This window comes from Ascaphus truei, chromosome 7 (assembly GCF_040206685.1).
Source record: "Ascaphus truei isolate aAscTru1 chromosome 7, aAscTru1.hap1, whole genome shotgun sequence".
Classification (NCBI taxonomy): domain Eukaryota; kingdom Metazoa; phylum Chordata; class Amphibia; order Anura; family Ascaphidae; genus Ascaphus; species Ascaphus truei.
The window spans coordinates 32,795,497-32,922,939 of NC_134489.1; the positions used below are offsets into that span (position 1 = coordinate 32,795,497).

The 127,443-nt window shown below is 46.2% G+C and overlaps 2 protein-coding genes across 5 annotated transcripts; both read right to left on the minus strand.

The window, feature by feature from the left end:
* Window positions 1-4,642: 4,642 nt before the first annotated feature.
* On the minus strand, window positions 4,643-17,534 carry LOC142498509 (C-reactive protein-like). Of its 2 annotated transcripts, XM_075606743.1 has the most exons (4): window positions 17,410-17,528; window positions 12,590-12,688; window positions 10,966-11,048; window positions 4,643-6,727 (listed from the first exon to the last, which is right to left on the minus strand). In XM_075606743.1, exons 3-4 carry the CDS (start codon window positions 11,027-11,029, stop codon window positions 6,060-6,062), a joined length of 732 nt encoding a protein of 243 aa, XP_075462858.1. In that variant the 5' UTR covers window positions 11,030-11,048; window positions 12,590-12,688; window positions 17,410-17,528; the 3' UTR covers window positions 4,643-6,059. The 2 variants fall into 2 exon arrangements, with proteins under 2 accessions (XP_075462858.1, XP_075462857.1); XM_075606742.1 differs by lacking the exon at window positions 12,590-12,688 and having other exon boundaries at window positions 17,410-17,534.
* Window positions 17,535-28,608: 11,074 nt separating this feature from the next.
* ANXA9 (annexin A9) lies at window positions 28,609-62,465 on the minus strand. 3 transcript variants are annotated; one of them, XR_012802583.1, is made up of 13 exons: window positions 62,321-62,465; window positions 57,808-57,866; window positions 53,009-53,105; window positions 52,097-52,191; window positions 47,193-47,306; window positions 44,815-44,905; window positions 44,161-44,240; window positions 44,024-44,083; window positions 43,050-43,140; window positions 37,356-37,451; window positions 37,191-37,249; window positions 35,570-35,708; window positions 28,609-28,976 (listed from the first exon to the last, which is right to left on the minus strand). XR_012802583.1 is itself a non-coding variant. In XM_075607559.1 (13 exons), the coding sequence occupies exons 1-13, from the start codon at window positions 62,415-62,417 to the stop codon at window positions 28,914-28,916; spliced, it is 1,125 nt and encodes a 374-aa protein (XP_075463674.1). In that variant the 5' UTR covers window positions 62,418-62,459; the 3' UTR covers window positions 28,609-28,913. The 3 variants fall into 3 exon arrangements, 2 of the variants coding, with proteins under 2 accessions (XP_075463674.1, XP_075463675.1); XM_075607559.1 differs by having other exon boundaries at window positions 35,570-35,692; window positions 62,321-62,459; XM_075607560.1 differs by lacking the exon at window positions 62,321-62,465 and adding an exon at window positions 61,929-62,080 and having other exon boundaries at window positions 35,570-35,692.
* Window positions 62,466-127,443: the final 64,978 nt, after the last annotated feature.

A 127,443-nucleotide genomic window follows, 5' to 3' on the forward strand; every position in this document is an offset into this window, starting at 1 on the left:
CGTGCAGCCGATTACCTGGTCTGCAGCTCACTGCAGGAAGAGAGACCGGGGGTCGTGGCGGGGGAGTGACGGGGGCGCGCCCATGACGTCACCCGGCAGGTTCGCCCTCATTGACTGAACCACCGGGGGGCGTGCCGTATCGCTCGACGCAATAGAATTGAGAGCAGGAGCAACTCTCGCCCCAGCGCTGCGGCCCCCCCTCGCAGCGGGCCCGGCGCCATTGAGGGGAGGGCTCTCGTCCGTGCAGCGTCCGCCACAGCGGACGCTGTAGTAGGCAGCGGGGTCAAGGCCTTACTCCAGTTCTCTAATCACACATTTACTATTAGCCACAAGATTGTGCATTGCTTCTAACTGGAAGAATGTATCGGCACGAAATATGGCACAATTGTTGACTAGAGCAGTGATGCACAAAGTGGGGGGCGGGGTGGTTGCAGAGGCCCCGCGCTCTTCACCGAGGCATTTAAATTAAATGCCGGGGGATCGTGTGAGGCCTCTGTACTCTAAAACTTACCTGGACTCTGCCGGTGTCACTCGTGTCCATGGCAAAGTGGGGTCAAATGACGCCACAGGGTCGTGTGATGTGACATCAAATGCGTCAAATCACGCTGCGGGTCACGTGACCCCACAGCATCATTTGACGGCACGCAAGGTAAGTAGGGGGGCTCAGAACGGAGAGGAGCAGGCATGGGGGGGCGCAGCAAAAAAGTTTGCGCGCCCCTGGACTAGAGCATGGGAGATATATGCTTTAGAGAGCATTACTTTTTCCTTACGACAAAAACACTCTAAATTTACGAATATCTGGTTTCCTTTCTTATCTTATATGGAAATACGTAACTCTATTATAACGAGACCAGAGGATGCTGGGAGTTATAATATATAGATTACTAGCTGATATACCCGGCGTTGCCTGGGATGTAATTTTGGGGGGCGGGCGACAGGGTTGGGCTTCCCCCCCCCTTGACAGCTAGGTGGGTGACTGAGTTGACTGAGTGTGTGGGTGAGTGAGTGGGTGGATGGGTGACTGGGTGGGTGGGTGACTGAGTGGGTGAGTGGGTGAGTGGGTGTGTGGGTGGATGGGTGACTGAGTGGGTGGGTGACTGAGTGGGTGGGTTGTTGAGTGATTGGGTGGGTTGTTGAGTGATTGGGTGGGTGGTTGAGTGAGTGGGTGGGTGAGTGAGTGAGTGGGTGAGTGGGTGGGTGGGTGAGTGGGTGGGTGAGTGGGTGGGTGGGTGGGGTCAGTGAGTGGGTGGGTAGGATCGATGAGTGGGTGGGTGAGTGATATCGATGAGTGGGTGGGGTCGATGAGTGGGTGGGTGGGGTCGATGGGTGGGGTTGATGGGTGGGTGGGGTCGATGGGTGGGTGGGGTCGGTGACTGACTGAATGGGTGGGTGGTTTTGGGTGACTTGGTGGGTGACTGACTGGGTGGGTGACTGACTGGGTGGGTGACTGACTGGGTGGGTGGTTTTGGGTGACTGACTGGGAGGGTGAGTGGGTGACTGAGTGAGTGGGTGACTGACTGACTGGGTGGGTGAGTGGGTGACTGAGTGAGTGTGTGACTGACTGGGTGAGTGAGTGGGTGACTGACTGGGTGAGTGACTGACTGGCTGAGTGAGTGACTGACTGGCTGAGTGAGTGAGTGAGTGACTGGGTGAGTGAGTTCATAGGTTGGGTGGGTGAGTGACTGGGTGGGTGAGTGACTGGGTGAGTGACTGGGTGGGTGAGTGACTGACTGAGTGACTGACTGACTGACTGGGTGAGTGACTAACTGGGTGAGTGACTGACTGGGTGAGTGGCTGACTGGGTGAGTGAGTGACTGACTGGGTGAGTGACTGACTGACTGGGTGAGTGACTGACTGACTGGGTGAGTGACTGACTGACTGGATGAGTGACTGACTGACTGGATGAGTGACTGACTGACTAGGTGAGTGACTGACTGACTGGGTGAGTGACTGACTGACTGGTTGAGTTAGTGACTGACTGGGTGAGTGAGTGACTGACTGGGTGGATGACTGACTGACTGAGTGATTGACTGGGTGAGTGACTGGGTGGGTGACTGACTGGGTGGGTGAGTGACTGACTGGGTGGGTGAGTGACTGCGTGGGTGAGTGAGTGACTGTGTGGGTGGGTGAGTGACTGGGTGGGTGAGTGACTGACTGGGTGGGTGAGTGAGTGACTGGCTGGGTGGGTGAGTGACTGGGTGGGTGGGTGAGTGACTGGGTGGGTGACTGGGTGGGTGAGTGAGTGACTGGGCGGGTGAGTGAGTGACTAGGTGAGTGACTGGGTGGGTGAGTGACTGGGTGGGGTGACTGGGTGGGTGGTTGACTTTGATTGGGTGACAGTGGGTGGGTAACTGGGTGGGAGACGGTGGGTGACTTACCTTAACCGGGTGGTGGTTCCTGGCGGCAGACGGTTCCCCTCGTGGCACTGATATCCCCGTGGCATCTGGCTGGGGCAGGAGGTGGGTTTGGGAAGTTGGCGGGGGGGGGGGGGCAAGAGTGGCAGGCTGGGCCAGACAATCTCCCCCGCTCACACACTTCATGGCTCACAAATTTTTGCAGGGGCGAGAAATGGCGCCGCGCAGAAGACACGCGCCCGCCCCAGCGCGAGCATACTCTCCCCCGGTGCCACCCACCCCAAACACACCACCACAGCCCTCCTGCTGTGCTGGAGGTGGCACCGCGTGGGGAACCTGCGCACCCGCCCCCCCGGTTACGGCCAGAGCCCCCACCCACCGCGCGGGAGACACGCGCTCCCGCCCGAGCACACTCTCCCTGGCGCCAAACCACCACCGACCACCTGCTGTGATGGAGGCGGCACTGCGCGGGCAACGCGCGCCCCCCCATCCGTCGAGCGGGAGGGGATCAACCGCCCGCCGACAGCAGCCGCACCAACGGCTCCTAGTGATCACACTCTCCCCCAGGCATCGCCACTTGGATGAGGGCGGGGGGCGGCTCGCAACCAGCAAGCGCACGGTGATCGCCCCACACCCTCCCCCCCCGTGCCGGCATCAACCACGCAGGCCCAACCGGACAACGGGACTCCGGGTAAGTGACCCACCGTGCCGAATTATGACGGGCACCGGGAGAGAGAGGGTGGGGATGGGGGTGTGTGTGGAAGGTGAGCTGCGGTCCGGCTGACGGGGGACAGTGGTGAGGGGATGGTGTGTGTGTGTGTGTGTGTGTGTGTGTGTGTGTGTGTGTGTGTGTGTGTGTGTGTGTGTGTGTGTGTGTGTGTGTGTGTGTGTGTGTGTGTGTGTGTGTGTGTGTGTGTGTGTGTGTGTGGTGTTGGTCAGAGGCACACGTGTGAGGAGAGTGTGCGTGTGTGTCTCTCCTCCCTGCCTGGCTCCTCCCTGCCTGGCCCAGAGGCCAATGAGCTGTTCAGCCGACATACACACACAAACATTATTTGAGACTTATAGATATAGATAAAAATCATTAAAAAAGGGTTTTTTTTCATATAAATGTATAGATTTATCTATTCTGAAATGAAGAGGTCTCAGATATCAGAATGCTGTCTTTTTTGTTTTGTGGCGATAACGAGTGTTCTTGCAAGGTTCTTAGATAATATTGTATTGTATTGTATTGTATGTCTATATATGAGCTATATGAGCTACAGTATATGAGCTATATATGAGCTATGGTGGGGGAGGGGGGTTGTGGGAGTGTAGGGTTATAGTAGTTATACATTTTTTTCATGAATTATTGTATTTATATTGTTTCATGTTATTCAAAAAACTAATAAGAAGATTTAAAAAAAAAAAAGCCCCAAATAAATATAAAAACCCTGAATACATATATAAAAATGTTTTTTAACTACAAATACATATATAATACAGACTTACCTTGGGGCTGGTCTCAGGTGTCAGGCCTCAGGCCGAGCCCGGGGGCTATGGGAGACCCGGCTATTGATCCTCTAGTTGCCTCCGGGTCCCGGCTCTCTCCCAGCGGTGGGCCCCCTCCCTCACTGACTGTCCCACGCCGAGCTTCTGACTCGCGCTGGGCCTCTCTGATGTCAGCACGCGCCGGAAGTAAGCTGGGTTGAGCTTCCGGCGCGCAAAGGCATGAGAGGAAGGCCCGGTGACACGCGTAGGTCAGAAGTGTGGGACAGTCAGTGTGGAGGGAGGCCCGCAGCTGAGGAGAGCCGGGACCCGGCGGCAACTAGAAGTTGGACCCAACTGCCCCTCGCAGTCACCGGGCCCGGAACACTTGTCCTGGCTGTCCCCCCCTCTCAGCAGCCCTGGGTGACTCCACCTCCTAATGTCATTTAAACATAAAGAGTCATAGGCATTTGGCTACCAAACTGTCCTCATATGTCTTCTGTGAAGAAAATGTTTTCCTTAACTGTTTGATAGCTTATCACTAAAAGGACACCCTAATGCTACTGTAGGTCCGGCCTTTGCCTATTGCTGCTACACTCAGCATAACATCATCATGGCTATTTAGTGACACAATCCATGCTCCCAGATGACCAACCCTCAAAGTTCATTACAGCCATTGATTCTCTCTTACTTAAACATACATCTTTAATGAATATTTCTTCAAATTCATATTATTTTGCTTATACGTAAGCCGTGTCCTTCTGCATCTAAACCACAAACTACAATGTTCAAAAATACATGTAAACCAGTTTTTCTTTTGCACATATTTATTCATTTTTTGAACAGCATTAAGGTTTTAAATAGAAAAATTTTCATTGAAATCGTCACTTTTTGCCCGAAGATCACTTCTGCTCACACTCAGCCAATGGATATTAACAGTTACAAGTCTCATCAGCACTAGGAAGCAATACATCTTTAGCTAAAACAGTATTTTCGTTTTGGATTAGGTTTTGCCAAAACTCATCACAAGGATCTGGTTTTGGATTATGGGTAACATTGGAATTTGATGGAAAAAATTATAAAGTCGCAGTCTGGAGCTAGGATCGGAGACAGGTCAGATGGCGTTAAATCTCTGATCAACTATATAATTACTCAACAAGTACCCAACAGGTAAACTAAGGAAGGATGTGCTGACTGACATAATAATATTTCATATATATAATTATATCAGATGATGGACTGCGGTATCCATGCCTAAAACTGAAAATATATATAACCAAAAGATAAGGTTGTTAGGTTGTTAACAAAAAACAAGTGGAGCTGATTGTATATGTCTAGTCTACCAGTAGACACCAGTCAATCTTAATGAGCTCAAACCCAGACCGACAGTATTCTATATTTATATATATTTAATTGTGTTTGTTGGAGTGCTACTGAGAAACTGACCTCAAATATACAACGGTAACCAAAGAAGCCCCAACGCACGTCCAATATGGGAAATTATTTAGTTAATTTCTATATGTTTTTTTCTTCTCATTAGTGTGGGACTTTTAGTTCAATCTTTTGGCCAAAACATGTTAAGCCTGTAACTATGTCAAGGTGATCCCCTCTGCAGGTCCTGCACTACTTGTACCTATTGTCTTCTTGTATTTCCTCCACTGCATAGAGAGAAGAGAAACCTATTGAGAGTAGAGACGGGTCAGATGGTGCTACCTCATTCTCTAAGGCTACTTACTGTATATAATATATTTAACATCATTTTTATTATGAACTAACTTCAGCGCAATTGAAACTGAGTGGTGCAGTTAAGTATTATCTTTTAGGAGAGAGTAGAACTGGAGTAAGGCCAGATGGGGGACCTTGGTAGAATATATTGATTATATATTTTATGTCCACTGATAAATTCTAAGTCCACTGATAAGGGTCAAGTATAAAACTAGTAACTGAACTCCTTTAACTCGTACTGTAAGGCAAGTTAACTATATTGATATTCTCCTAGTTTCTGACTGAGAGAGAAGGTCATATGGTGGTCCCTCTATCAGTAGAGTAGAGATTCAAACGGCATTCAAATGTATATATTTTATAAAACCTCCGACGTGCAGGGGTGTCGTCATGCTCATCTCTAGTTATTACTGAGCTTTAATACTAAAATACTGTGATTATATCATGTAGATTCTGCATCTAATGATTGATTGTGGAGGATGTACAGAACAAGTAAATGAAAGAGCTGGTGGAGAAGATTCATAGTGGTGTACGGAGGGTGTTATGAAAAGCGGAACAGGCAGAACTGTAGTAGACGTCACATAGCTGTGGCTGCATAATGACATTGCCTCCAAGTTCATACTCTTGTAGGGACTTCCAGTTAATCACATTACCACTTTTGTCATTATAATTAAGAACATTACGGATGTCCTGTTCGTACAATACCTCATCATACATGTGAACATCAGTGATCTCTCCCACAAAGGAGTGTTTAGCATAAACTTTACCACCAACCTGATTCTGTCCAATCACAATCATGGGGTTTGCAGAGATTTGGTACCCTTGTTGAAACATTATTCTTGGGTATGGCTTCCCATTGACCCATAGCTGCACTACACCAGTGGAGGAGTCCCAGCTCACACAGAGGCTCCACCACTGTAGAATATTTCTTGCTGTCAGATTAAAATACAGGTCTTGGTTGCCCACCGTGACTGAGAACTTAGTGTCAGGGTAAGAATTATAGAACAGGTGGAAGTCACTATCTCCGGACGGAGTGACCAAGGAGAACAGGGAATGGGAGCGGGTCAGTTGTGTGTAGGATCGCAGACAGACCGTGAGTTTGTCAAAGGGGCCGTTCTTTTCTGGCATCAGACGCACGTATGAATCAGCCGACTCTTTGGGGAAAAGGAACACTTTGTCTGTCATATCTATATGGGAAGAGAACAAATATTGAATGCAATGTTAAAATAAATGGCATAGTGCAGGAGTGGCCAAATCCACCAACAGTTCAGTTTTTCATGATATCCCTGCTTCAGCACAGGTGGCTCAATCAGTGGCTCAGTGAAAGACTGCACCACCTGTGCTGAAGCAGGGATAGCCTAATAACCTGAACTGTTGATGGCCCCTGGGGACTGGAGTTGGCCAGCCCTGGCATAGAAACTGCGGCCCATATTTACTAGGCTGGGCTCTTTCATAAGCCTCAGACAGCTACTTTCCGACCCATTCATTCAGCAATTTGTTTCATTATTTGGGCTATATTAATTATCTTTAAATATTTTGGCTCAGACACATTCTAAAAGGTGCAAAAAATAACTGATGGACAAAACATTACATGCTGTTTCTGTAAAGGACAAAATCAGAATCCAGCGGCAATTCCAAACTGGCCGTGATCATGGGCAAGATACTGTACATTGGCCCATGTGTACTAAGTGGTGCTACTCCATCGGACACCTTCCAACGCCACACATCTCCTAATTTCAATGGACTATAATATGTGGTCTGGCAATAGAAGCGGCATTGTGCACCATTTAGTAAATATGGACCATAACCTCTACTGCTGACAATGTGAGAGGCAGACAAGGTGTGAAACAGGCATTCATCACGAGCAGGCTCACCCTAATACAGAGGTCTTACTGTGCTAACCAGCACGGCCCCACTTACCCGATCCATCTGCGAGCTTAGGGGGAAGAAGATTGATTTGGGATTGTTAAAAATAATAATAAAAAGGGAGAGAGACCTCTGTGAGGAGACACAGTGAGAGAGACTGCTGCAGGGAGACAGTGAGAGAGACTGCTGTAGGGAGCCACAGTGAGAGAGACTGCTGCAGGGAGACACAGTGAGAGAGACTGCTGCAGGGAGACAGTGAGAGAGACCTCTGTGAGGAGACCCAGTGAGAGAGACTGCTGCAGGGAGACAGTGAGAGAGACTGCTATGGGGAGACAGAGTGAGAGAGACCTCTGTGAGGAGAAACAGTGAATGAGACCTCTGTGGGGAGACACAGTGAGAGAGACTTCTGCGGGCAGACGCAGTGAGAGAGACTGCTGCGGGGAGACAGTGAGAGAGACTGCTATTGGGAGACACAGTGAGAGAGACTTCTGCGGGCAGACGCAGTGAGAGAGACTGTTATGGGGAGACACAGTGAGAGAGACTGCTATGGGGAGACACAGTAAGAGAGACTGCTATGGGGAGACACAGTGAGAGAGAATTCTATGGGGAGACAGTGAGAGAGACTGCTATGGGGAGACACAGTGAGAGAGACTGCTATGGGGAGACACAGTGAGAGAGACTGCTATGGGGAGACACAGTGAGAGAGACTGCTATGGGGAGACACAGTGAGAGAGATTGCTATGGGGAGACACAGTGAGAGAGCTCTGTGAGGAGACAATGAGAGAGACAGCTGCGGGGAGACACAGTGAGAGAGACTGCTATGGGGAGACACAGTGAGAGAGACAGCTGCGGGGAGACACAGTGAGAGAGACTGCTATGGGGAGACACAGTGAGAGAGACTGCTATGGGGAGACACAGTGAGAGAGACTGCTATGGGGAGACACAGTGAGAGAGACTGCTATGGGGAGACAGTGAGAGAGACTGCTATGGGGAGACACAGTGAGAGAGACTGCTGCGGGGAGACACAGTGAGAGAGACTGCTGCAGGGAGACACAGTGAGAGAGACTGCTGCAGGGAGACACAGTGAGAGAGACTGCTGCGGGGAGACACAGTGAGAGAGACAGCTGCGGGGAGACTGCTATGGGGAGACACAGTGAGAGAGCCTGCTATGGGGAGACACAGTGAGAGAGACTGCTATGGGGAGACACAGTGAGAGAGCTCTGTGAGGAGACAATGAGAGAGACAGCTGCGGGGAGACACAGTGAGAGAGACTGCTATGGGGAGACATAGTGAGAGAGACAGCTGCGGGGAGACAGTGAGAGAGACTGCTATGGGGAGACACAGTGAGAGAGACTGCTATGGGGAGACACAGTGAGAGAGACTGCTGTGGGGAGACAGTGAGAGAGACTGCTATGGGGAGACACAGTGAGAGAGACTGCTGTGGGGTGACAGTGAGAGAGACTGCTATGGGGAGACACAGTGAGAGAGACTGCTATGGGGAGACACAGTGAAAGAGACTGCTATGGGGAGACACAGTGAGAGAGACTGCTATGGGGAGACACAGTGAGAGAGTCTGCTATGGGGAGACACAGTGAGAGAGACTGCTATGGGGAGACACAGTGAGAGAGACTGCTATGGGGAGACACAGTGAGAGAGACTGCTATGGGGAGACACAGTGAGAGAGACTGCTATGGGGAGACACAGTGAGAGAGACTGCTATGGGGAGACACAGTGAGAGAGCCTGCTATGGGGAGACACAGTGAGAGAGACTGCTATGGGGAGACACAGTGAGAGAGCTCTGTGAGGAGACAATGAGAGAGACAGCTGCGGGGAGACACAGTGAGAGAGACTGCTATGGGGAGACACAGTGAGAGAGACTGCTATGGGGAGACACAGTGAGAGAGACTGCTATGGGGAGACACAGTGAGAGAGACTGCTATGGGGAGACACAGTGAGAGAGACTGCTGCGGGGAGACACAGTGAGAGAGACTGCTGCAGGGAGACACAGTGAGAGAGACTGCTGCAGGGAGACACAGTGAGAGAGACTGCTGCGGGGAGACACAGTGAGAGAGACAGCTGCGGGGAGACACAGTGAGAGAGACTGCTATGGGGAGACACAGTGAGAGAGCCTGCTATGGGGAGACACAGTGAGAGAGACTGCTATGGGGAGACACAGTGAGAGAGCTCTGTGAGGAGACAATGAGAGAGACAGCTGCGGGGAGACACAGTGAGAGAGACTGCTATGGGGAGACACAGTGAGAGAGACAGCTGCGGGGAGACACAGGGAGAGAGACTGCTATGGGGAGACACAGTGAGAGAGACTGCTATGGGGAGACACAGTGAGAGAGACTGCTGCGGGTAGACAGTGAGAGAGACTGCTATGGGGAGACACAGTGAGAGAGACTGCTGTGGGGTGACAGTGAGAGAGACTGCTATGGGGAGACACAGTGAGGGAGACTGCTATGGGGAGACACAGTGAAAGAGACTGCTATGGGGAGACACAGTGAGAGAGACTGCTATGGGGAGACACAGTGAGAGAGTCTGCTATGGGGAGACACAGTGAGAGAGACTGCTATGGGGAGACACAGTGAGAGAGACTGCTATGGGGAGACACAGTGAGAGAGACTGCTATGGGGAGACACAGTGAGAGAGACTGCTGCGGGGAGACAGTCAGAGAGACTGCTATGGGGAGACACAGTGAGAGAGACTGCTGTGGGGAGACAGTGAGAGAGACTGCTATGGGGAGACACAGTGAGAGAGACTGCTATGGGGAGACACAGTGAAAGAGACTGCTATGGGGAGACACAGTGAGAGAGACTGCTATGGGGAGACACAGTGAGAGAGACTGCTATGGGGAGACACAGTGAGAGAGACTGCTATGGGGAGACATTGTGAGAGAGCTCTGTGAGGAGACAATGAGAGAGACAGCTGCGGGGAGACACAGTGAGAGAGACTGCTTCTCTCTGCGCAGCTCTTACAGACTGGTGGCTGGCTCGGTATGATTACACTACCGACACACTTAATCACACTGCGGCCAGATCCGCAAGCCGGGAGATTTCCCGGCTTGCTAGTGGCCGCCCCTCGGCGTGCCGCGCGTCATAGACGCGCGGTCACGCGTCTTCGGGAGCGTGCGCCCCCTGCACGCGCGTCCAGGGGCTCCCCGAGGGAGCCCTGGTGTCCCGCGATCGCGGGACAGCGGCAGGGGGTTCCGGGGGACCCGGCAGACCCGGCAGCGGTAGGGAGAGCGCCCCGATCGGAGGGCGCTCTTCCGCTGCTTCGGCGCGCGCCCGTCACTCTCGGGCGCGCGCCAGGCTACTGCTGCGGCCAAGAACGGGCAAATGCTCGAATAAACTTGGCCGCAGCAGTAACACTGCGGGTATCCTATTTAGAAACAGGGACCCCCGCCGTGGTAATCCTTCTGAGAAATGTACTGCCCTCCCGGCCGTGAGAGCTGTAGCCGCGATGCAACCACATTAGCCGCTCCAAATCGCGGTCACAGAGAGCGAAGACTTGCTACATCTGAAATAAAGAAGAAGATAGATTTGGGATTTGAAGTTACCTGTCTGAGCTAGAACTCCAGAAACACCTGCAAGCAGGAGCAGCAAACCCAGCATCCTCCCCATGTCCTCGGAATAAAGAGACCTAGAATGGAAATACAATGATTATTAGGCCGCGCTTATAGTGCCGGCGACGGGGACGTCAGGCAGCGGTCGCTGAAAAAATCAAATTGAGATGACTTCCAGCGATCGCAAACCAAGCCGTCGCTTCGTCACGCCGTCTCGTCGCGCTTACTCACTTACATCACGCGCGCGGTGGCGGCAATGCATTTGTTTTGACGCGACGTCGCGCCGCTGTCGCCGGCACTATAAGCGCAGCCTTAGTCATGCAGTGTGGCATAAAGTAAAAGGGGCCTATGCTATAAGCATTCATAAACAAATCGCTGGGTCATTTAAATTGCCTGTTTTGTGAGTTTTGCTATCACGGTATTCAGAAAGCCTCGGTTACCTTTGAAAGCAAAATTCACAAAACGGGCGAGTTGCCGGCGGCGGGATGACCGCCTCTCTGAAAAGGCCTAACCCGGCGATTCCTTTCGCAAATCTCGCCCGAAATGTATGTTTTTAATATACATTTTATTACTAGTGTAGATGAGCAGGGGGTTTCCGGAGCAGGACCGCGTTGTTTCCCCCCTGCTTCCTGAGATACAGGCCCCGTTATGGGGTGCCGGTATCTCCTGTGCATTTTATTCCCACGGTCACGTGACGCGAGACGTTTAAATGCATAGGAGATACCATAACGGGGCCTGTATCTCGGGAAGCAGGGGGTCCCCGGACCTCAAATCAATGCAGTTCTGCTCCGGAGACCCCCTGCTCATGTACACTATTATTAAAATGTATATTAAAACAGCTGCTACCCACAATACACATTAAAAACGCCATAAATCTAATACCTACCTCCTCTATCCCCACATGATTGATACCAGAGTCCACGGGTCTCCGTGGGTCCTCAGGTGGTCCCTGTGGGTGTCTGGAGGCCCTCGGGTAATCCCCGTAGGTGTCTGGGGCTCCTCAGGTGGTACCCGCGGGTGCCTGGGGGCCCTCGGGTGGTCCCCATGTGTCCCCGCTGGCCTGCAGTACCAATCGTGTGGCAAAACATTTTTTTGCTAACATTTAACCCCCCACCCCCAAAACATACACTACAGTAATGGTCAAAATAACTATTATCCAGATATGGATAATAGCTCATTTGCCCATTATTAAATCAAACATTAGCCAGCATAAATAAAGTAACTTTAAGGGTTGATGTCACATCCTTTTGAACAAATGTAACCTATCACATGATACAGCAACCAATGGGATTGTCTTCAATCCCTTTGGCTGTAATACCATGTGATATAGTCATGTGGTTTTAAGAATGTGACATGCCTCCCTTGGAGATGACGTCACATCCTTAACAAAACAAAAAAGAGGCGGGCACATAATACAGCGTCCAATCAGATTGGAGCTGTACCATCTGACCTCAAAATGTGATGTCACAGGCCATAAATAAGGCCTTGACATTCTTATTTTACGTCAAGAAGCTATAGATTGACAGATGAAGATAGAAAATTTAAGAAAAGATAGAAATAATTACAGAAGAAGATAGAAGAAGGTGATAGAAGATAAAATAAAGAAGAATTTTGTTACCTGTTCCGGATCTTCAAGGTGGATGGCGTTGGATTGACTTTGATGACGTCGCGGTACGAGACCTTGCAGAAACACCGGGATTCGGAGGGTCTGCGCTTCCTAAGGTAAGAAAAATATTGAATGTATGTGAATCTCTTTTTTTTCAGGTTTTTTTATTGTATTTTTTTCTTTTTATGTTTTTCATTGCCCATTGACTGATAGCTCTTGCTTTGGACCCCCAGCAGCCACTGAATGAGAAGAGGAGTAAGTGATGTCACAGCCCGACCCCGGACGCGGGAGCCAGGGATACCGTCTGGAACTGTCACCCAAACCAACTCCTGCTGCTGCTGCCAGGGGACAATCCTTTTTGTTTTTGTAAGTGATTCATTCATTTGTAATTTTAATAAAATACTGTTTTTGTGATACCTCTGCCCCAATCACTATTCCTTGGAGCGGGAGTCCACCCAAGACCGTGGGAGTGCTGGGGGAAGGGATACCCTGACTGGACACAATCAAGATAGTTGTAGGCATACAGAGACCTCTGAGTACCAGCACTCACACTGGGCTGTGTGAGTGAAATTCTCTAGATATATATACACATCTGTTTGAACTTCCCTGTCCCCACTCTATTGTCATGTGGGGGCCTGACATTTTAATCGGGCTATTTAACCCCTCTCTGTGCCAGTGCCAGCACCTGCTTCTGAACATCTAACTAACATCACCATTTTCTTTATGTGCATATTTGTACCGAGATGAGGTGTGGATTGACACAGATAGACTCTGCAAGCAAGACTGCAGAGTGGATTATTATTAGTAATCACCAGCCTCATTCCAATTGAAGGGGGGTCTGTGAGTTGGGGATTTTATCCCTCTCTCTCACTGTATATTGCTTACACCCACTACCCCTGATTGATCTGTATTTGTATGTGTCTATCCATACCGAGGAAGAGACTGCACGCCAGCAGCCGGGAAGAGGAAGAAAAGGCTCGCAAAGAAGAAACAAAGACACCTTTATACAGAGGTGCTCACACAAGGCCGCGTGAGTATTTATTATATATTTTATCACATCTTCATATGTATTTTTCCCAATATTATTTGTGGTTCGTTTGGGGCTGAGACTCCTCGAACATCAAGTACACTAGTCAAAATTTGGCTATTCAGTCTTTTATCGCCCACTTATCGACGCTTACAGAATCAAAGTAGACATTTTGGCCAATAAGTGCTCGATAAGTGGCTTATGAATGCTTAGAGCATAGGCCCCAAGATCTCTTGTTTGTCATTGGTTTTCCAGAGACTTTGATATTTACTCCACCTTTTAGTAGATTTTTTTGTTTTACTATACAGTATTCTCAAATATTTCCTACATCAGTTTAAAGTTGCATTTTTGTGTATCTTCTAAATGTTTTTGCTTTATATATTTTGCCTGGGCATCATATATTTAATGTCACAAAGGAGCCAAGTTCAGTAATAGCCAAACCAGTACATTTATTATTCAAGGACTCCATTTCCACAGGCTCAGTCCACAAGATTGGTTTAAAGCAGATGTGGTTCCTATATTTAAAAAGGGGGCTAGATCATAACCGGGAAATTACAGACCTGTAAGCCTGACATCAATAGTGGGGAACTTACTTGAAGGTTTAGTACGGCATAATATTCAGGAATACCTAATGGTTAACAAAATCATTTGTAATATATTAGTAATAGTCAGCATGGATTTATGAAGGATAGGTCGTGCCAAACTAACCTTATTAGTTCTTTGAGGAGGTAAGTACAAATGTATATTATATTATAATATAATATTCCTCAGACATCATTACCTCTATCTTTTTGAAGTGAAACTTCTATGCTGGCACCTACCAAATGAATATTTCCCTTGGAGTAAATTGCCTTGAAGTGCACTCCCAGAAGTGACGTCACTGCTGGCAGAAGAGGCCGTTATGGCAGCTGGCGTGGATTCGGAGGCCTCCCACGCTTGGAGCTGTTGCCGATGGCTCGGCGTGCCTGGACAGTAGGTGCCAGATTGGTGCGCCTGTGCAGTAGGCGTCGTTTGGATGCACCTGCGCCGAAGTCACCGGGCGCGCCTGCGCAGTAGCCACCAGTACCGCCCGCACCACAGGCACAGCACACACACATGCACACACAGAGAGACACACACACAGAAATGCACACACACACAACAAAGACGCACGAACACAGAGACGCACACATGGACACACACACAGAGACGCCTGCGCAGTAGCTGCCGGCACACACACACTCACAAAGAGACACACACACAGAGACACACACAAAAAACAAACACACAAGAAACACACACACACAAGAGGCACACACACCCCAAAACGCGCGCACACACACACAGAGACGCACACACATGCGCACACACACACAGACGCACACACAGACAGAGACACACACACAGAGGCACACACACACAGATACCCACGTGAGGAATTCACAGTTACTATACATATAGAAATACAAATAGGTTAAACAGGGGGGGGGGCATGCACGCGCGTTCTAAATCAAACTTCTTTGTGTTTTAGCACTGAAATTGTGTTTTGATTTTTAATTAAAAACATCACCATCACAGCTACAATTTGTGCGACAAAATTGTGACAAAACACAATGAAGTTTCACTTAAAATGTGTGTGCTCAGCACACACATTTTTTTTTTCATTTAAACTAGCCTATACCAGTATATGTGCATGTATGGGTAAATATATGAATGTTACAGAACATTTATTTATTCTTATTATTATCATTATCTTTATTTACATTGGTTCATTGATAGTTTATATTTATTTATATTGATCCTTATTTGTGGGGTTTAATTTATGTTATGTTAGATTTGGTTTAATATATATTGCTTTTCTTTGTGAATAGGGTTAATAACAATATATTTTTTCTTAATGATGTGATTACACACATTTATAATGATGACATTTTTTGGCATTTAGGGTTATATGTATCTATTTTTGTTCTAAGTTATTACAGGATTATGGTTAATAATATTTTATTTATTACTTGTATAATTAATATATTTTGCTATTTTATGCAATTTAATTTCTGATATGCTCAATTATGGGTTTGTTTTGCTTATTCACACATTGCTTAGTTCGTTGGTTTTATTGATAGAATGGTATCCACACAATTTTGCTATTTAGTGGTTGGAGGTTACATTATATACATTGTTTTTAATTACACTTATTAGCATTATATTTGGTGTGTACGTGTTTCTATCAGTCCCCATGGATCTTTATATATTGCAGCCTTCTTTTGGCTAGTTACGGAGTAGTTGATTATTCTATCTTCATGTGTGCACCGTGCGACTCTCTGGTTGTTAGATGGTCCTATCAGAGATCGGAGGCGGCTATTTAAAGATCACCTGGGGTATAGCCAATTATTCTTTGACAAAGTTCCCAGCCAGGTACGAAACGCGTCAGAGTTGTGCTATAAACATGTGATTTTCCGATTTGTTTATTATTAAAATTTGTTTTTCATTGATTGCGTTTGGATCTTCTTCTTTACGGACCGGAGAGCAGTGCACCGCCTCCCCTTTCTATTTTCGGACGTGCATATCGGTTGGAACCTGATTCCTGCAGGACCGGCAATACGGCTATTTCCCTTACCAGACGACATCTGATCAGAGAGTACTTACACAGTGCCGAGGTCCAGAGCCAGTGTGTGACAACCAGGAAGACTGGAGATGCGGGGTAAACGGGCAGGGTCCTCACTGGCACTCACCACTCAGTGAGCGCTCCATTTTAGTCCAATTCCCTTCCGTCGCTACATCCACCCTACCTGTGTTCTTTTTGTCCACACCGATTTCTGGGGCTCTGTGGGGCTTATGATACAGCCTTGCTGTGTCCTTTCTCATGGACATTATCACATTATTTTGTTTTTTGCCTACGGCTCTTGAGCACTGGTTACAGGGTTTAACCCTATCCATTACTAAGTAGGAGTTTAGACCAGGGTAATGCAGTTGATGTGGTCTACTTAGATTTTGCAAAGGCTTTTGATACAGTGCCACACGAGTTTAGTGTGCAAAATGGACTCAAATTAAATACACTGCTGATACTGTAAGCCTGGTTTTTTTTTTCTTACATGGCAATGTTATGTGGATAGAGGCATATTCACCCTGTGTTACTTGGTGTCAATGTATCATGATACCTAGGGCCAGATTCTCTAAGCTCCTACACTGCCAATCCATTCTATCTGACACAGAAGCCCCATTCACTTACTGTACATTGACTTCACTGGAGCTTCTGTGTCAGATCGCAAGGAAAGGCAATGTTGGAGCTTAGAGAATCTCTCTGTTAGCCTCTATCCTGCCCTGCGTGAAAAGAGATTTGCTGAGCCAGAGAAGCTTTGCAATGGGTGTACAATAATGCAGGGGTTCTCAACTCCAGTCTTCCAGGTCAGGTTTTTAGGATATCCCAGCTTCAGCACAGGTGCTCAATCACTAAGCCACTGATTGAACCAACTGTGCTGAAGCTGGGATATCATTGGAACCTGACCTGTTGGGGGCGATCTTGAGTACGGGAGTTGAGAACCCCGGTTATAATGGAATGTAGAGGTTTAACTATATAACCCTTTCACTGCTGGAGGGACCAGCACTGCATTGCACTGAAGTTGTAATCAGTAAAGACTTATAGCAGGTTACTAAGTAACCTGTGATAAGGCCAATCGGGGGAACTGTTGCACAGAAACTCCTATAAAAGTCAAAGGAAGTTTCTATGTGATAGGGCACCAATCTGCATTATCGCAATATAATACATAACCCCAATCACATCCTTTACAGCCAATTTACGCCTGGAATTGTATAATAGATGGTTTACCTTAGTCTGTCTCAGAACTGCAAAAGAAGCCTGTTCCCTCTTGTACTCTTCCAGTTATTGTCTTGAGTGGATGAGAGGTACCGTATTTTGCTGTGATATTTATAGGAATGTGATGCTTGGACTTTAGCCAATCAGGGTGGCAAGTGAAGGAACATCATTTATCCCTACATCTGTTGACACAGAGCTAGCTAATAAAACAAGACAATACATATCATGCACCCAGCTGACCAATGCAAAGCAACTATACTTTAATGATCATATGGCCCCCCCTTTACCTTCTCCATCAGTAAGCACCCCCATCACCCCACGGAGGGGACACACAGTTTTTGAATTTGCCTGCGCTATACCTGGACAATTTCACATAGGATGTTTGCCCAGGTGAACAAAGGCCCCAACAACCCATTGTTTAGACTTTAATATGCTTACTTAACTAGACCTTTTATTTGATTACGTGACTATGAAAGGAAGAAGGAGGTGGCCATTAGCCAATGTCTCTTATTGTGGGAGACATCAAATGCTATCATCTGTCACTACTTAATGGTCATATGCACCCCCCCCCCCCCCCCCCCCCTTTGCCTTCTCCATCAGTAAGCACCCCCATCACCCAACGGAGAAGACACACAGTCTTTGGATTTATTTATTTTATTTTATTTATAAAATATTTTACCAGGAAGTAATACATTGAGAGTTACCTCTCGTTTTCAAGTATGTCCTGGGCACAGAGTAAAACAAAATTTGCCTGCGCTATGCCTGGAGAATTGCACATAGACATGTTTGCCCAGGTGCACAAAGGCCCCATCTACCCATTGTTTAGACTTTCATACAGTATGCTTACTTAACTAGACTTTTTATTTGATTACGTGACTATGGATGGGGGAAGGAGGTGGCCATTTGCCAATGTGTCTTATTAGGGGCGACATCCTATGCCGTCATCTGTCACTACATAGTGGTCATATGACTCCCATTTTCTCTTCCACTTCTGTGCTCACCCTCACCATCCCATGAACGAGACACCCTGTGTTTGGACTTGGCAAAAAGTAGGTCACAGTTTTATTGATAAACATATACAGTACTAGCTGCCCCGCCCCAGCAGGACTTGAAACTTGCCCCATTCCTGGTTTCTCATTGGGATGACTGGACAAATGGCTGCAAATGATAAAAACTGGTCGAGTTGGGCCTGGTTGAAGCGCCATCCGTCAGTCCCATTATCTTATTAATTGGGACTGCCATCCCCCAAGCTGCAGCCCTTAATTGAATATGTTCAGTCATATCCGACAGATGAACGCTATAGTCTGTGTAATGTCCATTTTACCTTGATCTCTGTTATTTAGAGCCTGACCTCTCACATCACTCTAATGAATTTTCCTATAGCCTTGTTAATATTTTTCCCTAGGTATCATTACCTACCCCAGGAAGGGAAGCGCTCTCTAACAAAGGAACATCTGTCTGGGTGTACAGGAATTCTCAGGACCTTTGTCGGGATGAAACAACACAAAACACCACTACCTTAATTAGTACACGTGGACTTTTCTACTTCCTATTATTTATATTCACGTGTTGTTCTTTGACTGTTATCGTTTCTGCAGTAAATGGGTTAAAGGCTGGAAGTTTACAGAAGCTCAGCAGAACGTGTTATTTTAATGGGGAGTAACACATATCTAGTAGCCAGTCCCCCCTTTAGCAAACAGGAAATGCTTTTAAGAGTTGATTCATTGGATGTCAAAGGTTGAGAATCTACAATAAGGTCTGATATTCTTTTTGATCAGATGCAGATATTATCATTCATTGGTCATCATCATCCATTGGTCAACAAGCTGCCGTCCTTGATTAAGAATACAACTGAGCTGAAAATTGTGGATAGAATACTGTGAGGTCATCAGTGACATCAGAATGAAAGGGTTGTGGCTAAGTTGTAACTGCTGCCATTTGCTGGTGAAGCTCATTGGTCAACAACTATCTGCCTTTAGCTAGCTAGTCAGCTGACCAGAGCATTGTGAGATCACGTGAGCTCATCGGTGACGTCATAATTCACTGAATGTTGGTGAGCTATAAATGCTGAAGATGGCCAGGAGTTATCATTCAGGGTAGCATGGAGCAGAGGAGGAGGGTTTCCTTGTACCCGCATCAATAACATCCTGATGAGCAATGGAGGCAGAGGGAGATGATGTGAGTGTACCGTATTCTAACAAGGGCCAGTTGGGGCAAGTGATGTGCATGGTGAATTTGAGATAGTTGGTGAATTGGCAGAATATTCCCTTTTAAAGGAGGAGCAATTTCCCCAACAAACAAATAGGTTTGTATTTTTATAATTCCAGTGACCATACATACTGACCCACAAAGAGTCCAGTCCTCTTCCACCACACACAGTGTAGAGTTCAGCCTTCTCTCTACCCCCTACACAAACACACAGTCCCCATTCAAACATCACATACAGTCCAGCCCCCCACACACTCAGTCACTTTCCTAACCCTCAGTGACCCTGCATTCTCTCCCTCTCCACAAAGATTTCAAACCGGCAGGAAGCCAATCAGGATGCAGCCTGACAGAACTCCATAGTCGTGAGGGGTACCTGCTCTCTTTGTCACTCCTGAAGACTCCCCCTGATCTTCCTCTTAATTCTTTTGACGTCTCGCGCAAATAACCTGTTGGTCAGAAATCCGCCCCGAAGGTGTCACAGACCCTTAAAAAGGAACGTGTGGATACAACCTTTAAACCCTGTCTCCAACTGACCATTTGGTGTGTCTATCTTTAGTCATTTCAACTGCTAACACCTACAGTAGGTAGGACAACTGTCTGATTAGAAATCTCATTGTTTTTATGTGCCTCACGTGATAATTGAGCTGTCTCGGTAGAACTTAATTCAGTCAGGTGACTTGTTAGACCTACAGTATATAGCTAGAGACAGACTGGGGGAGCAGCCTATGAAGCAGAGCAGCCTACATGTAAAGAAGATCATCTTTAAAGTATCCCTTTTTTAAGTGGCACGTAGTGTGGAGTTTAATAGGGAGTTCAATAGGAGTGGAACAAGTGGACAACCAAACAACTCATGGCTCTGGATCCTGAATTCGTACTGCGCTGGACAGGAGGACATTTTCTATCCCAGACCGCACATCTCAGCACTAAACTATTGTTTCCATGCTGCCGCTACTATTTATATTTGCTCTGACCTCACTTTTTCTCAAAATACGCGTTTCTTTCTATCAGTCTCATTGTGTCTCTAACTCTATTCATATATCTCCATCTCTCCTTCCTTTGCCACTTCTCAGTTCACATGAACTCCTTTCCTACCTGCACCTTCTGACACTACACAGCTATACTCCCTGCACTAAAATACACCCTTATAAATCCTACCAACACATTGTCTTTCTTTCCATGCTTCTCCTCCTTGCTTCTTGGGATATCTCTCCCAATCTTGGTCTCTGCCTTATTTCTGTATGCTCCTGTCCTCGCCTTCCACATACAACTTCTACTCATTCGGGTGTTAACCCCTCTAACCTCAAAGCCATCCCCTGCCACCCTCCCTCTCTGCCTTTCTCCTGTGCCCTTTTGAATGCTCGCTCTCTTTCCAACAAGCTCCTCTCTGCTTGACTTTTTTTTCTCTCACTCTCTGCTCCTCTTTGCTATGACTGAGACTTGACTAACTCAGTCTGACTCTGCACCGGAAGCTGCCCTCTCTTATGGTGGCCTTTCTTTTTCTCACACTCAGCGCCCTGATAGCAGGGGTGGAGGCGTGGGGCTCCTCCTCTACCTGCCATTGCTGAACAGTTCCTATTCATCCCTCTCTTTCTTTTCCCTCTCTTGAGGCTCACTGTAACAGGGACTTATCCCTGTTTAAATAAAGCAGCAGCAGAGCTCTGAGAATCCAGCAGAGAGATAGTTAATTGCAGACACTCAATTAACTAGTCTCCATCTGGACTAATGAGATCTCTGAAAAAGCCTCATGTGATACACAGGAGAGAGATTCCTTAGCTCACATTTGGGCTGACATAAGGAGAAGAAGGACTGCAGAGATTTTCCTCAACACACAATGTGCTGCAATGAGGAGAGAGTCTTGAAGCCCACAGGACTATGTGTTGACAGCAAGACATAAGGGGACAAGACCTCTACACCTGGACACGGACATTTCCATAGCACACAAGGGTGCTGACCCAGGAAAGCAGAGAGGCCTAGGCCTACAGCTACAACAACGGAAACAGATAAGAGACTTTTCTTGTTGGACTGTTGTGTTTATGTATATAAATTACTAGCTGAGAGACCCGGCGTTGCCCGGGATGTAAATGCGTCATAGGTAGTATTATTTATAAATGGTGGAACAATAGATGACTATTTGTTGTAAAGGTTGGATAATAATGTTGAAAAGAAAGATGGAAGAAAATGTAATACGATGTTGTATAAAAATGGTTTATTGTAAACACACCACAGTACAATGTATATTTTGGTGACATAAGTGATGTGAAAATGTGAGGCGTGTGTCCTGCTAGGGTGTGAGCGTGTGTGAGGCGGCGGGTGGGTGTTCAGTACGGGTGGCACGTGGGTAGTGAGTGCTGGCTGTGGGTCGGGGTCCTGCTAGGGTGTGAGGCGGCGGGTGTGTGGCGAGTGTGGGTGACAGCTGGTCAGTGATATTGTTGTGTAGGGGCAGGATGCGGCAGGTGTGTGTCGAGTGTGTGGGGTGGGTGAGAGGCGGCGGGTGTGTGTCGAGTGTGGCGGGTGTCTGTTGAGTGCGTGCGGCGGCTGTGTGGCGCAGGGGTGTGAGCGGTGGGCGGGTGAAAGGCAGAAGTGCGGGTGGGCGAAAGGCAGAGGCGGGAGGGCGGATGATAGGCGTTGAAGGAGGGGAGGTGAGGTCGGAGGGGTGGTGAGGGGAGGTGAGGATGGGTGGTGGGGGATGGTAAGGGGAGGTGAAGGGGAGGTGAAGGGGGTTGCCTGGAGGTGAAGGGAGGGGGAGGTGACAGGAGGTGAAGGGGGGGGTGACAGGAGGCGAAGGGGGGGGTGACAGGAGGTGAAGGGAGGAAGGGAAGGGGGAGGTGGAGGAGGGGAAGGGGGAAGAGGGAGGTGGGGAAGAGGGAGGTGGGGAAGGGGAGAGGTGGTGGGAAGGGGGGGGGAGGTGGTGGGAAGGTGGGAAGGGCGGGGAGGTGGTGGGAAGGGGGGGAGGTGGTGGGAAGGGGGGGGGGTGGGAAGTGTGGGGGAGGTGGTGGGAAGGGGGGGGGGAGGTGGTGGGAAGGGGGGGGGAGGTGGGAGGGGGGGGAGGTGGGAGGTGGTGGGAGGTTGTAAGGGGGGAGTGAAGGGAAGGTGAAGGGGGTGAAGGTGGGGGTGATGGTGGGGGTGAAGGGGGCGGTGAAGGTGGGGGTGGAGGGGAGGTGAAACGGGGGTGGAGGGGAGGTGAAGGGGGGGTGGAGGGGAGGTGAAACGGGGGTGGAGGGGAGGTGAAGGGGGGGTGGAGGGGAGGTGAAGGGGGGTGGAGGGGAGGTGAAGCGGGGGTGGAGGGGAGGTGAAGGGGGGTGGAGGGGAGGTGAAGGGGGGTTGGAGGGGAGGGGGGGTGGAGGGGAGGTGAAGGGGGGTTGGAGGGGAGGTGAAGGGGGGGTGGAGGGGAGGTGAAGCGGGGGTGGAGGGGAGGTGAAGGGGGGGTGGAGGGGAGGTGAAGGGGGGGGTTGGAGGGGAGGTGAAGCGGGGGTGGAGGGGAGGTGAAGCGGGGGTGGAGGGGAGGTGAAGAGGGTGTGAAGGGGGGTTGGAGGGGAGGTGAAGCGGGGGTGGAGGGGAGGTGAAGCAGGGGTGGAGGGGGGTTGAAGGGGAGGGGTGGAGGAGAGGTGAAGGGGAGGGTGGAGGGGAGGTGAAGGGGGGGTGGAGGGGAGGTGAAGGGGGGGTGGAGGGGAGGTGAAGGGGTGTGGAGGGGTGGTGAAGGGGGGGGTGGAGGGGTGTGGAGGGGGGGGTGGAGGGGTGTGGAGGGGGGGAGGTGGAGGGGATGTGGAAGGGAGGGGAAGTGTAGTGAGGGGTGGGTGAGGGGAGGTGAAGGCCGCTCCCTCACCCGTCCGGCCGCTCCCACGTGGATCTGAGGCGGGAGGCAGCGTGTTGTGGCCGCTCCCCCGCTGTGTCCCTGGCGCGCGCTCGCTCACTCCGCTCCCCCGCTGACTGTAGCGGCGCCGGGGGGGGGGGGGTGGAGGTAAAGGCCGCTCACTCACCCGTCCGGCCGCTCCCACGTGGATCTGAGGCGGGAGGCAGCGTGTTGTGGCCGCTCCCCCGCTGTGTCCCTGGCGCGCGCTCGCTCACTCCGCTCCCCCGCTGACTGTAGCGGCGCCGGGGGGGGGGGGGTGGAGGTGAAGGCCGCTCACTCACCCGTGTCCGGCCGCTCCCACGTGGATCTGAGGCGGGAGGCAGCGTGTTGTGGCCGCTCCCTCGCTGTGTCCTGGGCGCTCGCTCCGCTTCCCCGCTGACTGTAGCGGCGCCGGGGGGGGGGGGGGTGGTGTATCGGGGAGACACTGACACTGCATCCGCTGACACTGGAGAGGAGGGGGGTGGAGGGGGCGTGAAGGGGAGGTGAGGGGAGGTGAAGGCCACTCACTCACCCGTCCGGCAGGTCCCACATGGATCTGAGGCGGGAGGCAGCTTGTTGTGGCCGCTCCCCCGCTGTGTCCCTGGCGCGCGCTCGCTCACTTCGCTCCCCCGCTGACTGTAGCTGCGCCGGGGGGGGGGGTGGAGGGGAAGTGAGTGAGGGGAGGTGAAGGCCGCTCACTCACCCGTCCGGCAGCTCCCACGTGGAGGGGGGGGGGGGTGAAAGCGCGGGAAACAGGAAGAGGCGGAGCCTCCGGGACCGGTGGGGAAGAGAGCGGGAGATGTGCTGCTAAAACTGTGAGCCCCGCTAATGTATGTAACACCCCCCCCCCCGTGTGTGTGTGTGACAGTGTGTGTGTGTGTGTCAGTGTGTGTGTGTGTCAGTGTGTGTCAGTGTGTGTGTGTGTGTGTGTGTGTGTGTGTGTGTGTGTGTGTGTGTGTGTGTGTGTGTGTGTGTGTGTGTGTGTGTGTGTGTGTGTGTGTGTGTGTCTGTGTGTCTGTGTGTCTGTGTCTGTGTCCCCTTCACTCCGCCTCAGGCCAATGAGAGGTGTGCGGGGGCGGGCGGGCGGCCCAAGGGAGCAATTTCATTGGCCTGGCCCAAGGTCCAATGAGATTGCCGCTAGGGACACGGGGAGGGACACAGGGAGACACATACAGACCCGGACACATAGGACACTTTCAGAAATATATAGTAGATATATATATATATATAGATATATATATATATATATCTATATATATATATATATATATATAAGAAGAGAGGATAACTCTCGAAAGCTTGTCCTATGACATAAATTGTTAGTCCAATAAAAAAGGTATCATCTAATACTGAAGAACTCATTTATTCTGCACTATCGCAACTGGACTAACACGGCTATTTTCTGCTTTATATACTGTATATATATATATATATGTTTGGGGTGGAGTAAAGGTTTAGTTATTCTCCATAGTGGAGTAGGCCTTTATTTTGTTTCTTTTTGTATGTTTTGCCTTGTTAAAGGAACAGGCGCAATAAAGCCAGGATTCAATTTCACCCTAATTTGTCTCCATTAAATGGACCTCTGCACACATCTCTTACACGCTCACATTGTCCAGCTTTTCTCTCCTCTCCCTGTCCACATGGTGGTCATCTATCACCCAACTACCTCTCTACTCAGACCCCTTCTGTCTTTCTCTCTCACTTTGAATCCTGTCTCGCCTTTCTCTCCTCTGACTCCCCTGTTCTCCTTGGGGACTTTAACTGCTATATTGATGACCTCTCTCCAGGTCCAGTGACACTGGGGGACAGCCAGGATTGCTGTCCCGGGCCTGCCCAGTCAAAGGGCCCAGCCTCCCTGTCGGCAACCCTACAGTTTCCACTGTAGCAATCCGGGCCTGGGAGATCAAGTCCCGTATTTACTCAGCAGCAGCCTTCTGACTCTAAAAGCCTAAATGCCCACTTCTTCCTTTCAATTTTTCCTAGTGTTATACCGGGTCCTAAATTTTCCAAAAAAACAGGTAATGGGCAAAATGAACCATTTTGCCCGGCCAGGTACCCGGTTACCCGGACGGCACTTACCTGCAGGGTGAGGAGGACCGTGGCGACATTGTGGGAGTAGCAGCAGACATCCTGGTGGCGGCAGCAGAAATCCATGTTCAGCTGGCGGGAGATGCAGGAATACCGCACACAACTGATGCTGGTGAAAGCCGGGGAACCATGTGACCGGAGCAGGAGCCTTCCTATTGGACAGACAAAGAGGAGCCGGCTGTCCAATAGGAACACTCCTGCTCCGGTCATGTGGTTCCCCGACTCCCATTGACTTCAGCTGTGTGCTGTATTCCTGCTGCTCCCGCCAGCTGAACACGGACGTCTGCTGCTGCTGCTGCTGCCACCCCCACAGGGATGTCTGCTGCTGCTCCCCGATGTCGCCGCGATCTTCCTTACCCTCCGTCGCCGGATGCATGTAAGTGTGGAAGTATTTTCAGCTACTCCGAAATTACCGGGCGCCGGTTCCGACCCGGTGCCGGTCCCAGCCCACTGCTGCCAGATCCGGGTAAGTTCAGGGTAGCTGAAAAAGCGCCGGGTAAGCAGGGTACTGGTAATTTCCGGGTACTCGGTACATCACTAATATTCCATGTATCTGTGCAGCTGCTGCTGTCCCCTACAAAGAATATGCACATTTGGTCATACTTATCCAAATACCCATTCCCTTTATAGCTGTATTTACATTGTATGGTCTGGTTTTGATCCTGTTCTTCTTTCTGGTTATTGATTGTGTCCTATCAGTCCGTTTATATTTCTTTCTGTGCATAGGATCGCCATCTTTTTTGTCTCCACATGGTAACTGATTGCGGGTGTTCTGTATGTAGGGGTTGACATGGGAAGACGTTCTCAAAGAGAATTCCTGTGGCAATATCCTCCATTGACCACTAGGTGTCAGCAGAGATATAGCAAGTAGTTACCAGTTTATCAATTTCAAGGGGGATGATTTAGAGACTTTAAAACTGCAAAACACGTGAAGTCTTCTATGTTTTTTAAATAAATCTGTTCTGTAGTATTAGATAATACTTTTTTTTACATTATTATTATTATTCAACTCTTAATGCTATTTTATATGTGTTTTAAAGCATCCTTTGATCTCTATAGCAGGCTTTAGCCCACCTCCCCAGCAGTGCAAGATCTTTGTAACACTTTCCTGTTTGGGATAATTTGTTGCAAATGTTCCCAGCAGTTTGAGCTGCAAACTGTGACAATAGATATGATCTTAGTAATATAAGGATACATTGTAGCTGCTGAGTTACACTGACTGAAGCAGCCATTATGTTAGGCACACAATCAGGATTTTGCCAGATTTAGAACAGGAGCACCAAACGGTTACCAGCTTAGGTAAGAATGTAGAATTATACACAGTCAGGTGCTTTACTTATATAGAATAAAAAAATAACAAAAAGGGGGTTGCTGCTTTTGCTGCTATATGGTCAGCAATGCATTGAGAGATGGAGAGAGGGAAAGGGGGAGAGGAACAGAGGGCGAGAGACAGACACAGAAAAACAAAAAGTGAGAGACAGAGACACAGGGAGACAAAGGGAGAGGCAGAGACACAGGGAGACAAAGGGAGAGGCAGAGACACAGGGAGACAAAGGGAGAGGCAGAGACACAGGGAGACAATGGGAGAGGCAGAGACACAGGGAGACAAAGGGAGAGGCAGAGACACAGGGAGACAAAGGGAGAGGCAGAGACACAGGGAGACAAAGGGAGAGGCAGAGACACAGGGAGACAAAGGGAGAGGCAGAGACACAGGGAGACAAAGTGAGAGACAGAGACACAGGGAGACAAAGGGAGAGGCAGAGACACAGAAAGACAGAGGAGCCCATGCACTAAGCGTTCATAAACTAAAGTGCCAGGCCATTTAAAATGCCTGTTTTTGGAGCATTGCTATCACGGTATCAGAAAGCCTCGATTACCTGTGATAGCAAAATTCCCCAAACGGGTGAGTTGCCGACGACGTGATGATCGCCTCTCTGAGAAGGGCTCACCTGGCGATTCCTTTCTGTTGCAGGGAGAGCTGCTCAGAGAGAGCCCCTCTACCGGCGCATATCTCGCCTGAAATTAATGTTTTTTAATATACATTTTATTACTAGTGTAGAGGAGCAGGGGGTCTCTGGAGCAGAACCGCGTTGATTTCAGGTCTGGTAACCCCCTGCTTCCTGAGATACAGGCCCCATTATGGTTAAGTGACGCGGGACATTTAAATGCACAGGAGATACCGGCACCCCATAACAGGGTCTGTATCTCGGGAAGCAGGGGGTCCCCGGACCTCAAATCAACAAGGTTCTGCTCTGGAGACCCCCTGCTCCTCTACACTAGGATGAAAATGTATATTAAAATAGCTGCAACCCACAATAAACATTAAAAACACAACAACACTAATAGCCACCTCCTCTACCCCCCACATGAATGATACCAGAGGCCGCGGGTTTCCGGGGGTCCTCAGGTGTCCCCCGCCGGGAGTCTGCAGGCCCTCGGGTGTTCCCCGCGGGTTTCTGGGGGTCCTCAGGTGGTCCCCGCAGGTGTCAGTGGGCTCTCGGGTGGTCCTCAGGTGGTGTCCGGGGAAGTCTGCAGACTCTCGGTGTGCCGGGGAAGCGGCGAAGCGCTCTGTAAACCTTACTTACCGTGGTTCAGCCGGCATCTGGAGACGCGTCGCCATGGCAACGAAGCGTCAAATGACGTCGATGGGTCATGGGACGTCGCGTTGCTATGGCAACGTGACGTAATGATGCCCAGACGCCAGGAACCAAGGTAAGGAGGGGGAAGAGAGGGGGCGCACAGAGAGGAGGACGGCCGGCAGGGGGGCGCAGGGAAAAAGATTGCGCTCCCCTGGCTTAGAGCATAGGCCCCAGAAAGAAAGACAGAGAGAGACACACAGAGAGACACGGACAGAGAAAGACAGAGAGACAGACACAGACACAGACACAGAAAGACAGAGAGAGAGAGACACGGACAGAGAAATACAGAGAGAGACACACAGAGAGACACGGACAGAGAAAGACAGAGAGACAAACACAGAAAGACAGAGAGCAAAAGAGACAGAGACACAGACTTCATCTTTTTGGTGGGTCAGGAATACCCAAATCTCACTGATTTCGCTCCCGCGAGGCTGACCTCTCTATAAATGTTATGAAACATACCTTTAATTATGAAACAACCAGTAGCAAGTAGTACAGCAGGTACAAAGACACCTTCGGTACATTATGTCAGCACACACTGGGTAACCCCATTGTACCGCGCTGCGGCATATGTTGGCACTTTACAAACACACGATAATAATAATAATAACACGCTGGTAGAAAGGTGATTGTTACAATGTGTCAGGGATATTTGCATTCAGCTGTCCCCGTAACGTATATAGAAGCCCTTTGCTTTACTCTCTGGGGGACAAAGTGTTCCTCTTGTTCAGCAGAAGAATATGCCGTATGCTTCATAGATCCTCTGCCCTGCACAAGGATAGCAGAGATGACTGGTAATCTCCTTTCATTTCGCCCTGAAAGAAGCATTTGAGAACAAGTTCTATGAATTATATACCACCCATTACACAAGTTAGGGGGAGTAAAAAAAAAAGGGACACAAACCCCCCACCGTACAATGCACAGCAAATAAAAATACTGTGTGTGAGCACATTCGCACATCTCAGACAGGTCTGCAACCCTGCCCTTCCCCATTATCTCTTAGCATACCGGGCTTCCGCTGCAGCCAGGGATTCTGGGTAATGACATGCAAATGAGCACTGTGCATCATTATATAAGATGTGTTAGATCTATGGTACCTGGTCCGTGGAGATATTTGAAGATGCCCTGGTTCAGGAGTGGCCAACTCCAATTCTCAAGAGCAACAAACAGGTCAGGTTTTCAGGATCGCCCTGCTTCAGCACCAGTGGCTCAATCAGTCTTTGACTGAGCCACCTGTGCTGAAGCAGGGATATCCTGAAAACTTGACCTGTTGGTGCCCTTGAGGACTGCAGTTGGTCACCCCTGTCCTGGTTGCTTCATACATTTTGAAACCAATTCACCATTTTTTGAAGTCACTTAACTAGCATGGTCAAAACCCCATCGTTTTTAATTAGAATTGTTTGCATTTTCTCCCCCTCTCCCTATCTTGTTTTCAGTGTCACAATAAGGTGTTAAGACTCCTGATAAAGAATAGAGTGACAACATGCATAACTTTTATGTAACACATTTCTGCCAACTTTCAAACCAAAAAACAACGAACTGCTAAAACGTTTGAGAGTTTGGGGGTCAAAACGCTCCCTTGAGGTGGGAAGGATTCACAGAGCCCAGATACCGGGTATCAGAAGCTCATCGGAGCTAGGGACACCCCTCGAAGTAAAATATTTGTGCTTGGATATTTTAAATGAAACAATAAAATCAGGCACACCAAAAACACGGAGGATTCAATAAGTAACAAAAAAGGATATTTAATGACTCCAAAAAGTAATGGGGCCTTATTCAGAAAGCCTCGATAAGGCCCTTATCGAGCACTTATCGCCCAAAATGGGCACTCGTATTCAGATAGCCTCGATAAGTGCTCGATAACAGCCTGTATCGACGCAAAATTTTCTCACCATCCGAAATTCGCCGACTGAGCAGCGATCAGCCGCTTATCGACCATTTTCGGATGGTTGATAAACTCGCGCAATTCAGAGACCCGCGAGTCGGCTGTCGCGTCCTATCGCAGCCCTAAAAGGCGTTCATCTCCCCAAATCCAATTCACCACAAATTTTTTGGTCAATTGGTGGGGAGATGCCTCGATGTGTCGGGACTTAGAAAAAATCAGGCCCCTTTCCTGCCTCAGATTGATGCCGGGGGTCTCCGGAGCTGATAGCCATTAATACCAGCACCGGAGCCCCCCGGCATGCATCCGATGCAGGAAACATGCATGTACAGCAACTTCATTACCTTAGCGGCTAACCGCTAAGGCAATGAAGGATTTAAACACTCGTGCCAGGCTTACTGTAAGAAAAATACAATACAATACTGTAGCAAGTGGGGGTGGGTGAAGAGGGAATTTGGCCCTTAGTGGCTGTTTAGGCATTGCGGGGGGGTTGCGGGGGGAGTTAACCCCTTCATTACCTTAGCGGTTAATACCGCTAAAGTAATAAAGGGGTTAACCCAACTGCTACCCAACTGCTAAACACCCATCCTTAGGGCTAATAACCCCTTCAGCCATCCGTGAGGCCTAAAGCACCCACCCCAGACTGACTATACCCACCCTATACCCATTGAGTAGTATAGTGGTACATCATACCCATATAATAATAATATGGGCATGATAAGCCTCTATAGCACTCAATGGGCACTCTAATCACAATACAGTAATACACAAGACACACAGTAATAAAACATAACTAAACTCCAAAAAATCACATGTCACTAAATAAAAACAGTAGCCAGCTAATCCAATCAATAGAAGCAATTACATTATTACAACATCAACAATGAATTAATTAAACCATTACCCAATCAAACCAATTAATTACTAAACCAACTCAAAATGAATAGTAACACTAACCAATCCAAACAATGAATTACTACAACATTAATGAATGTAACCATTAAAACTCAAAGAAATAAAGTTAAACAATCTCTGAAGTAACCATAAAGCACATTAGCTAACATAATATAACATTAAGTACAAGCGAACACCAATCGCAAACCTTTTATTACATTAAGCATGAACAAGCAATCACATCCACATAATAAACTGCAATAACAAGCGAGAAATGCCCCCCAAATATTGTCATAATAATGTATTCATCTGTACCCTAAAGAGGTACCGATTAAAATATTATCAGTCAATGTACCTCCCCCAAAAAATACATCCAACAAAGAAACCTGTAAAAAGAGACATTTACAAACATTCAATATATTACTTACCATTAGAAGCGGTGGCCCTCCGACTCCCGGGGTAACAGGAAGCTCACGTACCTTGAAGGCCTCTAACAGCATCCGATGCCATCCGCCATGAAGATCCGGGTCAGGTACCCCAATCTTCTTTTTTCTTTCTTTAATCACCTTCTTCTATCTTCATCTGTCACCATTTCTTGTTCTTCTTTATCTTCTTTCTTCATCTGTCAATGCAAAATACCCCATGTTAAATCCCAGCCGATGCTGTCTCGTCGGCTTCTTGGGCTCAAATGAGGCGTCACGGTCTTAAATATGGCTTGTGACGTCACATTTACCCTCAAAATGGTTAACAGCCACCTGATTGGCTGTTAAAACCATGTTCCGACTTAAAAAAAAAATTTTTTTGCCGTGACGTCACTTAAAGGGAATGATGCCAGCCAATCAGAATGGCTGTGCTTCATTTGCCTTTAAGATGACGTCACAAAGCCGGCGTCAGATGGTATTTCAGCCAATCAGATCGTGGGAACAAATTCCACACTCTGGCTGAACTACCTTGTGACACAGCAGCCATCTTGGATTTAGTGACGTCATGTTAAAGGGAATGATGCCAGCCAATCAGAATGGCTGTGCTTAATTTCCCTTTAACATGACGTCACTAAATCCAAGATGGCTGCTGTGTCACAAGGCAGTTCAGCCAATCAGAGTGTGGAATTTGTTCCGACGATCTGATTGGCTGAAATACCATCTGACGCCGGCTTTGTGACGTCATCTTAAAGGCAAATGAAGCACAGCCATTCTGATTGGCTGGCATCATTCCCTTTAAGTGACGTAACGGCAAAAAAAAATTTTCAGTCAAAACTGGTTTTAACAGCCAATCAGGTGGCTGTTAACCATTTTGCGGGTAAATGTGACGTCACAAGCCATATTTAAGGCCGTGACGCCTCATTTGAGCCCAAGAAGCCGACGAAACAGCATCGGCTGGGATTTAACATGGGGTATTTTGGATTGACAGATGAAGAAGGAAGATAAAGAAGAACAAGAAATGGTTACAGATGAAGATAGAAGAAGGTGATTAAAGAAAGAATAAAGAAGATTGGGGTACCTGAGCCGGATCTTCATGGCGGATGGCATCGGATGCTGTTGGAGGCCTTCAAGGTACGTGAGCTTCCTGTTACCCCGGGAGTCGGAGGGCCACCACTTCTAATGGTAAGTAATATATTCAATGTTTGTAAATGTCTCTTTTTACAGGTTTAATCTTTGGATGTGTTTTTTGATTTTTTGGGGGGAGGCACATTGACTGATAATATATTAATCTGTACTTCTTTAGGGTACAGATTAATACATTATTATGACAATATTTGGGGGGTCTCGCTTGGTATTGGTGTTGCTTTTTTGCATTTCATGTATTATGTGGATGTCATTGTTTGTTTTTTCATGCTTAATGTAATTATAGGTTTGCGATTGGTGTTCGCTGGTACTTAATGTTATATTATGTTAGTTAATATGTTTTATGGTTACTTCAGAGATTGTTTAAATTTATTTTTTTGAGTTTTAATGGTTACATTCATTAATGTTGGAGTAATTCATTGTTTGGATTGGTTAGTGTTACTATTCATTTTGAGTTGGTTTAGGAATTAATTGGTTTGATTGGGCAATGGTTGAATTAATTAATTGTTGATGTTGTAATTGCTTCTATTGATTGGATTAGCTGGCTACTGTTTTTATTTAGTGAAGTGTGTTTTTTTGGAGTTTAGTTACGTTTTATTACTGTGTGTCTTGTGTATTAATTTATTGTCATTAGGGTGCCCATTGAGTGCTATAGAAGCTTATCATGCCCATATTATTATTATATGGGTATGATGTACCACTATACTACTCAATGGATATAGGGTGGGTATAGTCAGTTAGGGTGGGTGCTTAGGCCTCCCGGGTTGGTATCGGGTCAGGGTGAGTTAAGCCCTTAATGACTATAGCGGTTAGTAACCGCTAAGGTGATTAAGGGGTTAGGGGCCATTAGAATGTCTTTGTGCTTTCTTGGTACGGAGGACAGAGGGACCTGCTGTTGCGGTAAGTATAAGTTTATTTATTTACTTTATTTATGTATGCTAAAGCAGTGTTTAATAATGGGCAAATAATCTATTATCCATATCTGGATAATAGTTATTTTGCCCATTACTGTACTATATGGGTTTGGGCGGAGGGGGGGGCGTGTGTATTGATGTTTTTTTACATATTTATTAATATACATTTCTTTAATAGTGTAGAGGTGCAGGGGGTCTCTGGAGCTAAACCACGTTGGTTTTATGTCCAGGGACAACCCTGCTTTCCGAGATACAGGCACCTTTATGGGGTGCCGGTATCCCTCTGCATTGAAATGTCCCGCGTCACGTGACCGGGACATTTCCTTGCATAGGAGATACCGGCACCCCATAAAGGTGCCTGTATCTCGGGAAGCAGGGGGTCCCCGGACATAAAATCAACGTGGTTCAGCTCCGGAGACCCCCTGCACCTCTACACTATGAAAGAAATGTATATTTAAATAAATCATTTTCGGGCGACATTTCAGCTATGAGAGGCGGCTCTCTCAGAGCAGCTCTCTCTGCAGCAGAAATGAATCACGGGTTTAGGCCTTTTCAGAGGCTCGATGCTCTCGCTGGCAGCAACTCGCCCGTTTTGGGCATTTTGCTATCACTGGTAATCGAGCTTTTCTGAATACCGTGATAGCAACGCCCAAAAAAACGCCATTTTAAATTCCCTGGCGATTTTTTTTATCAACCCTCTCTGAATAAGGCCCATGGTAACATCCAATGTTTCGATGCAAACAAGCACCTTCATCAGGGGCTGAATGTGCTTGTTTACACCTTCATCAGGGGCTGAAGGTGCTTGTTTACACCTTCATCAGGGTCTGAAGGTGCTTGTTTACACCTTCATCATGGGCTGAAGGTGCTTGTTTACACCTTCATCAGGGGCTGAAGGTGCTTGTTTACACCTTCATCAGGGCTAAATGTGCTTGTTTACACCTTCATCAGGGCTGAATGTGTTTGTTTACACCTTCATCAGGGCTAAATGTGCTTGTTTACACCTTCATCAGGGCTAAATGTGCTTGTTTACACCTTCATCAGGGCTGAATGTGCTTGTTTGCACCGAAGCGTTCAATGCTGCCATTACTTTTTCAAGTCATTAAATGACCTTTTTTGTTACTTACTGAATTCTCCTTATTTTTGGTGCGCTTGACTTTATATTTTTCCATGATTACTATTCCTTGACTGGATTTTTTGCCCCAGCTCCCATCTTTGATATTTGTGCATTACTTAAGACCCCCTGCAGGGGTATCCCAAGTGGCTGGACCTGATCCTCTATCTTTCATGGATATTTTTGGTCAAACGGTATTTTTATTATCATTGATCTTTTCTATCACTTCCCCTTATTTTCTTTCTGTATCGCTATAGGATTTTAAGAATTTCAATGAGAAAAGGAGTGACACAATGCATATTCTGTATGCAAATATGTTGAAAACGCACACATTTTTGCCAACTTTAAAAAAAAAAAAAAAAAAAATTACACAACAACGCTTTCAAAAGCCAGATGGTTTTTTAATTATTGGTGAAATTAAAAAAATTAGCAACTTTTTCATCAACTGCAAATGTGCCAAGTGGTCCGAGTAACATGGCAGAATATATTCGGGAACGGCAGCTGATGCCCCTATAATACCCCCCACGTACCTCAAAGCGCTTATTCAATTTGCTGTGAAGCCACCTCCCCTGTTCCGGACAGTCATTCAGAAGCTCAGCCCTTTCCAGCCCTGGGAAGTTTCCTCGAAGCAGATTGAATAGGGAACGCAGAGCAGTGTGCGCACTGGCTGAGTATCCCAGGGTGTGTTACACTGTAAGGCTGCGATTCGTGGCATGTGCTGCGCAGACCACGTGCCTTAATCCTATGAGACCGCCCATAGTGCGTCGATGAGGCACGACGGCGCAAACGCGTTTTGGACAGACAAATCAATTTGTCTATCCAAGCGAAGGCCACGTCAGCGGTTCAGCCAATGAGGGTGAACCAGCTTGGTGATGTCACCGCCACGCCTGCCCTTCGCCTGAACATCACCTGAAGCACAGTTTACTGTACATTCGCGCGAGCGACAGGCGTGGGCTCCATCGCGGGCAGTGACTACAATCTCCGCCTGAAGCACTAACGTTCTCTTCTGATGGGTTACTGCAGTGGGTTTCTTGGGTTGTACCTGGATGGATGAGTACAGAGACTTCCCGTACTTCTTCTTAAACTCCACGCGGATGCTCAGCAGATCCGTTTCACTCCGGGAGATGAAAATACGGGTCAGAGTTTTATCATCGGTTCCTACACCCTGTGGGAGGGAAATACTACACATTCAATAGGATCGTGACCAGGGCCGGGGGTAATATTGTGGGCGTCGGTGCAGGGAACTGGAGATGGGCCTCTTACCTTCTCCTTCGCGATGTCTTCCTGCAGTGCCCGTCATCAACTGGTAGGTGCACACATTCATAGATACATACTTTCATACACGTTTTTTTAACAGTCTAATTGGCTTTCTTAGGTAAATCTAGCCATGCTAAAAGAAAATATGGTACTGCTTTTGTTTCCATGTTAATGAATTACAAATCCTATTTCTTTTGGGCCTCTGAATTAGGAAGTGTAGATTAATCCAGTGTTTTCTTAACCTTGATCCCACCCTTATCAGAGAGCCATTAAAGATAAGTGGAGGAGGGGGACTCTGCCTGTGCAAACTCTTGTTGAACACAGAAAAGGGAGCAGCCAGAGGACATCACACCCCTCCCGAGTCTCATCTCGCTGTGTTTACAAACCAGCTTCAAAATATTCTTGTGAGAATGGAGTAATTAAAACAGGCATCAGTCACCCCGGTTGCATTAAAGAGGCAAGCACGTGTTTATTACACAGGATTGAAGCTGGGGGTCTCCGGGAGACGGGAGAATCGGCCCAAATCCGTTTCCTGGATTTTCGTGGATTTTACCCCCAAACTCTGTTTCACGGTGTAAAATCTGCAAACGGATTTGGTCAGATTCAACCTGCGCGGATTCCGGGAAAACCGTCATTGGATACAACCCGTGGACGGACTTGTAGAATCCAATCCGTGGATTCAGCCGTCCGCTGGCAGGTTCTTAAAATTCCTCCATCGGGTTGCGGAATCCACGGATCGTATTGGTAATAATAAAAACCCTGCAAAGCGCGAATTGCCCTTTTTGAGATTGATCCGCTGAGATCCACGGACCAAAGGAGACGGCCAATCCACTGCGGATCCAGATCCGCCCCCAAAAAAATCACCCATCTATAGTTTTGGGAGCTGAACCTCATTAATTTCAGCTCCTGGGAACCCCTGCTTCCGGAGATACTTACCTCTGTAAGGGGTGCGGGTAGCAGCTCCTTCTCATTGCTAGCTGGCTTTGCGGGTTTTCAAGGAATGGCCACATTTCAAAGCTCCTTCATCCTACTGGCCAATAGGAAGCCAAGAGGTCATCAGGTTCGGCTTCCTATTGGCCCATGTGACACAGAAGCTTTAAACTTTAAACCCCAAAGCTAGCTCAACCAGAGTGGCTACCGGCACACCCTACGGAGGTAAGTATCTCAGGAAGCAGGGTGTTCCTAAAGCTGAAATGAATAGGGTTCAGCACCAGAGACCCCCTGCATCAACCGTGTGTTAAAAAAAAAATATATATATATAAAAAAAAAATATTATAAATATGCCGCTACCGTGAGTACACTTTGGTCCTAGCCAGAAGAGCTGACCATATAAATGCTATCAGTCTAACATTGGAAGGAAACCAGTAGCAGAGTTAGTCCATGTTAGTAATATCAGTTGTAGTTACCTTCATTGCACTGTGCAGTCTGTCAGCAAAATAGAGTGGAGTGTTCTTCATTACAGACACTATAGAGAAATACAGATGGGAAATGATCTCACAATCTCAGATATATTGTAAAGCTGCAGTAAACCAAAGCGCTGTATGTTTCCGTATCTCCGGAATGGCACTTACCTAACGTCAACAAGGCTTTCTGAAAATCCCCTTTAAACTGTTTCTTGATGCTGCCCTCCACATCCACAGGGCTGCATTTCTCATACTGTTCAAAAACTAGGACATTAGAAGAGTGAGGTGTTAGCTGAGACCAGTATTACATGTATGTATATATTTATTTACATGGCACTATACAAAAGGTGCAACAAACAAGCACAATAGGAATCCCTGCTCCGGGGAGCTTGCAATCTAAGGGAACTTTTTAATACTCACTGCTGTAGGATGTGCTATATTTAGGGATTCTGGTTTTTGGTGCTTAATTTATTCAAAACAAATCAGTGTTACCAACAGGAAAATAAAATGACACACATTGGATTTTGGGGTTTATCGGTGCACTTTTTGTTTAGTTTACATACGGTCTGTGGCTGTCTCAAGAGTGGAAGCCAATAGGAAATGATGCGTTATTTCTGGTTTTAATCGGTTTTACGTGCAGGATGATCCGTCGGTTGTGTTTTTCCAGTGTTTTTCATTGGAAACCTAAAACCAGAATTCTTGGCCAGATTCTGATCATCCTTTTGAACACTGATCGGAATAAACACGGATTCCCGCTGGGATTTTCTGAAATCATTCTGTTTATTGAAAACATTTTACATAAAGACATACAAAATGCTTATCGCTATCCACACTTAAATATAATTATTTACATAGACATCTCATGGTGCATAGGGTAGAAATAACATGAACACAGAAATCCAAATAGAGTATAAGGCCCTAGTAGGACAAGAAACCCACAATTGCACTCTATGAGGACAAACACGTGGTGGGACTGAAAAAATATCCCAGGCTGGTAGCCTACAGTGCTACAGGACGCAAAACAAAAAAGTTTTATTAATATACACTACTAGGGAACAAAAACAGGGAGTGTCGGGTGTAGTCAAGGTGTATTAAAAGATAGGGTGGTGGTGACACAGAAGAGAGGGTAATAATTCCTCTCCAGCTCACCATGGAACATCTCATATATAGGAGAATATATGTCAAAACATCTATGGAGTATCAACCATCAGGTATCCACAGAAAAATGCTAAAATTAGCGTATTGAGTTCCTAATAGTGAGCTGTATAGATGCTAGTTGCCTAAATTATACTGACAGAGTATTGAGTAGGGTTCCTACAGGCAAATGGGGATACTGGCACAGTGTAACACCTTAGGTGTATAATATTGTATCCCCAGTTTGCTCAAATGCACTTGAAAATGCAACATGCACAAAATGATATACTATGTGTCGATGGGTGTAGTGTATAGTAACACTAGTAAGAGGCAGGGGAGGTTGCGCTTCAGCGTGTACACATGAGCACTTACAGACACCCGTCCCCTGAATGAAGTTATAGCCCATCAAAAAAAGTCGCAGACATTGCCATTAAACTATGCATATTACGCCACATGTCAGGTAATAGCTCTACGCGAAAGAGACAGGTAAGTAGAAGCCGGCATTCAATACCACCAGTATCACCGAGCTGGTGTCAGTTTCCACGGTACACCGGAGCTCCTAGCATCGCTGGTCGCCGCCACCGACGTCAGAAGGATGACGTCATCTAAAACCGACGGGCCGTTTCGCAGAGAAAGCTACGCTTCGTCAGGGCAGGAGTGCATCTAGCAACTAGCATCTATACAGCCCACTATTAGGAACTCATAACCGCTAATTTTAGCATTTTTCTGTGGATACCTGATGGTTGATACTCCATAGATGGTTTGACATATATTCTCCTATATATGAGATGTTCCATTGTGAGCTGGAGAGGAATTATTAACCTCTATTCTGTGTCACCACCACCCTATCTTTTAATACACCTTGATTACACCCGACACTCCCTGTTTTTGTTCCCTAGTAGTGTATATTAATAAAACTTTTTTGTTTTGCGTCCTGTAGCACTGTAGGCTACCAGCCTGGGATATTTTGTCAGTCCCACCAAGTGTTGGTCCTCATAGAGTGCAATTGTGGGTTTCTTGTCCTTCTAGGGCCTTATACCCTATTTGGATTTCTGTGTTAACATTTTACATTGCAGAAGTCAGTGATATATGAAAGTGGTATATTTCAAATTGTCATGCTATTTGTTTTTACAATCTGCTGTATAGTACTGTATCACCCCTGTAGCAAGGGAGGGGTCGATTTATTTCATCTTAAAGAAAGACTGTGGCCAAATTGTGATGGCAAAAATGGCTACTTTTCTATTCCCACACCAAGTGTTGCTACTTTTGTATCTGCAAATGTATAATTACACATTCCTTTTCTGAAATAAAAAGGGATTATTTACATATATTGTGACCGGGCAGAATCCCAATCTAAAAGGGCTTCAATAGAAAGCCTGTATAGGTCTGAGGAATCCAGCAGGGAGCTGGTTAATTGCAGCTTCAGACAATTAACCAGTCTCCACCTGGCTGAGCAGACAGGTAGAAAAGCCTCCTGTGAAACCTGCAGGAGATCTCTTAAGCACGGAGGGACTGTGCTGCCAGCAAGGGACTCACAGGAACAATTGTCTTGAGCACAGAAGGAGTGTGCTGCCTGCAAGACACCCTGACACCAGACCCTATACATCAGGGGTGCGCAAACTCTTCTCCCTGCACTCCCCTGCTTGCGCCCCCTCCCCTGCTCGGTTCCGGCATCAAATGACTCTGCGGGGGCCACGTGACCCCGCGGAGTCATTTGACGCTGAGTTGCCATGGCGATGCGTCACTGGTAAGTAAAGTTACAGAGGTCTCGCGTGATCCCCGGCATTCAATTTAAATGCCTTTTGGGAAGTCATTCCCTCTGAACCGCTGCACCCCCTAGTTTGCGCACCCCTGCTCTACACCCAGGTTGCAGCTGACCGTGGAACCCACCAGCGGGTGGCCCCCCAACGGACACAACCCCGAGACTGACATAAAGGGCCCCCTGCTTGCAGGCCCCTCTTTGGTCTTTGGGGTCATAGGTTGGCAAGAGCCCTATCCTCCCAGCCCTGCAGATAGGGACTGGGAAAGTGAGTTAGCCCTAACACAGGGATAGGACCTTTGTTTATTTGTGTGCTTCCTTAAATTGTATTGCTTAAAGCTACAGGCTGAATAAAAGCCATGGTGTACTTTCCCCAAATAGTGTATGTCTCCCTGGTTCTACCTCTGCACGTGTCTCCTACATACATCATAAGTATTCCTGAAGTATTTCTAAATGACAATTTAAAGCTCTTTGTCACTAAGGTGTAATAAATGTAAATATGTAAATATGTATGAAATTATTAAATCAGACGGTATCACTATATTATTTTTTGGTTGTTTTTTTTTTTATTTGCAAACTTCCATTTCCACTTCATTTTTTTTTTTTTTTAAGAAAGTGCTTTGTTTTTAAAAATAACTACAGTTCAAGGGGCTTCAGCCCAAAATGTAATAAATGCAGATCCGTTTTAATATCGCACTCGATATCACTATTATTTATGCCACTTGGATTGCTGCCTGTAAGTCTTAACAATAATCAGCTAAATAAAAAAAACATATCATGCCAAAATAAAAATCAGAATAAATAAATTGGAGAATGTGCAAAGAAGGGCGACTGAAATATACACGAGAGGCAAAAATTCAAAGTATCAGCACGGCAGGAATAGCGTCCAAATATGCGCAAACCGCGCGGTTTATTAGATCCTACGAGTAGATCTTGTATATTAATTTACTTGTTTAAATTACAAAATGTAATCACAGGGTGTTTTTTTTTTTTTCAACTTTCAGACATATTTGTAAGGAAATATATATATATATATATATATATATATATATATATAAAACATGATTTCTACAAAAGAAAGTCTTTTCTGCGCCGATATTGTCCTATATGGAGAGTACACAAACAGGCGTTATGTTTCGAGGAAATACAACCTGCCTTCGTCAGGTCATTAAATGGTGTGACCCACAGTCTCCTTAATAGACATAGAATATCTTGTAATTAACAAATCAATATAAATAATAAATATATAGATATACTGTTATCTGTAAATATGATGTTAAAGGAGCAATCCATTGAAGGAGCAGTTTTATTTATTTTAAATCGGGATTGAAGAAGTGCGTCTCTGGAGCAGATCCCCATTAATTTCAGCTCCGGGACCCCCTGCTTCCAGAGATACAGACCTCCTGAAGAGGGCGCCGGTATCTCCCTACTTTTTCAAAGCTCCTGTGTCAAGTCAGCCAATAGAAAGCTGCACCGGATGACATCACGGCTTCCTATTGGCCCGTAGGCCGTGGGAGCTTAGTAAAGCGTCCATGCGATTCCTGCTTGCTCAGCCGAAGCGGTTACCGGCACCCCCTACGGAGGTCTGTATCTCCGGAATCGGGGGGGGCCCCCGGAGCTGAAATTAATGGGGTTCAGCTCCGGAGACCCCCTGCTTTAATTCTATGTTAATCGCAGGACTGCGTATGTGAGTGGCATAGAGATCAGGATGTTTGTGGCATATAATTACCTTGTTCCACACCTGGGTTTTGATTTGTTTATTATAAGATGTTATACGTATGTAAAGAAGACTGTGGATCAGACAAAGGGAGCTTGTACCCCCCCGAAGCGTCCTGTTTGTATTCCTTCCCTGCATATGATATAATAAGCCGCACGGTTTCCGCATATTTGGACACCATTTGTGTCGTGCGCTACTTCGAATTTTTGTCTCTAGAGTATCTGAAAGGAGCGCATTGCCGGATGGCTGCGTTAAGTAGTGATTGCACGGGGATTTAAAATGGAGGATCTGATATACACTTTCAACAAGTAAGGAGAGCACTGGTTTATATGAATGACTGTGAGCATGGTCCAGACCAGCGGTTAGCAAACTGGGGGCGCAAGACTTTGGGGGGGAGGGGGCGCGACTCACTTACCCGGCTTCCGTGTCCACTCGTCTCCATGACAACACTGCGTCATTTGGCCATGTGACATGACTCCCGTTGCCATGGAGACGCGGCGTCAAATGATGCTGTGGGTCACATGATGTGACATCACATGATCCAGAGGCGTGGGCACGACACAGGGGGGGGAGCAGGCAGGGGGGCGCAGCGCAGGAAGTTCGCGCAACCCTGGTCTAGACACCATAAAATGTGCCAGGAAAGACTGAAGGAAGCATGTGTCAGAGGAAGAGAAGCGTTAGGACAAGAGGTCACGGAGTGCGAGAGGCTCAGGGGAAATGTGAGGAAGTGATTTACAGAAAGGGTGGTGGAGTAGTGGAATGGCCTCCCAGCAGAGACGGTAGAGTCTAATAAAGCAAGAGAATTCGGAAATGTTTGGGTCAGACATCAGGCTATCCTGAATGTTATACAGCATCTCCACCACCAAGATTTTAATACACTTTTACATATACCTTTCACCCCATGATATATTGTTACCACTATTGTGTTCAATACAATTATATTATTCTCGTTATATGGCATCTGTTAGGTTATCATTACCTGGGACTATACATTGTCCTACCTACTTTTTGCCCCCCAATGAGTACAATTTTTGGGAATCTTTTCCGGCCAAAACTTTGGTGTTGACCGGTTCTTGTATAATTATCTTTGTCTCTATTAACGATTGGAGAGCGATGGACATTCTCCGTGTATGTGTATCCTGCATATGAGAGTAATCTAAGTCCCTACTAGCAGGAGATAGGACAATGGGCAGACAAGTTTGGGCCAAGTGGTTCTGATTTCCCAGCAAATTCTATGTCCTAAAAAGGTTACCTCTTCTGAGATGCCCCGGACTGCGCTCTGTTAAAATTTTGATCCATTGACCGGCGTTGGGAGAGTTCTTATTTCCTAATGCACTCAGAGCCTGTGAAAAGTTGGACAAAAAAGGTAAGCAGCCATAAATATTTAGCTGGCCTTGCTCCACATGAGTCACTTGTTGTGCACTTCTTTAGTCTCCGATAAAATAGTTTAGGTATAAATAAATAATATAAATAGTCTTCATCGGTGAGGGGTTTTTATACTGGAAACCGTTGGCGGAGCCATTAAATATAAGAGCCATTCGTCTATATGTGAGCCCTACAGGACACGATGCAGCTTCAAGTGACATCAACTCATTGAAACCCTCACCGTCATTATTCACACTATTTACTTGAACAAATTGAAAGGTGTCTTCCTGCGCCAGAATAGCACTGCTTAGTAAAAAGGGGCCAATGTATTTTTAACGTAACATTAGAAAACTTATCCTATAGAAAATAATTGACTTTTTTTTTACTAATTAAAGGATAAATGATGGACAAATATACTAATAGATATCAAACCTAATAGCATATAAAGTAAGATACTCCTAAAATTAGCATAGCAATAGATATTTAAATACGTAGGACATATTAGACTAATATACCACACCTTCCTTATTTTGTAGATTCATAGTTGAATACGAATTAATTACTATAATATATCCTTGTATAAAGCAGATTATCACAGAGTTCCCATATTATATGGCAGAGCTGATGCAGAATATCCCACTATATGGGACTCCTCTTCCTTAATGTTATGTTTATGTCTAAAGCACTTATTCCCATGATCTGTTATTTATATTATCTGTTATTTATTCGATTACCACATGTATTACTACTGTGAAGCGCTATGTACATTAATGGCGCTATATAAATAAAGACATACAATACAATAAATACACTATAAGGCTCAGTGCAGCCTGCTGTATCTGTAAAGACACTAATACCAACCTTGGAGTCCTGGTCAATCTGGCCATAGTCAATAATCCCAGAATCCTTTTCCCTCTTGCCCTGGGAGCAAATAAAGAGATCAGGATATTGTTCTCTTGAAAGAGCGTACAACGCAGCAGCAGGAAAGTATTAATTACCTTAGCTAATGCCAGGAGGAGTTCTGTGTAACTCTCACTCGTCTCTGAAGAAAGGTCTTTCTCCAGGTCGGTTTTAAAATCTGTAGGTGGAATTCGAGAGACAAAATTCACACAAGTATGGGGGGGAAGTCTGATATGCATGTGTGTGTTTGTGTGTGTGTGTGTGTGTGTGTGTGTGTGTGTGTGTGTGTGTGTGTGTGTGTGTGTGTGTGTCTGTGTCTGTGTCTGTGTCTGTGTCTGTGTCTGTGTCTGTGTCTGTGTCTGTGTGTATATATTTATTTATAATGTTCAAAAAGCTAGATTGGACATTTTTTTTCAATTATTATTTTTAAACTGCAGGGAGACAATTTGCTTGTTTAGGTGACAAAAATATTCAAAATTAACACAGAAATCTGGCGGAGAAATGACAAAATATTGCCATTTTCACAACATCTGGGCCACAATTGTGAAAAGTTGCCTATTTTAAAGCAACTGTAATTTCTGCAAAAATATCAGGGAGAGGGCGACATTCCAAGAAAATGTTTCGCAAACTCTAATCTGTCACCTGTAATGATATATTCTATCCAGTGCTGTGCATACAGGCGCCTCTCCTGTGTGTAACCCCAGGTCCGCCCCCTCCCCACTGCAATACACTCTGTGTCCACCAGGCTTTACCTTGTTTGTAGCGGGCTTGGATCTCTCTGAGCTGCAGGTTTGATCTGGTGCAAAGGATTTCATTCAGCGTGGCTTCATTTGTCCCCAACCCCTGCCGAGGCAAAGCCACAGGTGAGCAGCCAGTGAGCCCTGCTATGTTCATTGCTGCGCACTGCCACCACCTCTGCTGGGAGGCTGTTCCACGCAACCACTACCTCTTCAGTGAAATACTACTTCACATTTTCCTTTGAACCTCCAACCCTACAGCTGCCTAGCACAGCCTCTTGTTCTAGGACTTCTTTTTATCTGATAAATGCTTCCCTCTACTGCACAGCCACGAGTGTTTCTGCATGTCTGCTACAGGTTCCCAAACCTGCTTCATCTACCGCCATGCCGTGGTTAAGCTGCAGACAAGGATTCTGGGTAGTGACATGGAAATAAGCATCCAATGGACATGTTTTTTTCGCATCCCATCCATTTTATTACGTGGATTCCCTAAAAGCATTCTCCTGCTGCAGTAAACAGCTTATACAGCTAAATGTGGGTCAAAGGAAATATCGGGCAATATGACATTTAGGGGCCTATTCTATAAGCCTTCATAAAAAAAATCACCCTGTCGGTTACGGCGCCAGTTTTTTGGAGCGTTGCTATCACGGTATTCAGAAAGCCTCGATTACCTGCGATAGTGTTTTTAATTAATTCTTTTGTTGGCTAGTGGTTTAAATTAATTATTTGTTTTGTTGGCTAGTGCCTTTATTTATTTATTTATTTCAATTATTTATTTTGTTTGGCTAGTGGTTTTATTTGTTTAACAGTTTGCTTGGATAGTTGTTTATTTAATTGTATTGTTTTGGAATAACATAATTGTAAAAATGTGCTATTTGGTGATAGATAATTATTTGTGATGTGTACTATTAGACTATTTAGTTCTTTTATTGTTGGGGTGTTTAGGTGCTTGTGTATTTCTTTGATTGTTGTTTCTTTTTGACCTTAATAATTTTGGGTGACCATTGAGTTATATAGTGGCTTATCATGCCCATATTATATGGGTATGATATACCACTGTGCCAATCAATGGGTAGAGGGTGGGTATAGTGGGTCCCGGGTGGGTGGTTATGCCTCCTGGGTGGGTATCGTTGGACATGGATTAACCCCTTAATTACTATAGCGGTTATTAATCGCTAAGGTGATTAAGGGGTTAGGGGCCATTAGATTGTATTTTTTCTTGTATTCTTGCTGGCATCGGAGGACATGGACCTGCAGTATGCTGATGAGGACACCCTTCATGATGGCAGGGGTAAGTAGAACGTTTTATTTACTTTGTTATTGTTGGATGGCTATTGTTTGATTTTATAATGGGTAAATGTACTGTTATCCATATGTGGATAATAGTAATGTTGCCCATTACTGTACTGTATGTGTTGGGGGGAAGGTTGTTGGGGGTAGAGGAGGTGGGTAGTAGTGTTGTTGTGTTTTAAAATCTTCATTGTGGGTAGTGAGGATGGGTGTAGTTGGTATTTGGCCCTTGGTGGGTGTTTATACCTACCGAGTGGGTAGTGGGGGGGGGGGTTAACTCCTTCATTACCTTAACGGTATTAACCACAAAGGTAATGAAGGGTTAACTCCACCCACAAACCCCTTTCCCCCCAGCAACGCATAAACACCCGCCAAGGGCCAAATACCACCTTCACCCACACCCACTACCCACAATAAGCATGTCACTAATAGTTAACCCCTTCATTGCCTTAGCAGTCAGTCGCTAAGGTAATGAAATGCATTTTTATTGCATGTGGTTTATGCCGGGGGTGTCCGGTGCTGATATTAATGGGTATCAGCTCCGGAGACTCCCGGCATCAATCTGCTGCAGAAAAAAAACATTTTTTTTCTAAGTCCTCTCTCGCCTCCTTCTCAGAAGGTTCTCCCCCGCCTCATGCTAACTTTTCCTGGCGTGAGGATTTTGGGAGAAACTCGCCATTCTAGAGCCGCGATTATCCTTGATAAGCTAATCACGGCTGTTAGAATTGCTCGAGTTTCAGAACCTGCCGATAAGTGGCTTATCACCGCTCACACGCCGTTTTTTTTTTTTGACGGCTGAAAATTTGGGCGATTTCATGCCTTTATCGCCCACTTATCGAGGCTTACAGAATAGCAGTCGGCATTTTGGCCGATAAGTGCTCGATAAGTGTCTTATCGAGGCTTATAGAATAGGCCCATAATTGGAAAAGTGCTGACTTCTCAATGAGTTTTCTGTCATGCTCAAATCAGTGAGACCGACTCCACACCGGTGAGGAGTCTTCTCAGTGCAGCGGCACGGTGACGGGGTGGGACGCATGAGGAATTTGACATTTGAACCTTTTTTGGGCTGTTTTTAGCACTGGTTTTGATAAAGATTTTCTCACCTTCATTGCTGCTTTTAGCTCCTGTGCATCGTACTCAGCCGGCGTCTTCAGCAATCCCACAATCACGTTCTCCAGGCTTCCAGACAGGGCTCCTTGAAGGTTCTGCACCAGATCCTACACAGAAGAGAAATGTTTACCTTAAAGCACTGGCAGTGAGGTTTTCCCACACGGTGTTCTTACCACACACAGTACTAACCGCACGGTGTTCTTACCACACACAGTACTAACCGCACGGTGTTCTTACCACACACAGTACTAACCGCACGGTGTTCTTACCACACACAGTACTAACCACACGGTGTTCTTACCACACACAGTACTAACCGCACGGTGTTCTTACCACCCAGAGTACTAACCGCACGGTCATCTTACCACACACAGTACTTACCGCACGGTGATCTTACCACACACAGTACTAACCGCACGGTGATCTTACCACACACAGTACTAACCACACGGTGTTCTTACCACACACAGTACTAACCGCACGGTGATCTTACCACACACAGTACTAACCGCACGTGATCTTACCACACACAGTACTAACCACACGTGATCTTACCACACACAGTACTAACCGCACGGTGATCTTACCACACACAGTACTAACCGCACGGTGATCTTACCACACACAGTACTAACCGCACGGTGATCTTACCACACACAGTACTAACCGCACGGTGATCTTACCACACACAGTACTAACCGCACGGTGATCTTACCACACACAGTACTAACCGCACGGTGTTCTTACCACACACAGTACTAACCGCACGGTGATCTTACCACACACAGTACTAACCGCACGGTGTTCTTACCACACACAGTACTAACCGCACGGTGATCTTACCACACACAGTACTAACCACACGGTGTTCTTACCACCCAGAGTACTAACCGCACGGTGATCTTACCACACACAGTACTTACCGCACGGTGATCTTACCACACACAGTACTAACCGCACGGTGATCTTACCACACACAGTACTAACCGCACAGTGATCTTACCACACACAGTACTAACCGCACAGTGATCTTACCACACACAGTACTAACCGCACAGTGATCTTACCACACACAGTACTAACCGCACAGTGATCTTACCACACACAGTACTAACCGCACAGTGATCTTACCACACACAGTACTAACCGCACGGTGATCTTACCACACACAGTACTAACCGCACGGTGATCTTACCACACACAGTACTAACCGCACAGTGATCTTACCACACACAGTACTAACCGCACAGTGATCTTACCACACACAGTACTAACCGCACAGTGATCTTACCACACACAGTACTAACCGCACGGTGATCTTACCACACACAGTACTAACCGCACAGTGATCTTACCACACACAGTACTAACCGCACGGTGATCTTACCACACACAGTACTAACCGCACGGTGATCTTACCACACACAGTACTAACCGCACAGTGATCTTACCACACACAGTACTAACCGCACGGTGATCTTACCACACACAGTACTAACCGCACGGTGATCTTACCACACACAGTACTAACCGCACGGTGATCTTACCACACAACTATTTAAAGGGCAGTCTCCCTCAGTGACATGATTAAGGGGTCACATCTGGTGATTTACGCCATTTAACTCAAATCTGACACCTACTGTATAAGTATTTTCACATCATTGCAAGTTATTAGGTAAGCGTAGTGAGCTGAGACGTGGGAGGGGTTTGAATTCCCCTGGCTGCTCCCAGATGTCACTGTGTGTTTAAACGAGTAGTTCACACAATATCCTACATGTGTTTTATTTATTTGTATAAATTAGTTCTGTAGTATTAGATAATACTTACTACATTTATTTTCAGTTCAACTCTTAATGCCATTTGTAATGTGTTAATATACGGATCATCCTTTGATCTCTATAGCAGGTTTTAGCCCCCCTCCCCAGCAGTGCCAAATCTTTGCAACACTTTCCTGTTTGTGATATGTTGCCAATATTCCCAGCAGTTTGAGCGCAAACTGTAACAGTAGATAATTTTACCTTAGTAACATAAGAATACATTGTAGCTGCTGAGTTACACAGACTGAAGGATTGATTGAGACTGAAAGACAGTCATTTAGTGAACCCTGGGAAGCAGGAACTTTGCTAATCGATCACGGGAGAATTAATTGATCGGCAGCTTAGGTAATTCGTTTTCAATAAAAGTAATCAAAGGCTGCGTATATTAAAACCGAAAAAAGTATTTTTTATTTTTAAAGTGCCGCGGGGACTGCCTCTTTAACAAGATATAGCAGAGGAAGATCCCCTCCCCCCCCCCTTATCTTTATTGACTCTACAGCATAAAAAGAAAACGTGTGTGTGTGTGTGTGTGTGTGTGTGTGTGTGTGTGTGTGTGTGTGTGTGTGTGTGTGTGTGTGTGTGTGTGTGTGTGTGTGTGTGTGTGTGTGTGTGTGTGTGTGTGTGTGTGTGTGTGTGTGTGTGTGTGGTGGGGGGGGGGAGTTTAAGGGTAAAAAAATACCGTGTTTGCCCCAAAGAAATGCAATGTGTAATTTCTAAAGAAACAAAAGCAGCCATTTCTTTGCTTTCGGTGGTTTTATTAGCTTAAGACAACAAGATTGTGAAATTGTTTACAAAGGGTGTGTTTTTGGCTGGCTACATGAGAAGTCATAATCTTCACCCACACCCCCAAACCTTAATGGGATCAGCTGTGTGGCTGCCCCATACTCCAGCCAGAGATGTACTCCATCATGAGACGTACTCCACCCTGAGACATACTCCACCCTGAGACATACTCCAACCTGAGACGTACTCCATCCTGAGACATACTCCATCATGAGACGTACTCCACCCTGAGATATACTCCACCCTGAGACACACTCCATCATGAGACGTACTCCACCCTGAGACATACTCCACCCTGAGACATACTCCAACCTGAGACGTACTCCATCCTGAGACATACTCCACCCTGAGACGTACTCCATCATGAGACGTACTCCATCCTGAGACATACACCATCCTGAGACATACTCCATCATGAGACGTACTCCACCCTGAGACATACTCCACCCTGAGACATACTCCACCCTGAGACATACTCCACCCTGAGACATACTCCACCCTGAGACATACTCCATCATGAGACGTACTCCATCCTGAGACATACTCCACCCTGAGACATACTCCATCCTGAGACATACTCCACCCTGAGACATACTCCACCCTGAGACATACTCCACCCTGAGACATACTCCATCATGAGACGTACTCCATCCTGAGACGTACACCATCCTGAGACGTACTCCATCATGAGACGTACTCCATCATGAGACGTACTCCACCCTGAGACGTACTCCACCCTGAGACATACTCCACCCTGAGACATACTCCACCCTGAGACATACTCCACCCTGAGACATACTCCACCCTGAGACATACTCCACCCTGAGACATACTCCATCCTGAGACATACTCCATCCTGAGACATACTCCATCCTGAGACATACTCCATCCTGAGACATACTCCACCCTGAGACATACTCCACCCTGAGACATACTCCATCCTGAGACATACTCCATCCTGAGACATACTCCACCCTGAGACATACTCCACCCTGAGACATACACCATCCTGAGACATACTCCATCCTGAGACATACTCCATCCTGAGACATACTCCATCCTGAGACATACTCCATCCTGAGACATACTCCACCCTGAGACATACTCCACCCTGAGACATACTCCATCCTGAGACATACTCCATCCTGAGACATACTCCACCCTGAGACATACTCCACCCTGAGACATACACCATCCTGAGACATACTCAATCCTGAGAAATACTCAATCCTGAGACATACTCAATCCTGAGACATACACCAGAGACATACACCATCCTGAGACATACTCCACCCTGAGACATACTCCACCCTGAGACATACTCCACCCTGAGACATACTCCATCCTGAGACATACTCCATCCTGAGACATACTCCACCCTGAGACATACACCATCCTGAGACATACTCAATCCTGAGAAATACTCAATCCTGAGACATACTCAATTCTGAGACATACACCAGAGACATACACCATCCTGAGACATACTCCACCCTGAGACATACTCCACCCTGAGACATACTCCACCCTGAGACATACTCCACCCTGAGACATACTCCACCCTGAGACATACTCCACCCTGAGACATACTCCACCCTGAGACATACTCCACCCTGAGACATACTCCACCCTGAGACATACTCCACCCTGAGACACACTCCACCCTGAGACACACTGCATCCTGAGACACACTGCATTACCTTTTGTTTTCACATTGTCCCTTATTCCCTCTAGAGAAGGGGTTGTCAACTCCAGTCCTCAAGAGCCACCAGCAGGACAGGTATTAGGGATATCCCTGCTTCAGCACAGGTGACTCCATCAGTGGCTTAGTCAGACCCACTGATTGAGCCACTTGTGCTGAAGCAGGGACATCCTTAAAACCTGACCTGTTGGTGGCCTTTGAGGACTGGAGTAGGCCACCCTGCTCTAGAGTGTAAGCTCTCGGGATCAGGATCCTCCTTACCTTCCGTATCTGTGTGCGCTTGTTTGTCCTTATTTATGTCACCCTGTTTATGTCACTTACATCATCCTGTGTCCCCCATGGTACCGCGCTGTAACATATGCTGACACTTTACCAATAAACGATAATAACATCCTACCAGATGCCGGGTTCCTTTCTATCGGCTAATTGTTCTTACTGAAGAAATAGGGGAAAAGGGAATATCTACACTAATTTGTGTTTGATTTGTACAATTATTGGGGTATATATATATATATATATATATATATGTAATAGATGAGGACGTCAGACGGCCATAAATAAAGGTGGGGTGTGTGCAGGGTCTCCCCCGGCTTACCTGCTTAAACGCCTCCTTGTACAAACTGATGACCTGCTGCCTCTGGTCATTGCTTCGGCAGGTCACTATGTCAAGGATAGCCTGATGTTTACCACCTGTTGTCATTGAAATAAACAGGGCATACTGTATATTGAGAGGCAAAGCAACACAGAGGGGTGTGTACTTGGGCAGTCTTCAAAACGAATGTACACACAGGCACTAATATATAAAGACACACTTACAGCATACACAGTCACTCATGCACATTCATACATGCAGACACACTCAGACACTAATATATACAGACACTTATACACACACACATTCAGACACTAATTTACACACAGAGACACTCAGACACTCATACTGTACACACAGACACACAATCAGAAACTCAAACATACAGACACTAATATATATACAGACACACACACACACACACATTCAGACACTAATATACACACAGTCACACTTAGACACTCATACACACAGACACTAATACAGTATATAAAGATACTCATACACACTTATATAGTATATACACTCACACTCATACACATTCATACACACAGACACTAATATACAGACACTTTAAGGCTTATTCTCTAAGCTGCGATAGTGCCGTTAGCCCCATTGACTTCAACGGGGGAGCTTTCCATGCACCAGCATTGGATGGGCAACATGGCATCATACAGAATAGGTCCCTTAGTTACAATCAATCCCATTCTTACATGGTTCAAGGTTAGCATGCAATACGCTTTGTAAGGTTCAGTCCCACCTAGGGTGACAGAGAACCAAGGACAGTGGCATGTTTCATAGATTAAATGGAGTGGACACCTCTTAAAAAAAATAAAAGCAAATTATTGTGTATGTACCAGACATGTACTGGAAAACAAGAGATATATCAGTGTATTTCTATAAAATAGCCTGTACCTTTGGCTGCCAGAGCTTCTGCAAGTTTCTCCACATCATTGCTAGGCTCAAAGTTCACGTAGCGTTTGACTGTACCAAGCGTTCCCCATGCAGAAGTCTGAGAGGCCAACAGGGGAACAAAGACTGGGATTAGTCTAACCCTGAGTATGTCCATTACCAAGAGAGCCAGAGGTGAACGCATTTGCCACTCATGTGGTAGGTGAACGCATTGGCCACTCATGTGGTAGGTGAACGCATTGGCCACTCATGTGGTAGGTGAACGCATGGGCCACTCATGTGGTAGGTGAACGCATTGGCCACTCATGTGGTAGGTGAACGCATGGGCCACTCATGTGGTAGGTGAACTCAATGGCCACTCATGTGGTAGGTGAACACATTGGCCACTCATGTGGTAGGTGAACACATTGGCCACTCATGTGGTAGGTGAACACATTGGCCACTCATGTGGTAGGTGAACACATTGGCCACTCATGTGGTAGGTGAACACATTGGCCACTCATGTGGTAGGTGAACGCATTGGCCACTCATGTGGTAGGTGAACGCATTGGCCACTCATGTGGTAGGTGAACGCATTGGCCACTCATGTGGTAGGTGAACGCATGGGCCACTCATGTGGTAGGTGAACTCAATGGCCACTCATGTGGTAGGTGAACACATTGGCCACTCATGTGGTAGGTGAACACATTGGCCACTCATGTGGTAGGTGAACACATTGGCCACTCATGTGGTAGGTGAACACATTGGCCACTCATGTGGTAGGTGAACACAATGGCCACTCATGTGGTAGGTGAACACTTTGGCCACTCATGTGGTAGGAGAACACAATGGCCACTCATGTGGTAGGTGAACACATTGGCCACTCATGTGGTAGGTGAACACATTGGCCACTCATGTGGTAGGTGAACACAATGGCCACTCATGTGGTAGGTGAACACATTGGCCACTCATGTGGTAGGTGAACACAATGGCCACTCATGTGGTAGGTGAACACTTTGGCCACTCATGTGGTAGGAGAACACAATGGCCACTCATGTGGTAGGTGAACACATTGGCCACTCATGTGGTAGGTGAACACATTGGCCACTCATGTGGTAGGTGAACACAATGGCCACTCATGTGGTAGGTGAACACATTGGCCACTCATGTGGTAGGTGAACACATTGGCCACTCATGTGGTACTGATCTATTAAGAACTTTACATTTTATTTCAATCCTAATTGTTGCTGAATATTCACCTGATTATTAGTTCACTGGTATCAGCTCGTTATTGTAATGAATCTGAAAGGCAGCCGCCATTTTTACCTCCCGAAGAGGCATATTTACAGCAACTAACGTCAACTACAGAATTTCCGAAGATGGGATTGCTGAAAACAGCAGCAACAAGGCGGTGAAAAGAGAGGAGACTTTTATTTCTGTGTGGTGAGCAGAGAGGATTTTTTTGCTGTAATGTAACTATAGCAAGAATAATTCCCTTGTATTATTGTACTGTAAATACTATCAAGATAAAAGTGGTGCAATTCTGGGGCACAGAGTATGTGGTGGTGTATGAAGTCATGTGACCTTTCACGTTTATCATGTGACGCTTGGCACAAAACATTTTTATGTGAAGCTTGCTGATTTTAAATGCAAATTTCGCCTGGTTCACGAACGTACGTGAATATTCGGCACATCTGTTGTTCGGGCCGCCGACAGGGAGGGAAAGCCGGGACAAATGTTCCAGGCCAGGGCCCGGCCAGCTGGCACTGTAACTTTCACCCGACCAGAGGTTAGGTTGCCAACGCCAGACCATGGCTCTCCCGAGCTACTGCCTGCCTCTTCCCACGCCGGGACTCTCCCGCTGCTGCGTACCGGAAGATGGGCGCACCCAGAAGTTGGACTCAGCTTCCAGCGTGCACCGACAGGAGAGAGAGGCAGGCCCGGCGGGAAAGAGAGGATGTCGTGGGAAGAAACAGGCAGCAGCTAGGGAGAGTCGGTAAGTGTGTGGTGTCTGTATTTGGGGGGGAGAGAGGGGTAGTGGTGTCTGTCTGTATTTGGGGGTTTAGTGGTGTTTAATATTGGGGGTAGTGTTGTTTTGTTTTGGGGGTGTATTGTGTGTGTGTGTGTTATGGGGGGGATTTATTGTGATGGGGATTGTGGAGGGGGGGATTGTATGGGTATGGAGGGGAATTGTGTGTGTTTGTGTGTCTGTGTGTGGCCAAGGGCAGAGGGGAAAAAGTGTAAGGAGAGAGGGGGTGTGGGGGAGGGAGGGGAGTAAGAGAGAGACGGGTGAGAGTGAGTGAGCAAGAAAGAGGGGGAGAGTGAGAGACAGAGGGAGGAGAGAAATACAGATGTGAACGGGGAGTGCTCACAAGGCGCTGACATGGTGCACCGGGAAATCTGGAGGCCGCCCCGTCTGTATTCAGCAGTATATATAACAGTATATATGCAGGTGTGGGTCTGTGTGTATGTAAGTGTGCACATGAAGGCCTGAGTATATCAGTGTGTATATCAGTGTGTCTGATTTACACTTTGTATATCTGTCTATACTGTACTGTGTGTGTATGAGTGTATCTGTGTGTATCAGTATGTCTGTGTGTAAATTAGAGTCATGTGTGTATCAGGGTCTGTGTTTAGACTTGTCTCGGTGCTTTTGTGTGTGTATCAGTGTGTTAATGTGTATGTACTCTTTGTATACCAGTGTGTGTACTGTGTGTGTACTGTGTGTGTCTCAGGGTGTGTATCTGCGTGTGTATCTGCGTTTGTATCTGCGTGTGTATCAGCTTGTATCTGCATGTGTCTCAGTGTGTGTGTATCTGCGTGTGTATCTGCGTGTGTATCTGCGTGTGTATCTGCGTGTGTATCAATGTGTGTATCTGTGTGTGTATCTGCGTGTGTATCTGCGTGTATATCTGCGTGTGTATCTGCGTGTGTATCTGCGTGTGTCTTAGTGTGTGTGTATCAGTGTGTGTATCTGCGTGTGTATCTGCGTGTGTATCTGCTTGTATCAGTGTGTTAATGTGTATGTACTGTTTGTATACCAGTGTGTATCTGCGTGTGTATCAGTGTGTATCTGCGTGTGTATCTGCGTGTGTATCTGCATGTGTATCTGCGTGTGTATCTGCGTGTATATCTGTGTGTATATCTGCGTGTGTATCTGTGTGTGTATCTGCGTGTGTATCTGCGTGTATATCTGTGTGTATATCTGCGTGTATATCTGCGTGTATATCTGTGTGTGTATCTGCGTGTGTATCTGCGTGTGTATCAGTGTGTTAGTGAATTTGTGCAAGGGATAAAGAACATAACCTTGTGGAATAAAGGCTCAGACCGCTACTGGGAACATCATTATCCCGCCAGTTCCAGAGAGGCCAGTGGCCAGAGCGCATGTTATTCATGTGCTATTATTAGATGTCATTATATAGATATTACTATATAGATATTACCTTCATGTCATTATATAGAATAATGAGTGCGGTGAAACGCGTAGAGTGACGCTGACCAGTGAGATCCACAAGCGTTTGGAGCCCCTGCGAGCGGATGACGTCAGTTCCGGTTTCCGGGTTCGGTGAGACGCACCAGTGACACGCACGCCGAGACACAGGGGAGGCAGAGTACACACGCTCCACTTGCCGAGATCCAGTTCGCAGGATCTATATGCTTGTTTATTTTTATTACCATGTGAGTGCATCCCTTACCACTAACCTTTTATAAATTGTCATACAGTCTGCACTATGTCCGTTTCCTTTGTTACCTACTAAGGTCTCCTGAAGCTCCTTGCGATTACCATTCCTGGTGGGCTGTTATTCAAAGATACCTTTATGTGATCACCACTCACTTTATGTTTGTGAGTATTTTGCGCACAGATTCCTGTATATACATCATTCCACTATATATCACGTATATTGCACTATTAGAATATTTTTCTGTTTTTCATGGTTTGCGCTTCCCGATGACCTACACCTCTTCATTATATAGATATTACCTGCATGTCATTATATAGATATTACCTGCGTGTCATTATATAGATATTACCTGCATGTCATTATATAGATATTACTATATAGATATTACATGCATGTCATTATATAGATATTACTATATAGATATTACATGCATGTCATTATATAGATATTACCTTCATGTCATTATATAGATATGACATGCATGTCATTATATAGATATTACCTGCATGTCATTATATAGATATTACTATATAGATATTACCTACATGTCATTATATAGATATTACCTGCATGTTATTATATAGATATTACCTGCATGTCATTATATAGATATTACCTTCATGTCATTATATAGATATTACCTGCGTGTCATTATATAGATATTACTATATAGATATTACCTGCATGTCATTATATAGATATTACCTGCATGTCATTATATAGATATTACATGCATGTCATTATATAGATATTACCTGCATGTCATTATATAGATATTACATGCATGTCATTATATAGATATTACCTGCATGTCATTATATAGATATTATGTTGCTGCTGGCCTCTACTGTATGTTACAAAATACCTGTCCTACGGGGAGAGGAAGGAGAGAGGAGAAGAGAGAGAAGGAGAAGAGAGAGGAAGAGAGGAAAAGAGAGAGGGAGAAGGAGAAGCGAGAGGGAGAAGGATAAGAATGAGGGAGATGAGAGAGGGAGAAAGAGAAGAGAGAGAAGGAGAAAAGAGAGAGAGGGAGAAGAGAGAGAGAGAGAGACTGCACTCCCTGCCACATTATACTGCGCTGCGGAATATGTGGGCGCCATACACACAAAGCTAATACTGATTGCATGTGAGATCACTTACGTTATCTGCAAGGTGGAGCTGGCTAAGAATCTCTTGTGCCAAAGTCATGTTTCTTCTGCCTGGAATACACAGTATCTGTAAGAATGAAACAGCTACAAACAGGTGGACTGCCGGCTCCCAGAAGACTGCAACACCCCCAATCTAGCGCCTTTCCTTGTCATCGCAGAACTGGTTTTTGCTGTTCTTAAGTAAGCAATAAGCCTGACCCATTACACGGGGGGGGAATGACACTTGTACTAAATAAATATTGTAACTGTCGGCCAAAAAAATAGTTGATCCAGCTTCAAAATAGTCCGCCAACTAGAACATGGTGTAACTCCCGAACATTAGGCCTCAGGTATAGTACAGGCGCGCCCGCGACGGAGCGCAAGGCGTCACGCGCACCTGTACTCGAAGCGATCCGTGGCCTGTAGGATAGCGTGACGGGGGGTGGCAAAGGCGTGCCGGGGGGTGTGCCCGTGACATCACGTGAGCGGTTCACCCTCATTGGCTAAACCTCGCAAGTGACCCGGCCTTTGCGCGGCAATTTCAAACAAATTTGTCTCGCAAAGTATCGGTCGCCACCGTCGCGCTCGTGCACTCGCGCTTTATGGCCGTGCGCATTGCCTTCCGGCATTTTGATTTTGGCGCTCGCGATGCCGCTCGCACCATCGCTGTTACTATGGGCGCAGAGAGAGACACTTAAAATACTACTAATTCTGCACTATGTATCCATGATTGTGACGCCGTAACCCTCCGGTGTTCCCAGCACTCCAAAAGGAAACAAGAAGACTGATGTGTATCAATAAAGAGTGTGTAGTGCAAGACACAGCATCGTAACGCAACTATATGTGAAGGCAAACGGGCCCCGCGTCGTGTTCTCCCGCATGGTGTTCCCCCGCGTCGTGTTCCCCCGCGTCGTGTTCCCCCGCGTCGTGTTCCCCGCGTCGTGTTCCCCCGCGTCGTGTTCCCCCGCGTCGTGTTCCCCCGCGTCGTGTTCCCCCGCGTCGTGTTCTCCCGCATCTCCTTCCCCCTTAGGGGTTTTCCTACCCTTTTCCCATTTTTCCGTGATTTCACGTTCCCCTCTACCACTCCCTTTCCTCCCCCACTCCCTCTCATCCCCCACTCCCTCTCCTCCCCCACTCCTTCTCCTCCCCACTCCTTCTCCTCCCCCACTCACTCTCCTCCCCCACTCCCTTCCCTCTCCCACTCCCTTCCCTCTCCCACTCCCTCTCCTCCCACACTCCCTCTCCTCCCCCACTCCCTCTCCTCCCCCACTCCCTCTCCTCCCCCACTCCCTCTCCTCCCCCACTCCCTCTCCTCCCCCACTCCCTCTTCTTCCCCACTCCCTCTCCTCCCCCACTCCCTCTCCTCCCCCACTCCCTCTCCTTCCCCACTCCCTCTCCTCCCCCACTCCCTCTCCTCCCCTACTCCCCTTCAGGCTGTACCTGCAGTCATTCTGTATTTCCCTGTTTGCCTTCACATATAGTTGCGTTACGATGCTGTGTCTTGCAATACACACTCTTTATTGATACACCATCAGTCTTCTTGTTTCCTTTTGGAGTGCTGGGAACACCAGGCGTGTTACATAGTTTGTTTAGGAGAGATTTGGGGTCTCTCCACGTGTTCCCGTGCACCAATTACGTTGAAGTATTCCATACAGTCCATGCACGGTAGTTCTGCCTTCGCCACATACTTTCTGAATGATTTTGAAGCCGTGCGGATATCTCATTATATATGTTAACAAAATTGAATATTTTGACAGTATGCCAATTAAAATATATTAAATGATGTGATTTACTAATAGTCATTTTCCATATGCAAGAGCCAGTAAAACCTGCTGTGTCAGGCTAATTGTTCCTCAAGGTATAGAAAATATATATGCTGTAAAGAGGAGGAATCTGAAATTAATTCTTGCTTTTTAAAAACAAGATATAATTAAGAAGTAAGAAAGTAGTGGTACGGTACTCCATGGCACTGGGGGGGGGGGGGCAACTCGAGTCCTCGAAGACTGGAGCCACCTGTGCTGAAGCGGGGATATCTTGAAAATCTGACCTGTTGGTGGCCTTTGAGGACTTGAGTTGCGCATCCCTGCCAATGCACCATCACACTAGGACATGCATGTATGTGTATATTTATATAGCGCCATTAATGTACACAGCGCTGAACAGCAGTAATACACGTGGTAATCATATAAATAACAAATAATACAAATAACACATAGAGGGAAGAAGCGCTTCAGACATAAAAGTGACACTTAGGAAGAGGAGTCCCTGCTCCGAAGAGCTTACAATCTAATTGGTAGGAAGAATGTACAGAGAGTGTAGGAGAGTGTTCTGGTATATATATATATCTCTCTCAAATGTTTGTCTGTCAGGATGTTTGTCTGTGGGTTTGTATCCCGGGCAACGCCGGGTATATCAGCTAGTATATACTAAAGGCATCAATCCAGTGAGGTCTGAGGGTTCCCACCAGTGTAAGGCCGCGCTCATGGTGATGGTGAGATCACACGCTACCGTGCGCGGACCCGCGCGCACTCCTGCAGCCCCAGCGATCTGTGCACTTGGCTGCAGGAGATTGGGGAGGCGATTGGGGGCGTGGCGAACACATCACGGACGCATCATGGCGCTGGTTCGCCCTCATTTGCTGAACCAGCTCACGTGACGCTGACGTCACGCGACTGCAGCCTGGAAAGACAAATTTACTTGTCTCTCCAAACTGCAGCAGCGACGATGCGCTACATCGCTGCCAGTACTATGCTACCTTCGATAAGGAAGCATAGAAGAGTCTTGAATGTGAGCACACACGTAGCAACGACCCCCACCCCTCCCCCCCCCCCCCATGAACACGGCCTAAGAGATACTCGGGGCATACTGGGAGGGTCTCATGGTGCTTCCCATGAGACCCTCCCTTACCTGCAATGTGTGCCTGGGATGTGGTGACTGTGTCCCACGCGTTTTGCTCTTTGCGTTGGCTTTCCTGGGGAATCCAGACTCCGCTGGACAGTTCTATCCGGAAACATGCGCAAACGGCATGAGAACATTAAGGCCTGGGAAACAGAATCTTTGCTGATCGATCGCGGGAGAACAAATTGATCGGCAGCTTTGGTAATTAATTTTCAATAAAGGCTGCATATATTAAAACAACATTTTTTTTTTAATTGTTTAGCCTCTTTAAGCTACGTCTGATATAAAGTTATGCAATGTGTTGCAGGCCCATTTGGGGATATCGCAGGAGCCTTGCCATGGAAAGACAGGGTTCATGTCTTGAAAAGATACTGGCGGAGCTCATTTAAGAGGCTTTATGAGACCTGACCACAACTGTTTTAGTGACTTTACGGAGCTCTGTTATCCACCTGAATGTTATTCGCAGCGACAGAAACATTCTATAACTTCCATAACCCTTAAAGTATCTGTTTGACTTGTTCATCTCCTGTGAATGATGACTATGTTTCGCTTTTCACTGGGTCTGCTGCATTTAAGGCATAGGAGCTACTCCTCTTCAGCACTGGCAAACAGTCTTATCTCCCGCAGAGATTGGGGTAAAGACTGTAAAAAAAACTATCAAAAGCATTAAAGGACATGTTTACTAAGTGGAGTTAATCCAAAACACACCTTACAGCCCATCAACTTGAAATGGCCACAGCGCTGCTTAGTAAACATGGCTCAGAAAGTTATGGAAATGTTCAAAGTTCAAAAAAAATTCAAAGATGTTTTTAAAACACGATAATGCCACCAGCTCACTTTGGTTCTATAAGCTAAGGGGGGCTCAACTCAGTCCTCAAGACACCCCCCCCCCCCTGTCCCCATCCCGTCCCCAACAGGTCAGGTTTTCAGGATATCCCAGCATCAGCACAGGTGGCTCAATCAGACCCTGCTTCAGCACAGGTGGCTCAATCAGTCCCAGCTTCAGCCCAATTGGCTCAATCAGTCCCTGCATCAGCAAAGGTGGCTCAATCAGAGGCTCAGTCGAATCAGCCACCCGTGCTGAAGCAGGGATATCCAGAAAACCTGACCTGTTGGTGGCCCTTGAGGACTGGACTTGAGCCCTCCTGGTAGAAGGCACAGACCCTCTGAAACAGCAAAAAGTGCAGCTGAGAAATAGATGCTGATTTTGGCCCCTTCTGAACCCCCTTCTCTCACCTTTTCCCAGCCCGTTCTTAGCGGCGTTACACAGTTATCGTATCGATTTAAAAAGCAGTGATACCGAATCAGAAATATCTACATATCTATCCAGGCAAATCTCGGCAGACTGTGCGCTAAGAGACACGTGCAATAGTTTTGCTGCAGGGAAGGATGAGCCTGTACAGAAGAATCCGCTTTCACTTCCAATAAAAACCAAGTGGAAATAATGAGAGTAAGTGGAAAAACAGCGGCGTCTCTGCAATAGTCCTGCAAATATATATACTGGTTCGGCGCGGCCGCCAGCATCATCGCACTATATTACTGCCCAGACCCCGGGGAGTCCGGCTTTGTAGGGGGGGTTATCGGCATAAAGAGACGCGGGTCACAGGGAGGGAATGCACATTACTCACAGATAGCTGCAGCACGGGGTGTGGGCGCGTGCATTGTATTCACGGGCACGAGGGCGGGTTTGGGTTGACATGCTCCAATCAGGTGACCGTGCAGCATATCTGTTGCGCCCACCCTTGCCCCTTAACCCTTTAGAACCCAGAGGGGGCCTGCTACGCATGGCGGCATCCAAGGGGTTACAGCAAGGGGGGCAACTCCAGTCCTCAAGGGCCACCACAAGGTCAGGTTTGAAGGATATCCCTGCTTCAGCACAGGTGGCTCAGTCAGTGGCTCAGAAAGACTGAGCCACTGATTGAGCCACCTGTGCTGAAGCAGGGACTGATTGAGTCACCTGTGCTGAAGCAGGGACTGATTGAGTCACCTGTGCTGAAGCTGGGACTGATTGAGCCAGCTGTGCTGAAGCTGGGACTGATTGAGCCACCTATGCTGAAGCAGGGATTTCCTGAAAACCTGACCTGTTGGTGGCCCTTGAGGGCTGGAGTAGCCCACCGTCTGGGTTAAACAGACCTCGTATGGGAGGGAATTCCATGTGTCACTTTTACATGACACGGGACACGTCTGCAGGGCACGTATGGCTGTGCTGGGCAAAACAAAACACGCGGATTATGGCAAATTGCTTCCCCGTTACCATTATCACCATGATTATTGCCGTAGGTTAGAGGTCAGTGATGCTTCAGGCAGTGCAGCTGCTACGACTCTGAGGCGCTGTGGAAGCAGACATACTCGGCATCATTGTATAATGCTGGTATCATGTTCCTAAGTCTGCCCCGATGAGCTTACGATCTATTTTTAAATGACCCAATTTGTACTTACCTGAATTGAGGGTGGGGGGGGTTTGCCCAGATTTGACCCATGGTTCCCCATCCTACGGGTACCCCCCAGTTCTCGATTGACAAAGGGTTGTGTCCACTGGCAAGATGAATAGTTGCCAGGGGGACAAAAAATGGCTGCAAGGTCAGTGGCCGGGTCCTGCCACCCAAAAAAAGTTATGATGTCATCGGGGAAAAAAAGGGGAAATTTGGGGGTACCCAGTGGCCAATGGACAACATCTGAGGACGCTCCCCCAAGTCAGATAAGTCGCTTTATTACATTTCAATTATATTTTGTAAAATGGGCACAGTACCACTGCTTTCTAAGGCACTTCCACCACTGCTTTTCTTCTCATTATTATTATTATTTATAAGACACCAACATATTCCATAGCCCAGTACAACGATACAGCCGAGAAGTTTGGCAACGTTTAACATAAGGCAGGGAAGACATTCCTGCCCCTATGAGCTTGCAATCTAAAAGTACTGCGGCGAGTAGGCAAATGTGGAAACACATCCTCTTGTTCTTCACACGGGCCGGTCCCTGGGCGTGTGAGCTGCAATCACATGTCCCATTCCATGTGCAGAGTAACGTGATCTCTATTCATACCAGTCACACAAGCAGATCAATGTCCCATGCCCCCAAATTCCAGGCACACCATCCAGGGACGGAGAACTGGTTGGGTGACATTCCTGTGTGTTATCAGCACCGGAGTTTGACCCTGCTGGGTTAATCCATCAGTGTGTAAACCTCTTATTGGCCAGAAAGGCCGGCGACACATCGCAGTGACATCGCACTGACATCGCAGATATTCTGTTTGCAGAGCTCGAACCGCAGGGTCTTGCAGAGCAAAACCACACTTATTTTAGCTCCTAGTGCAGGGGTGCTCAACTCCAGTCCTCAGGAACCCCCAAAAGATCAGGTTTCAAGTCAATGACAAAGCCACCTGAAGCTGGGATAGCTTTAAAACCTGACCTGCTGTGGGGTCTTCAAGACTGGAGTTAAGCCCCCTTGCTCTAGGAACTAGAGCTCTAGACTTGCTGCAGCTCCAGACAGTGCGTGTGACTCTTTATAACGTATTCAATGAAATGTGGGCCAACAGCACAACCCAACAACAGCTGGGTAGAGACAGGACTGGCCTGGCGTTTGCTTAATTGGAGGACACCCGGCGCTCATGCTTGGAGCAGTGAGGGAGAGTTTGGGTGTAGGGGTGACAGTGAGGGAGAGTTTTGGTGTAGGGGTGACAGTGAGTGTGGGTGTAGGGGTGACAGTGAGGGAGAGTTTTAGTGTAAGGGTGACAGTGAGTGTGGGTGTAGGGGTGACAGTGAGGGAGAGTTTTGGTGTAAGGGTGACAGTGAGTGTGGGTGTAGGGGTGACAGTGAGGGAGAGTTTTGGTGTAGGGGTGACAATAATGTAGAGTTTGGGAGTAGGGGTGACAATAATGTAGAGTATGGGAGTAGGGGTGACAGTGAGGGAGAGTTTTGGTGTAGGGGTGACAATAATGTAGAGTATGGGAGTAGGGGTGACAGTGAGGGAGAGTTTGGGTGTAGGGGTGACAGTGAGGGAGAGTTTGGGAGTAGGGGTGATAGTGAGGGAGAGTTTGGGTGTAGGGGTGACAATAATGTAGAGTATGGGAGTAGGGGTGACAGTGAGGGAGAGTTTGGGTGTAGGGGTGACAGTGAGGGAGAGTTTGGGAGTAGGGGTGATAGTGAGGGAGAGTTTGGGAGTAGGGGTGATAGTGAGGGAGAGTTTGGGAGTAGGGGTGACAATAAGGGAGAGTTTTGGAGTAGGGGTGACAGTGAGGGAGAGTTTGGGAGAAGGGGGGGCAGTGAGGGAGAGTTTGGGAGAAGGGGGGGGCAGTGAGGGAGAGTTTGGGAGTAGGAGTGATAGTGAGGGAGAGTTTGGAAGTAGGGGTGATAGTGAGGGAGAGTTTGGAAGTAGGATTGATAGTGAGGGAGAGTTTGGAAGTAGGATTGATAGTGAGGGAGAGTTTGGGAGTAGGGGTGACAATAAGGGAGAGTTTTGGAGTAGGGGTGACAGTGAGGGAGAGTTTGGGAGAAGGGGGGGCAGTGAGGGAGAGTTTGGGAGAAGGGGGGGCAGTGAGGGAGAGTTTGGGAGTAGGATTGATAGTGAGGGAGAGTTTGGAAGTAGGGGTGATAGTGAGGGAGAGTTTGGAAGTAGGATTGATAGTGAGGGAGAGTTTGGAAGTAGGATTGATAGTGAGGGAGAGTTTGGGAGTAGGGGTGACAGTGAGGGGCAGTTTGGGAGTAGGGGGGGCAGTGAGGGAGAGTTTGGGAGTAGGGGTGACAGTGAGGGAGAGTTTGGAAGTAGGATTGATAGTGAGGGAGAGTTTGGGAGTAGGATTGATAGTGAGGGAGAGTTTGGGAGTAGGGGTGACACGGAGGGAGAGTTTGGAAGTAGGGGGCAGTGAGGGACAGTTTGGGAGTAGGATTGATAGTGAGGGAGAGTTTGGAAGTAGGGGTGACAGTGGAAGGGGGAAAGATTCTGTTTTGGTCATGTTAACCTTCAGGCAACGGTGGGTCGCCCTGGAGGAGATAGCGGAGAGGCACTGTGACACGGGACAAGAGAAGGGCATAGTGATAAATGTGGGTGTTATCAGTACAAACTGAAAGACAAAACAGCTACTCACCAAGAGAAGATAGATAGATAGATAGATAGATAGATAGATAGATAGATAGATAGATAGATAGATAGATAGATAGATAGATAGATGGATAGACTGGTACAGTATATTACATAGATACACAAGCAAATTACATTATAGGGAACTACATACATAAGAGCAGGACATGGCTTTGCCTGTACATTCTATTTCTAGCATCAGTCTAGTTTAATTGCTAAACCTGAGGAAGAACACTGAGAGGTTGGAAAGCTTGTAACATATTAACTACTTGTTGGTCTAATAAAATGTATCATACAATAGCACCTACTCCCTCTCCCTCCTTTGTTATTTTACTACATTGCTACTATATATTAGGTAGGAGAAGGTCTATAATAAATCACACAACAGGCTCGCACTACTGCCGGAAGCCACAAGGTGGCGATGCAGCTCATATTATTGATGTTATAGGTGCAGTTCCACCTATGGAGTTGTACTCACAGACACAACAACACAAGATTTGTCTACAAACTTCCCTGGCTTTCCTTTTCAAAGAGAACAGATTTTACAAATACTACATACCTTACTGATTTTAACCCAGTGTTTATCATGTTTAGGACACGGTACTGATACATTTAGATTTTAGATACCAATTAATTGTAAGCTCTTCAGAGCAGGGACTCTTCTTCCGAAATGTTACTTTTATGTCTGAGGCACTTATTCCCATGACCTGTTATTTGTATTATTTGTTATTTATATGATTGTCACGTGTATTACTACTGTGAAGCGATATGTACATTAATGGCGCTATATAAATAAAGACATACATACATAGTTTAACCCTTACACTGACCACACTAATGCAGTGCATATTTCTAAACCCTCTAATATTGGACGCATGAAAATAGATACACCTTAGTTCCTCAGTCAGCGTGGGATACAGGAGCTTACACACAACTGAGCGCAACAAATGAAGGCTCTGTAACATATAATTATTACATGCAAAAAAACACATGTATATCTGGGTGTATTTCTTTCTACTTAGACATGGGAGTTTTTTTTTTTATAATACGACTTCAATGTTTATTCATGTTCCCTTGCTTGGGAACGCTGCAGTCACCGTTACATGTAGATTGACATGCATGGGAACACGGCAGTCACAGTTACATGTAGATTGACATGTTTGGGAACACTGCAGTCACCGTTGCATGTAGATTGACATGTTTGGGAACACTGCAGTCACAGTTACATGTAGATTGACATGCTTGGGAACACTGCAGTCATAGTTACATGTAGATTGACATGCTTGGGAACACTGCAGTCACAGTTACATGTAGATTGACATGCTTGGGAACATTGCAGTCACAGTTACATGTAGATTGACATGCTTGGGAACATTGCAGTCACCGTTGCATGTAGATTGACATGTTTGGGAACACTGCAGTCACAGTTACATGTAGATTGACATGCTTGGGAACACTGCAGTCATAGTTACATGTAGATTGACATGCTTGGGAACACTGCAGTCACAGTTACATGTAGATTGACATGCTTGGGAACATTGCAGTCACAGTTACATGTAGATTGACATGCTTGGGAACACTGCAGTCACCGTTACATGTAGATTGACATGGTTGTACTTAATTTCATCCATTCCACTGTCAGTCTTGATACTTGTCTTCCCTGAGTGCCCACTCTTAACACTCACATTTCATTGATATCGTAGCATCTTCATACTGTGGACCGGGCCCCCCTTTATAATACAATCTTGGAGGTCCCTTTACTGCCGGCCCCTACTGAGATCCTGGACTGTTCTGTGTTACGTTACTGTTACCTTCCTGCCCTGTTCTGGAACTGCCACTTCCTCAGGGGGTTGCTGAATGCTGTGGATGGGCATCCGCTTGTAGGGCTGATCCCCAGACATCCTGGTGGTTTTGCCCACTGAGGCATGTGCATTCCCGTTACTGGGACATGCTCTTCTCATGTGGCCATACTATGAGATCCTAACGGATAAGGCACTGTCCCTGACTGCAACACAATAAAAGGGGGGGCTGACCTATACTATACTTTAGGGAACATATCCCCTACCTCTACTACCCAAGGCTCCTCTCTTCCTGCCATGCTGGAACCTACTCCCAGAACTCTTTGCTCCCACCTCTATACCTCCTGTGACCCAGTACATCTTTGTCCCCCACAGGGAGGAGCTTAGCATCTACTGCGTACCATTAACCCCTTCTAGTACACTAGTAAACCCACAAAGGGGGTGGGGGGGGGATGCTACATAGGAAGTCTTAACTTCATGACCCTTGTAACCTCGATTCTTGCCCATTCCGTTTGCTAACCCACCCACATTAATACAGAAACTTCAGTCGGAATAAATACAGACTCTTTGCTTTAGTACAAATGGCCACAACCTTTTATTAAACACAATTCGAGAATCCGCGCTCGTGCTGCCTTGAATCCTATATGAGAGCCAATCCCTTGGCTGCTAGGTGCATGGAGTCACTCCCCACAATCTCCTAAATAAATTAACCCCTAAGGGAATATCTCAAAACAAATGAAAAAGGTTGCACACAGCGCACCAGGGATTAGCGTAATTCAAATAATTTTAATAAGATCTTGATGGATCTAACAGGGTAAAATACCAGATAAAATACCAAATCACAATTGATATAAATAAAAAACAATGCAAACGAATCAAAATCCTATTCAGCGAAGATAGTGTAAATGAATAAGAAACCATATAACCTATATAAAGAGCAAGCTTGACCAACGGGCAAGCGCGCTGAGACAGCCTCACGTGACCACGACGCGTTTCGCACAACGTACTTCATCCAAAGTACGTTGTACGAAATGCGTCGTGGTCATGTGAGGCTGTCTCAGCGCGCTTGCCCATTGGTGGAGTCTACCTACCAGGAAGTTTCCGCGGAGATTCGAACTGCCGAGGAGAAGCTGCAGTCCGGACTGTCTCCCCAGCAGCTCCCTCGGCGTCCCGCGTGCCACTTTGTGGTTAGTGTCGTTCTCTCCTTCTGTGGCCATTTTTCATTCCATTTTCACGGTTACGTTAGTTCGGGATCATTGGGGTACTTTTGTATTTATATTTGTGGTCACTTGATTAGGTTGACACATTATATGCGCATTATTGCACTGTATATGCACCTTAACTGTGTACTGATTTTGTGCTCAGCATACTCATTAGTTATTGTGTGTTGTTCTCATTCACTATTAGGATTTTTTTCACTTTAGGTGAATTTTCCTTGCATTCACCTTGCATGTGTATTTGCTCTTTATATAGCTTAGTTAAGTTATGGTGGGTAAAAAAAGTGACAAAAACCCACCACAGCAAAGTACACAGCAAATGGAAATATTACTGTATGCTCATCTGCATGTCTTAGACAGGTCTGCAACCCAGCCTTTCACCATTATCACCCAGCACACAGCACTTCAGGATTCTGAGAAATGACATGCAAATGAGCACACAGTCCCACTTTTTGCTTCAAAACCATTTTAAACATGGTTGCCTATAGGCTTAAACTTGCTGCATGGTCACAGATTTGAGCACAGCCAGGGTTAAGATGCATAGCCAGTAAACCCAACCACAGACAGCTGTTTCGACCTTAATGGGTCTCATCAGTGTGGGGTTGGTTATACTGGTTATGCAAAAATGAAGCATTATTCATTTACACTATCTTCACCGACTAGGATTTTGATTCGTTTGTATTTAGGATTTACTTATTTCATGTTGGGTGATTTTATTTGTTCATTGTTTTTTATTTATATCAATTGTGATTTGGTATTTTAGCTGGTATTTTACCCAGTTAGATCCATCGAGATCATATTAAAATTATTTGAATTACGCTAATCCCTGGTGCGCTGTGTGTATCCTTTTATTAAAAATAAACTAACACTCCTGGACCTTCATTGTGAGGAATATGGCTTGGACCCTGGGGCAACAGTAGCATGACAGTATTGGTATCGCGCTTCTGTCGTAATTCGGTTCTTCTTTCCTGATGTGTGGAAAGCCGCTCGTAGTACTGAGATGGCATTGTGGGTGCGCTTATAGCAATGCACCGCTTGCTTGGTTGTGATGTAGAACCTATATCTGGATTGAATCACACCGGCAGCTTCCTTAATTTTTTTGTGGTACCTTTGTTGCAGATACTTCCTAACATTTGACTGGAGTAAGATTACACACTGCTTCAAATGTTCAGAAGTCTTTTTTGACGTTGCATTCTCCATATGGATTGGAGAAGACAGACTGCTTTATTCTGGCTATTTAGCCGATGCGTTTTCAATCCTCTGTAGGCAGCCTGTATGGTGATCGCTGCAGAGCGTTTGCGCAGATACATTTTTCTTGCCAACCTTGCTTGGACAATAGTTTTGTAATACTTCTGAATTACTCTGCTGCTTTTCTCCCTTTTTAAGAAGTTTAGCTCATCAGCGAGAGAATCCTGTATCTGGAGCTTGCTCTGAGTGTGCATCAACGCATTCTTCATTATATTTTGGAGCTCTGCGTATTTCTTCGCTCAGGCCGCAGCTGCTTGCCTCAGTTTCTGGACCTTCGTGTACCGAGTCACCTGGCCTCTAAGCTTGGCCTCCAGCGATGCTCTGTGATGCTCATGGTAACCTTCAGTTTCTCAAGCTGCTTTGCGGGGGGACACTGGGTAATCAAACGTTCCTGCAGCACTTGTACTTCTTTAGCAGCCAGCAGATTTTCTTACTGCAGAGATCACTACTTCTCTTTGGCAATCTCAGGGTGCGTACGCAGACCTTGCAGTTGGTTCCGCAGTAGGTGCTCTGCTTGTGTGCGTTGCTCCAATGCTTCTAACTTTTCATATTCATTTCACTGACGTGGTCAGTCAAATCAGAATTTACCTCTTTCAGGCTGGTATTTTCTCTTTTTACAGTCTCTATAATTTTCAGGGCCTCTTCGTTGTCCTCCTTCCATTACGCACTTCTGAGTTGAGACTTCCAGTCTCCTGGCGTGAGACTTCTATGTCTAGGTTGAGGATGTGAAGCTCCTTCTGAGAGACTTTAAGATCCATATTAAGCCTGCAAACATCTTTTTGAGAGATGTCCAGCTCCTCAGCAAGACTGTGAAGTTCCTTTTTAGAGACTTCCAGTTCTGTGCGGCAACTGCTGATTTCTTGGTATGAGGCATCCAGTGCTATGTGGAGAGAATGAACCTACTTCTGGGATATGTCCACCTCTGTCCGGATACTGTTGACCTCCTGGTGTGAGGCATTCAGTTCTATGCGGAGAGTGTGAACCTCATTCTGAGAGACTTCCACCTCTCTATGGCAATTGCGAACCTCTTGCTGAGAGACTGTAATCTCCTTCAGTGCTTCCTCATACTTCTTTTTCAGATTAGCAATCATTCGGTCAGACTTGCTTTGCTTTTCATCCATGGTGGTAATAGTAGTGTTTGCAGTATCTAGATCCGTCCTTATATCCTCCAATTCATTCTTGGCTGCAGAGTAAATTGCAAGCACAGTCTTCTGTAGCTCAGCGTTATTTTCTCTCTCCAGTTTCAATTCTTCACGGAGCAGATCACAGTTATGCCTGACAGCTTGCAGTGCACCTTCAGGCCTGGTCAAGAGATCGTCACTTATTGGTTATGGCTCCGCTACCCTGGTACGGTTGGTTGAGGGTTCCTCACTGTTGGCACTGGACAGACACTTCTTTGGTTTACACGACTTCTGCCTTGGGCCCTCTGGATATTCTGTCATCCGCGTGACGAATCCTCATTTTCTCCAGGGTGCAGGGCATCTCGGTCCCCCTTTTTCTCCATGGGATCTGCAGACGTGTCTGTTCCTACCACGGTAAGTGAAGAACCGCTTTTCTTTTTCCGCCTTTTTGTTTTGGACGACTCCATCCCATCAGGGATACTGGGGCTCTGTCTTTATTTGAACCTTCAGCAGCTTCACTGTATCCGCCAAGCTTTTCTTGCAGTCTAGCTGGTAGGAATATTCGGGGTCATAGAGACCTGTTTGTTTGGTGGGTACCGAATTTAGGCACCTCCACCATTCTTGGGGTGTTTTGTGGGTGTGACTAGGTTCGGGTTCCCCATAAGAGATCTCTTCATCCTTATCCATATCCTCTTAGGACCGGAAGGGCCACTCTTCCGTGGAGTAGGGTTCATTACAGGAACACCACATCTTGTCCTCCATTTTGGCAGTATCAGGTGTATTTTTCTTCCTGATCTCAGGAGGCGTGTTTTCTCTGTATTCGCTAGAACCCCAGCTGGTAGTCCTACAGGTGGGCAGACTTTGCTTGCTGAGTTCGTAGCTCTCACAGGCATCTCTGTAGACTTTTTCTTTTTTCTTCTTCTTTACATTGGTAGGTTCTGAAACATCAGCAGTGCTGTGCACACATTCATTCTCATCAGTGATACTAGACGTGCACTTGCTAAGAAAAACTTCTGCATTTTCCTTGTGATCACAGCGCATTGCTTGCTGCTGCAGTTTCTTGGCACGTTGAAAAAAATATTCCTCTGGCTGCTGCACTTTTTCTAGGGCCACGTAGGGATCATCCTCATCATCCGAATAAGGTACCTAGAGGTCTCAATTCAGATTGGGATCTCAACAATTTTTTATGATGTGTAGTTTCATTAGTTTTTATATTTTTTAATTATAGTCCCTTGTTTTTTTTTTGTTTTGTTTTGTTTTAGTTAATAGTATATTGTAAATTTTGCATTACTCTGCGGTCAAGGTTTCAAACATCATGTTTACAAATTTGGAAATAAGGTTGACTTATTATGTTTGACTATATTAATCTACTCAAAAAACGAGAAGCTCTGCCTAAGATTGTTATAGGTTTATAACAAATGTATATTTAATGTAGGTGCAAAAATATTTGAAATATGTTTATGATATTTGGAAATTTGACTTATATATTTGCACTTATCATGTATGTATATAACTCCTACCATGTCAGCATTATGTTAAATTAGGCGGCGCATATAGTGCCGGTGACAGCTATGCGACGCCATCACGTGCGCTTATAGTAGGAGCAACTCCTGTAACCGGGTCCCAGGCCGCAGGGCACCGCGTGGCCGTCCGGTCACCGTTGCAACAGTACTGGTAAGGGGAAGAGTCCCTATCTTCGCTAGTGTCTCAGGGCCTGTCTGGGGCCTAGGGGCAGAGTTCTGGCCTAGTCCAGGGGCCACTGGCACCCTGTACACATCCGTCCTCTCTGCCGCTCCTGGAAGACTGACTCACAGCCTTTCCGCGCACGGAGGATATCCTGTTCCTCCTCTCTTCTGAGCCCTATTGGCTGGGCCAACCCCATGTGGGGTTTCCCTCCCCCGGAGGATTCTGGGACATGTAGTCCCGCAGCTGCATGTGCGGAACTATCCTAAGATGGTCGCCGCCTCATGCACTGCTCATGCATGCTGCGCTGCACTGCGCATACGCGACTCACAAAATGGCTGCCCCCACCTCCCGATCGCGTGGAGTGCCACTGAACAGCTTCCCCGCAATGGAGGCAGGGTAGGGGGACTCGGCTACATACATATATATATATATATAAACACACAAACACACATACAGCAAATGGAGCAAAGGTTCCCTCTTTACTGTAGCAAGCCAGTAAATAATGTTGATAACATGGATGTGACGTTACAGGGTGACTCACTGGATATAAAGGTTATTATGGCCAAGGGCTGCACCTTAGGAGTTATGGCATTGCAAATACCAGACAGCGAATAAATACACTTATTGAGGTTTCCATAAATTACAAATCACGAGGGCATACAATAAAAGGGAACATGAATAGTATAATCTATACTGCTATGTAAGATAGCTGGTCATTAATAGACCGAGATATGTGGGAAACAGTAGATATGACTGCAATAACAGAACTCCAAAATATATGCTCCTATTCACTAAGCAGACTTATGTCACGAGATCCCTTCCGGAGCTGGAACACACCGTGCAGTGTGTGTGTCACTGGGCTGAAATGTTCCATCGCCAGGGTGTGTCTTATGGCAAAATACTTCTTAGAATATATGGGCCTTAACGTATTAAAATAAGGTGCAGATCTATATAGCTAAAACCTGTCTGTCTATATTTGTCTTTCTGCCTCTGTGTTTGTCTTTCTCTCCGTCTGTCTATGGTGACATCCAGGTGTGGGAGACCTTTGCATTTTCAAGACTGTAGGGTGTACCAAATGTGCTCACAAGGGATCTTTTTATTTGCTATATGCAATACGGTGGAGGTTTCTTGTTGCCTTTTTCACCCATCATAACTTAAAACGTGTTGGTAAACCCTACAGTCTTGAAAATGCAAAGCCAGCAGTACAACCAACTGATGATACCCATTAAGGTTGAAATGTCTGTGAATGGTTTCTCAGGCATTATTATCCCCACCGCATACCTCCCCTATCGGAGCTACCTATCAGGAGGGTTCCATTTATGAATGAGAATTATAGATATTTATCTATTATTTACCTCCTGCATATACCCATACCTGTGTTTTAGTTGTTTTTATTACCCACTGATATTTGCGTCATCATAATGTGTATATATATGTTTAATTAAAGTTTATTGTTTTGCCTATAAGGCGTTTTAGGTAATTGATCACTCCTAGTTCATGGTGCGATTACCAGGGTCTCCCCTACAGTTCACTCCAATCTATATTAAGAAGCACTACATCCTTGCTACCCACTTTATTAGCCTGTCTGTGCAGTGGTAAAAGGGATCTGTGGGAGATCTCTCTGTTGTCTTCCTTTCTGCTTGCTATGCCAGTACCATCCCTTTGCACCGGCTAAAAAAATAAATATTATCTGCTATCTGGTGAGCGGTATACTATCAGTTATTTCTATAATGGTTTCTCTGGCTTTGCATCTGATTCCCATGCTGTGCTTTAAAGCTGTGTTAACAGTGAGCAATAGCTTACATATGGCCTCCATGTAACAATGGTTTTTCAGGCAAAAGGTGGCACATTGTGTGCTGATTTCCCAGAATCCCTTGCTGCAGTGGAAGCACTGTATGCTGGGGATAATGGTGAAAGGCAGGGTTGCAGACCTGCCTAAGACATGTGAATGTGCTCACAAGTGATCTTTTTATTTACTTCTAGCTGAGAGACCCGGCGCTGCCCGGGACCAAAACCTCCTGCTCCCTCCTCTCTCCACGACCCTCTCCGCCTCCCCCCCCTGCGCAGCTCCAGTCCTCCTCCCCCCCTCCCCCCCATGTGCAGCGCCGGCCATTCCTCCCCCCCCCCTGCGCAGCCCCGGGCGTGTGTGCCCCCCACCTACACAGCTCCGGCCGTGCTCCCCCCTGCGCCGCTCCGGTCACCGTTCCCCCCTCCCCCCCGAGCAGCTCTGTTCCCCCCCTGCACAGCACACAGTGAGACACACACGCACACACACACACAGCGAGACACACACACAGTGAGACACATGCACACACAGTGAGACGCACACACACACACAGTGAGACACACGCACACACACACACACACACACACACACACAGTGAGACACACGCACACACACACAGTGAGACACATATACACACAGTGAGACAGTGACACACACACACACATACTGTGACACACACATACTGTGACACACACACACATACTGTGACACACATACATACTGTGACACACACATATACTGTGACACATACTGTGACACACACACACATACTGTGACACACACTCACACATACTGTGACACACACAGTAAAACACACAGTGACAGACACACACACACAGTGACAGACACACACACACAGTGACAGACACACACAGACAGTGACACACACACACACACAGTGACACATACAGTGACACACATACACACACACTGTGAGACACGCACACACACACACTGTGAGACACATGTCCTTGGGCACCAAAACAACTGCAGTGAGGATGCCGCAGCCTCGCCCCCCCACCGGGGGACACCAGTCCCCTCCGTCCATTCTCCAAGCTCCCACCGGTCCAGAAGGCGCCTCTCTCCAATCCGGGTGCTCCGCCCGGTCTGTCCCGGGTGTGGGGGACAGCGCAGGCCACCGTACGACATGGAGCGTGCGCGAGCCGGCGTCGGGAGGACAGTGAGCCGCCCGAGGAGCGGGAGCAGCCGCGGTCCCGAGCGTGGGGGGCAGAGCACGCAGCGCAGTCCGCCGGACGCATGGCGCCCCGGAGCATGCGTGAGTCGGCGTCGGGAGGACAGTGAGCCGCCCAAGGAGTGGGAGCAGCCGCAGCGTGCGTGCACCGCCAGGCCGCTGGACGGCTCGGAGCACACAGGTGACAGGGGGGCACCGGGGAAAGGGAGGGGGGACCGACACAGGGGGCAGTGGGGGGGAGTGACATCCGGGGGCAGGGGGGCAATACCCGGTGGGGATGATACCCGGGGGCAGGGGGACTCAGCGGGAGACAGAACAGGAGGGAGAGGGAGAAGAAGAGAGTGGCTGGGCGGCGGTGTGGGGAGGAGGAGGGCCGGTCGAGGCCACAGAAGCAAGCCAATTAGAGGGGGGCGGCCATGGAGCAATCTGATTGGCCAGAGGCTGAGTGACAGACTAATCAGATTGCTCCTAGACACAGGGACATACAACGGTTTCAAAAATATAGATATAGAAGATATGCAATGCGGTGGAGGTTTCTTGTTGCCTTTTTCACCCACCATAACTTAAATATATATAATTATATATATATATATATATATATATATTTTAGAAAAGAAAAAAGAGAGAGAGCGCAAGCCCCATAGCATAATACAGTACATTTATTGGGAAAGGGGAGGGGGAGGGGGGGGTAGAAAATCCACTCACAAGGGTAGGTTAAAATCAAGCAGTGTGTGAAATATATCACCGCCAACTCTGGTCACTCAGCCTCCAGACCCTGCAGTCCAAATCTAACTTGAAGCTGCTGGTAGATGTTCTCTGGTGCATGAGTAGAAAGGCTCCTTAAAATCAATGATGCAGTCCGCGCTTGGAATCGGTCACGTGACCGCGCTTGGAATCGGTCACGTGACCGTGCTTGGAATCGGTCACGTGACCGTGCTTGGAATCGGTCACGTGACCGTGCTTGGAATCGGTCACGTGACCGCGGCAGCTCTCATCTTGGAAAACGGAAGAGTGGGAGTCCCCTTCTACCGTCTCCCTGCCCTTGCAGATCGCGTCCTGAGCGCCAGGGGAACACGGGACGCCATCAAAGCTGGGAAGAAGCTTGGGCAGGACATAGCCACCTCCTAATTGGGCTCTGAGGAGGGCCAGATGCCATGAGGTAGTGACTATGGGCTCTATGCAGTAAGCGCCGAAAAAGTCCTCTCGCCAAGTGTTCCTTATCGGCATGATTGTGCCGATTTTCCCTCGCCGTATGCAATAAGTGCCGAATCCCTTCTGAATAAAGCCGAAAACATTTGTTCCCGCTCTGTTGTGCAGGTGTATCGGCGTGCATGGCGCGGTGGTGTTAGGTTCCCCAATGAAACTTCTTGCTGAATCTGCCGAAGTAAGCATGTTTTTGATTGAGCGGCCCATTTAAAGGCAGCGTGTATATTTATTCATTCTCTGTGTTGTTGGGAGTGAGAGAGAGAGACACAGAGCTGGGGCGATTTACATATTTCATATTGACTGAGACAGTTGCTGTGTATTGTGAGAGGTTTGTCCTGTGTTGTTTTGTTAACATCTTTGTCTTGTTTTCACTTTGTAAGTGTTCAGTGCGATTGTCTTTAAATTTCTTTTCTGTTCTTTGTGAGTACTATAGGTATGGCTGAAAGGCGTGGGAAGAGTGATGCTGGTGTGAGTGGTACTGGTAGTCGTGTGAGTATGCGTCTGATTGAACGTAGTATTCAGGGGAGTGCTGTTGTTGCGAGTGCGAGTGGTGTTGCTGGGAGTGCGAGTGCTGCTGGTGGCTCTGTTGCTGGTGCTGCTGTGGTGTCTGTTGCTGGTGCTGCTGGGGTGTCTGCTGCTGGTGCTGCTGGTGTGTCTGGTGGTGGGGTGGTTGTTGGTGGCCCGCTTTTGGAGTCTCTTGGAAGAAGGAGAGTCCAGTCAGCAGCTGCCTAGCTCTGTGGCTGCACGTGGTCGGAGGAAACGTGTGGAGCGGCCACGTAATCCTCGTTTCAATGAAGAGGAAAACAGAGTTCTTGTCACAGGGATTTTGGAGCACTATGACTCTCTGTATGGGCATTTACTAGGTAAGTCTATCTTTGCATTGATTGTTCAAAGACATGTTATCCTAGGTCATGAGAGATGTCTTAATATCAACTATTATTCTCTAATATCTATCAATTAAAGTTAATTGTTACACACATATTCCTTCATGCTTTATAACGACCATAACAATCAGTCTAAAAAGTTTGCCAAAGTTCATACAATATTCATGCAAGCTTCCTTAGATTTGTATGTTTCCACGTAAATGCTCATGTGCTACACATATTCAACCTAAACCAGCATGTGAGTGTGTGTGTGTGTGTGTGTATATTTATATATATTAACTGATAAATATATATATATATATTTATTTATATATATATATATATAAAGGAAAAATATGACAGCGCCCTTAATGGCACACACCAAAATTGCTGCAACCCCGGTCTCACACAGCAAAGCGATACACCCAGCACAGATCTCTATTAACAATTACATTTTAAATTAATGGTGTTTAGGAACAAGTGGATATATATGTAATAAATGCAATTTAAAAGAAAATATAAAAAAGAAAAAAATAGTTAAAAATGAAAAAAGAGTGTGTATGACTGTTGAAAAAATAAAAAAAATAAAAATGTAAAAAAAATATATTCCTCTTTAAAAAGTACTAAAAAGAAACAATACTTATTGTCCATATGAGTTCTTTTAAATGAAAATGTGGTCTGGGCAGCTTAATTCTTGGGCTCACCAACCTCCCAACGATACCTATTGGACGTCTGTCTGGTGCATGGGCTGGTCCCATAATATGCTTATTTTTTACTGATAAAGTGTGAGTTGGCAATCGTCTGTTCATGGTAAATTAAAACCTTTTATATCTGATTTTACACATGGATCGGGCGCTTTTTCTTTTTTTTTCTTCTAATATATATATATCTGCCACTGTTGTCAGCAAACAGGCCTTGTGTTAATGAGATATAAATGTAAGGCCAATTGCTAAAATTATGGTATCAGTATGATTGAGCCCCTAATTCACTCAGCTGTACAGGCATACCCCGCATTAACGTACGCAATGGGACCGGAGCATGTGTGTAAAGCGAAAATGTACTTAAAGTGAAGCACTATCTTTTTTCCACTTATCGATGCATGTACAGTTCTGCAATCGTCATATACGTGCATAACTCATGTAAATATCGCATTTGTAACAGGCTCTATAGTCTCCCCGCTTGCGCACAGCTTCGGTACAGGAAGGGAGCCGGTATTGCTGTTCAAGACGTGCTGACAGGCGCATGCGTGAGCTGCCGTTTGCCTATTGAGCGAGATGTTCTTACTCGCGAGTGTACTTAAAGTGAGTGTCCTTAAACCGGGGTATGCCTGTATTTAACTTTGAATATGATTACAACAAGGCCTGCTAACACACATCAATGCCTTTAGTTTAGCACTCTATATATAATATATATATAATCTGAATGAACAGTACAGGCCTTCATTGCTGCAAAGAGGCCTTGTTTGCTGTTAAATACAACTTCTACACAGCTGACTCAATTAGGCCCTCAATCATACTCACTCAGTAATGTTATAAACTGTAATGAAGTGTTAAGACAATTAAAACACGGCCTGTTTGCACAAAAGGCCTTCAATGTACCAAGATAGAGATAGAAATAGAGAGAGAGAGCAACGGTAAATATTACTACATGTTCATTTGCATGTCATATATATATACACACACAGACATATATATATACACATACTATATATATATATATATATACACACACACACACACACACACAATATATAGTTAATTATATATAAATATATATAAATATATATCAACATATATATTTATCTAATTATATATATATTTATATAGATATCTATATCTATGTATATATCAAGAGAGACAAACAGAGACAGTCAAAGAGAGAGAGAGAAACAGAGAGAGAAAGAGAGAGAAACAGAGAGAGTAAAACAGAAAAAGAGACAAAGAGAGAGATGTGTGTGTATGGTTAAATCTAACTAAGTGTAAGCAGAAATCTGTTCATCATAGCACTGTAGATGATTTCACACACATTGTTATTCTAATTAAAAGAGTCAAGTTGTTTTGCACATGTTGATTGCCTAAGCCGAAAGTAAAGTTTCGATTCCTGTGAAAAGAGTATCTTACACGAAGAATTTCAGCCAATTATTGTAACAAATTTCTTGTGGGAGAAAATCTAGGCGTATAACTGCTAGGTTGTATTATAACCTTGGAACAAACCGCGACGATAACATGTAACTATTCACACATTCAGCAGACATTCGTATGCGTTCAACTTAGACACTGTACACTTGAAGAGAGAAGAAATGGCAGAAGCTTCCACATTGCACAGCCATCCACGTAAATCATACAAATTTATGATTTATGAAGCAATCGAATCAACGGCAGAGAAAAGGGCAACCGTGGGCCAAATCTATGACTTGAACCAAAAGAAATATCCATACTACCAAGAACCTGACAAACAACGAAATTTTAAAACTTCTGTACGATTCACTTTATCCGCAAATGAATGTTTTGAGCGTGTCCATGATCGGCTAGATCAACGATATGGATGCTGGCATGTTGCGCCATCATTTAAACTTACCATGGAACATTTGACATATCTTCTGTTAAATAGCATATTTTTGCCTAATACCAGTTACACTCAAGCCGCACCGACTGTCGTGTCTGCTGATATACCTGCACCCTCCATTCATCAAGACCAGATGCAAAATGGACATAACTACTATGATATGTATCCAAACTCATATGGGCAATACCAATGTGGATGTGAAAACAACCAACAACTGTACGTACCTCCGGACGTCTTCTTTGAAGAAGCCACTGCAGATCCATATGACGCCCTCATGGAGATGTGTGTGATTCAGGATTCAACGGTTGCTCAACCATGGATGACACTGTTGTGCCTTCCTGGAGCGAATTGGTGCAGCCAAATCAGTTTTGACTTCTACAAGAATGGTAAATACAAATTTCGTTATGCCTTTACTAAAATGATATATGTGTACATTAATAATATACACCATTTGTTAGCCAAATGAGTGTATACAGCTTAACATTGCAGACAGCCTTACATGTAGCGTGCACAAAGACATTATTTCCTATAACAATATACTACATGTCGAACCATTAGTACACATTGGTGACGGAGTCCTAAATCATAGATGATTATCGCTTTTAAAGTATCATTTCAACATGTTACACTAACTGTAACACACACACACCTCATTGTTTAGCATTCAACATATAAAAAAAAAGTGTCGCCCACATATGACGTGGGAACCTGGTCATGTCCCAAGGCGTCCTTAAAAAGGTTACCGATGCAAGCCCCACCCCCAACCGACGTGCACGCGTGAAACAGTATTGGCTGTGCCCGTAGCTTATTGTTACAGTTAGTGCAGTGTGTCATGCGCGCGCGTTGGTGGGGCGGTGCGTGCACAGTGCTGGAGGCCAATGTTCATTCAGTGTGAGGGGTGTTTGCGTGCATTTCACGGTGCCTTAACATGACATCACACGTATTTTGTTCGCTCATTGGCTGATCGTCCGTTTTTGCCGTGGGCACACGTCCGTTTGCAAAATTTAGATATGTACGTGTGTTGAAGTGAATTTGTTTCGCTTCCATATCATAACTTTCAGCCATGATATGCGTAATGCTAGCAGCACCATGGAGGGACTTGTATTGAACGAACAGCGTACACATCGTTTTGCGCATGCGCTAAGACTTAGTTCATACATTCGTGACATGCGCGCGCAACAGACGTTGTCCGCGCACATTATTATGTATACAGGCACCGGAACAAACATATCAGTAGTAATGCCAGCAACGCGATTTGAAAAATGAGACAGTTCTGTATCTGTAGTTTTATCCTTGCAGTTTAAACATATACGTTACTTATGCGTGAATATCCACAATCATGTAGAGATGTGTTAAGCGTTGTCATGCTGAGACATAGATAAATGTGCCATCTTTGAACATCATGTGTTTGCTGTATTTCACAGATGTCGAGGATGAATACATGGGACCAATGTTTGATTTCAGATGGGACAATCGTTATATTAGATGATAGTGACGACTAGCGAACAACTATTATAATAAATATGTAACAATGCTTTCAATGATTGGTGCGCAGATTAACAATCACTACATAATGTTATCCTATTGTGCAAATATTTACTATGCACTTAATTATCATAATGATGTTGCTAAGCACTGAAGTTAGAACTTATATTGATATTTTTTCTTTTCTACTAACATTCTATGTATTGCCATGTGATATATGCAACCAACATTATCACTCAAACACATTAATCTACTATATATTATAATCTCACGTGTGACTTGTCAAAGAATGTAAATGCTACATAACAACTCGTAGACATTGTATCTGAACGTACACAATAACAATAGGGAGGTGATAGAAACGGTTTAGTCGTGTCAATGTTATATTATCACCTAAATTGTAGTGGTAACCTAACATGCATGAGCTAATGAATGTTAGGTACAGATCATTAAACCATGAACATGTGTGTGTACATTTAATTCACACGAGTAACTATAGTTTAGTGTTATTAGTAAACGTTCAACACATACATAGCTAAGTGAGGCCGATGATAAAAGCAACATTATTATGTTGGTTTATATTATTTCTGTTAGAAATACATGCATCACACAAAAAATACAACACACACACACAGTATGTTGCTGAAATGTGTGCGTATGCAAATGTCCACTTCATTTATGTTCATATGGTGACAGTAGTTATAAAGGATCATGATCATTATGAATAACTAACGTGAATGAAATAAAACTTTGATTAACTACATTGTCATTGTGTTGAATGATTTAGGAAAAGTTGAGAATACAAAGAACTATACTTTGGAATGGTGTTAACATTTTGACAAATGTTAGATGAACGTCAAATCAACGTCAAATCAACACACATCTTTGACTTATGTAGTAATCAACATGAAGCTGAAGTGAGAGAAGAACTAATCACATACATTGCAATGTTAATGATGTTTAACACATTTGGGTCTTTTCATACAAACATGCATTGAGTGTTAACAGTGCTCATGTGCATGAATGTATGTTGTTAGGTTGCCAAAATTACATGTTATGTAATGTACGTAATGATTTGAAAACACAATGCACAATAACCACCAAGTGTAGATAAACGCACGGACACAATACAGAAACGACATGTTTCAATTGTCACATCTTTTTCATTACGTTATGTTTATACATCCTGTAACTATACCTGTATCGAGGTTAGCACATCTTATGACAGATGTGAATTTAAATACATACCATGAGTAGTCCTTGGAGTGATATACAGGCATACCCCGCATTAACGTACGCAATGGGACCGGAGCATGTATGTAAAGCAAAAATGTACTTAAAGTGAAGCACTACCTTCTTCCACTTATTGATGCATGTACTGTACTGCAGTCGTGAGATATGTGCATAACTGATGTAAATAACACATTTGTAACAGGCTCTATAGTCTCCCCGCTTGCGTACAGCTTCGGTACAGGTAGGGAGCCGGTATTGCTGTTCAGGACGTGCTGACAGGCGCATGCGCGAGCTGCCGTTTGCCTATTGGGCGATGTGTACTTACTCGCGAGTGTACTTAAAGTGAGTGTCCTTAAAGCGGGGTATGCCTGTACCTTGAAAAAGAAAACATGAATGAATATAAATCATTGTCATGACATGTTCATTAAGGTAAGCAACACACAGAAGTGACAATTTTGTATGTGATATGAAACATTACCTACAATACGTCAAATATGATCTTAAATACACAATAGCCTACACATCATTGTGACTTACGTCACACTCCAAAAGAAAAATTGTATGTAACCATACTGCACTAGCTATTGGCTATCGACATAGTAGGTTTATTGTGTATGCATAACCAAAAATAGCATGTACGGAAAATATAGATCTAGTACACATTATTTCCTCACGTACACACAACACCTTTTAGTGGTAAGAAGTATAATACAACCGGTTGATGAATGACATACCGGTGCCACATGCAATTGTCCACACAGCAGAGAAGAGAAAGGTGTGAGAACCATATTCATCTGTTTCCTAAGTGAATGGTATTTGGACACATGTATTTATCATTACAATGAATTAATACATCTATGTAGTACTATTAACATATATGTATTTGCTTACATGAAAAATAGGTGTTTATGACATTTCGACGTATCTCCACACCACTGGCTGTTTGCTCAGTGTCAGCTGGTAAATGTACGGGATGCTCCTCCTCCAAGGCCTGACGTATGTCGGTTTCTAAATTGTTGCGGAGTGCCAGATTGTGCAAAATGCAACATGCAATTATAATATCTGACACTTTAGCAGGCTTATATTGAAGTGCCCCACCAGTTCTATCTAAACACCTAAATCGTGTGTTGAGAAGCCCAAATGTTCTCTCTATGACAGATCGTGTAGATATATGTGCCACGTTATACCTCTCCTCTGCTTCACATTGAGGGTTTGCCACCGGGGTCAACAGCTACGGCCTAATTCCGTATCCTGAGTCACCTATAATCCATCGAGCACAAATATGATACAATTTGTGTTAACATTATTACATTCAACAGTTCATAGAAAAACTAGAGTTGTTTGTTAACACATCATAGCATGTACTCACCTAACAGCCAACCAGGTCCAAAATAGACTTCTTCGAAAGCATGGAAGACTGATGAGTTTCTCAGGATAGAGGAATCATGACTGGAACCAGGGAATTTGGCTACCACATGCATAATCTTCATCGTGGCATCGCATACCACCTGTACATTCAGGGAATGGTAGTGTTTACGGTTTCGGTAAGCATGCTCACTCTGACTAGGTGGGATCAAAGCAACATGGGTGCAATCTATTGCACCCAGCACACATGGTATCCCTGCTATGGTATAAAAGCCATTCCTGACTTCCAGCCACTCTGTCTGCTCTTTAGGAAAATGAATATAATTCCTAGCGCGTCTATTGAGTGCATAGAGAAACTGGGTAAAGGCCCGCGAGAATGTAGATTGCGAGTCCCCACCCACTATGCCCACAGTTGTCTGGAATGATGCGGAAGCAAGATAATGTAATGAGCACAGCATTTTAACAAGCCCAGGGACTGCACGACCTCTGGCTGTCACAAAATCTAAATCTCCCCGTATCTCTTCATAAAGAGCAAAGATTGCTGCTGAACTCAAACAATAGCGATTTATAATCTCCTCCTCACTCATCCCATCTAACATGGTTCTCTCCCTGTACAAACGAGGACGAGGCACAACTTCTCTCCTCTCTCTTCTCCTCTCATCTCCTTGCCCTCTCCCTCGCCCTCTCCTCTCTGCGTCCCTGTCCCTGTCTCTGTCCCTGTCCCTTCCTTGGCCGGTGACATCCTCTCCATCAGCAAGCCTCTCCTTCAATAGAATCTTCCTCCGTCTCATAAACATTTGCATCATTTTCAGGTCTGTAGCTGTCAATGCGCAGGTAATTGGCCTCCTTTAAATACCTTTGTGATGATGTCAGGTGACTTGATGAAGTGCAAGGTGTTACATTAACATATCCAAGTAGTTAACTCCATATGTGTATCCAGAACGAATTAAATGGATTATTTATGTGTGTTCACCAGGCAATCATGATATTTGACAATGATGTAACGTTAAGCTTTGTACAAGAATTTATTCGCAAGTATTTATGGAATGTGTAATGCATGTACCACTTCTGAACGCAACACTCAGTCATCTCATTAGGATACAACCATGACATTGACGTTGAAAAAGTACTTTGCAACATGTCTAATTTGGCATGTTATTGTCACATGTTCACATGAACTAATTGTAATGTGCATATGCATATTTTAATGCCATCAGGATACTTGCTATTGATTATGTTTCAATCGTGTAAAAATGAGTAACTATTATAGATGTGTGTATAACTTAGCATGAAGTGATTATAATGCATCGTGTACAATGTAAACATGCAATGTTATTGAGTGTCCAATTGCGGACGTCATCAAAAGAGGGAGGTCACAAAGTACATGTAAACAAACAGCTACATTTACATTTGATCATGCGTTACACATTCAAAGCAATCTCTAATGTATACCAACATTAGTATACGCTGGATCTGTTAGATGTGTGAAATCTGTTACATCATATAATAAATTGAAGCACACTTAAATAACATGTTTCATATTATGTGACCTGTTCCTTTAAGAGTTTAGTATAGGAGTTTCCCTTGACACATCATAACATTAAGACTAATGTGACACGCAAATCATCATAACATTGAAAAGTACAATGTTGTGCCAATAATAAACGTAAGCGTTGACACGATGAAGTGATTGACATCGACATCGACACTGTAATGCCAAGCACATTTTTATTATGAGCAATGGAACGAAAACACTCCTATAATGTTATAGGTCCCCGCTCCATTGACTCCATTGATGTAGAGATGAGCTATTTTTTCTAAGTGCCGTTCCGGCAACCTTGCTGATCCTTCTCACCTCCAACTTGCCAACTTTCGTTGGCGGGACCAATTGCCGATGATATCTCCATTTTTGAGTACCGATCAGCACCCAGAGGGATGCGGGGGTACAGCAAATGGCCGTACTGGGCATTTTCAGCTGAAAAGCCTCATAATTGTCCAGAATGGTCATTCGGTATATATAGAATTTAGCCCTAGGTGTCCGGGAGGTTAAAATGGGGCTCTCTGCCCAAGCACAGTGAGGTCTAAAGGTACCAATTCAGGGCCAGTCTTAGGGCAAGGCAAGCAAGGTGGATGCCTTGGGTACTGCGAGAGTGATGGGGTGACGGGGGAGAGAGATGGGGTGACAAGGCGGAGAGAGACAGGGGTGATGGTGGAGAGAGATGGGGTGACGGAGGGGGAGAGAGAGATGGGGAGACGGGGCTATGGGGGGGAGATAGACGGGGCAATGGGGGGAGAGAGACAGGGCGACGGGAGAAATACAGGGCGATGGCGGGTGAAAGACGGGGGTGACAGGGGGGAGAGACATGGGGGTGACGGGGGAGAGAGATGGGGGTGACAGGGGGAGAGAGATGAGGCGACAGGAGGGAGAGAGAGATGGGTAGACGAGGGGGAGAGACTGGGTGACAGGGGGAGGGAGACGGGGGCGACGTGGGGGAGAGAGGCGGGCGGCTTTTGGGCAAGATCGCTGCTTTATGTGTATAGGTCAGGGGCGGCCAACTCCAATCCTCAAGGCCCACCAACAGGTCAAGTTTTCAGGATATCCCTGAGCAACCTGTGCTGAAGCAGGGATATCCTGAAACCCTGATCTGTTGGTGTCCCCCGAGGATTGGAGTTGGCCACCACTGCGCCTTTTATTTTAACATTGCATTCTACGTTTGTTCTCTTCCCATACAGATTGGGCAGACAACGTGTTCCTTGTACCTGAAGAGACAGCTGATTTCTACAGGGGGGGGTGGGGGGGGCATTATTAAAAGATTACACAAGCCAGACCACCATCATAAAAAAAAATATAACACATGCAACCCACCCGTAGATTTTATGAACCCTGCCCTGCAACTTTATTACAAAAAGACAGCTGATCAAGAAAAACCTGCCCAACTTCCAATTAACCACCGTGCTGCTGGAAGGCACAGTAAGGTATTGTCCAGCGGCAGGAAAGAACCACAGCAAAGGCGCGTAACTGATGGAGGAGTGCATAAGCAGATAACAGGGACTGTCTGATGTTGGGGGGCGGGGGCTTAATCCGCAGGAGAGGCATGCATGCAAGAGCACTGCTTTGCTTCCCAAAGGATGTAGCAAATATTTTACTCTCGAGTCGTGTGCAAGTCTACATTATAAACACAGAATGATTGTTGCACTAGATCAGCAGTGGCCAACTCCAGTCCTCCAACAGGTCAGGTTTTCAGGATATCCCTGCTTCAGCACAGGTGGCTTAATCAGTTCTAGCTTCAGCACAGGTGGCTCAATCAGTGGCTCAGTCTTTGACTGAGTCACTGATTGAGCTACCTGTGCTGCAGCAGGGATAACTTGAAAACCTGATCTGTCGGTGGCCCTTGAGGACAGGAGTCGACCACTCCTGGTATAGGTAGATACTGCATGGCAGGGAGCTTTGGAAACAGGTAGAGCCTGTTATACTGTCTCCTGAAAGTACCACGCCCAGCACAGATATCCCCTGAATCTCTCAGACACTGATCAATGTGCGGGGTATTTATATGGGGGAAGACAGACCAATATGATGAACCTGCTGCAATTAATCCTAATACTATCAACCCTATTGTCAATACACTGTCTACTAGTGAACAAAATCAACTAGTGGACTTGATGTCCTTGATGGACGAGGGTTGAACTAGTATTGGGGACGATATGTCTATGCAACACTCATTGTTTAAACCTAATTCTACTTTCTATCCCTACCACTCTAGGGGACAGTATATTGACATTTTTAATAAACTGGTGGAAAAGGAATTTAAGACTCTTGAACAATCGCAGACAACTCGAACAAATCGGAATATGAATGTAACTGCTCAGGAAAGACACGTGTTAAAAACATTACAACTAGATCCTAACACAGTTGTACGTGAAGCAGACAAGGGTGGAGGCATCATACTCCAAGACAGAGCAGATTACTGCTTGGAGGCAACTAGATTATTGTCAGACCCCTTTTCCTATTGTAAACTTCCCAAAGACCCTACAGTCCAATTCCAACTGGGTCTTAATGAGTTGTTAAAATCTGCCTATCAATCGAATGTTCTTAAAAACCATGAATTTGATTATTTGTGTTGTACGGCTCCCACCAATAATTCCTGTTATGTATCATTTGCCTAAGATTCACAAATCACTCACCAATCCTCCAGGGCGACCTATTATTTCAGGGATACATTCACTTACTGCTAATCTTTCTTCCTATGTAGATTTCTTCCTACAACCACTAGTACCACTGCTACCATCACACTTACTTGACACCACTTCTCTTCTCACTATCCTCACAGGTTTCACTTGGAAACCCTCTTACCATTTAGCCACGTTGGATGTTCAAACACTTTATACTTCTATTCCACATAAAGGGGGATTAGATGCTATTGATCACTTTTTATCACTACACGGCACTTTACCACTTCTTCAACGTAGGTTTATTCACGATTCAATAGAATTTATTTTGAAACGCAATTATTTTCTTTTTGAACACGGGTTTTATTTACAACTGTGTGGCACTGCTATGGGGACACGTTTTGCACCATCTTTTGCAAATCTATACATGGGATGGTGGGAATCGTCACACATATGGGGTGCCGATGTGTCTCCGCCGCAGGTGATTATGTGGTGGAGATACATCGATGATGTGATTGTGATTTGGGACGGTAACAGCATCTCATTTGATAGCTTTGTTGCCGGGCTAAATGACAATCAGTTTAATCTGATTTTCACTAGTGAGTTAAATCCAACTAACATCAACTATTTGGATTTAGAAATATACATTGCTAACAATAAATGATATACTAAAACCCATTTCAAAAGCACGAATGTGAACTCCTTTTAACATCCAACAAGTGGACATGAAAGAAGATGTATTAATAATATTCCATATAGCCAGTTTTTGCGCATTAGGCGTAATTGCGCTGATCTAGAAACGTTCAAGGTTCAATCTCAGATACTCTTTGAACGTTTTCTACAAAAGGGCTATGATAACACTATTATTAACAGAGCGTATAAAAGGGCGTTGAATACTAACAGGGACAAATGGATTCATCCTTTAAATAGTAAGCAAACAAAAAATCAAATTGTTGCCACCAATGGTAGTTTGAATATATCTACTCAACCAGTGGGAAACACTATTGTTAGCGATTCCATTCCATCAATGACTGCACCACAAATTGTAGAGCTGAAAAAATCCAATAAGAAAAAATCAAATATTAAAAGTGAGAAAAAGACACCATATTTTGTAACCAAATTTAATAGTTCACATAGTAAGATTAAACACATTCTCAATAAATATTGGTATATCTTACATATGGATCCCATTTTGGCCAAATTTTTACCCAAAAGACCACGAATTGTCTTTACAAAATCCAATAATCTTAAAACCATATTGGCCCCGAGCCTCCTTAAAGGCAGTGTTCCTACTAAAAAGAAGGACCTTAGAGATTTATTAGGGTTAAAGGGTAACCACAGATGTAATAGATGCAAAATCTGTCCCAGAATGTTAACACAAGATTATTTTAAATCCAAACTGACAGACTTTAAATATGAAATCCAAAATTATATTGATTGCTTAAACAACATATGTCATATATATCGTACAATGTGGATGTGGACTACAATATGTAGGTTGCACCAAACGCCATCTTAAAATACGTGTGATGGAACATCTTAAAAACATTGTTAACATTCCTAAACTATTGGCCTCTGGTAAACCACTTACGCATTTGTTGTCCCATTTCAAAGATGTTCATCAGTGCAGCACAGTAGGGGTTAAATATATGGGTGTTGGACACATAGCTACTGTACAACTATTAGAGCTGGTGATAAAGACTTACAGATTGCAAGGAGGGAGCAGTTTTGGATTTTCACCCTCCAAACTAAATATCCTGGGGGGTTAAATGATTATGTTGAACTGACTCCCTTTTTGAGTTGATTACATGAGTGTTATCCTTTTAGTCAACCAGCTGTTCTTTTTAAAGCTCTATATATCCCTACTTTTTTCCCCCTTCTTAGATCATTGATTTTTTCTCTTTTTCTCTTTCTTTCTTCTTTCTTCCTTTTTTTTTTTTTTCTTTTTCTTTTCCCTCATTTTATTCATCCTTTTTTTTCCATTTTTGTTCTCCTGTCCCCCTGGTATTTTCTTATTATTCTCCCTTTTCCTTTTCATGTGATAAATGTCTATTATGTGTTGTATTTGTTTGTAATGTGTTTGCACAATGTTTTATCTATATTTTTCATATTATTATATATGTTTTTTAACTATTACACTTGTTTATAGGGGGTTACCTGTTTGTATGACTTTATATGTCTTTTTTATTGTGTGGCACCTTTGCTTTCAAGTATAATTACCCTTTGATCTCTCAAATGCCACTGAACTATTCTGTTACTATTATGTTACTATTATGTTAACAATATGGATTTAAATATGAGAGGGGAGTATTCAAAAGACAAACCACCCCTCTCAACTATCAATCCAATTGGTTGCTTGGTCATTGGTATTAACCAATGACGAATTTGGACAGACTTATAAAGGACCCCAGACAGGTGCCCCAGATATCGCCTGATGAAGTATACTTTCGTATACGAAACGCGTCGTGAATGGTGTTGCTGGCTTATATTTATGTCATAGCCAGTATACACACAAGTGGTTTTTATTCCGATCACGATTACAAAACTGAAACGGACAGGCATCTCATGGACAGCTACAGGGGGCTTCATTTCCTGCGCATGCGCGCTACGCAATCCACCACGCTGACACTCGTGGAGGTCTGACAGCGTTACAGCATTACAGAGACAGCCCCAGTGCGCGGGACTGATTTCTGAGGATTGACACTGCCCCTGCATATCCTATTTGATGCCCTACCAAAGAAGTTACGATCGAGAACGGGGATTATTAAAAATTTTATTCATGTAAGTGGTTACTATTTTATTGTTTGTAATACACTTCATTTCTCTTATCTTGGTGCGCTCTTCTGTTTTCTTTTTTTCAAGTTTTCAGGATATCCCTGCTTCAGCACAGGTGGCTCCATCTTTGACTGAGCCACTGATTGAGCAACCTGTGCTGAAGCAGGGATATCCTGAAACCCTGATCTGTTGGTGTCCCCCGAGGATTGGAGTTGGCCACCCCTGCGCCTTTTCTTTTAACATTGCATTCTACGTTTGTTCTCTCCCATACAGATTGTATTGTATTGTATGTCTTTATTTATATAGCGCCATTAATGTACATAGCGCTTCCCAGTAGTAATACATGTGGTAATCAAATAAATAACAGATAATATAAATAACAGATCATGGGAATAAGTGCTTTAGACATAAACATAACATTAAGGAAGAGGAGTCCCTGCCCCGAGGAGCTTACAATCTAATTGGTAGGTAGGGAGAACGTACAGAGACAGTAGGAGGGAGTTCTGGTAAGTGCGTCTGCAGGGGGCCAAGCTTTATGTATCGTGTGTTCAGAATGTTCACAGTGCTATTCGTATGCTTCTTTAAGCAAGTGTGTCTTAAAGTGGGTCTTAAAGGTAGATAAAGAGGGTGCTAGTCGGGTACTGAGGGGAAGGGCATTCCAGAGGTGTGGGGCAGTCAGTGAAAAAGGTTTAAGGCGGGAGAGGGCTTTAGATACAAAGGGGGTAGAAAGAAGACATCCTTGAGCAGAACGCAAGAGTCGGGATGGTGCATAGCGAGAAATTAGGGCTGAGATGTAAGGAGGGGCAGAAGAGTGTAAACCTTTAAAAGTGAGGAGAAGAATGGAGTGTGAGATGCGGGATTTGATTGGAAGCCAGGAGAGGGATTTCAGGAGGGGAGATGCTGAGACAGATCTAGGAAAGAGTAGAGTGATTCTGGCAGCAGCATTTAGGATAGATTGTAGGGGAGACAGGTGAGAGGCAGGAAGGCCGGACAGTAGGAGGTTACAGTAATCAAGACGGGAGAGAATGAGGGCCTGAGTCAGAGTTTTAGCAGCCGAGCAACAGAGGAAAGGGCGTATCTTTGTTATATTGCGGAGGAAAAAGCGACAAGTTTTAGAAATGTTTTGAATGTGAGGGGCGAATGTGAGAGAGGAGTCGAGTGCGACCCCTAGGCAGCGTGCTTGGGCTACTGGGTGAATGATTGTAGTTCCAACAGCAATGTGGAAGGAGGTAGTAGGGCCAGGTTTGGGAGGAAGTATGAGGAGCTCTGTTTTAGCCATGTTGAGTTTAAGGCGACGGAGGGCCATCCAGGATGATATAGCAGAGACATTCAGAAACTTTGGTCTGTATAGCAGGTGTAAGGTCGGGTGTTGAAAAGTATATTTGTGTGTCGTCAGCATAGAGGTGATATTTAAACCCAAAAGATGTTATTAGGTCACCTAGAGAGAGAGTGTACAGAGAAAAGAGAAGAGGTCCGAGGACAGAGCCCTGGGGTACCCCCACAGAGAGATCAATAGAGGAGGAGGAGGTGATAGCAGAAGAGACACTGAAAGTACGATGGGAGAGGTAGGATGAGATCCAGGATAGAGCTTTGTTCTGAATACCAAGAGTATGGAGAATGTGAAGGAGAAGAGGGTGATCCACAGTATAAAATGCTGCAGAGAGGTCGAGTAATATGAGCAGAGTGTAATGACCTCTGTCTTTGGCAGCATGGAGGTCGTCAGTTATTTTAATGAGGGCTGTTTCCGTGGAGTGAGCAGTGCGGAAGCCAGATTGTAGAGGGTCTAGGAGAGAATAGGTGTTGAGAAAATGGAGCAAGCGAGAGAATACAAGATGTCCAAGGAGTTTAGAGGCAAAAGGCAGGAGGGAGACAGGTCGATAGTTAGAAAGACAGGTAGGGTCAAGCTTGCTGTTTTTCAGTAATGGTTTGACTGTTGCATGTTTGAAGGAGGATGGAAAGGTTCCAGAGCAGAGGGAGGAGTTAAAAATGTGTGTGAGCGTAGGGATTATAGTGGGAGCAAGAGGTTTTAGGAGATGGGAGGGAATGGGGTCAAGAGGGCAAGTGGTAGAGGGAGAAGAGGCGATCAACAGCGACACATCCTCCTCTGAGACAGTGGAAAAAGAGTCAAGGAAGGCAGGAGGAGAGTTAGGAAGAGGTGTAGGATGGGAAGAAGAAACAGAGGGGATGTTCTGACGTATGGATTCCACCTTTTCCTTAAAATAGTCCGCAAAGTCCTGAGCGGAGATGGAGGAAGGAGAGGCAGCTGAGGGTGGTTTGAGTAGAGTATCAAAGACAGAGAACAGTCGGCGTGGGTTAGACTTGTGCATTTTGATTAGTGCAGAAAAGTAGGCTTGTTTAGCTTGCGAGAGGGCAGAGTTGAAACAGGATAGCATAAATTTGTAGTGAAGGAAGTCTGCAAGAGTGCGAGACTTCCTCCAGAGGCGTTCAGAGGAACGAGTGGAGGAACGCAGCATGTGTGTGTGGGAATTTAGCCAGGGTCTAGGGTTAGAAGGGCGAGTGCGGCAGAGAGAAAGTGGGGCATGTAGATCAAGAGAGGAGGACAAGACAGAGTTGTAGTTCCTGACCAGGTTGTCGGGGTCTGTAGCAGAGCTGAGAGAGGAGAGGGAGGAGCGTAAAGTGGACTCAAAGTCAGGTAAGTGAATAGAGCGCAGGTTTCTGCAGAACCGGGGGGTAGGTGGAGGTGGAGAAAAGAGAATGAGATGAGATGATGGTCAGAGAGAGGAAAACGGGAAATGGAGAAATCGGAGAGAGAGAAGTTCTTAGTGAAAACCAGGTCTAAGTAGTGGCCATCCTTGTGGGTGCTGGCTGCAGTCCACTGTTGAAGGCCAAAAGAAGAGGTTAGAGAAAGAAAGCGGGAAGCCCAAGGGAGAGAGGGGTCATCAATGTGGCAATTGAAGTCCCCAAGGAGAAGAACTGGGGAGTCTGAGGAGAGGAAGAAAGAGAGCCAGGATTCAAAGTGAGAGAGAAAGGCAGAAGGGGGATGAGTAGAGGTACAGTAGGTGGGCGATAGATGACCGCCACATGAACAGGGAGAGGAGAGAAAATCTGGACAGTGTGAGCCTCAAAGGAGGGAAAAGCAAGAGAGGGAGGAATAGGAAGGGTTCGGTAACGACAGAGAGGAGAGCAGGAGATCCACACCTCCACCCCTGCCATCAGTGCGCAGAGTGTAGGAGAAGGAAAGGCCACCATAGGAGAGGGCAGCTTCCAGAGCAGAGTCAGACTGAGTGAGCCAGGTCTCAGTTATAGAAAATAGGAGCAGAGAGTGAGAGAGAAATAAGTCATGCACAGAGAGGAACTTGTTAGAAAGGGAGCGAGCATTCCAAAGGGCACAGGAGAAAGGGAGAGAGGAGGGAGGGTGGCAGGGGATGGGTATGAGGTTGGAGGGGTTGACACCAGAAGGAGTAGAGGTTGCAGTTGGCAGGCAAGGACGAGCGCATGTAGGAATAAGACAGGGACCAGGATTGGGAGAGATATCCCCAGAAGCAAGGAGGAGAAGCATGGATAGAAAAAGGATGTGTGAGGATGATTTGTAGGGGTGTTTTTTAGTGCAGGGGATATAGCTGTGTGGTGTCAGAGGACGCAGGTAAGAAAGGAGTTCATGTGAACAGAGAAGTGGTGAAGGAAGGAGAGATGGAGATATATGAATAGAGTTAGAGACATACTGAGGCTGGTAAAAAGAAGTGCATAATTTGAGAAGAAGTGAAGTCACAGCAAATATAAATGATAAAGGCAGCATTACCGCAGTAATGATGCAGTCTGGTATAGATGATATCCTCCTTTCCAGCGTAGGTCAAATGCAGGAATCAGGGCCAGATGGGGTGTCCACTTCTTCCTCACTTCCTTTTAAACTTCCTTTTAAACTTCCTTTTAACTTCCTTTTAAACTTCCTTTTAAACTTCAGTTGTTCAGTAGTCCTGCCACTTATAATGGGCCACTTTGAATATGGGCTGCAGGCAGACCAGCTGTTCTGACTGGGTTTATATAGGCCTAAAAAGTCACCTAACAGTGTGGTTCTGTCTGCTTAATTAGCACATCTGAGGCACATTCAAACAAATGTTTTTTTACACAGGGTGTTCCCTGCCTAGGTGGCAACACTTAATTTGATTAGGGGTAGACAGAAAACAGCATTCAAATATGGTTTTTACCTAGCATTGGATCACTTGCATATACTATATAATACACACAGCAAAGGCTTCAATGAGGATTTAGAGATGGTTTTTACCTAGCATTGGACCACTTGCATATCTACTATATATTTTTGAAAGCACTGTATGTTTGTCTGCATAGGCTCTGTCCCTCAGGCCAATGAGATTGCTCCCTTGGGCCGGCCGCCCCCGCACACCTCTCATTGGCCTGAGGCGGAGTGACGGCCCAAGGGGAGAGACACACAGACACACACACACACACACTCTCTCCCCCTCTGTCCCGTCCCCCCACCGTCCCCCCCATCAAGTGCGCCGCCCTGCACCGGCTCCAGACGGATGGGCCTACCCCAAGCTCCGGACGGAGGGGAAGCGCGGCCCTCCTACCCCAGCCGCCAATGTTCCCTTACCTCCCCGGCACTATCTCCCCCTCCTCCCTCCCAGGTAAGTAACACCACTGCGCGTCCCGCCTCAGCTTATGGTGCCAGTGACTCACCTATTTCAGCCGCGCAGCCTCGCGCCTCAGGCCCCAGGCCCACAGAGGAACACGCAGGAACACACAGGCCCCAGGCCCACACAATGCGCTTCCTGCTGCCACCTGCACGCGCCTCAGTCAGCCGGGCGGCACATCGGTGGACCAAGCGATCGCCCGGGGGGGGAGAGCGCGTCGGGGGGGGAGAGCGCGTCGGGGGAACGGGGGAGCCCCGAGTCACGGGAAACGGGGGAGCGAGCCCCGAGTCACGGGGAACGGGGGGGCGAAGAGCGAGCCCCGAGTCACGGGGAACGGGGGGGGCGAAGAGCGAGCCCCGAGTCACGGGGTACGGGGGGGGCGAAGAGCGAGCCCCGAGTCACGGGGAACGGGGGGGAGAAGAGAAAGCCCTGAGTCATCGGGGATCCAAGAAGGGGGAGTGGTCAGCTGCCGAGCCAGCGGGGGGACGGACACCCGGACGGGGGGACGGACGCCCGGACGGGGGGGCATGCGGATACATACATTATGACAATACATATGCCCCCTGCTCTCCACCCCCTTTCCCCCCCCACTCCCCTTTCCCCCCCCCCACTCCCCTTTCCCCCCCCCACTCCCCTTTCCCCCCCCCCACTCCCCTTTCCCCCCCCCCCAAATCCCCCTTTCCCCCCCCAACTCCCCCTTTCCCCCCCCTCACTCCCCTTCACCCCCCCACTCCCCTTCACCCCCCCACTCCCCTTTCCCCTACCCCACTCCCCTTCACCCCCCCACTCCTTCACCCCCCACTCCCCTTTCCCCCCCACTCCCCTTTCCCCCCCACTCCCCTTTCCCCCCCCACTCCCCTTTCCCCCCCCACTCCCCTTTCCCCCCCCACTCCCCTTCCCCCCCCACTCCCCTTTTCCCCCCCTCCCCTTCACCCCCCTCCCTTTCCCCCCCCCCACTCCCCTCCCCCCCCGCTCCTCTTCCCCCCCCCACTCCCCTTCCCCCCCCCTCCCTGTACTAGGCCAGCACCCCCAGGGCCCGAGATAGCTAAGTACCACACAATAGTGAGTGTTGCCAGGGACTGCCTAGGTTAAGGGACCCTGTCACTCAGGATTGTCAGTTGGAGTCAGGGAGCTGTGAGGGAAGGAAGGGTGCGGGGAGCGAGTGCAGCTCCTGCACCCCTATAGGTACCCACACCCCAGGTAGGCCCCAACTCCCCACTAGGTTAGTGGGTAAGTGCTGAGGGAGGCCCAAGATAGGGACGCTGCCCTTAGTGTTAGAGTGCTGCCTTGGCAGAGTCACGGCTGTTATGCTGTGAGGTCTGACAGGCAGGCACAGTGTTGTGTAGCACGTTGGCTGCACACATCCAGTGGGTCACAGCTTGTTGCTGCAGGCGCTGGGATTAGTTTAGTAAGTCAGGGCTGGGAAGAGTTAGGGGAGTGGGGCAGGTTATTAACCCCTGTAGACCCCTAGGAGTTTTCCCCAAAGCCATTACAGGTTGCTGTGCTGTAGGGACGGCCTATAGTATAGCGCGTGTCATTTAGTGCTGTAGGGACAGGTCCTATGTTAGGGATCCTGTCACGGTAGGGTAGATTATATAGGGACACAGCGGACGCTGCGGTTCCTGCTAAGAGGTCCGGATCCAAGTTGGGGTCCTCAGAGTCTGTTTCCAGGTTGGGACCGCCCCTGGCGGTCCGCGTGTAAGGAGTCCGGTGTAGGATCAGACAGAACCATCACACGACGGATCCTTTGTGAAGCCAGTTGGAGATCCGAGCACGGGAGTGCTCGGCAGGTACTATCTAATACACAAGTGCACCAACGGGCCCTTAGTATAAATAGTGACTGCGCAGTCACCCATTGCCTCTCTCTGCAAGAGTGCGGGACATTGGGTGGGGTTCTTTGGACACTGGGTGGGATCACTTGGTGTTGGGGAAGCGTCCTGCGAGACGTCGCAGTAAGTGTCTCCTCGAGAGAGGGACACCGGTTATGTTGGTACATGTCATGATATGTTATCTCATGTTCCTAAGTAAATGGTATCAGTTATTATATATCACTGTGTGTGAGTATTGATTATTGTGATTGTCCTGCGAGGAACCACTCCCCCTCCGGTGGGAGCCATCGCAGGTGGAGGCGCTGCATCGTTGTAAGTGAGTACCCCTAGTATAAATGCCCCAGGTTCCCCATGGCGGAAGCTCAGCCCTCCTGTGAGCCAACAGGTAATGCACCACACCTATGGTAACCTTGTATGTTCCCCTACACCCCCACACTATATCTGCGATTGGGGGGGGAATACCTGTTACACATAATACTACCTATTACGCACTTACATCCCAGGCAACGCCGGGTCTCTCAGCTAGTACTATATAATACACACAGCAAAGGCTTCAATGAGGATTTAGAGATGGTTTTTACCTGAGGAGTGAAGAAGGATAAGATCCATTAGGGTACGAGTTCCTTCCTTTTAAACTTCAGTTGTTCAGTAGTCCTGCCACTTATAATGGGCCACTTGGATATGGGCAGCAGACAACGTGTTCCTTGTACCTGAAGAAACAGCTGATTTCTACGGGGGTGAGGGGGGCATTATTAAAAGATTACACAAGCCAGACCACCACCATAAAAAATATAACACATGCAACCCACCCGTAGATTTTATGAACCCTGCAACTTTATTACAAAAAGACAGCTGATCAAGAAAAACCTGCCCGACTTCCAATTAACCACCGTGGTGCTGGAAGGCACAGTAAGGTATTGTCCAGCGGCAGGAAAGAACCACAGCAAAGGCGCGTATCTAGATGGAGGACTGCATAAGCAGGTAACAGGGACTGTCTGATGTTGGGGGGCGGGGGCTTAATCCGCAGGAGAGGCATGCATGCAAGAGCACTGCTCTGCTTCCCAAAGGATGTAGCAAATATTTTACTCTCCAGTCGTGTGCAAGTCTACATTATAAACACAGAATGATTGTTGCACTAGATCAGCAGTGGCCAACTCCAGTCCTCCAACAGGTCAGGTTTTCAGGATATCCCTGCTTCAGCACAGGTGGCTTAATCAGTCCCAGCTTCAGCACAGGTGGCTCAATCAGTGGCTCAGTCTTTGACTGAGCCACTGATTGAGCTACCTGTGCTGCAGCAGGGATATCTTGAAAACCTGACCTGTCAGTGGCCCTTGAGGACAGGAGTCGACCACTCCTGGTATAGATAGATACTGCATGGCAGGGAGCTTTGGAAACAGGTAGAGCCTGTTATACTGTCTCCTGAAAGTACCACGCCCAGCACAGATATCCCCTGAATCTCTCAGACACTGATCAATGTGTGCGGGGTATTTATATGGGGGAAGACAGACCAATATGATGAACCTGCTGCAATTAACCCTTTAGATCTCAGAGGGGGCCTGCAATGACATAGCTCTAAAGTCAGAGATGTCCACCTTCAAGATCACTAGCCCCGGAAAAATGACACTGATCAAAATCAGCGAGACAGAAAATCTCACTGAGATTGGACAGGCTGGCGGGGTGTTTTTACAATCTGTAGCTAATCTCTTTGGTGTCATGTTGTATATGCGGGTACAGTACATTGGTAACACTCACTTTTTTTCTTACGCCGTTTTGTTGTATAAACGAATGATGCTGAGGTAAAAGCGCAATCCGAGCATCCTTATTAATACAAAATATATACAGTAGGTTTGGGGTTTTTTTTGTTGTTTTTTGCACAGGATTTAAGCAGGGGTTCAGCTCCGGGAACCCCCTGCTTCCGGAGATACTTACCTCAGCAGTAGGTCCCGATAGCCGCTCTGGCTGAGCTACCTGAGGTTTAAAGTTTAAAGCTCCCGCATCACGCTGGCCAATAGGAAGCCGCACCTGATGACATCCCAGCTTCCTATTGGCTGGCAGGGTGCGGGAGATTTGAAACGCCGCCAGAACGTGAACCCTGCTAGCCGAGCAGAGCAGCTACCGGCACCCCCTATGGAGGCAAGTATCTCTGGAAGCAAGGGGGTCCCCAGTGATAAAAATTAATGGGGTTCATCTTCGGATAGCCCCTGCTTCAGTCCTGGGTAAAAAAAAAAAAAGAGCATGGATTGCTGCTTGAAGCAAGAAGTGTCAGATAAGGCTGCGGTCCCAGTCATTACTACAGCGCACGTCTCAGCGTGCGCTGTGCGATGAAACTCCGCCCCCCAGTATCTCCGGTCCCAGTTGCTGCCCTGACGCGCAATTTCCTCCTGCTCTGCACGACAGCTTTTCATGGCGGCAGGGGAAATTGAGTTTACTCCTAGCGATGGAGGCGTGGCCACGCCTCCACCGGCGGTTCACCCAATGAGGGCGAACCAGCCGCGTGACGGCCACGCCCCCCGCAAATCCCCGACCACGCCCCTTCCCGTCGCAAGCTCCCTCCCCACAGACCGCGGTTAGTGCTGTGCACGTAAAGCCGCCGCCCCCCCCCCCCCCCGCCGGGCGCGCGTGTCACAGTCATGACTAGGACCGCAGCCTTTGATTAGATTTACATGGGACCCAGCAGGAAATCTGAGATAAGGAAAAGGAAAGACATGGGTTAACAATATGTTTACGGTGACTGATTATTGGAGAGGAAGCCAACTGATTTATGTAGCACCCCTTATTCCCTGCAACGCCAAAGAGGTCAGGGACACGCTGCAGAGATTTGCCAAGTCTATAGATGACTTATTTGCAGCTTGTGAAAAATGAAGCTGTTTCGCTTTTCCTCTGGGAACGCCGAATTCCAACGTATCGGCTTCTTCTGTGTATCTGTGTGACTAACGACGGCTTCGCAATTACTCTGCAAACACAGGACAGAGCAAAAAAAGAACAATTTACCTGGGGCTTTCAGGACTGACAAACAGTCCTATCCTCACAAGACATTAGATAAATATTACAAAAAACGACCAATGGTTTTATTTGCCGTAGAAATGGTAAAGGGTTAAAAAAAAAATGGTTCACTGGTTATTTTGTGTAAAGGTGTCATTTAGCTCTATTTAAGTTATTAAAAATGTCACTGTCCTTAGTTCAGTTTTATAGTTTTGTTCGGGGTGGGACTGACCCTCTAACCCAGAGGGGCGCAACATTTTCGGGGAGGTGGGGGGTGCGCGGCGCTTACAGAGGCCCCTGCGCTCTTCCCCAAAGCATTTAAATTAAATGCCGGGAGAGCGCTCGCGGCCTCTGTGCGTTCCCTTACCTTGTGTCCGGCGGATTCTGGTGACGCGGCAACATGGCAATGTGGGGGTCACATGACATCGCGTTGCCACTGCAACGCAACATCACATATCGTGATGTATAGAGACATGGTTAGGGGGGGAGAGCAGGCAGGGGGGCACAGACGAAAAAGTTTGCGCACCCCTGCACTAACCTTTGGTGTATGAAAATACGTACATGTTAGACGACGGGTGGGAAACTCTAGTCCTCAAGGGCCACCAACAGGTCAGGTTTTCAGGATATCCCTGCTTCAGCACAGGTGGCTCAAACCGCCTGTGCTGAAGCTAGAACTGATGAGCAACCTGTGCTGAAGTAGGGATATCCTGAAAACCTGACCTGTTGATGGCCCTTGCGGACTGGAGTTTCCCACCCCTGTGTTCGACCGTCCATGGGTGTATGATACGGGACCCTCTTATAAGGCCCCCTTAACGGGTTATTTGTTATATAGAAAGATTAGTTTACCTGCAACTTATTTGGATTTTGATATTGTACACAGCACACGTAGTGACAAATTGCCCTTAAACCAGCGAGTACTTGTCGAGTACCTCGGCAGCCATATTGTTTCCCCAATTTTCTCAGTGAACCCCTGAAATCTCAGTTTCTCAACTGTTGTCCCTGGAGGTCACAGATCAGCTCCAGGGGAACTCCCACAGTTCGGGTAAGGTAAAAAAAAAAAAGATAATTTGGGGAGGGATTACTGCTTTTATAAAAGAGGAACAAACTGCAGTTGGTGTTGGGGTTAAGCAGCCTTGATTAACCTCACAACCATTAATGATTTACCAGGTCACAAGGTAGCGCGGTTTTTACAGGGCGTCAAATGCAAACAGTGTTTCATATTGCGGGTTAATCCACGCCAGTGTGCCACGGTGTCACAACGTGAAGCCATTGCCCTCCGCATTCATCTCAAAGAACATTCTGCCTCCTTGACTGACCTTTGAAGTGGGAGGAGATGTCCCTCCCCACCTGGAATATTACACTAGTTGTGTGGTGGCATTTGGACTACATGGGGTGTGCTGTGCATGCAGATGAACTGAGGTGTGATAGCACAGTACTGTATATAATTAGACCTTTCTCGATACGGTTTCATTTCAACACTACCGGACGTTACATGAAGCGTAGCGCGTGGGATGCACGTTGTTTACATTGCGTTTCATAATTCTTCTGTAGTTTAAACGTTGTACTAATTGCATTGGTCCTGGCGAGGTGGCAGATGTGTAGCAGGTAGAAGTTTAGTGCTAAGTGCACTGCCTTTGAATTGGGGTTGAACACAGTTTATAACCGTGTGACCTTGGGCAAGTCACTTTATGTCCCCATGCCTTAGGCACCAAAAGTGGATTGTAAGCTCTTCAGGGCAGGGACTGAGTGCGCCTGCAAAGGTTTCTTTTCGACAAACTTGGAACCATCTTGATACAAATTCTCGCAACCCAGGGAGCATATAGGAGAAAAACAACAGAAAAACAATCTAAGTGCAAACAATTATGTTCAATGTGGAAGAACGTGGTGAATAACTTGGCTCTTCTGTGCAGCCTACTCACAAGATAGTAGTAATGTAAGGGCAACAACAGGTAGCATGGATCTGTGAAATCTTCTATATGCAGACAGGATAGGGCTCTCACTCAGAAGTCAGGTCGGTTAGGACATGGAGGGATAAAGAAAAATCTCCATAGGGCAGATCAATGGTACAAAAAGGAATTCTTTATATTAATGCTTAAAAATGCACACGTATAATATAAAAATATTACAACAACATGTACAGTATCACTCAAAGTGAAAGTGGATAGATTGGGATAGTGCCGCAGCTCACCACACCGCCTCCGCTCTGTGACCTGTATGTATCTGGCCGTCTGTTATCTCCCCTGCAACGCAGCGTTCGGAGCTCAACTTCGGCAATGTCTCTAGTGCAATACGTCACTTCCGGTCTCCTCAGGGGGGGACTCCGTCACGTCACTTCCGGTCTGGTCTATGAACATATGTAACGGTTCTATGGGCCCCCACCCAATCTCACATTGGCCCCTGTGGTCTACTAGCCCCATTACATGTCTGAATGTCGTGTGGTGCACCTGCTGGCTTACAGGACTCCTGAGTCTCCTGCTGGGTGTTAATGGGGATATCAACACGACAGGCATCTGAGGTAGTGCGATCAGAGTCTTACTCACATCCGATGCAGAGCCTCCACCCCATCAGGATCTCTGCGGCTGCAGGGAGAAGTGTCTGATGGGGACCTCCTTCTGGGTGCTTCCTTCTGTGTAGAAACCTCACTCACACACAGCAAGGGTCTTGTGAAACTGGGCATCTTTATTGACATCCTTAGGCAGACTGCCTGTCCCAGCCTCTCATTTCCATGTAGTGCATCCCTATCAGAAGTTCCTGGCCTCTTAATAGAGTTGGATCACCTCTCCCCTCAGGGAGATCCCCACCTGTGTCAGGTCCCTGATCACAGTGTAGGGCAGTGTTTCCCAAACTGTGCGCCGCGGCGCCCTGGTGCGCCGCGGCTTGGCTAGAGGGGCGCCGCCAGCAGCGGGGAACAAGGGCTGCTACAGTAGTTAACTTAAAAAAAAAAAACCTCCGAGGAGAAGCAGAGGAGCGGTCACGTGACCGCTCCCATCCAATGGGGCTGCAGCCTGCCCGGCATTGCAACTACAGAGCCACCAGACAGAGGCAGCACCAAGGTCCAAGGTGTGTGTGTGTGTGTGTGTGTGTGTGTGTGTGTGTGTGTGTGTGTGTGTGTGTGTGTGTGTGTGTGTGTGTGTGTGTGTGTGTGTGTGTGTGTGTGTGTGTGTGTGTGTGTGTGTGTCTGTATGCAGGGAGCTGCCTCCACGGATCTCATGCCTTTCCTCCCTCCCTGAGAGAGAGTGTGAGAGAGAGTGTCTCTGAGAGAGTGAGAGAGAGTGTGTCTGTCTGAGAGAAGTAGAGTGTCTGTCTGAGAGAGTGAGAGTGTCTGTCTGTGAGAGAGTGTCCGTCTGTCTGTGAGAGAGAGAGAGACAGTGAGGTCAGAGAGAGAGAGAGACAGTGAGGTCAGAGAGAGAGAGAGTGAGATCAGAGAGAGAGAGAGAGTGAGGTCAGAGAGAGAGAGAGTGAGGTCAGAGAGAGAGAGAGAGAGAGTGAGGTCAGAGAGAGAGAGAGAGTGAGGTCAGAGAGAGAGAGAGTGAGGTCAGAGAGAGAGAGAGAGTGAGGTCTGAGAGAGAGAGAGAGAGAGAGAGAGAGAGGTCAGAGAGAGAGAGAGTGAGGTCAGAGAGAGAGAGTGAGGCCAGAGAGAGAGAGAGTGAGGTCAGAGAGAGAGAGAGTGAGGTCATAGAGAGAGAGAGTGAGGTCATAGAGAGAGAGAGTGAGGTCAGAGAGAGAGAGAGAGAGAGAGAGGTCAGAAAGAGAGAGAGAGAGTGAGGTCAGAGAGAGAGAGAGAGTGAGGTCAGAGAGAGAGAGAGAGTGAGGTCAGAGAGAGAGAGAGTGAGATCAGAGAGAGAGTGAGGTCAGAGAGAGTGAGGTCAGAGAGAGAGTGAGGTCAGAGAGAGAGAGAGATGTCTGAGAGAGAGTGAGGTCAGAGAGAGAGAGTGAGGTCAGAGAGAGAGAGAGTGAGGTCAGAGAGAGAGAGAGTGAGGTCAGAGAAAGAGAGTGAGGTCAGAGAAACAGAGAGTGAGGTCAGAGAAACAGAGAGAGAGAGGTCAGAGAGAAAGAGAGAGGTCAGAGAAAGAGAGAGGTCAGAGAGAGAGAGAGAGAGGTCAGAGAAAGAGAGAGAAAGAGGTCAGAGAGAGAGTGAGGTCAGAGAGTGAGAGTGTGTGAGAGTGTCTGAGAGAGACACCAACTGCGCACTGCAACTGTTAGGTATGTATATACACTTTTGTTTTTACTTTGGTGGCCGCGTAAAAATCCTGATCGCCTTGGGGAGCCTTGAAAAAATTCTGATTGCCTTGGGGCGCCTTGAAAAAATTCTGATTGCCTTGGGGCGCCTTGAACCGAAAAAGTTTGGGAACCACTGGTGTAGGGTATGCCATCAATTGTATCTGACAGCCTTAACTGCTCACTCGGTGCTAATTTGTTTTTTAAGTTACAAAAAAAATTTTTTACTAATTGGCTCCAAACTGGGAAAGGATTCTTTGGCTGTAGTACATGCAGAGCACGAGAGTTTAAAGCTAAAAATAAGACAGAGTTCTGTTCAAATATTACCAAAGAAACATTCCTTATTGAATCTTGTATAACTTGTAGAACAGACCACGTCATCTATATGCTCGAGTGCCCGTGCAAAATGCTGTATATAGGCAAGACAGAAAGACCAATTAGGACCAGAATACTGGAACATCTCAGCAGTATAAAAAGAAATCTGGTTACACATAGTGTCTCTAACCATTTTTTGGAGAAACATCAGGGAGACTCTAAGGGACTAACCTATATGGCCATAGAATCTGTGAAACAGCATTGGCGAGGGGGAGACAGAAATCTAGAACTTATTAAAAGAAAGTCCTTTTGGATCCATAAGTTGCGAACCCTTTCCCCTAGAGGTTTGAACATGGAAATAGACATTACACCTTTCTTGAGATAATTGTTTGTTTCTAATGCTGCTTTTTGTCTTCCATTTGTCATCTAACCCTGTTCCATATAGGAATTCAACACGTCGTCTCTTATTATGTTTTTTATTATGTTCTGTATTATGTTTTTTATTATGTATCTTGATTATGTATTCTATATATGTGTAATATTTAGGAGTTCATCCCATCCTATAAAACCATACTACATTGTGTCTTGTTAATTATTGGTATTACTATGCCCTGTTGCTAGATTTGAGAAGTTAATATATGTTCAAGTGAATATGTATAATGACATGTTCTGAGATATCCCTCAGTCTCTGATACTTAAAATACTCATCATCATGGAGCATTAAGCTGTGATGCATTCACATTGTTATTCTCATTTATATATATATATACATATACATATACATACTGTATACACTCTGGGAAGAAGGCCCCCTTGGCTGAAACGTGTAGAGTGTTCACTGACGGCAGTATACATGATTTCTACAGCGTGACCTTTGCTTCATGATGCAACTCCTGTGGACATTATGAGAGACTGCAATCTATGTTGGAATTACTCTCCTTGGACTGACTCATACACAATTATGGACAGCTGAGTATCACTTTCTCTGCTGCTCTGAGTCCTTTCCCTTTTGTGGGATGTAGGCAAACGCTGGTTTGATTGAGCATCCAGTACTGGTTTTATTTTTCATCCTATATAGCCATGTGTTTTGCCTTTTTGTCAGAATCCACAGGAATGTTTTGCACTCATGTTTTTTGATATTTTTATTATTTTTGATTATTGCTGCACAGGGTTTCAGTATTTTTCAACTTACAGTAGAGGCAGCGATTATTCTAACAAAAACCAGTGGCAATTCCCCAAAAAACCCAGGAAACACCCAGGTACATTCTGAATACATGCCTTAAACTTTCCTTAAACTAGCCCCAGCATTTCTGCATTGATTAATGGCCTATCAGATTAACAGCGGGGGTCCCTGGCAGTCCCATTCAAACTGAATTGGACTGCCAGGGATCCCTGCTGTGTTAATCCTATGGGTCGTTAGTCAATACAGAAATGCCTTAAACGTGCCTCAAACTAGCCCAGAACATACCCAGCACATACCCTGAATGTAACCCGGCTAGTTTAAAGCAAATGTTATAATAAGCGTTGCCTCTACTGTATTTTCCCCTGTGTCTCCCCCTTGGTTTAAGATATATTATTTTTTCTTATGTTCACTATTGTGTATATAAGTTTATTCATTGTATATACTTAATATTTTTTTCTTTTGGGTTTAGTTATATTATTTGTAGCTAGGATCCTTAGGGGGTGTTGTAATCCTTTAGCTCATTTGTATCACCTCATATTTTTGAGAGGGTATATTATTTGATACATTTAAGCTCTTGGTTTTACTTTCAGCGATATTACAGTAAATGCATTATTTTTCTAGTCACAGCTTTTTTATTTTTGTTATGCTGCCTACAGTGTGTTTATGTTTTTAATGTTAGTGTGTCTTATTGCTCGTTATTAAAATCATTTCCTTTTTCTATTTTCTATTTTCTATTTTGACTTAGAATCCAAGTCTTTTTTCTTTATATTAGATTAGTTATTCTGTGGTATATTTAGACTGCTATTTTGGGGATTGTCTCAGTCTTTTTGTGTGTTATATTTATTTCTCTTTCCCCCAGCACCACCAGTGTTTTCCTAGTTATTTAGTCACAGGGTATCCTGTTTAGAAATTGTTTTTTCTCAGAATTCTCTGTATTGATTTTTGGGTCTGGCTTAACCACTTATTTATATAGTGTGAGCAACTGCCTTTTTGTGTGTGTGCCATATCTTAATATATAAAATCGAAAGGTTGGTACTAGCTGCGGTGAATCTGATTGGTCCTCAGCCTCTGGCCAATCAGATTGGTGGGTCTGACGTCACCAAACTGCCACTCTCTTCCCCCTCGGCCACACACACACACACACCCACACACACACACACACACTCTCTCCACTCCCCCCCACCCATCACACTCACCTCCCTCCCTGGCGCTCACTCACCTCCCTCCCCGGCGCTCAGTTCCCTCCCTCCCCGGCGGGGGGACAGGCAGTGGGCAGGCAGCCTGCAGCTGCCTCGCGGCGCCGAGTGCCTAAGATGGCGGCACCCGGAAGGACCCCTTCCTCCCTCGCGGAACCGAGTGCCTAAGATGGCGGCGCCCGGAAGGAGAGGTGACATATCTGTGTGTGTGTAGGACACTGTGTGTGTGTGGGTGTGGGTGTCATTGTGTGTGTCTGTGTGTCACTGTGTGTGTGTGACACTGTGTGTGTGTGTGTGTGTGTGTGTGTGTGTGTGTGTGTGTGTGTGTGTGTGTGTGTGTGTCACTGTGTGTGTGTGGGACACTGTGTGTGTGTCAGACACTGTAGGGTGGGGACCGGAGCTGTGCATGGGGAGGGGGAGGAGCGGAGAGAGAGGAGGGAGCGGAGAAACATACAGGGGGAGTGGAGAGGAGGGACCCGGAAATTTTAAGCAACCACCCCTCCTGTCCACTGTCCCCTGCCCCTCCTGTCCACCCCCCTCCTGTCCACTGCCCCCCCCTCCTGTCCACTGTCCCCCCACCCCCTCCTGTCCACTGTCCCCCCACCCCCTCCTGTCCACTGTCCCCCACCCCCTCCTGTCCACTGTCCCCCCCTCATGTCCACTGTCCCTCCCCTCCTGTCCACTGCCCCCCCCTCCTGTCCACTGTCCCCCCCTCCTGTCCACTGTCCCCCCCTCCTGTCCACTGTGTCCCCCCCTCCTGTCCGCTGTGTCCCCCCCTCCTGTCCACTGTGTCCCCCCTCCTGTCCACTGTGTCCCCCCTCCTGTCCACTGTCCCCCCCCCCCCTCTTAGCGGGAAATTTAACTCACGGGCAACGCCGGGTCTCTCAGCTAGTATATATATATATATATATATATATATATATATATATATATATATATATATACATATACATATACACACACACACACACACACACACACACATATACATATACATATACACACACACACATATACACACATACATAGTACATATACATACTTTTTTTCTCCCTTAACCTGTGTATGAGCCTTTATATTGGTCTTTGTGCATATAGCTGCTTTTTTGACCTCATCATTTTTTGATCTCATTGCTATGCAAGCAATATCCTGTTGGCCTGATTAACAGAATTATATAATCTTATAAGATATTCCCCATCTGATAGATTGATGTATGGCCACATCTACTCAAATTTCTATTTAAGATTCATTTCTATGGCATCCATCATTAATTTTCTCATTTTTTAAATGATAATGTGTATGCATCATATCCAAATCCAGATTCTACCTGTTTTATGTGCTACGTAAGGGTTAATACCATCAGTAATTGATCGTGGTAGATAAAGAACTCAAGGGAGGGGGGTGTCATACTCCTGACGAAGCCGACTTTCCTGTTGGTGAAACGCGTTGAGTAGACCCGCCCAGGAAGAGAGGATTGGTGCCAGCAGCTGTCCATCACAAGCCAGACCAGAAGTGACGGAGTCCCACGAGGAGACCGGAGATTGGGTGGGGGCCCATAGAACCGTTACATATGTTCATAGACCAGACCGGAAGTGACGTGACGGAGTCCCCCCTGAGGAGACCGGAAGTGACGTATTGCACTAGAGACATTGCCGAAGTTGAGCTCCGAACGCTGCGTTGCAGGGGAGATAACAGACGGCCAGATACATACAGGTCACAGAGCGGAGGCGGTGTGGTGAGCTGCGGCACTATCCCAATCTATCCACTTTCACTTTGAGTGATACATGTTGTTTTAATATTTTTATATAGTAACTGTGCATTTTTAAGCATTAATATAAAGAATTCCTTTTTGTACCATTGATCTGCACTATGGAGATTTTTCTTTATCCCTCCATGTCCTAACCGACCTGACTTCTGAGTGAGAGCCCTATCCTGTCTGCATATAGAAGATTTCACAGATCCATGCTACCTGTTGTTGCCCTTACATTACTACTATCCTGTGAGTAGGCTGCACAGAAGAGCCAAGATATTCACCACATTCCACATTGAACATAATTGTTTGCACTTAGATTGTTTTTCTGTTGTTTTTCTCCTATATGCTCCCCCTGGGTTGCAAGAATATATATCGACCATCTGGGACCAGTGAAGACAGTCCCTTCCAGAGGGTCTGAGCAGGGAGTTACAACCTTTATCAATCTCTTCATTTTTTTTGCACTATTTTAGTCACTGAAAGTCACTTAATATCTAGTGTTATTTTTCACTGTATTATTAGTGATCACTAGTATTGTTTTTAGCGCCTGTGTTTGCACCATCACTCTGTCACCACAGAAAAACAGACACCTAACCATTCAGACTGGCAGCATTTGGCAAAACTAATTTGAGGACCTTTACCAAGAAATTCAAGAAGAGAACCAGACACAAGAGCCAAAACAAAGCCTCACCAAACAAACAAACAACCAACACTAGATAACCAAACCCCCCTGGACATTCCAATTCCAATCCAGGAAATAAAAGAAAACTGATCAAAAGCAGATGGCATTCTACATGAGATGCTGAAGTACAGGAACCCATGGATCCAAGAATATCTACGCAAAATGTTCAACCTGGTCCTTACTACTGGCTACTTCCCAGAACTGTGGAACCAAGAGCTGATAACCCCTATTCACAAGAAAGGAGACGGGCTGGACCCATCTAATTACAGAGGCATCTGTGTCTACAGCACCCTGGGGAAACGGTTCAACAGCATCTTGAACAGCAGAATCCTCACCTTCCTGAGAGAGCAAAGTGTACTGAGTAAGAGCCAGACAGGCTTCCTGCCAAACCACCGCACCACGGATCACATCTATACCTTACACAGCCTGATCAATAAGCAGGTCCACAACACCAAGAAGGGCAACATCTTTGCTTCCTTTGTTGACCCTGGCATCCAGGTCTATTGCTGAGAATACTAAAGAGCGAGATTGCCCCAGATTTTCAAAGGCAAGTGTTCGGATACTCGTTGCTACATCTGTATTCCAGAAAAAAATCTATAAAACATCCAACCATATCACAATTCCCACTCAATGACAATACACTGAAACAAACAGCGAGCTACACATGTAAGAAATACAACTCTGTATTTCACGATCTTTTTGGGGGAAGTCTGACAGAGAAACACAAACACAGGTGAATATAAAAAAATGGTATTAATATGAACAAATCAAACTTGTTACAATACAGTATACCTAGCAATAAGATAAATTACATTACATGTTACAATTCCAGTTATAAAATGATGTTACATATTGCAAATTGCATACAGATATATATTAACCTCTATCCTCCTGCTTATATCTTGTGTTGTTGAGGAATTTCAGGTCATCCCTATGGAGCCGCTTTCTGGACCATCCTCTTCTGCTGGAAAAAGCTAACCTAAATAACTCACAGGTCTCTGGGCTTTTAATACTCTCTGAACCATTGATTAGGAAGATCTCAGTCTATCTCTTTGAAACAGTTTCTCACATACAGTAAACAAAGGGAGAGATCTCATTGAGGTGTTATTCGGATCTTTGCGTTTCACCTGGTATCCTGCCATCTGTTCAGACAAGGCATGTAATATATAGGCAGATACGGAACATACATATATATTTTCTATGTCAGACAGTTTGCAATATAAAATCAGTTTATAATGAAATAACAAGCTTCAATTCTTACACACATACCTTGGTCTAACAATCATCTCATCAACCTGGCCATAAATACACCGAAGGAGAAGGCCAGCAGAGCATTCTATGCAGTAAGAAAACAGCTGTACCACCTCAAACCACCAATAAGAGTCTGGAGTAAAATCTTCAACAGTGTCATCGCGCCCATTATTCTGTATGTGAGGTGTGTGGTGTCCTGTGACATACTTTGCAAAACTTTACAAATTTACAGACTTTACCAAATTGGCAGCCCAATCGAAATACTGCATCTGGAATTCTGAAAACACCTTCTCCAAGTACACAGGAGTACATCAAACAGTGCATGCTGGCTGAGCTAGGCCTCTTTCCGCTACTGGTCACTGTACAGAAGAGAGAACTGACATTCTGGGCTCATCTAAACACCAGCCATCCATAGTCTTACTGCTACAGAACAATGAGAAGCCAGGACCTCCTCACTAAACCCTGTGCCATCAAACAACTTGTCCTCTCACTCCCAGAACAAAACCCCGCACAGATCAACAACCTGCCGAAAAAACAAATCAACTCAATCGCTAGCGAAATGAAGAAGCAATTTGTGACTATGTGGGAAAATGATATCCAGCGCCCAAAGAAGCTGGAGACCTACCACAGCCTACAGAGAGAATACATCATGTCACACTACCTACTGAAGGTAAATGACCCAAAGCAGAGACAGACTTTGTGCCAGTACAGAATGAGCGCCCACAGCCTGGAAATAGAAACAGGCAGACACAGACAGAACTGGAAACCTCGGGAGATGAGACTGTGCCAGTGATGTGAGCTAGGAGAGGTAGAAGATGAAACACACTTCCTGCTGTGCTGCACAAAATACTATGAAGTGAGGAGCGCCCACCCAGAGAAACTCACAGCTCTTATCCAGAACTTTAATAATATAGGAGAACCAAAACATAGCGATCTCCCTAGGAGAAGAGGAAACCCCAGCAGGACTGGCTGCACACTATATCAGCACCTGTCAGAGGCTGAGAGATGCCCACTAGCCCCCACATCCCTGTGTGTAACTGTTACCCATGTACTGTGTAAAAATTATATCCTACCCACTGTTATTCATGCTTTGGCAATACTGGCATGCTTTTCTGTCATGCCTGTCACGGGAGACCAGAACTATCACAACAGGGATCAATTCACCAGACAGAAACAAAGAGTTTATAAAATTAATTTATTGGAAAAATAAATATCCATAACTATTTACAGTAAATCAACACACACACTTACAACTGGGGTTACCCTATAAACATGGGTGCAGGGACCTCCCTAAAGAGATTTCTCCTGATTTTCCTCCCTGCAGGGTTCTCTGCAGCTTCTCCCCGTTACTGTTTTTAAAACCAGAGACAAAACATAAAACACAGACAAAGCTCAGTTTTTAGCACATCCAGTGAGACTCATACAGTACACGGTACAGTGCCTAAATATATATGTATAAATATCTAATAAGTAAAATGGTCTTTTAGTTTGACATTTTTGGCCAAAATTGTTGTAAGCCCCTGAGCCAACGCCAAGGCAGACCACATATCAGGGGTCCCTAACGCTATATATTGCCATGCTCAGTAGCACTCCTCTGTGACACTCATATGCTTATATATATGTTGTGGTCATTTTGGGGTTCAATAGGAGCTTGTTAGGTGTCCAGTATGTTTTGCAATTCTTGTCCAGCTAGTCATGGCTGATTGGAGGGTGGCAACCTCCTTCCTAATTTAAGCTCACCCCCTCCCACATTTAAATGGTTATGGGCTCACTCCATAGCATCTTCCACTCAGGGGAACTTGCCTGCTTGCAGTTTGGCTGTGACATCTCTAATACAGAGTGCTTTTCCTGGTAATGTACAGGTTAATAAAAGCTTCAGTCAGACTCAGAACTTTGCAACTAATATTGACAGATTTACTATAAATCATTCTTCCTGTTATTACACAGGTTATTAAGAATTTATATTAGCGTTAGGGACCCCTGATATGTGGTCTGCCTTGGCGTTGGCTCAGGGGCTTACAACAATTTTGGCCAAAAATGTCAAACTAAAAGACCATTTTACTTATTAGATATTTATACATATATATTTAGGCACTGTACCGTGTATGAGTCTCACTGGATGTGCTAAAAACTGAGCTTTGTCTGTGTTTTATGTTTTGTCTCTGGTTTTAAAAATATATATTGCCATGCTCAGTAGCACTCCTCTGTGACACTCATATGCTTATATATATGTTGTGGTCATTTTGGGGGTTCAATAGGAGCTTGTTAGGTGTCCAGTATGTCTCCCCGTTACTGCCAACTTCTTTCCAGCTGCCTCAGCTAAAGAACGCTGAGCTCACAGTTGAGCTGAGCTCATCTCATCTAGCTAGGTGTCTCCTCCCCAGGTGTTTGCAATATGATCCAGCCCCTGATTGGTGGGGGGAAGTGCAACAACAACAACACAGTTACATGCAAAAAGTTACTTGGAAAGGTCACAGACAACTATGCAACGTTCCAGCTGAACATAACATTAACTCCTGGTTCCTGAAGTGCTAGAACCAGGCTTACAATACAGATATATATATATATATATATATATATATATATATATATATATATATATATATATATATATATAAAAAAGAAACACACAGCGCAAATCTAAACAATTTGTTCCTGTGGATTGTAGAGCTTACACCACTAATAGAGTCAATATTATTTAATTGAGGTACATACCCTGGTGTACACCTATCCCTACACACTGCAGCCAAGTTAGGTCTGCGGCTCCACAGTCGCCGCCTTGAAGATATGTAGAAGATTCACCTAGGCGCAAATATGACAGGGAAAAGGGAAACACAAAAACACAAAAAGAGAATATAGGGCAGTATATCTAATAATGCATAGACTTTTAGATGGTAAGAGATGCGCTTACACTGATTAGATGGGTAAGAGCCTGACGAAGCCCAAGTGGAGAAACGCGTAGGGCCAGCGTTGACTTGCAGCAGAGAGAGAGACACGCCGAGGAGCCTGTGTGAAGAGACATTTACAGAAAGCTCCGGCAGTGAATACCTGCATTGGCAGACAGTGAAGCTCGCGAGAGCTGGGCCGCGTCACACACCGCGTCACACGCTACGTTCGGACACGTGATACGGAAGTAGCAGAGACTGCGGAGAGGACTGGAAACCGGCGTTCTACACGAGTGTGAGAGACTAGCCAAATACTCTCTACCGCCTGTTATCATCTCACAGAATGTGAGTTGAATAGCCATATTTTATCTAGCCTATTTTAGATTAAAAAACGATTTTACACTATTTTGTTCCCTTCCATTATTTCCTCCCCATTCCCTTCCTCCCCCCCCCCCTCTTATGAGATCCATCCACAGAGCAAAGTGAGTGCCAGGAACAAGAAGTACAGGCAGCAGCAGCAGCAGCTGTGTTCCTGTGGAGAGGAGATCTGGAGATCCAGCAGCCGCAGAGTTAACACCACGTTGGCGAGTCCCATAGAGGATTACAGGCTCTTACCCATCTAATCAGTGTAAGCGCATCTCTTACCATCTAAAAGTCTATGCATTATTAGATATACTGCCCTATGATCTCTTTTTGTGTTTTTGTGTTTTTGTGTTTCCCTTTTCCCTGTCATATTTGCCCCTAGGTCAATCTTCTACAGCCCCGCCCCTAGCCCCACCCCTAGCCATGCCCCCAACCCAGATTTAAAAAAAAAAAAAAAAAGAAATTTAATACATTTCCAGTAAGAACAACATTCGTTTTTGACATAAGTTTATATTTATTGTAGTACATTTATACTTCAATTAGTCCTTGTTACGTGTGTGTGTGTGTGTGTGTGTGTGTGTGTGTGTGTGTGTGTGTGTGTGTGTGTGTGTGTGTGTGTGTGTGTGTGTGTGTGTGTGTGTGTGTGTGTGTGACTAGTTTCCTGCACCCATTAACCAGTGCCTGGATGCCCCCTCTTCACAATATCTAAAGCAGCAATCCCGCCTGGGATCTTACCTGATCCGCAGTCCCTCAATGTCCAGGTACCTCATTCCCGCAATGTTATACATTGGAGGGGATGTGATCCCTACCTGTCTTCTGGGTTAGGGGGGGTACCGATGTCTTCCGTGTGATGCTTGAATCAGATCTGGAAGAAAGCAGTATAGGGTAAATAATATATCCAGATCCAGAGTCTGGGAGAGAGAGAGACACATGCAGAGAGAGAGAGACACAGACAGAGAGGGAGAGAGACAGATGCAGGGAGAGGGAGAGGAGAGGGAGAGGGGGAGGGAGAGGGAGAGGGAGAGGGAGAAGGATAGGGAGAGGGAGAGGGGGAGGGAGAGGGAGAGGGAGAGAGAGAGAGAGACAGAGAGAGAGGGAGAGAGAGGGAGATAGAGACAGAGAGAGAGGGACAGAGAGAGAGGGACAGAGAGAGAGGGACAGAGAGAGAGGGACAGAGAGAGAGGGTCAGAGAGAGAGGGTCAGAGAGAGAGGGTCAGAGAGAGAGGGACAGAGACAGAGGGACATAGACAGAGGGACATAGACAGAGGGACATAGACAGAGGGACAGAGAGAGAGGGACAGAGAGACAGAGGGACAGAGATAGAGGGACAGAGAGACAGAGGGACAGAGAGACAGAGACAGAGGGACAGAGACAGAGACACAGAGACAGAGACACAGAGACACAGAGACAGAGACACAGAGACAGAGACATAGAGACAGAGACACAGAGACAGAGAGAGAGACAGGGAGGGAGAGAGACAGGGAGGGAGAGAGGGAGAGAGACACAGGCAGAGAGGGAGAGAGACACAGGCAGAGAGGGAGAGAGACACAGGCAGAGAGGGAGAGAGACACAGGCAGAGAGGGAGAGAGACACAGACAGAGAGGGAGAGAGGGAGAGAGACACAGGCAGAGAGGGAGAGAGACACAGGCAGAGAGGGAGAGAGACAGAGATGGAGAGAGACATAGTGGGAGAGAGACATAGTGGGAGAGAGACAGAGAGGGAGAGAGACAGAGAGGGAGAGAGGCAGAGAGGGAGAGAGACACAGAGGGAGAGAGACACAGGCAGAGAGGGAAAGAGGCAGAGAGGGAGAGAGGAAGAGAGACAGAGAGGGAGAGAGACAGAGAGGGAGAGAGACAGAGAGGGAGAGAGAAAGAGAGGGAGAGAGACAGAGAGGGAAGGAGACAGAGAGGGAGAGAGACAGAGAGGGGGAGAGACAGAGAGGGGGAGAGACAGAGAGGGGGAGAGACAGAGAGGGGGAGAGAGACAGGGAGGGAGAGGAGAGAGGGAGGGAGAGAGACAGAGAGGGGGTGATTGACTGACGTGGGGGTGACTGACTGCGGGGTGGGATTACGGACTGTGTGACTGGGTGGTATTACTGACTGTGTGACTGGGTGGTATTACTGACTGTGTGACTAGGTGGTATTACAGACTGTGTTACTAGGTGGTATTACTGACTGTGTGACTAGGTGGTATTACTGACTGTGTGACTAGGTGGTATTACTGACTGTGTGTCACGGTGACTTATGCCAGGCTGCAATTTACACCAATATATATATAAAATATATAACTGGGTTGAACTGGTACGAGACTTAGATATGATAAAATATAATTTATTCCTTGATAAAGGTGAACACACAAAATATTCAAATAACAGGCAAAATATAGACACTTACTTAAAGATAGAAATGATGAAACAGTCACATCTGGACTGGCAGTTCATACAACATTCTTCATCATCCCAAGACAAGAAAAGCCATGAAAAGACCTTTCATGCAGACATTGCATAGCATTTCTCTCAGCAATCAAGATGGTATAGAAGAACACAGGACAAAGGGTTGACCACAGATTATATACCTTTTGTAACCCTATCCTTAACATTAAGTACAGGTGATTGGTTTTCGATTACCTGTAGCCACTCACTAACATGGGAACACATTTTGATACCTGCCCCCCAGCTAGTTGGCACATGCTCAGTGGGACTCTGGGGTCTCATTTCTGCAGCCCCACATTTGCATCAGGAATGCCAGCCAGTCTACTAAACGGAATTGCTGGCAGGATACCCTTTGTTGTAAGGTGTGAAATGGGACACTTATAGCCTGCTCTGGTTTGAGTCATCTCCGCCCTCCTGTAAACAGTGTAGGTGATAAACTCCTTTGAACAGCACTTAAATTCTAGACATTGGGACACTTTCCCTGACCATCTGCTGCCTTATGGCCAAGGGAATTTCCTCTGGTTCTTGTCCATACCTTGGGACACAGTATTAAAGATAAAACATAAACATTTTAAAATATCCGGTTCCGTTGGGTCCAGCGGGTCCAAACTTCCCAATTCTCAATGCCGGAACTGGGACACCCTATGGTCCAATTTGCGACTTGCTACGACCTTCGGAACCGGAGTTGCACAAATACACCTTTAACCGTTTCCTATTTTAATACAATAAACTCCGCTGTAAATTAAATCACGGTTTTTCACTAAATCTCCATTGAAAACAACGGGCTTCGCCGCCATAGACTTTCAATCGTAAACCTCCGCCGTTGGCGGCTATGGGAATCCGCCGCCATAGACTTTCAATGGGGCTACGCCGCCGTTGAAGTCAATGGGGGGTTTCCGCCATAGCCGGTCAATGGAGATTGGCCGCCATTGGAGTCTACGGGAAAAGTCCAGAACTTTCAAGGGGGTCCATACTCCGTCGGGTTGGTCCAAGAGGATCAGGGATGGTTCTGCAGCGATGCCGGAGCAGTGACTACAGGTACCCCAAACCCTGGCCCTCTGGACCCTCCGGAACTGGAGCTATGGATTCCTAAATTTCAGCTTTTTACACTTAGCCGTTTTCTTGAGCTGTTTCTGCCGCCGCCATTGGAACCTATGGCATGACCCGCTCTTCTCGGTTCGACCCTTATTGGGGGTCCAGGATTCGGGGACCCGGTTGTGGTCGAGTGGGGGGAGGCCTAGGAACTAGGGGCAAAAATAATTTTATTTCTAGGTGCTCTAGAACTGTTTATTCCCACGCCACTTGTCGTTGAACTTGACTGCTAAGTGATCAAAGCTCTCTTATTGAAAAAGTATCCGCTTTGCGGTTTTGCGGTTTGGACGGCAGCCAACTCATTCCTGGAAAGCTCCTTCGAGGAATCTCCATTGAAGTCAATGGGCCCATTGACTTACAATGGGAAACCGCCGCTCCTCCTCTCGGACGCCATCTGCTGGTCTTCACAGGAAACAGGACCAAAACAGCAAGATTCGCCATTAGAATGCATTGAGCCCTAATGGCGGCCTCGGGGACCCTGCAAAATGGTGCCTGAAAAGGCGGGAAAATTACACAAAGGGCTATAATCATTAAAGAACTATTAACCCTTGTACTCCCGGAGGGATCCTAGTGTGTGTGTGACTCAGACACTGATATAACAATAAAACATGGTGACAGGGGGATATACATTTTCATGTTCTAACAAGGGTTAAATCACATTTCTGAACCTCAGCCCAGTTAACCACTTGTCTCCCTGGTGAGGTCAGAGGATGGCCAAATGGGGTGCAACCCCTTTAATACTGGGCCACCCCCTTTCGATCGTCACACTGTGTGACTGGGTGGTATTACTAACTGTGTGACTGGGTGGTATTACAGACTGTGTGACTGAGTGGTATTACTGACTGTGTGACTGGGTGGTATTACTGACTGTGTGACTAGGTGGTATTACTGACTGTGTGACTGAGTGGTATTACTGACTGTGTGACTAGGTGGTATTACTGACTGTGTGACTGGGTGGTATTACTGACTGTGTGACTAGGTGGTATTACTGACTGTGTGACTGAGTGGTATTACTGACTGTGTGACTAGGTGGTATTACTGACTGTGTGACTGGGTGGTTTTACTGACTGTGTGACTGAGTGGTATTACTGACTGTGTGACTGGGTGGTCTTACTGACTGTGTGACTGGGTGGTATTACAGACTGTGTGACTGAGTGGTATTACTGACTGTGTGACTGGGTGGTTTTACTGACTGTGTGACTGGGTGGTATTACTGACTAGGTGACTGGGTGGGATTACTGACTGTGTGACTGGGTGGGATTACTGACTGGGTGACAGGGTGGTATTACTGACTGGGTGGGATTACTGACTGGGTGACTGGGTGGGATTACTGACTGGGTGACTGGGTGGGATTACTGACTGGGTGACTGGGTGGGATTACTGACTGTGTGGGATTACTGACTGGGTGACTGGGTGGTATTACTGACTGGGTGGTATTACTGACTGTATGACTGGGTGGGATTACTGATTGGGTGACTGGGTGGGATTACTGACTGGGTGACTGGGTGGGATTACTGACTGGGTGACTGAGTGGGATTACTGACTGGGTGGGATTACTGACTGGGTGACTGGGTGGTATTACTGACCGGGTGACTGAGTGGGATTACTGACTGGGTGGGATTACTGACTGGGTGACTGGGTGGTATTACTGACTGGGTGGTATTACTGACTGTGTGACTGGGTGGGATTACTGATTGGGTGGGATTACTGACTGGGTGGGATTACTGACTGGGTGACAGGGTGGGATTACTGACTGGGTGACTGGGTGGGATTACTGACTGGGTGACTGAGTGGGATTACTGACTGGGTGACTGGGTGGGATTACTGACTGGGTGACTGGGTGGGATTACTGACTGGGTGACTGGGTGGGGGTGGGATTACTGACTGGGTGACTGGGTGGGGGTGGGATTACTGACTGGGTGGGGGGTGGGATTGCTGACTGGGTGACTGGGTGGGGTGGGATTACTGACTGGGTGACTGGGTGGGGGGTGGGATTACTGACTGGGTGACTGGGTGGGGGGTGAGATTACTGACTGGGTGGGGGGTGGGATTACTGACTGGGTGACTGGGTGGGGGTGGGATTAGTGACTGGGTGACTGGGTGGGGGTGGGATTACTGACTGGGTGACTGGGTGGGGGTGGGATTACTGACTGGGTGGAGGTGGGATTACTGACTGGGTGACTGGGTGGGGGGTGGGATTACTGACTGGTTGACTGGGTGGGGGGTGGGATTACTTATTGGTTGGGGGTGGGATTACTGACTGGGTGACTGGGTGGGGGGTGGGATTACTGATTGGGTGGGGGGTGGGATTACTGACTGGGTGACTGGGTGGGGGGTGGGATTACTGACTGGGTGGGGGGTGGGATTACTGACTGGGTGACTGGGTGGGGGGTGGGATTACTGACTGGGTGACTGGGTGGGGGTGGGATTACTGACTGGGTGACTGGGTGGGGGTGGGATTACTGACTGGGTGGAGGGTGGGATTACTGACTGGGTGACTGGGTGGGGGGTGGGATTACTGACTGGGTGACTGGGTGGGGGTGGGATTACTGATTGGTTGGGGGTGGGATTACTGACTGGGTGACTGGGTGGGGGGTGGGATTACTGACTGGGTGACTGGGTGGGGGTGGGATTACTGATTGGTTGGGGGGTGGGATTACTGACTGGGTGACTGGGTGGGGGGTGGGATTACTGATTGGGTGGGGGGTGGGATTACTGACTGGGTGACTGGGTGGGGGGTGGGATTACTGACTGGGTGGGGGTGGGATTACTGACTGGGTGACTGGGTGACTGGGTGGGGGGTGGGTTTACTGACTGGGTGACTGGGTGGGCGGTGAGATTACTGACTGGGTGACTGGGTGGGGGTGGGATTACTGACTGGGTGACTGGGTGAGATTACTGACTGGGTGACTGGGTGGGGGTGGGATTACTGACTGGGTGACTGGGTGGGATTACTGACTGGGTGACTGGGTGACTGGGTGGGATTACTGACTGGGTGACTGGGTGGGGGGTGGGATTACTGACTGGGTGACTGGGTGACTGGGTGGGGGGTGGGAATACTGACTGGGTGACTGTGTGACTGTGTGGGGGGTGAGGGGTGGGATTACTGACTGGGTGACAGGGTGGGGGTGGGATGGGTGACTGGATGGGGGGTGGGATGGGTGACTGGGTGGAGTTACTGACTTGGTTACTGACTGGGTTACTGACTGGGTTACTGACTGGGTTACTGACTGGATGGGATTGGTGACTGGGTGGGATTAGTGACTGGGTGACTCGGTGGGATTAGTGACTGGGTGACTGGGTGGGATTAGTGACTGGGTGACTGGGTGGGATTACTGACTGGGTGACTGGTGGGATTGGTTACTGGGTGTGATGGGTGACTGGGTGGGGAAGGATGAGTGACTGAGTGGGGGAGGATGGGTGACTGGGTGGGGGGTGACTGACTGGGGGGCTGGGTGGGATTACTGACTGGGTGACTGGGTGACTGGGTGGGATTAATGACTGGGGGGGAACACACACAGGAGGGACGGGAGAAAAAAACCCGCAACTACAGTATCTCCCGACCCGCGTGGGCAGCTGGAGCGGGGAGGAGAAACACACGCACTACTACCTCCCGACCCGCGTGGGCAGTGGGAGAGGGGGGGGGGAAGGAAAAACACCAGCGCCATTACCTTCCAGCCCGCGCGGGCAGCGGGAGCAGTGGGGGAAGGAGAAACACCAGCGCCATTACCTTCCACCCCGCGTGGGCAGCAGGAGCATGGGGGGGAGGAGAAACAGTGTATTTCATTCCTCCCACCTCCAACATCTGTCCAAAATCCTCCATGACCGGATCAGTGCAGGAGCTGACACAATTATACAGGAGGATATTCAGTTTAGAGGAGGAGGAGCAGACACCCTCCCTCCCCCTCTCCCTCACCTGTGCAGAGAAGGAAGGGTAGTTTGAAGTCCTGGCAGCTGCATCCCGCGTCACAGCCAATCAGCTAGAGGAATTTTTTTTTTTTTTTTCCGAGCAGGGGATTTTTTTTTTTTTTCAAGCAGAGCAGGGGAAATCTTACTGGCCACGAGCCAATTTCCAATCGCAGCTGGCGAGTGGGCGAGTGGGTTTGTCGAGCACTGTATATATATATATATATATATATATATATATATATATATATATATATATATATATCAAAGACAACACAAAAATTAAGTAGCGCTAAAGAGGATGTGAAATAACCCTAATAAATGATAAATTATAATAGCATATTTAAAATATTAAAATAAATTAAAATTACCACAATTTAACCTAATAATATCTACGAACCATAACGTGATAGTGAAAAAAAAGGAAAAATCCAAAATGAATGTTCCACTCAAACAAAAAATCCAAAGAGAAATATAGTCCCAATAGAAGATCCAGGGAGTGTCTTTGCAGCTTTAAGGGGAGTGGTATAGCCAACCACTTTTGGAATCTATGAACAAAAAACAAACAAAAGCGCAAGCTCCATAGCACATAACTGAGTAAAAAATAAGGTACTTTTATTTAAAAAATCAGCAACCCATAAGAATGTGCACTTACAGGATTTTAAACAGAACCATTCGTGGGAGAGAAATCTCTATTGTGGTCATCTGCGGTGATTGGGTGAGTCCCAGGTTTGCAGAGTGGATGTAAACAGTCCAGGTTCACCATGAACTCCTATCCCAAATTGGCAGCAAGATAAAAAGGTATCTAATGCCTGCACGCCCTTTGCTCCCTCATCCAATGGTTGCTAGCACTTGAAATTACCGCCAGCCGGAGCGCAGGGAAGCCAGGGACTCCAAATACACCAACACGAACGCAATGACGTCACAGCTCTACGCGTTTCGTCACACTGCGGCGACTTCGTCAGGAGTTATGTAATTGGTCAAGGACAGCCAATTAAATAGGCTGGATCAAGTAAACCTATTACAACAACAACAATTGTTACATAAAAAATAACTACAATTATAAAAAGATAAAGGAAAAAATTGGATTAACTATTAAATAACACCTACTCTAAGGAAATATCATATAATAGAGGAATCCCCTCCAAAAACACAGAACACCATCCTAGGATAGGGGGAGAGGAACCGAACAAGCAACCAGAGCAGCAAGGCAGAGAACAGCAAGGCAGGACACTAAACCAGTGTGCTAGTATCCAAGCACTCATTAAGACCCCTGGAAGAAAGTGTACCAAGTGAGTATATCCAAAAAGACTCTCTCATACATAGTGTCTTAAATCTATCTCCCCCTAATAGGGTACTCGGAATACTCTCAATACCCATAATAACAAGTCCCTTGGGATCCTTTTGGTGTACTTGGGAAAAATGTCGAGGAACACTGTGTGCCAGCACTCCCTTAATTATGGAACGCCTGTGTTCCAGGAATCTGACACACAGTGCTCTTTTAGTGCGACACACATATTGCAATTGACATGGACAAGATAAAACATACACTATATATGTGGAGAGACAGTTGATTGAACTTTTTAATGTATATTCAGACATGTTGCTAAATGAAGAGAAAGTATCTGACAGATGCAGATGTCCACACATTAGACATCTAGATTTGCCACACTTAATGTTTCCAGACACCAACTGTGAACCACTATTCTCAACTAAAGTATCACTAAGTCTACTTGGGGCCAAGATGTTTTTGATATTTAGACCCTTGCGGAAGACCAGTTGTGCCACAGTGGACAACTAACTGCTGAGGTGCGGATCTGAGAGCAACACTTTCCAGTGGCGATTGATAATTTATCTAATTTTGTGGGAATACCCATTAAATTTTGTAATAAACTTAACCCCACAGTTATTTGTGTTGATATCTGCCAAAGGCATGGATTGTTTTGCCTGTTTGAGCTTTGATTTAGCTAACAGATCCACACGTTCAACCGACCTGACCTTCTTGAATGCCTCCTGCACCAGAGACATATCATACCCCTTTTGTTTGAAATTGTCGATGAGACGACCGGCTTGCAGCTCAAACACCTGGTCGGACGAGCAATTCCTCCTCAGTCTATTGAACTGACTGAGGGGGATATTGCTTAGCCATTTGGAATAATGTGCATTTTTTGCATGTATATAGCCATTGACCGCCACGTCCTTCAAATGCACCTGTGTCTGGATATTCAGATTCAAATCTACCGACAATTCCAAATCTAGAAAGACAATACTAGATGCATTAATCTGGTGGGTGAATCTGAGGCCCATATCATTGAAGTTAAAGTCGGTCAGTATCTGCTCGAGGTCACCCCCATCTCCGTCCCATATGATCAAGATGTCATCAATGTACCGGCCATAGAACACCAGACCGCCCCCAGCCGTGCATTGGGCCAGATAAATCTGGATTCCCAATAACCCATAAAAAGATTTGCATAGCTGGGGGCAAATGTGGTGCCCATGGCCGTACCACAGGTCTGGAGATGGAAGCTATCCCCGAACAGAAAATAATTGTGACCAAGGATAAAGCCGACAAGGGAGAGGATGAAATTAGATTGTGATACATGTAGATCTCCACCACCCCCAAAAAGTGCGCAACAGCCTCGATACCCTTATCATGCCCAATACATGTATATAATGACTGAACGTCACAGGTGGCCCATTGAAAAGTAGATTTCCACTGTATAGAAGAGAGGGAGTCTATGACGTGGAGCGTGTCCCTTATATACGAACGAAGATGGACCACATATGTTTGTAAAAAATGGTCCACGTATTTAGACACACTCGACGTCATAGACTCCACCCCTGACACAATCACAATGGGCCTACCTGGTGGGTTCACGAGGCTCTTGTGCACCTTCGGGAGGTGGAAGAAGATAAGAATACGCGGATTGGCTACATAAAGAAATTTAAGTTCATCCTTTGTAATAAGCTTCTCATCAAAAGCCTCCCTTAATAGTGAGCTTAGCTCTAACTGATAGTCCAATGTGGGGTCAACATTTAAGACCACATAAGAAGCTTTGTCTGAGAGCAATCTCCTTGCCTCAGCCTCATAATCCTTGCGATTCTGTACCATAATACTACCTCCCTTGTCGGCCTGCCTTATCACAATCTGATCTTTCAACCGCTTCAACTCCTTAAGTGCCTCAGATACACCTACTGACAGATTGCTCTTAATAAATGGTGAATCCAGACATAATCTTTCAAAATCTTTCAAAACAAGCGTATAAAAAGTATCAATATAACTACCCCTCGATTGATAGGGGTAGAATAATGACCTGGGTTTAAAGGAGGTAGACACCAAGGCCTGTGCAGGAGTGTCCTCCAACAAATCCAACCAACTGTCTCCCACTTCTGAATCAATACAAAGCACAGAATGTACACTATCCTGTGAGTGTGACTCAACCATAAGATCTACTAATGTTTTCAAACAACCCATATCACCTTCATTCAGCCCATTAACTGAAAATTCTGGATACTTTCTCGATCTGATAGAAAAATAGCATTTTCTATAATTCATTTTTATATGGTGTAGTGGTATTTGGTTGTTTATATATTTATATTATTATATTCTAATTAATATATTGATTTATTAATATTTTTTGGAACTAATATTATAGGTTTAGGCTTTCATTTTAATTTGGTATATATATATATTTTCTTCCATATTTGATTAAACTTAGATTGGTGATAGTGGGACAGCTTTCTCTAACACGTCATTGTGTTAGTTGAGTTTATACAGGCATACCCCGCATTAACGTACGCAATGGGACCGGAGCATGTATGTAAAGAGAAAATGTACTTAAAGTGAAGCACTACCTTTTTTCACTTATCGATGCATGTACTGTACTGCAATCGCCACATACGTGCATAACTGATGTAAATAACGCATTTGTAACAGGCTCTATAGTCTTCCCGCTTGCGCACAGCTTTGGTACAGGTAGGGATCCGGTATTGCTGTTCAGGACGTGCTGACAGGCGCATGCGTGAGCTGCCGTTTGCCTGCAGTGCGATATGTCCTTACTCGTGAGTGTACTTAAAGTGAGTGTCCTTAAACCGGGGTATGCCTGTACATAATTAAATTGTTTAGTTTTAGCATTTTTCATTGTATGATGTGAACAACATAATTATTGATGTTTTTTTGTTGTTATTCATTGTAATGTTGATATTTATAGTAATTTTAGAGTTATACGATTTGTGGTGAAACTTAGTACCAATGTGAAAATAGGTTTACTTGATCCAGCCTATTTAATTGGCTGCCCTTGACCAATTACATAACTCCTGACGAAGTCGCCGCAGTGTGACGAAACGTTTAGAGCTGTGACGTCATCGCGTTCGTGTTGGTGTATTTGGAGTCCCTGGCTTCCCTGCGCTCCGGCTGGCGATAATTTCAAGTGCTAGCAACTATTGTATGAGGGAGCAAAGGGCGTGCAGGCATTAGATACCTTTTTATCTTGCTGCCAATTTGGGATAGGAGTTCATGGTGAACCTGGACTGTTTACATCCACTCTGCAAACCTGGGACTCACCTTACCACCGCAGATGACCACAATAGAGATTTCTCTCCCACGAATGGTTCTGTTTAAAATCCTGTATGTGCACATTCTTTTGGGTTGCTGATTTTTTTTAAATAAATGTACCTTATTTTTTACTCAGTTATGTGCTATGGAGCTTGCGCTTTTGTTTGTTTTTTGTTTATATATATTTACACACACACACACACACACAAACAGTATACAGATGTATTACTGACAGGTAGGGGTAATGGGAGGCTTGACCAGTCACATATACCCCTACCGTCACAATGCCAATAAATCTTATTTGATTTGAACCTTCAGCGTGCAGTGAGCCCAGAGGAGAGCTCCATTTTAAACTCCCGCACACTTAATATTTCAACCTGCTGATATCTCCTGAACAGTGCAGCCGATTTATAAAATAAAAACAGCTTTGGAAAGGGCAAGAAGAGATCTCTTGAAGTAAGCTTTAACCCTTTGGGTGACCTTGAGACGTAGCTACTACATCATGCATCTGGCACTCCAGGGGCCTCATGACGTAGTTGCTACGTCATACATTTCCTGCTCATTGTTCTGGGGGTGCGTTGACATGATCGCAAGTGCCAGAGGAGTCGTGGCTCTTAACGGGTTAATACACGAAACTATGTAACTATATTACCTTCCTGCCTTATATGAGGGTGAGGTTTATATTTATGTGAGGGTGAGGTTTATATTTATAT

Bases quoted from the DNA above. Each gene is read 5' to 3' on its own strand.
- LOC142498509 (XM_075606742.1), bottom strand. From the start codon at position 11,029: ATGGGGAGGATGCTGGGTTTGCTGCTCCTGCTTGCAGGTGTTTCTGGA. The intron at 6,728-10,965 runs GTAACTTCAAAT...CTTCCCATATAG, and splicing joins TGGAGTTCTAGCTCAGACAG to ATATGACAGACAAAGTGTTC.
- ANXA9 (XM_075607559.1), bottom strand. From the start codon at position 62,417: ATGCTGCACGGTCACCTGATTGGAGCATGTCAACCCAAACCCGCCCTC. The intron at 44,084-44,160 runs GTAATTAATACT...ATTTGCTCCCAG, and splicing joins TCCTCCTGGCATTAGCTAAG to GGCAAGAGGGAAAAGGATTC. The intron at 37,452-43,049 runs GTAACCTTTTTA...CTAATGTCCTAG, and splicing joins TCCGGGGCATCTCAGAAGAG to TTTTTGAACAGTATGAGAAA.